The 144,179-nt window shown below is 40.4% G+C and overlaps 2 protein-coding genes across 6 annotated transcripts in view; one reads left to right on the forward strand and one right to left on the reverse strand.

Annotated features, from left to right (window-relative positions):
• Positions 1-7,793: 7,793 nt before the first annotated feature.
• NCOA3 (nuclear receptor coactivator 3) lies at positions 7,794-117,378 on the forward strand. 3 transcript variants are annotated; one of them, XM_081948361.1, is made up of 23 exons: positions 7,794-7,911; positions 46,041-46,084; positions 84,524-84,625; positions 85,953-86,125; positions 87,246-87,346; positions 91,440-91,614; positions 93,305-93,493; positions 94,014-94,115; positions 95,321-95,458; positions 96,358-96,505; positions 98,851-99,236; positions 99,521-100,371; positions 101,000-101,138; positions 101,497-101,691; positions 102,731-102,967; positions 103,353-103,479; positions 105,499-105,670; positions 108,541-108,840; positions 109,457-109,561; positions 110,800-111,025; positions 111,870-112,044; positions 112,915-113,056; positions 113,707-117,378. In XM_081948361.1, exons 3-23 carry the CDS (start codon positions 84,534-84,536, stop codon positions 113,716-113,718), a joined length of 4,185 nt encoding a protein of 1,394 aa, XP_081804487.1. In that variant the 5' UTR covers positions 7,794-7,911; positions 46,041-46,084; positions 84,524-84,533; the 3' UTR covers positions 113,719-117,378. The 3 variants fall into 3 exon arrangements, with proteins under 3 accessions (XP_081804487.1, XP_081804489.1, XP_081804488.1); XM_081948363.1 differs by lacking the exon at positions 101,497-101,691; XM_081948362.1 differs by lacking the exon at positions 46,041-46,084 and having other exon boundaries at positions 7,818-7,911.
• A 3,055-nt stretch (positions 117,379-120,433) lies between these two features.
• Positions 120,434-144,179, reverse strand: part of SULF2 (sulfatase 2) — a 182,351-nt gene continuing 158,605 nt past the window's right edge. For all 3 annotated transcript variants that reach the window (XM_081947016.1, XM_081947014.1, XM_081947015.1), the window contains exons 12-21: positions 134,277-134,529; positions 132,183-132,279; positions 130,048-130,142; positions 127,207-127,266; positions 125,688-125,857; positions 125,456-125,598; positions 123,952-124,075; positions 123,251-123,281; positions 122,907-122,963; positions 120,434-121,443 (exon numbers count right to left, since the gene is read on the reverse strand). In XM_081947016.1, coding sequence (XP_081803142.1) covers positions 121,413-121,443; positions 122,907-122,963; positions 123,251-123,281; positions 123,952-124,075; positions 125,456-125,598; positions 125,688-125,857; positions 127,207-127,266; positions 130,048-130,142; positions 132,183-132,279; positions 134,277-134,529 — 1,061 coding nt within the window. In that variant the 3' untranslated portion in view covers positions 120,434-121,412. The remainder of the gene's footprint in view (positions 121,444-122,906; positions 122,964-123,250; positions 123,282-123,951; positions 124,076-125,455; positions 125,599-125,687; positions 125,858-127,206; positions 127,267-130,047; positions 130,143-132,182; positions 132,280-134,276; positions 134,530-144,179) is intronic.

A 144,179-nucleotide genomic window follows, 5' to 3' on the forward strand; every position in this document is an offset into this window, starting at 1 on the left:
TAATGTTCAGGATGGGGGGAAAAAGAACAGTGAAGATCTTCAGAAGGATATCTCCAGTGGACCTTAATAGATGGAGTAGAAAATCCTTGCCTCGTGTTTATGATCAAGGAGAAGAGCTTTTTCTGCTATGGCCCCCACCTTCTGGAACATCTTGCCATCAGACATGAGACTTTCCTCCACTCTTCTGGTCTTCTGGAAGGGCCTTAAAATCTGGCTCTGCCAGTTGACTCAGGGTTCTGATGGAGAGACACTACCCTGGAAGTGGTTGATGGAGTGAGAGACCAAAGCCCACCCCTGAACCACCCCTGATGGTTTTTTTTTACTATTTATTTATAAAAAATTATTGGCCACCCATCTTACCTCAAGGTAACTCTGAGGTAAACTCTTTTTATCCTTTATTTAATTGTTGTAAATTTTAATGCTATAAATGATTTTAGGTTTAAGCTTCTATAGCAATGCAAGCCTGATCAGAATCACTCTGAATAGTAAGATGCGCAGCATAATTAATTAATTAAATGATAGAGCTATTCATCTCCTATTTTGGTTCAGTTTCCTCCAGCATAAAGCACTGTGATTCACCAGGAAACTATGAAGAGCAAGTGGAAAATGCAGGACTTAAGCTTGACAATGATAGCAGCAATGGATGCAGAATATCTTCGTTATGAATCAGTTTAAATCTCTTAAGTTCTAAGGTTTTAGCAAAGGAGCTTTCTAATGATCAAACTTTAGGCATTATTTTTTTAAAATCCTGGAGATCTGATTAAGTCTTACGTACATGGTTGAAGAAAGCAAATGTTATTTGTTCCTTCCAAAAGAGGAAGAAGGAATTGTCCACCTGACATTAGTATCTGGGAAGATTCTAGAGAAGGTCATACATAGATCAGTCTATAAGTATTTGAAAAAAATGTGAAATCAGCATGGGTTGGTCAAGAGCAAATCTTTTCAGATTAATATTATATTTTGCCTGGGTAGGTTTCTTAGCAGAATTGGGGGGATGCTATAATTGTAGTGTGTGTGTGTGTGTGTGTGTGTGTGTGTGTGTGTGTGTATAGATAGAGTTCAGTCACACAGCTGACACAGTACTCACTGATAGGCTCATTAGCAAGCTAGTTAAGAAATGGCTGCATAACATGGCAATTAGGTAGAAACATCACTAGTTCAAAATTTACACTAAGGGAATGCTCAATAATTTTTCCTCACCAAAGTGGAGAGAGAAGTAGTATCAAATAGCACATCAAATAATTATTTCTTGACCCTCTGCTCTTCAGTATTTTCATTCATTATTTGGATAAAGAGCTGGAGGAATTAGCTAATACTGTTGCAGTCAGAAATAAAGCTCAATAAAGGTGTTACAAATAGTGGAATTATATTTAGCAGTTTCAAGTGCAAAGTTATTAATTTAGGAAACAAAAATCAAATGCACAGATGTAAGTGCAGGGAAATAAACTGAAAACTACTGAATGATACAGTGATGTGATTGCAAAAAAGCCAAATGCAGTTTCAACCGAATCATAATTTCCAAATCACGAAAAGCAATCATTTCACTCTGTTATACTCTGGTGAAACATCACCTCAAGTATTGTGTATAGTTATTAGTTTCACATATTAAGCATTTAGATAAATTGGAACAAGTTCAGATGGCAACAAAAATAATCAGGGCATTGGAAACATCTCTATGAAGAAACTGAAGTATGCTTAGTCTTCATAAAAGACAACTGAGCTGGAGATGGTAGTTATTTTTTTAGTACCTAATTGGATGTTACACAGATGAAGGTCAGGAGATACTGTCTCTCATGCCACAATGTAGCACATGGAATAATGTACAATTGTCTCAGCCATTAATTTTCAGAGTTTTAATTCTAACAACTTCTGTGGACCTTACTCCATACTTAAGAGATCCATAAAAGGGCATTTATAAGTTAACTGGCATGTCTATCGTCCCTGTCACATTTTGATTTTCTTATTTTATTTGTTCAAATGTGTAATTTTTTTTGATAAATTGAAAAAAATGTAAATTACAGATAGGAAACTTCTGATTAGAAGTTAGGGTAACAAAAAGCAATGAAAGTGGAACTAATCACCCAGGGTGGTGGTGGACTCCCCTTTCCTGGAAGTGTTGAAGCAAAAAGTGTATAGTTATTAACGTGGAATATTTTTATTCAGTTTTCTGTATTGAACAGGGATTTGGACTCTGGACCCCCAGGGGGTCACTCCCACAACCTCCAATTCTATGATTCTGTGCCAAGGGCTTTAAATGTAATATATCATCTTCAGAACATGTATTGGGGACATTGATATGTACTACAAAATATTTCCTGATAAAGTTTTTCGTATCTCCAGGACCCCACCAGTGGATAATAGCTCCTTATCCTTTGCAGTACTCCAACATTTGCTAGAACAGTGGTTCTCAACCTTCCCAATGTCATGACCCTTTAATACAGTTCCTCATGTTGTGGTGACCCCCAACCATAAAATTGGTGTCTTGGTTCCTAAGACCATTGAAAATATGTGTTTTCCAATGGTCTTAGGCAACCCCTGTGAAAGGGTCGTTCGACCCCCAAAGGGGTCCCGACCCACAGGTTGGGAACCGCTGTGCTAGAAGGTAAACTGGAGGACTATATTAACAGAATAACAGAGTTGGAAGGAACCTTGGAGGTCTTTTAGTTCAACCCCCTGCTCAAGCAGGAGACTCTATACCAGTGGTTCTCAACCTTCCCAATGCCGCAACCCTTTAATGCAGTTCCTCATGTTGTGGTGACCCCCAACCATAAAATGATTTTCGTTCCTACTTCATAACTGTAATTATGCTACTGTTATGAATCGTAATGTAAATATCTGATATGCAGGATGTATTTTCATTATTACAAATTGAACACAATTAAAGCATGGTGATTAATTTGCCAATCTTGGTTTGGGAGAAGATCAGCCAGGCTGGGATTTTCCAGGATAAAACAACCTCCCTGCCTGCCTCCAGCAGCAGTTCGTGGTTTACATGAGTTTCACTTTCTTAAGTTTACTTTTTTTACATTCCGTTCTCCCTACCCACCCAGTCTTTCTTTCTTTCTTTCTTTCTTTCTTTCTTTCTTTCTTTCTTTCTTTCTTTCTTTCTTTCTTTCTTTCTTTCTTTCTTTCTTTCTTTCTCTTTCTTTCTCTCTCTCTCTCTCTCTCTCTCTCTCTCTCTCTCTCTCTCTCTTTCTTTCTTTTTCTTAACACAGATTAAGAAATTGCCCTTTAAATGGGATTTTAAACAGAGGCTTAAACTACATCAAACTGTGCTTCTGTCCCAAGTGGAATTCCTCGGGACGGAAGGAATGGGTGGGTGGGGACTGTCCTCCCCTCCAGCCTTGCCTGCCAGCCCTTCCTGGCGCCCCAAAAGCCTCTGAGCTCAGTTTAGCTCGCAGGACAGGACCAGCAGCGGGGGCAGCAAAGGCAGCGTCCAGGCCCAAGGCGGCTTTAATGTGCCTGCCTGGGCAAGAGCCCGTCCCTCCAGATGAAGCGGGTGGCCCGACTGCCCCGCCAGTCTCCTGCTCTCCGGGCGCTTTCGAGCCCCTGTGCAGGCAGCTGGGCTGAAGCGGCACCGCTGACCGCACTCGCTTCAGACGTCCATTGGAGCCAAGGCTGATCCGCCACCCAGAAGAACCCGTCTCTCTCCCCCTTCAGCGCCTCAGCCTTTCCCTGCCGTGGAGACCAGACAGGGTGGCGTCTAGGTTGTGCCCGGAGCTGGGAGCAGGCTGCTTCGCCACCCGGCGCTCTTCATGCACCTGCCGCTTCAGGACGCGCTTCTGAGCATGGGTGACACCAGTGGAGGTGGATGGTCTTAGGCAATCCCTGTGAAAGGGTCCTTTGACCTCCAAAGGGGTCGTGACCCACAGGTTGAGAATCACTGCTCTATACTATACCATTCCAGACAAATGGTTGTACAATCTCTTCTTAAAAACCTTCAGTGTTGGAGCACCACAACTTCTGAAGGCAACCCATTCCACTGATTAATTGTTCTAATTGTCAGGAAATGTGTCCTTAGTTCTAGATTGTTCTCTCCTTTATTACTTTCCATCCATTGCTTCATGTCTTGCCTTCAGGTGCTTTGGAGAACAGGTTGATCCCCTCTTCTTTGTGGAAGCCTCTCAAATATTGGAACACTGCTGCCATGTCACCCCTAGTCCTTCTTTTCATTAAACTAGACATACCCATTTCCTGTAACTATTCTTCTGCAGCCCCCAATCATCTTTGTTGCTCCTCTCTGCACTCTTTCTAGAGTCTCAACATCTTTTTTATATTGTGGCAATGCAAAACTAGAAGCGTCTTAGAGCTTTTTCCTTGATTGATATATTTATACAGAGCAGCTGTGATTGCGCAAACAGCATATCCTTTGGCGCTTGAGGCAGCAAAGCCATGTCTCCAATTCCTCCTGATTTATCTCTTGTACGTAGACTAGATTCATATGTGTTCTAAGGACAAAATTGGTTTTTCTAGTTTCAGCTTAATACGTTGTGAAAATCTTCCCAGTTGTGGTTTGTAAATGCATGAGGGCTTAACATGACTTATAAAACTCAGTAACTATTGTGGCTTTTCACTCTGCAACATTTTCTTCCTTGTTCCTTTTGTTAAGGCCAAACCAAAAGGTTTGATCCAAATGCAGGCATATCCTGGGTAAGCTGGTTGAAATCAAATGAGTCATGACTAATTAATTCCTCTTAGTTACAGTGTGTTTATTTTTAGCGTTGCCAAATCTGAATCTATATCTTTTTGGTTTTTAAAGAGCAGGAGATGCTTCCTGGACATCAGCCATTAAGTGGAGAGAAGTAACTGCCTCAGTCAATAAATACTGACAGCAAAAGCAGCCCCTGGAGAGATTTACCCTGAGACTGCTTTCCAGTCTGTGAAACATGCCACATGGTTGTCTTGCATCCCCTAAACCAGTGGTAGGCAACCCACGGCTCTGGAGCCGCATGTGGCTCTTTCATCCCTCTGCTGCGGCTCCCTGTCACCGATCGGCTCCACAATTGATAGGGCTTTCGGTTAGGACAGGTAGAGGAAAAAGGATGCCAGACTAGGAGGAGACTCTATGGTGAGGGAACCAGACTTCCGGTCGGCTCCAAAGCTGAACGGGGGGCTTCCGGTTAGCACCTTTGTGGCTCTTTGAGTGTTTAAGGTTGCCGACCCCTGCCCTAAACTAACCTGCTATTTTAGGTGCAGTCAAGACTACTGTCCTACCTTCAGCATTGGAAGTAAAAAAAATATGTTAGTCCATTTTGCTTATGTAAGTGGACCTGGATGGGTGCAATCTTACCTGTTATTTCAAGTTGTAATATCATATTTGATTAGAATGGAATTCTTCTCTCCATTTACATATATATATAAACTTTGGTCATGTTACCTTAAATTACCTTTTATTTTTTTGTTAACCAGCACTCTCTCCAGGATACTTTAGCTGACTTCTCCCTCCCCAATTGCTTTTTCTTGATACAGATAGTCCTTAACTTAACAACCGTTTGTTTAAGCAACCATTCAAAATTGCACCGCAATGAAAAAGGTTACTTACAACCAGTCCCTGCACTTATGACTATTACTGCCTCACCACAGTCATGTGATCAAAATTCAGGCAACCAATATATATATACAATAGCTGCAGCATCCCAGGGTTGTGTGAACACCATTTGTAACTTTCCCAACTGGTTTCTGACAAACAAAGGGGGGAAGCCAGATTGACTTAACAGTTGCAGTGATTTGCTTAACAGTGGTAAAAAGGTCATAAAATCGGGTGTGACTCACTTAACATTAACATGTGTATTAAGACAGTAACATTAAGGAACCTTAATTCATTGCACCCCAGGTAAAGTCCTTTTATTTTTTCAAAGTTAGTATGCTGAAATACAAATGGGGAATGGGTTTTAACATGCATTTGTTTCTTATCAATTCGTATTAATGTTCATTGCATGCAATTGGTTAGTAAGTATATTTAGGATGGTGAATATAGAATGTATTGATATAAGAATTAGAAGGATCTAATCAATCTCTTTAGAGGGAACGTGAAACAAAGGACCTGTCAATATTTTAGCAGAAAATAAACTTGCCTGTGAGGGGAAAAGTACAAGACATTGAGATCTGCATCATGATTCTCCCAAAGTTTTTGCCTATCCATAGTTCCTAGGCTGTGATGACTAGTAATTCTTATTTGAACTCCTGGATTTCAAGAGTAACAGTTCAGAAAGTTTCTAAAAATTGTAAAATCCATGGCCAATGATAAAAGCTGCTGATGTGCTTTCATACTTTTCCAACCTGATGCCTTCTGGCTGGGAATATTTGAAATTGTAATCTATGTACATGTGTAGTGATTACGGTTGGATATTACAGGAATCTATGACTTGCAGTCATGTTTTTAGAGTACATCAGTGCCATGAATTGAATAGTGCAGTGATGGCAAACCTATGGCGGGCATGTAAGCTGTCAGCCAGCTCAGCTCCACTGCACATGCAGACGCGCCTCCTGCCGGCCAAGGTCCCTGCCACACATGCGGGAGATGCACATGCATGTGGGGGGGGGGTCGTGCAGCATGCGCGGGGCAGGGATCGCAAAGAGGGCACCCCTCATGCTCTGTTTTTTTAATCCCAGGAGTCTCCATGCATCTTGTTTTAGATGCCACGTAAGTGCAGGGCCCGTGCGTGGGCTCTAGGAGGGCAAAAAACAGGCCTCCCAGAAGTCTGGAAACAGGCCCGTTTCCGGTCTCCGAAGCCCTTGGGAGGCTGTTTTTACCTTTCCAGAGGCTCAAGGAAAGCCTTTCGAGCCTGAGGAGGGCGAAAACACCCCCCACACACCGTGGTGCAGGAGACCGAGTAGACCAAGCCCACCATGGCCACCTCACCCAGCAACAGGGCAGAGAACCAGTTGCTAAAATTTTTGTGCTGGGTGGTGGTGGTGTCATGTGCGCATGCGCAGGGATGCTGACCGCAGTGCATTATAGGTGTGGGCAAGCTTACGTGCGCACGATTTCAGCACGTGAGGACAAAAAGGTTAGCCATCCCTGGTATAGTGCAACCTGAGATCTTGATGAGATTTGATCACATTCTAATTTTACTTAGACCAAGGTAAGAACTATTAGAATTCAATCCATGTGCCATAATCTGGGTACAAACTGAATTAATGGTAAAATTTAGAGAATATTTATTAGATTGATATTTCACCTTTCCTTCAAAAGGCCAAGGTGATGTATAAAGCATTTAATGCACATCTTTCCGTACCGAAAAGTGTGAACAGTCCTAAAGTAGGCTAATCCATCACCTTAACCACTAGACAGTGACTCAGAGATACCTATGTGAAAATAATGAAGATTCGTCAATCTTTATCTGATAATTTGAATTTGGAAATTTCTAGCTTTAAAGTTGTTAATATTTAGTTCTATTAAACTTTTGGGGGCAGGAATGTAAAGGTATTTTAATTATGCTCAATTTTTACACTTTCACACCAACACACATCTCTTTTAAAAGCCTCAGGCAGCTGACATTTTAAAAATGTAAAACCAACAAATTAGTTTTGGCGCATGTCCAGGAACGCAGAGGATTTGTTCGCACGCTTTTCCCAAAGCGTTCTTTACAAAGATTTGGAGAAGCCAGGACGAACATTATTGGTTAGCGACTACAAACCCCAAAGGGCATTGCGGCGTGAGAGAACTCAGGCGAGGCGAGGCCGGTCGCAGAGAGACTTTTCGCAGAGGTGTCCCTTTGGTGGGGAAACTGGTGAACTACAAGTCCCAGATGACTACGCGCTTGCCGGACTGGCTCCAGCTCTTTGAGGAGGCTGGTTCCTACTTTAAATCCAGACAGAGATCAAAATGGCGGCTGCGAGCTGAGTGTGAGGTGGGGAAAGGCAAGAGAGACGCGGAGCAGAAGGCGCGCTCGGCTTTTCCCGGGGGCGGTGAGTGCATTCCCACATGCAAGGGGCGGAGAGGAAGTAGCGGTCTCCAGCGAGGAATGCCTGCTTCTTTTCAGGAAAAGAGTTTGCAAGGGGCAGCCCTAGTTCCTTACGTGTCCCCTCTTCCACAGGGGGGCGTCCACGGGCTTGAGGGGGGGGATCGGGGTTTAAAGTGGGGCTTGGGGATGAGGAGAAAGTGTGTGTGTATGGTGGGTGGGTGGGGGAAGCTGCCTTGTCCCCGGGAGATTGTGCCGGCGAAGGGCTCTGCACCTTCCCGGACGGCTCCGCGGGGCGTGTAAGATGCCCGCAGAAGGGGCGAAGAAAGGAAGGGTTTCCTTGCAGCCAGAAATGGCTGGGGTAGAGAATTTGGCGCTCTCCCGTCGCGGATCCCAAGACTTCGGGGTGGGTGTTTCACCGACGTCGGGAGCGGTGGGAAAGGAACCCGCCAGCCCCTTTTTGGTTTCTGTTTCTGGAGAGACGGGGCGAACGCGGGAGCTGTAGGGCGGGGAGCGGGCTCCCTCACCACCGGGGAAGTTGCAGGGCGAGGGTGACTCCGAAGGAAACTCGAGAGTCGCTTTCCAGCCCGGCTGCCTCGTCGCCTTGTTGAGTTTGGAGCGTCTCCCAAGAAAGTCCCCCGAGGACTCCGGGCGTGAGGATGCCCGAGGTCTCGGTCGGCTGGCTTGTCTTTTCTCAGCCATGGCGAGCAAGCGAGCATGCAAACAAGCAAGCGCTGGGCTTGGAAGAGCGGGGTGGTTGGATCGGCGGCTTCCGCTTTCCTGCTTGTAAACGGGGGTAACAAACCACTGCGGAGCCAAAGGGGACGCGAGGACGGGGGTGGGGTGGGGAACAGCTTCGGGGTATGGGGAGCATTTTATACCCAGATGCATTTATTTCTAACTATTTCTGGTTACTTATTATTAAAACTTTGAAGTTTTCCCTTGATTCTGTGCAAGGTGCTGGTTGGCTGCCTTTCAAGTGTGTCTTAGCTTTGCCAAGTTTCTCAAGGGGAAAAAACACCATGTTTTCATTCTGGTTTGTAGTGTGGCTAGCCAGGTTTTTATTTTTATTTTATTAAAAGTGATTTTTTTTAAAAAAAAGATAGCCTATGGCTATAATATATGAAAATGAATGAAAAATGCATTTAAAATGTATACATGACATAGGTATATAGCAAACATTAATGTTATCTTACCTTGGCTGTTTAACAGTCTTAAACTGATATTGTCCACAACAATAACAATTGGGTATGTCTCGTCTTTGGTATATGAGATACTACCTCAGGTTCACTTTCTATGATACAGGCTTGGTTAGTGAAATGAAAAAGATGTTTGTAATGGATGTAGATATTGAAAAGCATATATTCCACAAATATTTGATAATAGGACACGAGGAGCAGAATACTTAAATCATTTGTCTGATCTGTCATCATAAGAACATTCTACATTGTAACATTTTATATAACCCCTAATTATATCATGTTACATTGACTGTAATATTTATACACAAATTTATTTTTATAATATATAATCTATTAGTAAGCCAACAAGAATGTTGAAACACCATGGTTTCTACAGAATCACTAGAAGAAAATTTCAACAGTCACTGGAAGAAGCTTTTCATATTTGCTATTTCTAGCCTGATACAATCTGCACAATATTTTATTTAAATATTGAAACATTGAGCATGGCTGTATTGTATGTTTCTAACTTGGAACTTATCATTGTGTATTAATTTGCTTATCAGTTATACACAAGATAGCTAAAGAAGAAAGCTCTGATCACAATAGAATCAAAAGGAGTACTACTCCTTTACTGTACAAAGCTTAACAATGTAGATTGTATATATTAAAATATTCAGCAAACAAAAGCCTGACTTCTTATATACTGTATATTGGAGAAATCATAAAAATACACTTGTTAAAACACTTGAGGAAAGCATATATTGTATGTAAGATGAACCCGGTTACTGTGTCTCAAATGATACTGGATACTAGTCTGACATTAGAGGTTGCTTCAGGTCTTGCATATAAATGAGCAATATGAGCAGTAATCGAAGATCTTATTTTTGCATTGTCTTACAGCGCTGCTTAAGTCATGCTGTTATTCTGAATGCAAGAAGAGAACACTACCTTTAGTATCTGAATTATTAGTGTGTGCAGCAGTTACAATTTGAAGGCAGAATATTGTAATGTTGTATTTTTTAGTATTTGCTTAAAATTGGCAATAAACTGAATATTTCAAGTTATGGTATTATGCTTAGAATAATTTTGGTAAAGGTAAAATGGGTTATGCATAGAGTATATTTTAAACGTGACGAACCAATGTGAAAACTGTTAATTTTAATCGGAATTACTAGCACTACCCTCCCCAAAATTATTGTAACATAGCTATTCCATTAATATGGCGTAAATAAAATTATTTAGAAAAACACATACAACATAATTAATACAAATTTGCAGATACGTCTACAAACTTAGAATATTTTTTTGGGGGAAAAATGGCTAATAGTTTTTACAGTGGCTCGTTTCTTAATTTTTCTTTTACATACAATCAAGATGACCTTCTTATGGATATTTGCATAAGAAACTACAGTTTTAAGTTATTGAAATAGCATGGTAGGAGCAAGCAGATTGGATAAGGACAGTTCTTGACCAGGAGCTGAGTAAAAACCTCTCATTCAAGAAACTTTATGTTGGCTAATAATGTCACCACCCCTTTTAAGTCAATGCTCAGCAGGGAAACCTGCTATGCTTCAAATCCATTTTAAAGGGAATTTTCCTCTTCACAAGAAATTCAAGATCCCTCAGTAAGCTGCCATAAATTTAACAAGCAATTGGTTTCCTTTTAGATGTAAAAAGTATTAATATAGTTGTTCTGAAAAATAAATTGAATGATTTATTGACCATAGCAACCATTGAATGCCTTGCAGAGGTTGATAATTCCGACTCCTGTTCTCATCAGTGGTGTAAGTTGGTCATTCATAGTTGTTAACTGTGTGTTCAATGCAATTCAAATGTGAGGTACAAATATTCTCTTCCATTGATATTTGTAGCTTTATTTAATCATACTGCCTTTGAAGACCATTCAGAAGTTTCAATAGTTTTAGCATATTAGTTTCACCAATATAGCACTACTGCTGTAGGAGTTACAGTGGCTTCCAGTCAGCTTCTGGATGCCAATCAAGGTAATGGTTATCACCTCTAAAACCCATAGAAAGAATGCCTTTTCTTTCTGCCTGAGGAGATCTTATTGAGGGAATTTGCTGAAGTCCCAGATATGAGGGAATGCCATCTACAGGAACTCCATGCTTAAGTGAATTATAGACCAGTGTCCAGTGAGTGATTGGGCTTCAGCTACCGAGTGCTTTGGATGAGATGGATTATCTGGGTCCTTTCCAGTTGAGTTTCAGGTCTGGGTACAGGATGAAGATCAGTTCTTTGTAAAAATTAAAGCTCTATTCAACCCTACTCCCACCAGTATTGGTAAAATATTTGGTTTCATGTAGACCAGTGGTGTCAAACTCGATTTTATGGAAGACCGGATGAGGGTTGTGTTTGACTTTGGGGGGCCGGGATGAACATAGCCAGGGTGGGTGTGGCCAGCTCGATGTCACTCATGTCAGGGGTGCGGTGGCCCGAGTTCTCTGCCAGTGAAAATGGGCTCCCAAGCTCCGTTTCGGCTGCAACAGACTCTTGCAACCCTCTGCCAGTGAAAATGGAGCTCAGGAGGGCTGCACGCAGGCCAGTCCTTCACTGTTTCCAGGGCAGCTCTGTGGTCCACATCTAAGCAACCCTGCGGCAGGATCTGGCCCCTGGGCCTTGAGTTTGACACCCCTGATGTAGACAATCACAGATTCATCTTAAAGTAGGAAAGCCATTGAATTTGAGGGTAAGGAATTCAGGACTCTGAATTAACAACTGGCAATCTTCCTCTGTGTAGGGGCTAGAGGCTATGCAGCCATCACCATTTTGTGCTTACTAGTTGTTCCTTACATGCCAAAGTGGCTGGTGAAGCCATTGACAAAATGGCCATGTGAAGAAGTGGCAAGCGATCTTACCTCTTGTGGGCCTGGATGAATATCGTTGTTTTGGGAAACATCGGCTGGATGATTTTGGGTGGACAGTCCATGGTTGTAGAGATGGCTGACTCCTGTTTGAAGAGATGATAGAAATGCTGATACATGTAAAGAGTTCCAATTCATTTATTAGATGTTCTTAGTTTTCATTCAGTCAAGTCTTAAACTGAGCTTTTTAGTTAAAAATAATGTTCATACTAGATAGTATACTTAGGCAGCATTTGTATTTTTTTTCTTATTAACTTTTCTTCATAATGCATTTATTTTTCATCACTTATAGGTATAGGTATGTGTGTGTGTGTGTGTGTGTATGTATGTATGTATGTATGTTTCTATCTGACATCTTATTTTAGTTCTCCCATGTTTTTGTGGATAGTGGAGAATATATACTGTATATGACCTTCAATCTATTTTTGCAGATGTCTCTGTTAATTAATGTAGTGACAATGTGAGACTTTGGTTCAAGGAGAAAAGCAACAAAATAGATGTTTTGAATCTTTTGGAAGCCTATTGAACCTACTTTGCTTACTGAATCTATCTTGCAATAGCACCAGCAACCACTACAAAATTTTCTGGAGGAATTTGTAGGATTAGCCAGGATTGGGTATTATGATGTCCAATTGGCCTCGAGACAGAGTTAAAACTGAAGCCACGCCTCTGTGCTCCTTGCTTCTGTTTCCAGTTTCAATTCTGTTTAGCCAAAGAAGGACGAGTTGCTTTTGATTCCAGTGATTCCCAAACACAATCCAGTGCCATCCTGCAAATTCCTTCTCCCTGCCTTCCCCCTTTTGCCTCCATCTGCTTCCTGGAAGCCTCCTCTTAGTGTGGCTTGCTTCCGGCCGCCGGTAAGGGTTTTACAAGTTGTTTGTTGGGGCTATTAGAGGCGGGATGCCATTCTGGTGGCCATTTTGGGCCTCGTGTTCCGGTGGGCCGCATGGGCTAAGTCAGAGGCTGCCACGAGTCTCAATCTCATCCCTGCCATCCTGGGGGCCATCCCTTCCACAGCTGCAGCAAGGCCCTGCGGGCCTGGAGTGAGGCCAGGAGGACTGGAGTGGCATGGGATGAGGATCGCGCGCTGCGTGGTGTTGCCGGCAGCCGCACAGCTTGAAAAGGGGCCGGAAACGTCTACCAGCAGCTGAAATCATTGTGCGGAGGCCGTGAGTGACTGGGGGAAGCTGTTTTTTGCTACTGGTCGTGTGGGCTGAGCCTGGAGGAGCACCGACCTGGTACCATGACGGATAGAGAGGAGAGGCCTGATTTCCCCCCCCCCATTGTCTCCTGGGGAGGGACCTTCCAGTGGGGCCAGAGAAAGGCCCACAGCCTCTGCAAGGCTGCGAAAGACCATGGCTGCTGGGAAGCCTTCCGAGGCCTTACAGAAGGATGAAGAAAGGAGGCACAGGGCCCTGGAAAAGCAGGGCTGAACAGAGAGCTAGGCCTAGTTCTCCCCTGAGGTCCAGATCACCTATCAGATCGAAGTCTAGGTCCCTTCCAGGGGGGATTCCCCATTATATGTCAGAGAATATGCAGGGGATATTTCTCCTCCCCCCATCTCTCCATGGTAGAACAGGGCCCCTATCTGAGGGATCCTTTTCAATGCAGGGGGGGCAGGGGGAATAGTCCCATTAGGCCATCCTTGGCTCCACAGCCTGATGATTGAACATGTTGGAGAGAAGGAGGATTCCTTCATTAGGGACATGAAACAGCTTCCTGCAAGTATTCAGAGGTTTATTTCCTCTGCAATCTCACATGGAATTGCTATTGGTTTAAAGAAGGGGACTGCAAGCCCTGCAACTGGGGCAAAGGTCACTGGGGGGGGGAGCACTGCTCAGGCCAGGCCTAGACCCTCCCCCGCAGATGTGCACCGGCCAATTTCACCTTCTCTGGCTAGCGAAGGTTCCATGGCTGGGGATCAGGTCCAGAGAGAAGTAGATATGTCTGATGAGGATCCCTCAAAGCCTGAAACTCCAGCTTTCTCAGGATTGTTTCCCCCAGATTTGTTCAAATCTCTGCTACGCAAGACGAGTGCCACAGCGCAACTGGGTGAGACGGAGAGCACCAATGAAGGTGCCAAGGAAGGTGGCCCGGAAAAGAAACCAGTGGGCCGGGTTTACTCAGAACCTCCTCCAGTGAAGGAGGAAATCCCTGCCTCTAAGCTATTCTTGGAAGTTGTTAAGAAACAGTGGGAAAAGCCAGGGACTTTTCCTAACCCTAGTAGCAGTGATAGGAGTAACATAGAGCCTAGTTTTTCAGAGGCTTTGCAGTTGCCCACAGTTGACCCTCCAGTGGTGGCCTTGACTTCTACATCTATGGTGGTGTCCGGTGATGTGGCTAATTACTTGAAAACCGATGATAAGAAGACGCATCTGACTCTTCACAAAACGTTCCAGTCTTCCGCGTGGGCAATGAAGGCAGCTGCCACAGCGTCGTTCTTCAGCTGCACGGCTATCCTTTGGCTCCAGCAGATGCAGGAACGGATTCCGCCGGAGGAGGTGTGCACTCATCAGGATCTCAACAAGCAGGTTGCAGTCACACAGTTCTCTGCTGATGCCACTCTGCATGCCATGAAGTATGCATCCCGGGCGTTGGCCTCTCAGTGACCTCCTGACGTCTCCTGTGGCTGCGGGGGTGACAAGCCGAGAACAAGGCGAAGTGGCATCTGGCCTCATCACCTTATGCTGGGGGCTCCCTTTTCGGTGCCCTGTTGGTCCCAATCCTCTTTGAGGACAAGAATAAGAAGAAGGTCATGCCCACGCCCACGAAGAAGTCGGAGCAGAAGTCTGCACCTTATTTTCAGAAGCAGTCCTATTGTCAGTCAGATCAGGAAGTTCAACAAAACAGGTATTTTTCAAGATCAGATAGGCAGTTGGATAGACACTACCCGAGGGATACGCCTAGGTTCCAACCCCAGGGGAAGAGGCCCTTTCGGGGGGGAGTTCCTCTCCATTCCCCCAAACCACTTTCGTATGTTTTCAGTCACCAAGAGTAGGGATAAACGCTCTCTCATGAGACAGGCGATCCAACACCTCTTAGATATTAGGATGGTGGAACTGGTTCCACCGGACCAAGTAGGGTCAGGATTCTATTCTAACCTCTTTGTCGTTCCGAAAAATTCAGGGGGATGGAAGGTGATACTAGATCTAAAACTTCTAAATTTTCACTTAGTCTATAGGAGATTCAAGATGGCATTCCTTAAATCCATCTTGGCGGGGATCAGACGTAATGACTTCATGGCCTCCATCAATCTGACGGAGGCTTATCTCCATATCCCCATCTTCCCTGGCCATCGTAAATACCCCAGGTTCTCCTATTTAGGTAGGCATTATCAGTATAGGTCCCTACCGTTTGGACTGGCGTCCGCACCTCAAAACTTCACTAAGGTCCTGGCTGTGGTGGCAGCTTCCCTCTGAGAGCGCTCCGTCAGGATCCAATGTTATCTCAAGGCGATCTTGGTCCAGGTGGTGTCATTTGAGCGTGAGAGGGAGGACATTTCGTTAGTAGTGTCTACGCTCCAAAAGTTAGGGTTTTCAGTGAACTTGGATAAGAGTTCCCTGGTCCCCAGCACCAGGATTCTTCACCTAGGGTGAATCATAGATTCCAGGTTGGGGAAGGTGTTCCTGTCCCATGACTGTAAAGTTAGTTTGTTAGCTTTAGTTAGACAAGTTAGATGTCAGCGTTTTGTTCCTGTAGTGGTGCTCTCCAACTTGCTGGGGAAATTCATTTCTTGCATAGATGTGGTGCCTTGGGCTCATCTGCATGTGAGGCCGCTTCAATGGTGTCTTCTGCCGCATCAGAGGTCCAATTCCAGCAATTCCGAGGCAAAGGTTTCAGTGACGCCACAGGTGCAGCTGTCGTTGAGGTGGTGGCTCTCCCTGGCGCTACACAAGGGCTGCAAGTTCAAGGAGCTGGAGCACCTCACCCTGACAACGGACGCCAGCTTGTACCGGTGGGGAGCTTTCTTGGAGTCCCAGATGGTGCAGGGCCATTGGACCTGATTGGACCTCCAACACAATATCAACTGGTTGGAGCTGCGAGCGATTCACTTGGCACTGCGGCACTTCAAGGACCATGTTCGACACCGGAATGTCTTGGTGCTAACTGACAACGTGGGCCCACATCAACCAGCAAGGCGGCGCACACTCCAGGGCTCTTTGAACTGAGGCGATGGCACTCGGCGCCTGGGCGGAGAGGCATCTTCGATCGCTCAGGGCGGAGCACATCACAGGAGTGAACAATCATCAAGCTGACTGGCTCAGTTGGGCCATGGTCAACCACGGAGAGTGGAGCCTTCTCCCGGAACTGTTCCAGACCATCTGCTCCAGGTTCGGCCGTCCAGAGGTGGACCTGTTTGCCACACCACAGAAAGCTCAGGTGGAACGGTTCTTCTCTTGGTTCCCGACTCGGGGGATGGAAGGGGTGGACACTCTTCGGACTCCATGGCCGGAGGGCCTGCTCTACGCTTTCCCTCCCCTTCCCCTTCTCCCTGGGGTAGTTTGGAAGGTGACCTCAGAGAGGGCGGAGCTCATCTTAGTGGTGCCTTACTGGCCGCGCCGGGTGTGGCCTCGTGCCTGTCGGTGTCACATCCGTGGAGGATCCCAGGGAGAGATGTAGACCTCAGGCAGGGGAACCTGCTGCATTCTGAGCCTCAGTGGCTGCAACTAGCCGCGTGGAGATTGAGTGGGAGCGCCTGAGGGACACCCAGCTTTCCCAGAGGGTAATCACCATTGAGGCCTCACACAGGGATTTCACCAGGATCTATGATTCCACCTGGTGGGTCTTTGCAGAGTGGTTCCGGGTCTTGCGAGCGGATCTCCGTGAGACTTCAGTACCGCACGTCTTGGAGTCCAAGGTGGGTTGGATAAGGGGCCCTCATGTGGCACCCTTAGGAGGCAGGTGGTGGCCCTATCCACGATCATTCGGGTAGAAGGGCTCAGCGGAAGCTTTCCCAGCTTGTTAATTAAGAGGTTCTTGAGGGGGGCGGGCAACCTCCACCCCCCGGTAGTCCACAGATTTCCAACATGGAGCTTTACTACGGTTCTCCAAGCCATGACAGGCGCACCGTTCAAACCTCTGAGGACAGATGACCCTAGGTTCGTGACCCTGTGACCCTTAACATAGTTTTCCCTGTGGCGGTCACCTCGGTCCATCGCATCTCCGAACTGGGGGCGTTGTCCTCCAGGTCGGATCTTTGCACATTCCACAATAAATCGGGTCGTCCTGTGACTGGATCCGACTTTTCTCCCCAAAGTAAACTCCTTTTTTCACAGATGGCAGGAGGTGGTCTTGCTGGATTTTTGCCCGGACCTGTCACATGATAGGGAACGTTTTTGGCACAGGCTGGATGTCAGGCGTGCCTTGTGTATTTACTTGAGATGACGGAGAACCTCAGGAAATCTGAGGCACTTTTCATTTCCTTTTATTCATCTTCCTTGGGGAAGAGGGTATCCTTCTCTGCTATAAGGAGGTGGATCAAATTGGCTATTGCACTGGCCTATGAGGTTCAGCACCTACCAGTTCCCCAGGGCATCACAGCACACTCCACTAGGAGCGTGGCTACCTCGGTGGCCTGGGCTACACGGCGCCTATTGCAGAGATTTGTAGGGCCACTACATGGGCGTCCACGACTCCCTTTATCAGGCTCCCTTTATCAAGTTAGACGCTTTTGCATCAGCTGATGCAGTGTTTGGTCATAGTGTGTTACAACAGGTGGTAGCGCATGGGGAACCCAGGACCAATAGTGCCCCCCCCCCAGGGATGTTAACTTGGGTATGTCGCAATCCTGCCTAATCCTGCAAATTCCTCTAGAAAATGACAGTTGGTATTTCCTGAATTGTTATTTTGGGAGGTTTGCAGGATTAGCCAGGTTCCCGCCCTAGCATTGGTCCATGAGATTTGGGAGTTCAGGGGGTAAGGTGTGTCCCCTTATGACTTGTTTTCAGGTGTTTTTCAGTGGATTTGACTCATTGAAACTGGGAACCAGAAGCAAGGAGCACAGAGGCGTGGCTTCGGTTTTAACTCTGTCTCGAGGCCAATTGGACATCATAATACCCAATCCTGGCTAATCCTGCAAACCTCTCAAAATAACAGTTCAGGTAAGACCAACTGTCATTTCAATATTCTTCCTCTAGTAACATTATTGTTATAATCTTCAGGAGGCAGAAATACATATTTTTTTAAAAAAAATGTATTGCTCTTGGCTGCAGAAACAGTGCCATCCTGTTTTGTTGATACTATTTTGAACCTACTTCATTCTTGTTGAAATACTCAAATGACATATTCCTAGTAACATTCATTTTGCTAGAAGAATAGGAGGAATAGGACCTTCAATCCTTTTTTTAAAAAGCTGAGAATACAATTTGAAGATGTATAGGTTCCATGAATCCTACATTATTTTACTCAGGTTGTTAGGTCTCTGGTAACTTCCTTATTACCCACACAAAATAAATATTACTTTGGAGAATGTTACTACTTCTGGAGAAAGGAGAAGTAACTTGATCACAGTAGATAATCCTGAATTTATGACTGCAAGTAGTCATTTAATGAAACACCACGTGACTGAACATGTCACTGCATCACTTGATGGCAATCCTGGCTCCTCTAGTTGCATTCACTAAACAATTGCATGGAGTATTAAGAGGAATGTGGGAATGGGTTGGGTTGGGGGAGACTTGGGGCTTATCAGCCAGTAGTGGGTTCCGGATCCCGTCGCAACTAGTACGCTGTGAGTGGGCTGAACGTCCTCAGGCATGCGCACTGTGCACACATGCACACGCCACTGCCCAGCGACACTCAGCTGTTCGGCAGAAGTCACGCAGGCGCCACACACTATGAATGTGTGCACAATTGGCCCGTTTGCCTCAAAAAGCAGTAAGGAACACGGGCAGGCGGGTGGGCCAAACGGCCCACCGTTCTGGTACATTGGCGGCTGCTCCCAGCTACCACCTGTACGCCCATACCGGGCCGTACTCCTCGGAACCCACCATTGTTACCAGCATGTGGAAACTTGCTATGGGCCAGAAAGCATTGACTGGCTCAAGGACTTACTGGCACAACTGAAGCTGCTGCAGGCCTGGAGGCCTTTGGCCTGTTTCCTAGCCAGCTGTCCAACAATGTGCAAGAACCTTTGAATGGTTCCAGGGGTTACTGACATATGTAAAAATGTCATGGCACTGACACCTTCTCATCACATAGCAACACACGGAAGTCTTCAACCAACTCCAGGGCCTATTGGCATGCAACTTATCTTTCCATTTTTCTGCATCTTCTGAGAGACATGCCCAGCTGATGCGAGGTGCAGCCTTGTTACAGAAGCTGCTTTGTGCCATTCTGCAAATGGACACTATTTTTACAATTCTTTAGAAGGCTTTTTAAAAAGGGGGCTTTAAGTATTGCGAGAATAGTGTCCACTTGCAAAATAGTATGAGAGGTCGTCTGTGGAAAGCATTGGCTGACATGTCTGCCAGAAGCTGCAGAAAAACAGAAAGGTAAGTTGCTTGATGGTAAGTCCTGAAGCTGACTGAGGACTCCCACGCATGGCTGAATAGCTAGGAGGGGAGTCCAGTCTGTTCCCTCTGCTTATAACCTTCCCTGCCATTTTTTCTCAGTGACTTTTTGAGGAAGCTGGCAGACAAGATTGCAAATGACAATTACGTGATCATGGGGCCTTGGCAACCTTGGTCAGTTGGCAAGGCAACAGTCATAAATATAATATAGAATTAAAGTCCCTGGGGAATATCAAGGATCTATTGTCGAGACCATAACCATGAGGTAGTGGTGGAGATGTGACATTTTATTATGGCAGAAGTGTTTCATGGGATGTAAAGCGCACTTTCTGAACCCAAACAGTGGTTAAATGACCAGTTGTATATTGAGTGTCATTAACAGTTTTGGTGCGAAGAAACACCTTACTCACATGGAGAACATTGCTTACAGACATCCCTACTGGCTCAGTTCCTTCACTGGTTGAGAATGGAGAGTTGGGTCTATTGTTAAGGCATTGGATTGGTGCAGACTGGCTCTGTTAGTAATTTTGGGTGGGAAAGTAATTTCATTGTTTACTTTTATTGGAAATGGGGTATAGAAACCATTTTGTCTTCATTAATTTATCAGAGATTTTGTAGGATCTTACATCATGTTCTCACTTTTTTATGTTCATTTTTGCTTGTTACCTGATTATTCAATTATCTCCCGTTATCCCAATTAGTTTTTTTGTTTTGTTTTAAATGGCTATAGTTAGGCTTTGGCACTGACAGTTACTCCTCCTTCCTCAAATAAATTAATATTTTGCTATGATGTTGCAGTTTGCTGATCAAAAGGATGTTTATAATAAGTATGTCTGATCTCCTTAGTCTAAATTTTCACTGGTAGCCCTTAAAACTTTGTTTAAAAGGAGTAACTGAGCTAAAGAGTGGTTTTTACTAACACACATATAGTACAGCTGGGATTTCCCTTGGCTGAAGATAATCTAAACTATTTTAATGTGTTGTTAATGCAGTATGAAAACTGCAGTGTTTTAAAATATGCTGGCTAGAATTTTAACTGGAAAACGGTTTTTTTGGAAATACATTTTGTTGATATTGGCAACTGGCTGAATGATTCCAACATATATGAAAGACACTAGTCTAGAAAAGTCTACTTTTGGACTTTTGAAGTTATAAACTAAGAATAATTAATAGCATGTGGCTTAAATGGCATCTACTGGCCTTTCTACTTGCAATGTGCCAATGCATCATGTTTCCATCAGTTTTTGAATATTGGTAACTGGGACCATGTTATTAAGCCTGCAAAAGATTAGGAAGTGACTTTATTATTAAAAGGAGAAATAAATAGAATAAACTGACCCTATCATACTTCCTAAATCCATAACACAGTGGGAATTTTTTTACAGCAAGCTATTAATTAATTATCATGTTCTTTTTTACCTCCATGGTCCCTAAATATATGTAAACAAGTACATATGGACAGTTCAAATTTTTGCAGTTGGGTAACTAGAAAACATGATACCTGTCAGCATGAATCAGAGGTTGACAATAGGTAGGTTGTTTGTCAACATGATACCTTTCAAGTATTTTAGAATACAATCTGTGGCTGTACTGATTAAAGATGATGGGAAATGAACACTACTTCCAGTCAGATTGGGAATGGATTGCCCTTCCCTGCAATATAAGATATTTGTATTGCACTTCATTCTAAAAAGAGTCATATAGTTCAAATCAGACCAAATATTTTTCTAGTCAGAATTCATTTATCCTGTCTATGTATACATAGACTGAGGAGCTTGAAGGGAAAATGGCATCAGATTAGCCATGGAACTATTTTGTTTTGTTTTGTTTTATTATTTTGTTTTGCTTTATTATTTGTGTCTTGAAAAGCAGAAATGGGTTTTAAGAAATAGCACTGGACTTTGCCAGAATACAATAATCTTCAAATAGATAATTTCTATGAACAGAGTTCTTGAGAGCATTATTGTTACATTTCTTACTAGGAGCAAAGACTGCTTTTAGGCAACAACTTCTGAGTCTGAGATGGGAAATGAATGAGAAGGGAACCACAATTTCTTGTTTGAGGTAGAATGAGCTTCAAGAGACTGAAATATTCACAACAGGGATATCAAACTTGATTTAATTGAGGGCCACATCAGGGTTGTGTCTGACCTTGGGGGTGGGGTTGGGGTGTGTGGCTGAGGTGGGCATGGCCAACTCAACGTCACTTGTGTCGGGGGCGCCCCTGATGGCCCAAGTGCTCTATCTGCGAAAACAGGCTCCTGAGCTCCGTTTTCAGCTGCAATGGCCTCTTGCAACCCTCTGCCAGTGAAAATGGAGCTCGGGAGGGCCTCCTGCCGCTCTCGCAAGCTACATTTTTGCTGGCAAAGGCACTGTGGGCCAGTCCTTCGCTTTTCAAGGGTGGCCCTGTGGCCAGATCTATTGTATCCTTTCCTCCCCGACCTACGACCGAGGAATTCCCCCTGTTGTCAGCCAGCAACAGCCATGCTGCGCCTTAGCCAATCAGGCGCGGCATGGCTGAGGCGGGCTGATCTGTTCTTCTGATTGGTTCCTCGGCCTGACAGCTTTCCCTTAAATAGCTGTCAGGCTACAGAACGCGCGCTTCTCTCTTGTATTACTTGGTTTTGCTGTTAGTGAATAAAATAGAGTTGGACGTTCTTTCCGTGTCAAGCCTCATCTTTCCCCACACCTTTTCACTGGCGACGAAGGTGGGATCCTGCTGAGGCGACGACCCTAACGGAATCCGACCTCTATTACACAGCCGCTTGAGTTTAGCTCTCCGAGCCGCACAACTCCAAGCCGCTATGTCTTCACTTCCCCCGTTCGCTCCCTTCGGCACCGACGGAGAAGGATGGACGGGGTTTTTGGAACGATTCGAATGCTTCCTACGAGCCAACGGGAAACGGGGTATCCCGATGGAGGAGAAGTGCAGCTTCTTCCTCAGTAGCTGCGGAACCCCGATGTTCAACGCCGCCCGGGCGTTGGCAGCCCCAGTGCCAGTACACGACCTCGACTGGGACACGCTGATGGCCAAGTTGAAGGGACATTACGCCCCGACCCCATCGAAGATCACCAGGCGATACGCTTTCCGTCAGTGCGTCCAGAAGCCGCACGAAGACGTCAGCCAGTTCCTCCAGTCCTTGCGGACCACAGCCATACCCTGCGAGTTCCCAGACTTGGAGGACAACCTGGTGGAACAATTCGTGAGCGGCATCAGGGACCGCCGGCTGAGGAGGCGTCTCCTGGCTCGGCCAGAAATCACCCTGTCAGAGGCGGTCGCTGAGGCACGGGCGGCGGAGTTGTCGGAGCAGTCTGTTGCTGAGATGGACCGCCACCCGTTTCAATCGTCCACAGCGCAGACCTGCCTCATAGATCAGCTGGTGCCCATTCCGAGCCCGGCTGAGGAAGAGGAGGAACTCGTGGCTCGCCTGGCAGAACTGCAAAGACGCCGCAATCCGCGACCTCCGCGCCAGACTGTGACAGCCTGCCTTGGCTGTGGTGGCAGCCACGACCGGTCAGCCTGCCCGTTCCGGGCATCCATCTGCCGCCGGTGTTCGAAAAAAGGGCACCTGGCCCAAGTTTGCCGTGCTGTGTTACCACCATCACCATCCCAGGGAGCCACAGGCCAGCAGATGACAGCCGGACCGCAGCAGCAGCCCCGCCGCCAGCCGCGCTCGAAAGCCAACTGTTACACAGTGGAGCCAGGCCCAGCAGCTGCCCCTGCTGAGGCGATCTACCAGGCCTCCGCAGGTGCGGACAGAATCAAGGCGTCAGTCCTCATTGAGGGCGCGCCTTGCGTGATGGAGGTGGACTCCGGCTCGTCCCGCTCCTTGATTGCCTGGGCAGACTTTCAAAAACTATGCCCCGGCGTCCTTAAACGCCAGCTGTCTGCTAGCCCCGTGGCCTTAAGGGACTATCAGGGGTCACTTATCCCAACCCTGGGCTGCCATACAGTCAGGGTGGAATACGGGGGGTTTTCGGGGTGCCTGTCAATCCTAGTGGTGGAAAAGCCCCTCCCCGCTCTATTGGGTCTAGATTGGTTCCCCGCCCTTGGTCTCTCCGTGCAGGGGGTGCACTCCATCTCAGACACGCCCCCTGACGTAGCGGCTGTCATCTCCGCCTACGCGGACGTCTTTGACGGCCAGCTGGGACTATACAAGGGCACCCCCATCTCTCTTAACTTAGATCCCCAGGTTGCTCCCATTAGGCTGAAGGCCCGCAGGGTGCCTTTTGCCTTAAGGGCCAAAGTTGATGAGGAGATTGACCGCTTGCTGGCGCAGGGCGTACTGGAGCCTGTAGACTACTCACGTTGGGAGACCCCTATAGTGGTCCCAGTGAAGGCCGACGGCTCAATACGCCTCTGCGCCGATTTTAAATCCACCATCAATTTGGCCCTTCAGGCAAACCCCTATCCAGTCCCTGTGGTACAGCACCTGCTCCACTCCCTGGGGCAGGGCTGTATTTTCGCGAAACTGGATATGGCGCAGGCCTACCAGCAGCTCCCGGTGGATGACGAAGCGGCGGCCGCGCAGACTATCGTCACCCACCGAGGGGCTTTCCGTTGCCGCCGCCTCCAATTCGGCGTCTCCGTGGCCCCGGGGATCTTCCAGAGCCTCATGGAGCGTTTGCTCCATGGGCTCCCTGGCGTTGTACCCTATTTCGACGACGTCCTGATCGCTGCATCCAGCCGCTCAGGACTCCTCGAAGTACTGGGGAAGGTCCTCGACCGTTTTAGGGGCGCGGGTCTCAAATTAAAGCGCAGCAAATGTTCATTTGCTGTGCCTAAAGTGGATTTCCTCGGCTTCTCCATAGATGCCCACGGAATCCACCCCACCCCTGCAAAAGTCGCAGCCATCAAGAACGCCCCCACCCCCGCCACTAAGGCGGAGCTGCAGTCGTTCTTGGGGCTTTTAAATTTCTACGCGCCATTTTTGCCACACAAGGCGTCACTAGCCGAGCCGCTGCATCGGTTGCTCGACCGATCGGCAGCCTGGCGCTGGGGCAGCCGCGAAGCGCATGCGTTCGCGGCTGTCAAAGACATGCTGACGTCAGAGGCAGTCCTAGTCCAATATAGTGACAGGATGCCCCTGACTCTAGCGTGTGACGCCTCCCCCGTGGGTTTGGGGGCTGTCCTGAGCCACGTCCTTCCCAACGGCTCAGAAGCCCCCATAGCTTTTTATTCCCGGACACTCTCTCCAGCGGAGAGGAACTACAGCCAGATCGACAAGGAGGCTCTGGCTGCCGTGTCCGGGGTTAAAAAGTTCCACGAATACCTCTACGGACGGCATTTCACGCTCTTCACTGACCACAAGCCGCTCCTTGGGCTTCTGGCCGGTGACCGTCCGACCCCTCCCATTCTGTCACCCCGGATGACACGTTGGGTGGAGTTCCTAGCGGCATACTCGTATGCCCTGGTCTACCGCCCTGGCAAGCAGCTAGGGCATGCTGATGCCCTCAGCCGCTGCCCCTTGCCCGTCTCCAACCCTCAGACAGTGCCTTGCATGTCTGTTTTGGCCATTGCAGACCTCGCCTTGCCGCTCTCTGCGGGCGATGTGGCAGCAGCGTCTCTGGCCGACCCCACCCTCTCCCAGGTGATGACCTGGGTTCTGCGGGGGTGGCCTGGGGGACCGGTGCCCGACGGCCACCGCCCCTACAAGGCCAGGCAATTAGAGCTGTCTCTTCACAGTGGGTGCCTCCTGTGGGGGGACAGGGTGATCATTCCACCCACTCTGCGTGACCAGGTGCTGTCTCGCCTCCATGAGGGCCACCCTGGCATAGCGCGCATGAAGGCATTGGCGCGCAGCTATGTCTGGTGGCCCCGCCTGGACGACGAGATAGCTACCTGGGTTGCCAGGTGCTCGACCTGCCAGGTCTCCCGTCCAGCGCCTCCGGCGGCCCCGCCGCGGGAGTGGGAGATTCCCCGCGGCCCATGGTCACGCCTCCACCTAGACTTCGCCGGGCCTTTCCGAGGTCAGGTTTTCCTGGTTGTGGTGGACGCTTACTCGCGCTGGGTGGAGCTCATCATCATGACCTCCACCACAGCCGAGGCCACTGTCCGAGCTCTGACGCGCCTGTTTGCCACCCACGGCTTGCCAGACGTCGTTGTGTCGGACAATGGTCCTCAGTTTGCGTCCACCGTGTTCCAGGGGTTCCTGGCCTCCCAAGGCATCAGGCATGCCCTCGTCGCTCCCTATCATCCGGCCAGCAATGGCCGGGCGGAACGCGCTGTCCGCTCGGCCAAAGACGCCCTTGGCCGAATGGACAAGGGCGACTGGCCCACGAGGGTGGCTGCTTACCTCCTGGTTCAGCATTCCACCCCGTGTCCCTTGTCCGGCAAAACCCCAGCTGAGCTGCTGATGGGCCGGCGCCTGCGGACCACCTTAGATAGGTTGCACCCAACCTATTCTGAGGCACAGCCGAGCAACCTGGGGCCCCCTCCCCGTTCCTTCCGTGAGGGCGACCCAGTATGGGCTAGGGCTTTCTCCGGGGATTTTAAGTGGGTGCCTGCCACCGTCACTTTTGTAACCGGCCCCTGCTCTTACAGGGTCCGGACCGCCGACGGTGCAGACTGGCGCCGCCACGTGGATCAATTAAGGCGCCGCGAACTTTTGGATCCACACGACAACCCCGCAGAGTCGGCCTCGCCAATTCCACCCGAGGCTCTGGGGTTGGCGCCGCACCCGTTTCCCCAGCCGTGGCAGTTGCCCAGGCCGCAAGAAGTTCCGCCAGAGACTGTTCCAGGCGCCTTCCGCCTTCCACAGCCCTCCATCGTTTCAGCCCCCGTTGGGCTACCAGCTCCGCCGTTGCAACCGACTTTGGCCTTCCCTCAATCAGGCCAGCCTGTCCCTCGCAACAATTCAAAGTTCCCTGACTCAAGCCCGTCAGCGGCCGCGCCACCCCGGCCCTGCCTACCTGTTCCAGAGTCTCCGCCTCCTCCTCCTCCGGCTGGGGTAGGCCTTCAAGATGGCGCCCGGAGCTCCACTCCCTTCCGGGAGGAGCTTCCACGGACACCACCTCCTTCTCCGACGGTCTGCCCAGTTCTGAGGCGTTCTGGGCGTGTCCGTCGCCGCCCAGCCTACCTTAGCGACTACGCATGCTCCACTGCTACGCATGCGTACTCGCTGGGGGGGAAGGAGTATTGTATCCTTTCCTCCCCGACCTACGACCGAGGAATTCCCCCTGTTGTCAGCCAGCAACAGCCATGCTGCGCCTTAGCCAATCAGGCGCGGCATGGCTGAGGCGGGCTGATCTGTTCTTCTGATTGGTTCCTCGGCCTGACAGCTTTCCCTTAAATAGCTGTCAGGCTACAGAACGCGCGCTTCTCTCTTGTATTACTTGGTTTTGCTGTTAGTGAATAAAATAGAGTTGGACGTTCTTTCCGTGTCAAGCCTCATCTTTCCCCACACCTTTTCAAGATCTAAGCATCCCGCAGGCTGGATCTGGACCCCAAGCCTTGAGTTTGACACCTTGGTTTACAGCAATGGTAAGATAGGAGACTTGAATTCCTATGGCGTAAACCTTTCTTCTAATCGTGACATCTTCAAAACTATTTGGGAAAATATCTTAAGTGGACAAAAAGATGGGGAATATGAAATTAAATTTGGGCAGGAAAGCCTGATTGGTAGCTGCAGCAAGATAGAAGATAACACATAAGAGGCTTCCCATCACATGTATTATTCCGAATAAAAATCAGAGTGTAATAAGAGAGTAGTAATTCATTCTTTATTCTGTATAGGTAGTCTTCGATTTACAGCAGTTCATTTAGTGAATGTTTGAAGTTACAATGGCACTGAAAAAAGTGGCATTTGAACATTTTTCACACTTACAACCACTGCAGCATCCCCATGGTCATATGAATAAAATTTAGATACTTGGCAACTGACTCATATTTATGACTGTTGAAATGTGCCCGGGTCATGTAATCCTTTTATGTGATCTTCTGAAAAGCAAAGTCAATGGGGAAGCCAGATTCACTTAACAACCATGTTACTGCAGTGATTCACTTAACAACTATGGCAAGAAAGATGGTAAAATGGGACAAAACTTAAGAACATAAATTTTGGGCTCAATTGTGGTTGTGAGTCGACTAACTGATTTGTACATCCTCCCATTTAAATATTAATTATTTTGGTTGCCAAATACAACATTGTAAATACCTTTGCCAAAATTTAGATTCCAAGAAGACTCTTATATATTTGTAATTATTTGGCCACATTAAAAATCTTTGCCACCAGAAGTTTTCAAGACGATTCCTCTTTTCTTTGTACAGTAGCTGGGTTAAGGAAGGTATTGCATATAGGGGGAATCCCCAAAATACCATTGAGAAGATAAAGTGTGGACCAACAGAGTAGTCCAGGCAAAGAGCCAAAAATAGTTATCTTGTGATAGGAAAACTAACTTAATAATTCACATAGCAGTTGGCTCATCATGGGGAAAGAGATGGGGAAAGAGACATTGCCGAAGTAACAATCAAATAAGAGAAGGCATAGCCTGAAATTGCCTAATGGACAAAAAAAGAGGCACAGAAGGGACCCCACCCCAAAGTTTGCAGGTTGTAAAGGAGATAGGGTGGGGTGGAGTGCTTGGTACTTTCATAATTGAAAGGTACTGTTAATGTAGCCTTACAATAAAACAGAATTAGCTAATCTAGTTGTGTTTCCTGTTGGGTCTACTTGGGAAGGCTGACAGAATTGCAACCACATGAGCTAATCCTATTTTATTGTAAGGATACATTAACAGAAATGGGGGGGGGTTCTTCTGGGCCTTTTGCCCTGCCAAACACTAAGCTGTGGGCCATTGTGATTTTTATCTGATTGATCCCTTAGCAGTCTCTCTTTATCCAGTCTCCCAAGGACTTTCCTATAAAGTATTACAATTTATGATTTGCATGATTGATCCCTGGCATAGGGACCATCAAATAGCAAACTTCTTTTTAGCATTTTGCATACTGACCAGGAACTGATGCCATCAAGCCCACTGAGGTGGTCTCAGCTGCTGTGGAAAATTCCTTAGATGAGGATCCAAGATGTGAACAGATATTAAATAATGTCTGTAATGTTAATACCTACAAGTGAAAAATGAAGTCTTTTATCTTCACCATCAATCATACTGTGTGTCCTAAATCAAGATCACGAAGTTTAAAATTGCCCCCAGCATAAGAATTGCTATAGAAAAGAGTTGCACATCTAGCAACTCCTGAACATAACCTATAAATCATTAGCTAAAGAACTACAGGAAGTCATCTATCAGAAAGTTTTAAGGCAATCTCCTTCCCTGTGTCATGAGCACTTACATTTGAATAATTTAATCCAGCAGGTAGCCAAAAGTGATTCCTGTTATATTATTTCAGAATCCATTTAAGACCTCTATTTGGAGCCTTCAAGAGAAGACAATCTTACAGTCTTGCATAGCACATCTAGGGTGTGTTTAATACTCTGTCGTCAGCAATCCTTGAGGGCAGCTCCAAGAATATTCCAGGGTCACTGAGATTAGGTCACATGGATCAGATATGGGTAGGCCTTGACTTACAGCCATTCATTTAGTGATTGTTCAAAGTTACAGTGGCACTGTAAAAAGTGATTTATAACTAATTTTCACACTTAGGACTGTTGCAGCATCCCCATGGCCATGTGATCAAAATTCAAATGCTTGGCAACTGGCTCATATTTTTGACGGTTGCAATGTACTGGGGCCATGTAATTACCTTTTGCAACCTTCTGACAAGCAGTCAGTGGATAGCCAGATTCACTTAACCGTGCTATTAATGGCTGCAGTGATTCACTTAACAACGGTGGCAAGAAAGGTCGAAAAATGGGGCAAAACTTGCTTAACTATTATTTTACTTAGCAATGAAAATTTTGGACACAATTATTGTCATAAGTCAAGGACTACCTGTAGTATTGACACTGGAATATTTTTAAGTTGTTGCCTTTTATTCTGATTGAAGATGACAGCTATTCCAGCCCTTTAAAATAATCTTAGTTGCACTGAACAATTTTTATATGGCAGACAGAAATAACAAAGTCACTTCTGTGGCAAAATTTTACTACTTAGAGTAAGAAAAACATTGTGGATGGCACACCATCACAGGAGGGAATGCTTACCTGAAAAGGTAACCACATAATGCAGGGGTGTCCAAACTTGGGAACTTTAAGACTTGTGGACTTCAACTCCCAGAATTCCCCAGCCAGCCATGCTGGCTGGGGAATTCTGGGAGTTGAAGTCCACAAGTCTTAAAGTTCCCAAGTTTGGACACCCCTGACATAATGTAATTGAAGATAGTCCAGTTTAGATCCCTGGGCTTAGATCAGAACAGTATTCCCTGATTTCTGGTTTACAGTGATACTTTGGTATTTGTTAATTGGTTCAGGAAGATGTGATGAGTGCTAAAACTGACAAGTGCCAAGCAAACCATGTGACTTACTACATGGTCCTTTATTTCAGTTGGGAGGGACTTCCCGTCTGCCCCTTTTTCTATGTCAAGTACCTTCCCAGCATGGTTGACTTACTGTTTGCCCTCTGAGGCGGTCCCCCTCTTCCTTTTGCAGAAGACTACCTGGCATGGCCAACTTCCTGTCTGTTCTCAGTGGCTTGAGTTTTGGACTTTAGTTCTAAAGTCTCTTGCCATTGGGAATGCAATCTGAAGATTAGTGAAGTGAAAGTAGCTTATCCTTGCCTCACAGTATTTGTTTTTAAGGACTTCTATCAAATTCCCCAAACCACTTGTTCCTCAATATCAAACTTTAAAGTCTTACTAATAGAGGAAACATATGTAGGTTAGGGTGGAATCCTTGGAATCCATAGTGGAATGCAAACTTGGAATCAGACTAATCAGTCATCAACAGGTATATAGAGATAAACTATATTTAAACACCGTTTAAAAGAGACAGATAAAAAGCTAAAAAGGAAACAAAGACCAGAATATCTCTTTGCTAACAATCACTACTCAGGTAAACTGGGATTAACACCAGACAAACAAGCAGTATACAATACCCTAATCAAGGACGGATGGACACACACACCATTCTGTGAGGAAGTTGGGTGGCTTATAAAAACATGATAAAAAAATAAAATAAAACTACCAACTAAGATTATCAAACAGCAAGCAATCAAGAAACTATCACACACATAACAACAACAACTCCTCTGATAGGGCAAGATTCTGTAGAGAAACTTAAAGCAAACCTCACAGTCTCTGAACATTGAAGATGTTACTTAGTTGGGTAATGAAATGTTAGCAAGAAAGCAATCAAGCTCGGAGTACCAAGGACATTAAAATCTGTGCTATACCACCAAATGCTTATTAGTTCTATTGTTGCATCTTGATGATAATGATAGTAAGAAAAAATAATGTGTACAAAAATGAAGAGAGAAAGGTGATTGTAGTCCTCGAAAGAAGGAAAGAGTAAAAATGAAGGTTATGAACAAAGCCTGGTTCATGAATCGTGAATTATCAGAAAGTATAATACTGTATGCTTAATGCATTTTGTGATCTTCTCTTTAAGGGCATGGATTTTTTGTTCTAGCTGTTGTAGGGACTGATTGAATTCACATTGTGATTTGCATCACTCTTTCAGTGTTTATAATTGCACTCTAATAGCATGTAGGATCATGTCAGTAATTTTAAAAATGCTTTCCTTTATTAGAATAAAGGAAGAATAATTTATTAGAATAAGGAAGGAAAGCATTAACAAAAATAAAAGTGTATTTTTGTCAATGATATGCTAGAGATTTCTACAAAATGTGGATATAGAAGGGCTTCTGTACTGCACCTTTGTAAAAATAGTAGCTTATTTTTCAGTGCAGATCTATGTGTTATTACTATATGCTGTGTATCTATTGTGTTACACTGATGCCTGCAGGAAGAAAAGTATCAATTACTACACTTTCTTTGTTGGTTGCTTGGAAGAAATTTTCATATATTACAAATGAACAGGTACTAGCTAATTACAGCCTTGCTAAAAATGAAATGATTGCAGTTCTGATGAAGGATTACATACTTCTCTGACATTATTCAGTATAGATATAATCTGGGTATTATCCTCTATATTTAATAGTGTAGGTTTAATTGATCCATTGAAAGCACTTCAACAACTCATCAGATATAAACAATAATCTTGTTACAACAAGACTATTGTTTATATTTGTGGCATTGTTGAAGTGCTTATAGTGGATAATTTATGTCTGTTGAATGCACATAAGCTTTTGTGTATTGCAATCCACTTTATCACTATAGTGCTTAGAAAGTAGCATTGTATATATTTTGCCCCAAAGTTATTGAATTAGCCTCAGTTACTGAGTGGAGACTGTAACTTGTAGCAAGAATATAGTTTTTCAATTGACTTTAAAAGCTATAAAATCTTTCAAAATTTCCGAAGCATATTTGAGATAAAAACTTAATGGTGCATTGTAGAATAAAATATCAGAATGAGCTACACAGTTTTAGGATGTTACCTAGTGAATTTTCCAACCTTTCCCATTACACTAGAAATACTTACATCATGTTTACATTGCTGATAGTCTGGTCAGCAGTTTTCACTCTGAATGGAATGTTAAGCTATTCAATCTGTCATATGCAGGCAAGTAGCAGAATTTTAGTACTGAAAACAAACTTCAGCAAAGGAATTTAATATTTCTACATTTTTATTATTTAATGTAAAATGTTTATTAGTCATTGTTCAGATTGACTGACGTAAGCTTCAGAATACTATATTGTAAATATGAAACAAATTCATACTGATCCATTATTAAGCATTTAACAAACACACTTGAAGGGCTGTCACATGGAAGACGGTCTAGATTTACTCTATAGCAGGGGTGTCCAAACTTGGGAACTTTAAGACTTGTGGACTTCAACTCCCAGAATTCCCTAGCCAGCCATGCTGGCTGGGGAATTCTGGGAGTTGAAGTCCACAAGTCTTAAAGTTCCCAAGTTTGGACACCCCTGCTCTATAGCATCTGAGGGCAAGAGAAGAACAGTGGGTGGAAGTTTGTCAGAGGGAGATTCAATCTTGAAATAAGGAGGAATTTCCTGACAGTGAGAATGGTTAATCAATAGAACAGCTTGCCTCCTGGTGGATGCTCCATCACTGGAGGTTTTCAAGAAAGGATTGGACCACCATTTTGTGGTATAAGGACTCCTACCTTGTGGAAGAGATTAGATTTAGAATACCTCCAAGGTACTGTCCATATGATTCTATGTTCAAAGGCACTCTGGATTTTTAAATATAACCAAATTTCTTTGTTAAATTCCACTTTAACTACCGATATATTTTTTATTAAAATTAGGAATTTGGGACACAATAATATTTTAGTTTTACATAGAGAATGGGAAAAAAGAAATATTGAACATTAGATTTTGCTTAAAAAATTCCTCATTTGCAATAGAAACAATTATTTTTGTTTCTCAACCACTTTTTTAAATGGTTCCTATATTCAGGCTTTAGTAATCTGTTAGGTTTTTCTTACATTTAATTATTTGATCGCTTTACCAAACCTGGTGATTTATAACCTGTCTGTACTGTTGACATCAATAAAAGAATACAGAGATTAGTCATTTAAATATATTTCCTACTGGTATAATTGCATTTTTATAAGGCTGCATATCCTTCTAACACTGTCTTGTAATTACAAAAACTATGATTTGATTTAAAAAAATAGTTATCTTTTAACATGTTAAAGGCTTAATGGTTTCAATTCTTTAACATGATCATAGCTTAAAGAATATCACTCTTACAAAGAATAATTCTCCATCAAGTTGAAGTTGTATTTGTAATATAAAACGTTTTTTAGTTCAAACAAAATTACCAAATATAAATGGTGATCAAATCAAGAAGTAAAAAGAGGTTGGGGAAAATCCAAAACCTCTTAAAGGTTTGTTTATAAATATGAAATCATGCTTTGCTATATCTGATTATGATATTTGTTGTACACTTTACAACAAATACAAAGCTAATACAATTGTATATTCTCTATATAGAATTTACAGTCATTTAAGACTGCTTCTTGTAATTTGAATTCTGATTTATATCATAATTTGTTTTATTATAAAATTCATATAAATTGAAAAATTCAACTATTCATATTATGGTGTAAAGTCAGTTATATTGTGTTAATACTCATGCTAAACCATTGTCTTCATTTGTAGCATTCGTCATGATTTGCAAAAATTAAAATACTAGAGTCACCACTGTTTATTATGGAAAGCTCTAGCTGCCTTTTCATAAACTATATAGAACAAGCAGATAAAAAATTAAGCAGTTGTAGTTTATATGTTAAAAATTATATAGAGAGAAACAAATTATTTTCCAGTAGAATTGCAGGAGGGGCTACTTGTGGGATTCTCAAAGCCTGAAAATACCCACCATTCCCTGTTGGCGCCCAGTTTCCTCTCAGTCTTTGGTCCAATTACTGCTTTGGCTCCTTGCAGGAAACAGTTGGATTAGAGTTATTTCTCTTTAATTTGGCAAATTGGTCTTCTACTCAAAATTACAAATTTATTTCTGCTGATCTCAGAAACTGGGCAATCCATCTCGCAGAGAGGTAGGAGCATTTTCCCTCCTACCTTCAGGCCCTGGAGCTCTGTCCGGTCCCTGGGTGAGCGGGGATGACCGGCTCCATTCAGACAGCTTCTCAGGAGTGGTGGCAAAGCCGAAGGAGTGAGAGGCAGCAAGGTCATCGGCGTGTCTCCTTTGCAGCTTGTGAAGTGAGCCATGGCTTTAAAATGTTGGTGGCGCAGCTTGTGAAGCTTCCAGCAGCCACCCAACATCACGGTGGCCATCTTGAAGGCTCCAGATGGTGGTGGCCATTTTGCAAGGCCGATCAGTGCTTCAGCCTGTTTTACGGCCACAAATCGAGGCCGACAGGCCTCCCAGGCAGCAGCAGTTGGAGCTCCCAAGGGCCGCAACATTGTCAGGCATACTGGGGGCCCGATTCCGTCTCAACGCTATGGGCCTGCATTGCGGCCATTAATCGAGGCCAGCAGGCCCTCAGGAAGCAGCCACTGGTGCTCCAGAGAGCCTCAACTCTGGTGGGCATTTTCCTGTGGCCTTCTTTACCTTTCGTCAACATGTGAGTCGTCCATGGCCGCAGCCAAGACGAACGCACCGCAGGCCTTCCCATAGGCACAGGGAGGACCCCCTGGCAGGCTCCTCCCATTTCCTACCATCCACTAACCTTGCTCCCCAAGGGCCGTCCTTGATAGGGCCATCAGAAGAGAAGCTTGATGACCTGGATCGCCTCCCTGAAAGTATTAGGAGGCTCATTTCTTCCGCCATTACAAAGGGCATCGCAACGGGCCTATCCCATACATAGATAAATAGTGCTACAATGGTAAATTAGTATATTGTATGAATCCCCCCTACTGAAATCCAAGCATTACTTTCAGCCCCTGAGTAAAGAGACCCATACATGCTGCGTGTGCTGGACTTCCAGGTGCCACCTGAGGCACCCATGCTCCTTACCAAACACTACCTCTCCATTTTGCTTGTATTTTAGCTCCCAGTCGTCTCTGGGGAATGGCTGAAAGAACTGCCTCTTGAAGGATTCATCTCCTCTCTTTGCACAGAAAGGAACTCCTTCAGCAGGGTACAAGGATAAAGCTGAAATTTTCAGAATTTTAGCTCCATTCCTGCACCTCACTTAAGCATTTAGCTGCCCTCTGTGTATAGAAGGGAACTCCTTTGGCAGAAACAGACTCGCCAAAGAGTTCAGCTCCTTTCATAACTTTCTGAAGAAGCCAGCAGAAAAGATTCCGAATAACAATCACATGATCGTGGGGCACTCGGCAACTATTTGTAAGTGCACCCAAATTGCTAAGTACCCAGATCTCAATCATGTGATCATAGAGATGGTAGAGCAACGTTTTGTTTTGCAGATTGTAAGAGACCCTTTCTGAAGCATTATAATTCTGGATCACCATTAAACAAATGTTCATAAATTGAAGACTATCTGTAATGTAGCTGAAAATCTGCAAGTTGCTGTTGCATTTATGCAACACAAACTTGTGCTCTGAAATGGGTTTTGAGCTACTAAAAGTAGTTCTACCTTCAAGTTTGATACTACAAAAAAGAATGTGTATAATTTGAGAAAAAGTTTTTGATGTATAGTATTTCGCTAGATGTGCTTGCACTTTTAAATTTTTATGAAAGTTTGGGACCATAGCTTCAGTGAGATTGCCACAAAACAAGAATTTTAAAGTAGGCAATTTTTTAATGATAGTTTTGAAAATGTGGTTATTGCAGAGTAATTAGATTAGCAGTAAGATCTTATTGAAAAAGTGAGCTTTTCAGATAACTTTCTTTATCAAAATTAAACAATGTATTAATAAGCTGTAGCAGAGATGTCAAACTCAATTTTATTGAGGGCCTCATCAGGGTTGTGTTTGACCTCGGGGGATGGAATGGGTATGGCCAAGGTGGGCATGCCCAGCTCGACATCACTCATGTCGGCGTCTGTGGTTGCCCGAGAACTCTGTCAGCGAAAATGGGCTTCCAATCTCCGTTTTCAGCCGTAACAGCCTCCTGCAGCCTTTGCCAACGAAAACTGAGCTCCCTTTTCTGTGGCAGAGGCATTGCAAGTCGATCCTTTGCTGTTTCTAGGGCAGCCCTGCATGCCAGATCTAAGTACCCCCGGGGCTGAATCCAGCCCCCCAGCCCTTGAGTTTGATACCCCTAATCTATAGTAAGAAAATTATTTTGTTTGATAGTTGATCTCTTTCTACGGTCAAGTGTTAAATGTTTCTTTTCCATGGGCTTTGTTTTACAGTTATTGATTAATATGAACAATGTTAGTGATAAGACATCATTGCATATTAGGGCTCTAAAGCACTTCAGATTCCATACTCAAAAATTGGTGTGTACAATGGTACCTGTGTATAACTTTTTAAAGCTCTCAGTTCTTTTGCCCCTAGCATCTGTTTCACAATCTCAGGACTTGGGTGCTTTAGGAAGATAGATACTATATTTATGCACTTGTGTGATGTGAAGCATTTTTGGAATTAATCTGAGACATTAAAAAGCTACTTTCTAAGATGAAGTGTTTTCTAACATTGAACTAGAAGTCAGGTACTTTTACAAACGAAGAGATTATGGTAACTAATACCCAGGGTAATTAAAATTTATCTGATCACTTAAAACTTGATTTCTAACTCCTAACAATAAAGCTACATCAGTTATATTGTTCCCAAAGGGAAATTTAGTAATAGATACAGAGCAGCAAAATATTTTTCAACAGGCATATTTGAACACAACATTTAACCTTGGGAATCTGAAATTCTTCCTTAGAATTTTAGAAATTTTATCTTCTTGACACTGATTTATTATTATATACAATATTTTTCTCTGCATGTTTTATTTTTTAAAAAATTGCCCCTTTTTCTAGTAAACTGATGTAATCACCTTTCAGATTTAATTGTGTGACAGCATGAGAAACAAAAATATGCTTTATGTTGCCCATCTTGCATCTTATTTCCTTACAGTCTTTTCTTTTAGCTAATATACAGCTTTTTCTCCTACCCCTTTTTTTCTTTTCTTCTATGGTAATTGTTCAATAATCTCAATTCCCACATATGGGGCAATTATTAAATGACAAGTTAAGCATTGCTTATTTTATTGTTCAGTTCTGAATGAAATAAATACTTGTTGGGTCTGAGTATCCCAGAGAGAATTCAGTGAATATTATTATTGTTGCAATTAATAAATATGAAAAATATTTAATTACAATATTAATATTTTAAATCTGATCCTTCTTAGTTAAAGCAGTTGACATGATTTTGAATGAAATGTTTGTTTATATACTACACCCATTAGATTTCAGGAAAAAAAAACCCAAACAATAAAAATGTAACACTGCTGTGCAACAGTCAAAAATTAAAATGAAAACAAATGTTCATGAAAGAAAAAAAAACACAGAGAATATTAATATGGAGGTTTCATATAATTAAAATTGCTTTTATGTATATATTGTTATTTATAGCATAAGGCCATATTTTGTTTCTCAAATTTATATCTTGTTTTATTACCTGAATCAAACAACTGTGATATATTTCTGATAAGAGATCCTAATTTGAAACCGTGTTATCAAACCAACTTGAATTAATACCTTTTTTATAAATACAATTTAGTGAACCTAGAAAACTGGCTTTTTCTTGGTTTTATTACGCGTTTCCTCCCACCTCATCAAATCTGAAAGATCCAAAATAAGAGAATCTAGAAATATATTCATAATTCCAAAAGAGGAATTCCTTGTGCTGTTTGACAGAAAACGCCCTAATTTAGTAATGATATCTGTCCCCTATTCTCACATAACACAGTAAGAAAATGACCATTGGCTTACCTGAAGGGTCCTTTTCTGTACACCGCGGGAGAGTCCAAGCAATGGGTTAATTCAGTCTGCTTGCCCTTAGGACTGAGGAACTATTTTTCCTTAAGCCACACCTCCTCCTGGTGTGCTCAATCCCCCAGAATTCTTTGAAGGAGTCAGTTCGTGCGGACGGAGCGAAGCGTCCAAGATGATGTACTGTTGACACGAGGAACCCGAATCCCGGCCTTGAGAGCCAGGGTGGGTTGGACTCTCCCGCGGTGTACAGAAAAGGACCCTTCAGGTAAGCCAATGGTCATTTTCCTGTACACCGCTTGGAGAGTCCAAGCAATGGGACATACCAAAGTTATTGTCCATCTGGGTGGGCAGAAGAAGGCTCCCGGGATTCGGTCTCTGACACAACCGCCTGGAGCACACGCCTGCCGAAAGACGCCTCAGCCGAGGCGAAAATGTCCAGTTTATAGTGTCGCACAAATGGAGAAGGAGAGGACCACGTAGCGGCCCTGCAGATGTCCAGGATCGAGGCCTGGGTGGCCCAGGCCGCTGAGGTAGCAGCACTTCGTGTGGAGTGTGCAGTGATGCCGCGCGGAACGGCCTTGGATTGACTTTCATAGGCAGTCGCAATGCAAGCGCGAAGCCACCTGCCAATTGTGGAGGAAGTGACCTTCTTCCCTAGGGAACCGGGCTGGAAGGAGAGAAAAAGAGCCTCTGACTTCCTGAATTCCGCAGTACGAGCGATGTAGACCTTCAGGGCCCTCCTGACATCAAGATTGTGCCAGGATCGCTCTCTGGGATGCGACGGATGAGGACAAAAATTTGGCAACACAATGTCTTGCGCTCTATGGAACCATGAGTTTACTTTGGGGGTAAAGGTCGGGTCCAGCCTCAAAATGACCCTGTCAGGGTGGATGACGCACAGATCCTGGCGAACAGAGAGAGCCGCCAGCTCCGAAATCCGGCGAGCTGACGTGATGGCAATCAAGAAGGCCGTCTTCAGCGTCAGGAATCGAAGAGAAGTAGTGCGTAAAGGCTCGAATGGGGGGCCAGAGAGGGCCCGCAGGACCACGGACAGCTGCCAAGTAGGGTAGCGATGAACGGTGGGAGGGCGAAGGTTAGAAGCGCCCTTGAGGAAAAGACGCACCTTCGGGATTTTGCTGAGAGGCAAAAGGTGGTCGCCCGACCAGACAGTAGACAAAGCCGCCACTTGACGTCGAAGGGTGTTCGGGGCCAGGCCCCTGTTGAGTCCCGCTTGAAGGAAGTCAAGCACTCTGGGAACAGGCGCGGTCGTCGGCTCGATGAGCAGCTCCTCACACCACTTGGCGAAGGCGGCCCAGGACGCATCATAAATCCTAGTGGTTGAAGGGCGTCTAGCCGCCTGAATGGTGTTCACTACCTCCTCCGACAGGCCTTGGCCTTTCAGTTGGTCCCCCTCAAGTGCCAGACGGCCAACTGGAGCCACTGGGGCTCTGGGTGAATCACGGCCCCCTGGCTGAGGGAGATCTGGTCCGGAGGAATGCGCCACGGAGGAGACACCGACAGGTGGACAAGGTCGGCAAACCACGACCTGCGGGGCCAATGCGGGGCCACGAGAAGGACCTCTGCTCCCTCTGCGATGACTTTGGAGATGAATTGAGGAAGGAGAGGCAGGGGAGGGAAGGCATACAGTAGCTCGCGGGACCACTTGCAACGCAGTGCGTCTGTCCCCTCCGCCCCCGGGGTGAAGAACCGGGAGTAGAAGCGGGCGAGCTGCTTGTTGTCCCTTGACGCAAACAGGTCTACGGCCGGAGTCCCGAATCTGTCGGACATCTGGTGGAACAGGCGAGGGTCCAGTTTCCACTCCGCAGGATCTATGGTCGTCCTGCTCAGCCAGTCGGCCTGTGTGTTGTCCACTCCGGAGATATGGTCGGAGCGAAGGGATTCCAGATGGCGCTCCGCCCAGCGTCCCAGGGACTCCGCCTCTCTCATCAGTGCTCTGGATCTGGTGCCGCCCTGGCGGTTGATGTGGGCCTTGGTGGCCACATTGTCCGTCATCAGAAGCACATGTTGGCGATGGATGGGCCGGCTGAAATGGCGCAGGGCCAGGCGAGCAGCTCTCAGTTCCAGCAGGTTGATGCTGTATCTGGATTCCACTTGGGACCACTTGCCCTGAACAACCAGGGACCCCATGTGGGCTCCCCAGCCGGAGAGGCTGGCGTCTGTGGTGATGATCAACCTCTCGGGTTCCTTGAATAGGTGGCCCTTGAGGATGGCCGGAGACACCCACCAGCGGAGAGACCTCTTCACGTCCGGGGGAACTCGAATCGGCCTGGTAGAGTTGCTCCTGGATGCCCTCTGGTGCGGCAGCAGCAGCCACTGGAGAGACCTGGAATGCAGGCGGGCCCACGGCACGATGGAAATGCAGGAGATCATTTTTCCCAGCAGCTGCGACAGAAGGACCACTGGAGCCTGCCTCAAGCTCAACACCTTGTGGGTCATGGACCTTAGACCGGTCAACCTGTCTCGGGAAAGGAAAACCCTGCACAAGTTGGTATCTATCACCGCCCCCAGGTGTACAAGTCTGTTGGTTGGGGTGAGATGGCTCTTCTCTATATTTAGAGAGAAGCCGTAGTTTCTGAGGGATCTCATAGTGGTTTGGAGATCCCGAAGGGCCTGCTGCCTGGACGACGACTGGATCAGGATGTCGTCCAGGTAGCACTGGAGCCTTATGGGCCTGCGTCTTAGCTGAGCCGCCACTACCGCCAGCACTTTGGTAAACGTCCGAGGAGCGGACGAGAGGCCGAATGGAAGAGCTTTGTACTGGAAGTGGCGACCCGCATAATAGAAGCGCAGGAACTTCCTGTGCTGAGGACGGATGGGGATGTGGAGGTATGCCTCTTTGAGATCTATAGATGTGAGAAGATCTCCCTGTCGAATCCCCGCCAGAATGGACTGCAGAGACTGCATCTTGAACCTCCGGTAGGCGATATGCCTGTTGAGGTTCTTGAGGTCCAAGATGGCTCTCCACCCCCCCGAGTTCTTTGGTACCAGGAAGAGGATGGAGTAAAACCCCTTCCCCTCTTCGCCTTGGGGAACTGGTTCCACGGCCCTGATGTCCAGGAGATGACGGACTTCCTGGTCCATACGCTGCCTCTTTTGGGGGCAGGACGGGACAGGGCACCGGATGAAGGTCCGGGGGGGAAGGGACAGGAATTCTAGGGAGAGGCCTTCCCTGACTGTCTGCAGAACCCAAGCATCCTCGGTGTTCTGGGCCCAATGAGAGGCGAACAGCTGGAGGCGACCCCCGATGGGCGCCAGGCCCTGGCAGTCACTTTGACTTACGGAACGGCCTGTTGGAGGCCCCACCGCGGTTATACTTGCGGAAGCCGAACTGCTGCCTGCCTCTGTCCCGAAAAGGCGCTCTGTCTTGGGACCTGTCGCCCTGCTGGCCGAAGGACCTATTAGAGGGAGAGAAGGAAGAGGCAGAGGTGGAAGGCTCGGAGGCACGAAAGGACTGCCTCCTAGAGTAGGGAGCGGCCTTACGTTCCTGCTTTTTATTTAAAGAAGGTAGGATCTTCCTCTTGTCCTTGGACTCAATGAGGAGAGGATCCAGGGACTCGCCAAACAATTTGGACCCCTGAAAGGGGGCGGAAGCCAGTTTCCATTTGTTTTTCTGGTCCGCTTGCCAATGTCGGAGCCAGATCAGTCGACGGGAAGTTATGTTAGAACCGAGGGCCCTGGAGGCAAATTTGGTGGCATTGAGGGACGCGTCAGCGGCATACTGGGAGGCCGCGATTATTTTTGACACGTCCTGGTGGAGACGGATGTCTCCCGCCGGGAGCTTGTTTAGGAGCTCGCGCAGCCAGATCACAGAGGCCCTATTAAAAAAGGAAGCGGAAGAAGAGGCCCTGATGGCCCAGGCAGCCGCCAGATGGGTCTTGTGACACGCCTTTTCCGCCTTCTTGTCCTCCGCCTTAAGGCCTTCCAGGAGGTCGGCCGGTAGCGAGGAGTTGGAAGTGAGCGCAGCGATGGGCGGGTCGACAGTGGGAAGGGCCAGAAGGTCCTCCAACACTGGCTCCATAGTATAAAGCTTCCTATCTACCCCACTGGGAGAGGATTGCGTGGCTGGCTGAGCCCACTGGCGCTGGATTAAGTCGAGGAACAGCCCCGGGACCGGAACCAGCTCTTGCTGGGGCGCTGGCACATCAAACATGACCGCATTGGGATTAGCCGGAGGGGCATCATCCGCCGGCGCGGTCGGCTTGGGCTTGATCCCCACCCTGGTGGCAGCCTTGACCTTGTGAAGGACCGATTTAAAAAGGCTGGGCTTAAAGAGACCCGCAAAGGCGGGCGTTTCGGGGGGAAGGTCCTCGTCGTCCGAGAGGCCTAGCACCTCCGGGTCAGGGTCCTCAATGGCAGAGGCCTCGCTGACCACCGAGGATTCCAGGGAAGGATGGCGAGCACGCTTGCTTGGGGGCGGAGCTGCCTGATCGGGTTTGGGACCCCTAGGGGCCGCTGCGGTAGGACTCTTAAATTTCATGGCCTCCGTGATGCCCTTGGCAATGGCACGGGCCATTAGCTCCTGCATGCGGGGCGATAACTCCTCAGAGTCAGAATCGGGATCCAAGCCCTCTACTAGGGGGGGTGAAGCCTCACCCTGCATATCGTCTATGCTAGCATCCCCAGGGGGAGGAACCTGTTCACAGGCCCAGGAAGGGACCGGGGAAGCCGGCTCTGCAAATGACCTATTAGGGGATAGGTCCTGGGATTCCACCTCCTCGGCGAGGACCGACTGGAGATCTTCCCGGGAGGGAGGGGCTCCTGAAAGGGACTGCACCCTGTCTGCCTGGCGTCTGGCCTTCTCGAATTGCTTGTCAAGGGCCCGCTGGCGCCTTTCAGCATCCTTGGCCTCAGCTACCGAAGGGGTTCTGGAACGCTGTTTCCCAGAGCTACCCCCACCACTCTTGCCCGCACCCCCACTCCCCGAAGAGGAGGAACCCTTGCTAGGGGCCTGCGAGAGGCTCGGCCTAGCGTCTTGGGAATCGGGAGGACTGGGCAGGTCCATAGTCAATGACCACACAAGATGGAGCAAGGCTATGATAAGGCAGAAGGATAGATATAGACTGGGTGCTGTAATGGGAAACAAAACGAAATGATCGTTAAAATTGCCATATATACAATTAATCGAATCAATACTATGAAATCATCCCATGTTTCACACCAGTCGGAGGCCCAGGGGTAGGATTGGGGCCTGCACCGGGGTGCAAGGCTCCGCAGGAGAAGCAGGGAGGAGAATGACTATAGAAAAATTCTTTAGGCCTGCTCTTACTTAAGGCCTCCTCCCTGAGCCGGTATGATGACCGTTGGAATGGCACAGGAACCAGCGCCGCTCGCAAAAATAGACAAAAGGCGAAGGTGGCGATCCTAGCCCGAGAAACCCTTGCTAGGCCCTGCCACCTCCAGCGGCCTCCTGAACAACGAGGCTGATGCAAAATGGCGGCCATGGCTGGGCGCGCTATTTTCGCGCCTAAAAATGGCCGCCGCAACAGCGTGGGGCTAAGGGAGAGCGAGGGGCGAACGCGCCTCGCAATGGCGACGATCGCCCACTCCTCCCTGCGGCAGAGGTCCTCTAGCAGGCCGGGGAGCGAAAAAACTTCGACGAAAATAACAAACGAGGGGCCTGGGGAGTTAGGAACCTCGCCGCTGCAGCCGCGCCGTTTTAAACGACAAGCGGCAGGCCTCCGAAGCCGTCCCAAGAGGATCGGCTGAGGGGCACCCCCCACCACCTTCCAGCTTACCTCCTGGCCTTCAAGTGCAGATTGTACTGAAGAAAGTCGCAGAATTTAAGAGAGAAACGTCTCACGATGTTGGAGGAATAGTAGAGAAAAACTTTAAACGTAATTTGAGAGTCCAAGCCAAAAAAAGGATCAATTTAGCTCAGAGCTCTAACTAAATACGTCCAAACGGGCTGACTGAGGAAGAATTCTGGGGGATTGAGCACACCAGGAGGAGGTGTGGCTTAAGGAAAAATAGTTCCTCAGTCCTAAGGGCAAGCAGACTGAATTAACCCATTGCTTGGACTCTCCAAGCGGTGTACAGGAAAACTTCCAAAACAAGAGAGTTTTTTTCTTATTGTGCATAGGATAATTGAAATGTAGCCCATATTTAATCATAAATATGGGCTACATTATTCAAATAATGTTGTGCAATGTACTTTTGGAAGTTGGGAGTGTTAATTACATTTTGTAGAAAGAAGAAAATACAGGGACACAAAGTAATCTCTGCTCCTTCTATTTGCAATGCACATTACTGTTTCAGCAATACTACAGAATAAGTTATATTATATCTAGCAACATATGATGCGCCAGGTTGGTATATGTTGCAAAGGATGAGCCACTTTTGTGATAATGTTGCTATGGCAACTACCTTCTGAGAGCTGCCTCAAGGTCACTCATAGCCCAGTGTGCTTGGATTTTAAGCAAAATACAAATGCATAATATGTAAGGATGTTTGCATTTTATTCCTTTTCATGTTAAATAATGTATTGTGAGGTATGTGAATAAATGCACAATTATTTGCATTAGTAAGATTTAATAACATTTTAAATATTATGTATCATAGACGCAGTAGATGGGGAAAGTAATAATTCCACAACTACCAGTATTTTCTGAATATTACTTATATTACAAAAGAACAAAAAAGGAGTTCAAATATGTGTTATCTCTGAACAGTTTATTTGTTTTTATTTATTCATCAAATTTATATGCCATCCATATCACCAAAAGTAACACTGGGATATATAGTTTTATGTTTTATATTTTTTTAAAAAAACAAGGACTGTTACAATGGGTTCTGTTGTAATATTACTTAAAACATAGGCAGCTATATATCAAAATTAAGTTTGTAATACATTGTTTTCATTGTAATCAAATATAAAAAATAGCAATTAAAATATTTCAACCATTGCCGTTTATTGTCAGCCTGACTAGGTAGACTAATCCAGGAAATTCCTCAGGAAACTAGCAATAGCAATAGCACTTAAATTTATATAGTCCTTTACAGTCCTTTACAGTCCTCTCTGAGAGATTTACACTGTCAGCATATTGTCCCCAACAATCTGGGTCCCCATTTTACAGACCTTGAAAGGATAGAAAGTTGAATCAACCTTGAGCCGGTCAGAATCGAACTTCTGGCAGTGAGCAGTGAGTTAGACTGCAATAGTGTATTCTAACCACCGTGCCACTAGAAGTATTGAAATTGGCTATAATAAAAGAATTTTGCAAATCTAGTTATGCTGAATACCCTTTCCCCTCAAATTCCAATTAATTATTGAGACAACCGACTAAGTCTCTTCTGAATAATATCTTATTTCCCAAGACTAAGAACGTTTCAGTCTTCTTTGTCTTGGTAACAACAGTTCTTGCATATTTCCATCAATGTCATCTTCTTTAATCTACACAAGGGAGTAAACTGGTACAGATGATTTGATGAAGCTCCTTGCTCATAATTGCAGCTTTCCTTGGATCTCATGAAATGTGAAACATCTGTAATTACTCAAATGTGTAGCAACTTCAAGGTCCTCCCATGGCCTTCTGAACAAAGCACCTGTGGAGTTTCTGATAGTCTAGCTCATTCTTAGAACTGCTATTTGTTGCATAATTATATGTCTTGGAGCCTCCATTGATACAGAAGCTGATATAAATGAATGGCAATGATGTTGACAGGATTTGTTTTAGAAGTCAAGGCAAACAATTCAGTATTGCAGCCATGGTTTAGAAGGCTGAGAAACTAAATCTTACAAAGCTTAGAAAAAAAATCAGTTTCTGAGAAATCAAGCCACATGTTGACGAAACATGCTGGTTCAGAAGTTGTTTGGCTTGTGTCTGTTTTCAGACAAAAGCTGTTATTATAGAAGATCTTTGCCTCTACCAGCATGCCTCCTGTGCTGACTGGAAATGATTGCAAAAACTGTGCTAATTAGGAATAATACTCTGTTTCTGAGCAGATAATTACTCTTTAGTAGACCAATATGCTGAAGGCATTTTTCTGAGTATTTTATTTATTTATTTAGATATAAATGGCATCCACTTATTTAGAAATTTCTATAGCTGCCCATCTCAAATGTGGCTCTGGATGGTGAATAATCAACAATTAAAAATATAGTTACAAAACAATAAAAAGAATTAAATACATCTGGGCAGATAATAGTTTGATAACTATTTTAGTTTAAATAGCTAACTAGTGTTTTGTAATTTTCTTCTCTAGGTAAAGATGGTGTGTGAATGTTACTGACAAGAATACATTTCCAAGTAAGTGTTCAGTATAATAAAGTTGGAACATATTTGATTATGGACAGAGCATTCTATACAATAATACAACAGCAGAGTTGGAAGGGACCTTGGAGGTCTTCTAGTCCAACCCCCTGCCTAGGCTATCCAACATCTTCTTAAAGACATCCAGTGTTGGGGCATTCACAACTTCTGGAGGCAAACTGTTCCACTGATTAATTGTTCTAACTGTCAGGAAGTCTCTCCTCAGTTCCAAGTTGCTTCTCTCCTTGATTAGTTTCCACCCATTGCTTCTTGTTCTACCCTCAGGTGCCTTGGAGAATAGTTTGACTCCCTCTTCTTTGTGGCAACCCCTGAGATATTGGAACAATGCTATCATGTCTCCCCTAGTCCTTCTTTCTCTTAAGCTAAACATACCCAGTTCCTGCAACCGTTCTTCATATGTTTTAGTCTCCAGTCCCCTAATCATCTTTGTTGCTCTTCTCTGCACTCTTTCTAGAGTCTACACATCTTTTTTTACATCATGGCGACTAAAACTGGATGCAGTATTCCAAGTGTGGCCTTACCAAGGCATTATAAAATGGTATTAACACTTTGCGTGATCTTGATTCTATTCCTCTGTTGATGCAGCCTAGAATTGTGTTAGCTTTTTTGGTAGCTGCTGCACAGTGATGGCTCATATTCTTTCAGAGTTGCCTGAACCATACTCAGAGTCAGGTAAATTACGAGATGGGTGGCAAATAAATTTGATAAATAAATCAATCCCAGTTAGTGTTGTAGAAACTAAGTGTACGTTGTCCAGTATTTCATGGTCCTATCAGCTAATTCCAGCCAGGAAAGTCAAGCCATTACTATTCTATTCTATTCCACCAGAAAGGTAGCATTAACAGAAGAGAAAACACTTATATTAGGTAAGGAGTCTAGAAACAAAGGGCTCTAAAATGTTCTCTGACTCAAACTTCCCTTGAATCACTTTATTTTAGGACCCACTGCCTCAGAAAACATCACCAATAGATCTGTCTATGGAAACATTTGTATGTGTGCTGGAAGTATTATGTTTGTTTCTACTCTTTTTCAGTCACTGGACCTGAGATTGGGAGACTATAGTAAATAATAAATGAAAGTATAGGAAATAGTCACTTTTGCACAAAAATTAAAAGTTCTGTTTATGTTTCCTTTTTTTCCTTACTTCACATGTTTAATCTTTTTATAGTAAGAGAAGTCTTGGTTTCCTGTTACAGTTCCATGGAACTTAAGTTTAATGTTGTATTTTTGTTTCAAGCACTACTTAAAATTTGTGACTTGTCAACAGTGCATGGGAGTTACAAGTCATCCCGCCATCTTCTATGCTCTTAAATTTCTGAAGTGTACATCTTGCAACGTTAGAATAATTTCCTTGATTTATACCCCAAGTTGGCAAGGGTGCCAAAATGGGCTTGCTGTGATCTTAAAAGAAACCCTTTAATATTGTTTCTAGGATCCATAACAATACTTTTAATATAGAAATAAGCCAATTGGTTTCTAGAAAACGCCTTTGAAATATGCACGAAGCTTTTTACTATACTATTTCTTTTTATGTTGAATTTAAAGGAAATTCAGACTAGTAATTTTATAGGCTTATAATATAATCCCATGCATACATGCTCAGTGTAAATGTAATAAGAAATAGCAGTGGTTAAAATTCAGCGGAATATTTTCCTGGCCACTGGGAATATGATTACAACCTTAGACTCTGTCTTAAAAATTTCATTGTCATTGCTAGTATTTCTCTGATCTGGAGAAAGAACAACCTCCCTCAACAAACGAACAACACAACCCTCCCCAACAACTGTGCTGGTGTATACATTCAGAAACATACTGAATATTTTATTCCTTCCATTATCCTTGCTATCAGAAAGTGTTATATTTAATGTTGCTGAATAGGTGTTAAGAACTGCCATCATGCACACCCATCCCCCCAGTCTTAAAGTACTATACAGAGAAGCCTGGCTTGTTTGCAGCCACAATGCTGCATATCTTTCAGGAAGTGACCTTGACTTGTATTAATCAAATTCAGAACACACAGAAAAGCTGTTTGGTAACATGCCAATTTGATATAAAACAACATTATGTTTTCATTCAAAATGGGGTACCAAGGAGGAAAAAAACTTGAAGTACTTTTAAAAGAGCTACAAGGATCTTAAACAAGAACCATGATAAGGGTTAAATTTAAAATTAACTTATTTCTTAAAATATAAATAACAAAGAAACATGAAACATTTATTTGATTGTAAATTCAGCATAGCATTTATCTAATTAGCTGATTTGTATGTTATGTACAAGGAACTCACGCCATTAAACGATCAGCCACCTAGAAGCTTCCTGGATTGTTTATTCTAAGTGAGAATTCTGAATGCATATCAGTGGCTTTAATAGATCTGACAAGAATCTTTATATCATGTTGACAAATTCCCCTAATCTGGACTCTGCAGTAAATCACAAATCTCCTGACATTTCATGGCTTGCACAACTTTTCTGCTGGACTTGATGGAAGAGTCATAACTATAACTTAGTTAGGTCAGGATCTTTATTGTAGACAATAATGAAGACTGCAAGAATGAATAATACAACAACCCATTGCTCATTGTTATCAGAAGATCATAGTCTTGGGATTTAAACTTGTGGCTTCTTCTTTCCAACTTTAAAGAATAATGGATATTTGATGGCCTTGAAACTCACTTGGTGGCCTTGAAACTGAGCTGGTGTTGTATGTTTGCATAACAACTTTCTTTGGGTGGGGAATTGGTGGTTCCCATCTCAATACTCCAATATGTGCTCATAAATTATTTTGCTTTTGTTGCTTTTTCATTGTTACGAGTATGAAGTGAGATAGCATAATTGTGAAGATGATGTAATTTTCTGATAATGTATTTATTTTTAATACTAATGCTAAAATGATATGTGATGACACTTGTTATATTGTTGTGCTATTTTGCTTGTCTATGTAAAAGTCTGTTGCTTTACAAAATGTTAGAATTAACCCTTCCAAAAATAATATTGAATAATGCCTTCAAACTATTGTAGTTGTCAGTCATTTTAAATACCTACATTTTGTAAAACACTGCATCAGCATAGATTTTTAAGTAAATACAAGTCTGGGATATTCTGGTGATAAGATATAGTTATAGCTGCCCAGAGTCACTGTGAGTGAGTTAGATGGCCATGTAAATTTTCTTAATAAATAATTAAATAATTTGACTTTTATTGCAATTTTAAGCATGTTTAATTGGAATTAATTTGCATGATACAATGAAATTTACAATTCAAAAAAAAAACAAGTGGAAGGAACTGTGTACCCATAGTTTAGCTACCTTATTTTCTGAATGTGGTGATGACTTTTTTTCAATCAAACCAAAAAGAGAATTCTTGCTTTATTATCAAATACTTTCTGGATAATTTCAGAATTCCTAACCCCTTGTTTGGATCACATTGCAACCTAAGAAATAATAAAAGAAAGGAATTTTGAAGCAATATCTCCAGTAGGCTAGAGCCCCCTTCAATGTGCTGGCAGCAAAACAATTTTTGTTTATGAACATATTGTTCAAATATGTTTAAAATAAGCCTTAATAGGCAGAGAATGTATTCAAAGTTTGCAGACTTGTCTCTCTTCTTTCTTCTGTTCAGTCATATTTGATTCTTGGCTACTATCTGAACAAGTCACTGCAGTTTCCATCTGAAACTAAAGATTCAGATTTGATTTGCATTTACCTGCCTCCTAGGGCTGAGAGAAAGCGATGGCCAAAGGTCACTCAGATAGCTAGCATTGTGTCTAGGACAGGACTAGAACTCATGGCTTTCCTGTTTCTTTCCTGATGCCTTGACCACTACAGCAAACTGGCTCTCGGATCTCTTTTTAGAACTACTTAAATTAAAGCATCTTAATTTTAAGTTTTAGGAACTGTTTAAAGATAAAAGAGTGTTTGCTTTTGTCTGCTTTCTTTAACATTTCTGCAAATTTTACTTATGAAAAATTTGCTCAAACAATAAATATTGTTATTTCAGACAAGTGACTTTTGTCACATTGTTTATCACATGTCTTTTCCTATTCTTACCTTTGCCACATTAATATTTAGGTTTTTTATTTTTATTTGCTACTCCAAAGATCCACAGCAAATTGTTGACTCATGGAATATATTACCATATACTTCAATATATTTCTAGATGTTTTTTTCCATCAACCTTCATTTGTTTGTTGAATTTGCTTATTCTTCATTGGTTTGTTTTGGAATCACTTTAGATTTTTCTCTATATTTTTGTTTTGTAAAAATAAGTAGTATATTGATACTTTTGAATATGATGACATTTTTTTCTATATAAGGACTGGATGAAGAAAACTTGAGATAACTATTTGAATATATAATTTAGTTGTTTCCAAGTCTGGCAAAAATGTTTTTTCCATTCATCATTGTAAATATTGCCAAGATCCCCTTTTAATAGCTTGTTAAATCTTTTTTTTACTACTTTTGCAGGGTATCATGAAATCCTATTAATTTTTCTTAGTGTTCTGCTATACTGTTGTTTTTATAGCAAATGACTGAAAAACCTCTCTTGGATATTTTTAAACTTTGGCTATGTATAATAAAATTTTATCCAGTGAAGAACATTTTATTGTTTGAATGTTGAAACTTTACAAGGCATTGGCATAGAAAATCTATTCTTGCAAATTCCTAAGTGAAAATATATTACTATGGATGCACTTTTCTTTTTCTGGAATTTTTAGAGTTGATAATTTATTTAATCCTTCAACTTTAAAAAGCAAGGTTTTAAAATGTCAAGTGCCAAAGCGAGTTTCTTAGACATAGACTGTTCTAGTATGCAAAGTGGATTGTGGTTACTAGTGGTTCTTGGCCTATTTCAACAGACTTTTCAAATAGTCTGTTAAAATGCTTGATGTGACCCATCATAGTCGAGCTATTTGTTCCTTCATATCTGAGCTTATTTTTTAAAAAAATATAAATGAATAGAGACGGGAGTGCTGCAAAACACTAATCTGTAGTATTTCTATTTGCAATAATGCAGTTGAATTTCACATAAGCATTAGTCATTCTTAGAAAATAAAAGTGATCATGTCTATAGTCCAGTGCTTTATTTGGAAGTACTGCCCTAGATAATAACAGTAATAAAAAAAATCACAATATCCTTGGTGGCTAGAGTGGGTGTTAGGAAATGAACTCAACAGTTTGATTATTGTCACACTTCTGACAAACATGTGAATATAAAAGTTCCTGCCACACACATGGGACATGCTGTTAGGATTCAAAATTATGGCCAACTAAATTTGCTGAGTTGGATAATGTGTGTATTTGGAGGCTAAAACTGCTTTAACTAAATCTTGTTGCCATATTCTATAAATTAGTAAACAATGTTTCAGCCACAGAATAAAACATATTTTATAATGTATCTTTTCATTCCTGCTCTTCATTCTAAATTATATGCATTTTAAAATGTTATATGTTTTTCCAGATTTCATTTTATCCCAAAGCTTTCTTTATTAAAGATTGGGTTCATGATATTTTAGGAAGAATGGTTTTTATTTTGGGGAGGGATATTATGGATCATTCTGGAGGGCATTTATGAGTAGCAATTAAACTGTATAGTTATTTGCTGTGTCTGAGTTTCTATCAAATTAGGTCATATCGAACAATTTTATCAAATAATAATTGACAAAGTATTGAGCACTAGTATCATGTATAAAGGAAATGTTGTATCCAACATTTGGATAGCAGATTTATTGTTTGTAGTATACCTTCTCAAATGGGCCTATAGTGGTAGGCAGTACTTAACTGACAATGACTGATTTCAAAATGCTAAATAGATACAGACTGGGTTAATATTTGGATGAGGGACCACCAGGAAGTCCCAGTATTGTAGATAAGACAGAAGGGTAAAACAATATCCATAATAGATTACTTTCATAATGTTGCCTGAGAAATTATATGGGCATGTTCATAAAGTCACCTGGAATCGAGCTTTGACATAAGGAGAGATTAAGATTTTATAAAAATATATTTATAATTTATATATTTGGAATGCATATCCAATGATCTCTCTGGATAATCTTTCCCCATGTTGATATTACTCTAATGCTACTGCCTTCTTGCAGGCAGTTCCATGTTTAGTGTGAGATTTTGCATGAGGAAAAGCCATTACATATATGCAGAAGCTTTCCTACTGCAGACATGCATTGGATTTATGAACATCTGCAGATGCTATTTTTATTAGAGCAATATTGGAGACACAAGGATAGGAGTATCTGGAATATTCACATAATGAATGCTTTGAATTGGGACTAAAGCAAGGGTTGCAAGGGGGAGGGAGGAACACTTTGAGAAGGGCTCAAGTATTCAATTCAGAGCTGTATATATGATGTGATGGAAAGAGGTTTCTAAAGGTGCTGGAAAATTTAAGAGAAATTGTCTAAAATGCTTTCAAGCTAAAATAAAGAATGCATCTATAGTATTTGAAAATGAAAGCAGCTGGGGATGCAAATTTTTGATGGCATAGGTCTTGTTAAGATTTCACTATTTTGTAAGGTACCATATTTTTCGGAGTATAAGATGCACCGGAGTATAAGACACACCAAGATTTTGAAGAGGCAAATTAAAAAAAAGAGTTTTTGCACTCTGCAGACCTCCCAAAAACGGCCCATTTTTTGCGAAAACGGGCCTGTTTTTTGTCAAATAAAAGGGCATGCATAGCCTTTGGGAGGCTTGTAGAGTGCTTCTGGGGGCTGGGGAGGCAAAAATGAGCAAAAAACAGCCCATTTTTCGCTCATTTTTGCCCTCCCCAGCCCCTAGGAGCACTCTGGAAGCCTCCTAAAGGCTATGCACGGCCATTTTTGCAAAAGGGCGGGGTTTCAGGAGGCCAAAAATGTTGTATTCAGCATATAAGCCGCACCCAGATTTTCACCCTCTTTTTTTGAGGGAAAAAGGTGCGTCTTATACTCCGAAAAATACAGTATGAGAAAGAAACCTTTTTGACGGAGAAGGAGAAGAAAAATAAAAGGGGTCATTTAATTTTTGCAAAGGAATTCAATTCTTCCATTGATATAAGATTAATCTGAAGGGGAAATGCAGAGGAATTTTTGGGTTGATAAGAATGCATTGATAAATAATTGCATTCAGTTTTTTTCAAACTTGACAATTTTAAGGTATGTACAGGGGATTGTGTGCTGACAGCATGCTGGTTGTGGAATTTGGAAAGTTTAAGTCCACACATCTTAAAGTTCCCAAGTTTGAAAAATTCTGAGCTAACAGAATGACAAGATAGGGGGTTTTACCTTTTTAATTTTCTGGAAGAAAGATAAAATGGATTGCGGTGGGAAGAGTGAGGGAAAAACCACACTGTCCTCTTTCATCAGTAGCCTATTACTCTGTAGACACTTTCAGGGAAAAAGCTTTTTCTTTTAAGCAAAAGTTTACTAAACTTATTGTTGCAGTTTGGAAAAAGGAAACAACATTTGTAATTGATAGGATTTTTTTTTTTTAAAAAAAGGAATTTCACTTCAACAAGTCAGGTACTCAGTGAGTTAATTTTTTCTTTGTGGCCAGAGGATCTATCTGCAGTTGTTGTTTTCTCATTGGTTGCTAAAAGGTGAAATGGAAACCACTGTGAACTTTTGAACCCCCTAGCAATGCTTATGGAAGGCCTTCCCTGCCTAGAGAAAGAGTGGCTTTTTGCTCCTCTTCCTGTATTATTCTGTTTGATGATGCAGCACTGTGTGCAAGCTTTTGGAATGGGGCGAGGAAGGAGAAACACAAGCAAGTCGCTTGCATATTCCAGTAACAGCAAAGTTGGCATTTCCTCTCTGCTTAGCAAAACCAGCAGTTTAAAAATGAATGTCAGCCCAAGAATGAAATTGTTAAACAAATGGGCAGCCAGCTTATAAGGATGACTCTCCCATTCTTTGGTGACTTAAATCTGTGTGCAGAAATTATAAATGGATGGCGATCGTGGTGGTTAGAAATCCGATAATTTATAGATTTATGGGTGGGCACTTTCATCCTGCATGTTAGTAATGCTAATCTTTTTAGAGATTTTAAGGGCTTTGAAAGTCTGATTTAAAAGTCAGATTGATATGTAGCTAATAAAGAAATTTTTTTTGGTATATTTTCTTCTATGGAAGAATTAGTCTCGAGATAACTTGTCAAAATTATTTTCTTGGTTACCGTATTTTTCGGAGTATAAGACACACCTTTTTTCCTCTAAAAAGAGGCTGAAAACCTGGGTGCGTCTTATACACCGAATACAGCATTTTATGTCTCCTGAAGCCCTGCCCCCTTCACCAAAATGGCCGTGAATAGCTTTCAGACAACTCCTTGGGGCTGGGGGGGGCAGCAATGAGCAAATATTGGCCCATTGTGTCCCCCAGCCCCCAGCAGCACTCTATAAGCCTCTATAAGGCTATACATGCATTTTTTTTGACACAAAAACATTTTGTGCTCTTTCCCCCCCCCCCCCCCAGGAGCACTCTGCAATCCTCCCCAAGGCTATTGACTTTTTTGGGGGAAAAAACGGGCTTGTTTTCGTGAAAAACGGGCCGTTTGGGGGAGGTTTGCAGAGTGCAAAACTTTTTTCTCCCTTTCGGAAAGCTGTTTAGTTAGGTGCTACAGGTTGTCAGCGATTTCCTTCTCCAGCACATGGATAAATACACCTGGAAAATCTACCTACCTACCTACCTACCTACCTACCTACCTACCTACCTACCTACCTACCTACCTACCTACCTACCTACTCTCTCTCTCTATACCTACCTACCTACTGTATTTATCTCTCTTTCTATATTTCTCTCTATCCCTTTACCTACCTACCTACCTACCTACCTACCTACCTACCTAATTACTCTCTCTCTCCCTACCTACTCTCTCTCTCTCCCCTCCCTCCTTCTATCTACTTATATACCTACCTACCTACCTACTCTCTCTCTCCCCTACCTATCTACTGTATTTTTCTCTCTATTTCTCTCTCTCTACCCCTCTACCTACCAACCTACCTACACACTTTCTCTCTCCCCCTCCCTTTCTCTATCTACTTATATACCTACCTTCCTACTCTCTTTCTCCCCCCTACCTATCTACTGTATTTCTCTCTCTCTATCCCTCTACCTACCTACCTACCTACCTACCTACCTACCTATCTACACACTCTCTCTCCCTACCTACCTACTGTATTCCTCTCTCCCTCCCTCCCTCCCTATTGTATTTCTCTCTCTTTCTCTCCCTCTCTATCCCTCTATCTACCTACCTACTATTTTTTTAAAAAAGCCTCTTCAAAACCTGGGTGCATCTTATACTCTGAAAAATACGATAGTTTAAATTATAATTTTGGCTGCTGTGGATTATCTAAACTCACTAGATTATATTTCCTATGCCATGGACTATGAACATAATATTTCAATATAGAGGGACAGATCAACTTCAAGAATATCCATGAGGTTCGCTGTCAATAATTTATTTCCTAACAGAGCTACCTTTGATATTGTCTGGAGATCTTCAAGGTTTACTCATATTTAACTTCCAAGCCAAGGCTGAGTTTTAAGATTGTTTTGCAGAATTGATGAAGTATTTTTGCAGATGAAATCTGGTATCCATAGATTTCAGTATATACATATAGTCACTTCCGGTTTGGTCGGAGGGTGGTTTTAAGCGCTCCGAAGGCTTCAGGGACGGTCCCTGAAGCCTCCGGGGGGTTGGGGGAGGCTCTTTTCGCCCTCCCCAGGCTCCTATAAAGCCCCTGGAGCCTGAGGAGGGCGAAAAAAGCATGTAAAAATGGAGGGTGTCGCGCGTTGTGCGCGCATGCGCACTGGGGGGGTGTCGCATGTTGCATTATGGGTGCGGCACGCCCGCACTCAACCCCCCTGCGCTCCCCCCACTTGTGGCACGCGAGCCAAAAAAGGTTCGCCATCACTGATCTATAGGATTATTTTACCCTTAATATTGAGAATACTGTACATAACATCACTTGATATTCTCCTGCATCGATTAACAATTCCCCTAACCATGAATGAAGATCTTTAGCTTAGTATTCTCACCATGTCTTTGGTATGCCAAAAATTTCAGTTAAATTTAAACTTTGTCATCCAGTTTCTTATCTTGGCCTTAATGCAAAGAAAATATAAGGTAGAAATGTAAAAGCCAAATGTGTTAATTCTAAAATTTAGACAGAGCTTGTATAAAATATAGTTGAATACTGAATAACTTTGCAATAATTAAATAATTCTAAAAACATAATATTTTGCAATAGCTGTTATATATATTTAAAAACCGTAAAATGATAAGGGTTGTAAGCACAAACTATTAGTGCAATGTTTATCTAAAATTTGATTGGATAGTTGAAGAGGTAGATTTCCCCTTAGAACCTACCAAGCACTATTGAAAGAACAATGAAGTTAATGCGACTAATAACAAATGTCCGTCTTTCTCTGTTTCTGCAATTTCCCTTGAGGCAATAAAAGCAAAATGGATTCAAATGATACTTGGTAGCCTCCTGTTTGTTCAAATCAGCTATTATGATTTTATTATTTTCCCTTATTTTTCCTCTGATTGTTTTACAATAGGCACATTGTCTTTTTTTCTTTCTCATGCAAGATATCTTTGGATTTATTCTGTATTTATTTTAGTACAACATATCAGATTTTAAACTGATTTACCGTGCCAAAGATTAAATTAGAAATAAGAAGTAACTGTCAAGTGAATATGTGATATGATAAACATTGTAGTGCAATATTTTTGTTTTTTGAAATCCAGATTAAATTGGTTTCTGGCAAGAGTGGTACGCAATAGTTTTAATAAATATTAAGATGATTTAAGAATTGCAGCTCAAAAAAACACTCCTAAATATGGCTCCATTTGCTTGTGCTTGTGCTCAGACACGTTCTCTTCCTTCAGAGAGTAGAACCACAAAGCCACAGTTTTGAGTTTAGCGCAAAGGAGCTAAAATATACAGAAATATATTTTAGATAAATATTCTCACAACAGACTCTGCCAACTTTGATTAATGTTTGCTATATTCCTGAAATGAAAAACTTCATATATGAAATTATTTCTCATCCTCCTCCAATCAAAATAGCAATTTAATATTAAGTATGGAATTTTAGGATTCCTAGTTTTTTGATATCCAAAGACATCATCTCATTTACAATTTTTGAAATTTACTTTTTCATTGCTGAAAAATTGAGACCTGCCTCTTTCTAGATTTCAGTTCTGCAACAGGAATTCTATATGGTTTTGTGTTAATCCTGCCAAAAGAATTTAATAAATAGAAAACATGTTCCTCTTTATCTGGGACTGCAATTTATTTTTAATGCAAAATCTGCTATGTCTTCCTGTTATTTCTAATCTTTACACTCAGATTTTTGTGCTATGAACAGTTGTTCAGTTGGAGCCTCTTTCTCCCATTTTATTTATTTATTTATTTATTTACTGAGCGCTTATAGACCGCCCCCTCTCCCGAAAGGGACTCGGGGCGGTGTACAGTCCATATCAGAAATACATCATATAAATAACTATAAAATTAAACAATTAAATTATTAAATAGATAAATAGATACGAAGGAGGATAAAAAAGGTTTAAAGAACTGTACAGCTGAGTAAATAGTTTAAAACCCCAACAAATATCCCATAAAATGAAAGTTAAAAAACAATTCCCCTAAAATAACCAGTAAAGAAATATGTTTGCCAGGAGGTAGCAGTTATGATTATGCCAGGCCAGCCAATCGGAACAGGTGTGTCTTCAATTTTTGTCGGAAGGAGCGGAAGTCTGTGGTGGTTCTAATGTCGGGGGGGAGGTCATTCCAGAGGGTTGGGCCCATCACAGAGAAGGCCCTACTCCTTGGCGCCGCCCGTTGGCATTGCCTAGTGGACGGCACTAGGAGAAGTCCCTCCCTGTGAGAGCGAATTGGCCGCAGGGATGTGTGTGGAGAGATGCGATCCCGCAGGTATCTTTTATTCCAGGATAAAACCGATAGCTGATAGGATAAAACCGATAGCTGATAGTTCCACAGAAACATTTTAGGGTTTATGAACAAAAAAAAAAACATTTTATTTAAAAAAAATGGATAAAAACACAAGGATTGTTAACAAACAAAACTACATGAAACATTATGATATCAACAAATAGAATAATAAATGTAAATAAATAATAAGTACATTGTAACAAAAGATGAGCTGCAAAAAGTATGCATTGATGTATATTGTTATCTTTAGATACAGTTTGATATAGATTTATTCCTTTTTAAAGGAATCATAATGCTTATAGGAGAAGTATAATTAGTATTTGTATAGGGACCAGCCAGATCTGGATTCAGACTTTGCTCCCAGTTTTTCAACTCAAAATCTGTCTTTATTTTGTCTTCCTGTCATATCTGTCTTTCTCTTAAAATTCTTTTACTGCACTCAAAATGATTAATTGCGTGAATAAAGTTGAGTTCAAATCTATCAGAAATAAAATATTGTTTTAAGAGCTACTATGATCTCATTTTACCTACTCCTTGAAAATTCCTCTATTTGAAAAAAAATCCTTTTGGTACAGGCATTAAAATGAAGGCCTTCTTCAGGCTTTATTTGGTATTAATTATTTCAGATTGGACCAGTGCTTCTAAGCACTGTTATTTGTTGTTTCAAAGCAACTGTTGTTAATCTGTAAGAAGATTTACTACTGCTGATACATTTTCTTGCTTCACAGACAGTCCCAGTATTTGGATGAGATAATTGTGCCAACCATCAAAATGGCTCCTCTCAGGGGCAGAGAAATTAGATCCTTCCTTGAGAATAAGAATTTCAAGACACTGATTAACCTTTGAGTCACATGTTTAACTCCTTAGGCCCTATTTTCAATATCACGGAAACACATAGATTATATTATTGTACTAAAATCCAGAGGGATTGTAATGGGAAAACAAGCACAGAGATATCTAGTCATTATTATGGTTGAATCCTGGCATCAGTGATACTGACATGATACTCACGTCAGTGATACTCCAAATTTTTGAGGCTGCTGTATATGTACCAACCTGACATATATAGTTAGAAACATCGTCTTCAGGCATTCTTCTGTAACTATTTGTTGCCCTGCAGCCACACTTGGAAAAATGCTGGCTTAAGACAACATTTTTGTGTAAAGGTCCCCTTTGAAAATATTTGGTTTGTTGTATGCCACTGTGATTGGCCCTCTATCATAAGGCATAGTATGGATGATCTTAATCAAAAAATCCTTTAGAGCAACTATTTGGCATCACATTTTAATGTGCTGTTGCTGACAGATAACAGTCCCATGCTAATACATTAAAATAGGACATTACTTTGGTCAACTTATTTCAAGTCAGTGTGTTCTACATACTAAAGCTTGGCTTACCATATAACTGCAAACAGCTACCAGTAGTCCAAAAACAAAACAATAAAAATAGAGAAACTGTTCAGCTGCAACACAGTTAAATAATATAATAATGTTCATAATCATGAACCGAGTTCTGTAATTTAATTTTGTTCTGTGGGTTTAAGTGAGTAAACTGGTTTCCCCTCCATACTTAGTATCTAAGCTTCTTACTTTTGCTTCTTTTTTTCCTTTCGAAATTGCCGTATTTTTCAGAGTATAAGACGCACCAAGATTTTGAAGAGGCAAATTTTTAAAAAAGTTTTTGCACTCTCCCAAAAGGTTTTTGCAGACCTCCCCAAAATGGCCGTTTTTCACAAAAATTGGCCCGTTTTTTCAAAAGAAGGACACAAATAGCCTTTAGGAGGCTTGTAGACTGCTCCTGGGGGAGGGAGGTAAGCAAAAAAAGGCCCATTTTTCGCTCATTTCTACCCTCCCCAGCCACCAGGAGCACTGGGGCCTAAAGCCGCCTAAAGGCTATGCACGACCATTTTGGTGAAAGAGGCGGGGTTTCAGAGGGCAAAAAATGCTGTATTCAGTGTATAAGACGCACCCAGAATTTCAGCCTCTTTTTTGAGAGAAAAATGTGCATCTTATACTCCAAAAAATACAGTACTAAGGAGATCTCTTTGAAAGTTTTCAATACGGATACTTTTAAACAATCCTTTCTCAGTGCCATATAGATATTTAAAAGCTTTTAATCTTTCACATTCTTCAAAGGATACTTAATTTTATGTGGTTTATTACATAAGAATAATGTTATGCACAAGTTTGATATATTGAGGATCATTAAATTTTTATACTTTGGTCTCTTGTATTAAAAAGACTTGTGCACTTCAAAGCTTGGACACAGAGCACACATGTTCAACACATGTGGTAGATATCCTAAGTTTTCAAAATTTTCTTTAAAATGTGAAAATTATAAGTCCAGCCACTCTTGATAAATATCAGCTGTCACTCCCTATTGCTTTTCATATACCAGAAACATAGAAAAGGTGATTTGGACTTCAGCAGCTGTATGCAATGCATTATACATGGCAATATCAACCTTCAGTTAAGAGTTTAGAGGTTTTATTTCAGTGTGGCAAAAGCTACTTTTCTAAGAATAAGCCGTTACTATCTCTTCAGTAGTAAAGTGATTTCATTGAGTACAAACTATTGAGGCAATCTACTAGACTTGACCTTATTTTACTACCATGCCCCAAAAGTTGTGCTACCCTGTAAAAGGACACACTGTTCTTTAGTGTGGATTAAACAAATAAATAGTGGCTCAGAGGCCAAGTTTATTTTCATCATAATCATAACTCATTTTTAAAAATAAAAGAAAGCTATTTGCATTGGCCTATACAAAGTAAATCTTACAAACAGGAGCCACATGTTGTTTGCCAGTGTTTTTTTAATGGATCCCAGCATTTTGATTTTTTTTATGTATAATTTTTTTTCGAATGAAATAAAAGTTAGCCTACATACCACAACATACCATTGGCAATTTTATCAGGAAAAAGTATTAAGCTACTGCTACATGGAAATATAATGTTTGTGATATCTTAACTCTGCAGCAAGACTATGTTCCATGTATTCCAAAGCAAGCTTGCTTAAAAGATCAAATCCCATAAAGAGTGGTCAAAGATTCAGGCTTTAAAAATGTGTTGGCATTTACTTCAGCTGACTTGTTAGCTTCAGTTTATTATTCTGGATGTTGAAAGAATGATGGTGATGGAAAGTAATAAATATTTGTTGACTTTGAGTAAAAATGCAGTTTGTTGAGGTTTTTTGTCTTCACAAAGTAGAATAGAAAATATATATTATTTAATGCTTATTATAGAATATGAATGAAGGAAACCTAAGTTTAATTTGTATACTTTTATGGAAAGTTGCTATTAGAACTCCTGGTCCTGATAATGATATAATGGCTGACCCACAGAACAGTCTGCCATTTGCTAAGTGGAAAGGGAATAAAGGAAGTTGCGGATTGCAAGGAAAATTGTGTTCTCTTCTTCCCATCCTGGTATGACCCCGAAGCTCCCGCTCTGACAACCTGCCAACTGCTGGCACCCCCCAGCCAACCCTGCCTTACCAGCAGGCATCTGAGCTATTTTCACATCTGTTCACTGTCCACTGCTATTGAGACATTTAAGATTTGAGACTCTGCTCCAAAATAACCAATCAATGCTTGCCCATCAAGTCTTGCTACAAGCCAATTTGGCACAGCAGTGGTACCAAGAGCAACTTCTGACTGTCTCCTGACTTCTCCATTAACTTTGTTTTTGAGAAGATTGCAGGGAGTGTCAGAAATCAATCCTTCTCCTTAGTTGATCTGCTGAACCACCGACCATTTTCTGGGGAGAGGGAGGACAAAGAGAGCTGTAGACCGCAGGGAAAACTGCACTCCCACTTCCCATCCCAGCATGTCTCCAAGAGTCCCCTTCCTCCAGGTAGAGAGGAAACATATTCATTGATTCCTGGCACACATACACACCCAGCCAGCTCTACCTCACCAGCACCACTGTTAGGAGATTTCACACTTTAGCCTTGATTCCAAAGCAGCCAATTGGCATTAACCTGTTGGGGCAAATTGGGTGCAGGGGGCAGAGGGAGGCAGGAAAGTGGGTGGGGATTCAGCTGTCAAGTGCATGAAAATCAGAAGTCCAGGCAGTTCAAATGAATATAGGTTTATTATATGCTACTCCTCTCTACAAGAATCTGAACTACTAACCGCCAAAGCAAATTTGTTGTAGATAAGAATCAATGGATTCAAGATGGGCTGGACTTTTCAGTCACTTTTCAGCACTGTTGTAACTGAATAGACAGACTATAAATTGATATTAACAGTGGCAAACAGTGGCAAAAAATCAGAAGGAATCTCTTAGCACTTTTTCCAACTGGCAAATAGTGTTGAAAATCCTTGAAAATATTAGACTGAATATGAAAAGGTTACAGGCAATTTTGGAATTGTTAATTGGTAAGCTCGGTCTCAAACATAATCTATGTCTGCATTTCCAAACTCTCTTTTCTCTTCTTCCTCACCGCAACCCAATTAAAATCCTAATCCAGCTATTCTATGCATCCGAGGAAAAGAGTTGCAGCTCATGAAAACGTGGGGTTTTTAATAAATTTATTATATCCTGTTTTTCCTGAAAATAAGACCTTCCTGCATAATAAGCCCAATCGGGCTTTTGAGTGCATGCACTAAAATAAACCCTCCCCCGAAAATAAGCCCCCTCCTAAAATGTTTAAATGCATGTTCAGCTGGTCCCCGCCATTTCCTGGGGGGAAAGGGGGAACTTGCCCTGCATGAGCCTGCCATGCATGTGGAATGGCCTCATGGAGGTTGCTTCCGCAAACTCTAGCTACCATGCCCCTTCTGTTAGTGGCGGCCTCAAAAAGAGCGGCAGGCCCAGCGATGCTAGGGCTGGATCACGGATCAGCTGATGCAGAGAGGGCCAAACATTATATCTCTGTTTCTGAAACACTCTTGCCAGCCCTAGCGTCACTGGGTCTGCCGTTTGCGGAAGCAGCATCCATGAGGCCATTCCGCGTGCATGGCAGGCTCATGCAGGGCACATGGGGCATGTTCCCCCTTTCCCCCCAGGAAATGGCGGGGACCAGCTAAACATGCATTTAAACATTTTAGGAGGGGGCTTATTTTCAGCCAAGTTTAGGGGGCCTCCTGCACCTCAAAAATAATGACTTCCCCAGAAAATAAGGCCAAGCGCTTATTTCGGGGGATCAAAAGAAAATAAGACACTGTCTTATTTTCAAGGAAACACGATATGTAAAAGAAACTTCCAGACACCTTCTGGTTTTATGTTTACCATTTGAACCCTGCAGTATTCTTTCTCTTCTCCAATCCTCAGCTTCTCTCTTTTTTTTTCCTAAGAAGCTTACCAGAGCTTAAACAAAGCAATGTGTTGCTTTTTAAAAATATTATTGAATGAATGTTAGTAAAGGAGATCATAATGACTCTAACCCCTAAGAAGAAAGTTTATTTGTTTTTTTGGGAAAAAGCTTCATAAAGTTCATTCTGCAATTATTTTTTAAAGGAAAAAGTAACAAAGTTCCAGAAAATAAAACTGATGTTTGTATTCATGTTCAAGTCACAGGTCATTAAAAAAGAGAGAATAATAATTGTCAACTGCTTTGAGGTTCCTGATGCTGTGTTTAGATATATTTGAATTTCCCAGATCCTTGATCTCTTCACTACTTTGAGATCATGGAAGAAACTGATCACACACACACCTTATTTGGATGTAAGATTACATACTTCTTGACATGTATTCTTGCTCCTAGTAATGCATATGTTCCCTGTCATATGTGTTTCTATGTTGATACTTAACCTCTGAACAAACAACAGAATATGAAAACTTTATAGATTGTTTCCTTTTACTGATACATTTTTACTGAAGGTATTTTAGCTAAAATGTTGGATAGACACAGTAGTTACTCAGCGAATAAAACAGTTTCAGATGTAAAACGTTAAAGAAGTGGATAAAAAGCCCTTTCGGTGGAGGAACTTGAACACATTTGATTCTTCAAGTGTTTGTTAACCCTCTGACTATATAGCATAATCTTAACTACTAGGCATACATTGATGATCATGTTATTTGCCTTTAATTGAGAAACATTTGAATTGCAAGATTTATTTCAAGAGTGTCTGAATGAGGAAGTCTGGTATTTATTTTCAGTATGCTGTGTCTTGAAACGAGGCTAAGTTGGAATATTTTCCAAAGCTGCTTGGAGGCTTTAGTTATTTGTTTATAACTCTTAAGTTCTTATTTAATTAAAATGGTCTGTCATTGGGAAGTGGGTCTGTTATCTTTGCCTTTTGTTTATTATATTTCTGTAACTGATATACCTGCTGCTCTTTCTTTGATCAGTGCAAATCGCTCGCATCACAATTCAGTGTAATTTATCAGATCTTTTAAATCCCTTAACATAAGGGATAAATAAATCATTTAAATATTTTTCTAGAGATTTGTCACATTATTGAGAAATCAAGGCAATCAGCTTCACAATTCCTGGTGGCATGAGTTGTACTATAGTAGAACAAATTAATGCAGATATTATGCAAGCTTTTAAAGCAAAGTCTAGATGCCATCCATTCAAGATGCAGAAGTACAGGCAGTCCTTGCTTAATGTCCAGTCACTTAAGGGAAGTTTGAAATTAAGAGGGAACACACACCCCCCTCAAGCCTTTTATGGCCCAGTATGGAGTTGCAACTGCTGCATAGCCCCTGTGGTCACGTGACCACATTTCGGTTGCTTGGCAACTGGCTCACCTTTACCTCTGGAATTAGTGGATTTATTTAATGACCATGATTCTTGCTTAATGACCATTGTGTTTGCTTAATGACTAAGGTGTTTACTTAAAAACCACTTGCAACATAAGTCATAAAATTGAGTCAGATTACTTAGATGCAATCACTTACAATGATTGGCAGTTCCAGGCTTCATTATAGTCACAGTTCTTCCCAGCTCCCCAAATGTCATTACTTGGCTGGGATACTGAAAAGTGGTTTTTTTTTGGGGGGGGGTTTTTTTAATATTTTTCACCTAAATGGTATTACCTTATCAGGGTAAGATGTAAGAGCTGACCATCTGCTATGATGATGTAATACTGGGAATGAGTCAACAAGGTTTTTGATATCACTTTAAGAGCCTGTTATAAGAAGAGACCCTGTTGGGGCATATCTCTTTCTTTGTGTGTGCTTCTGTCCTGTAATTGCTGATTGCTGTTTGTTTGAGGTTTGACTAAAGTACATGTGTGTATATATTCTTTATAGATAAAACCACTATTTAAACCTCTGTTTACTGTACTTGCTCCTATGTTGTCCCATATAGCCACACTGTGTGCATGTTCCTAAATAGATATTAAGTCTTTATTTTGTATTTAGTGCTCTTTTTCATGTCCTCAAGATTATTTCCCCTTCCTTTGACAGCATCGGTGCCTCCTCTGAAAGGTCAAAAGAGATCCATGGCTGGTTCTTGAAATGTTGCCCTCCCAATCATTGCTGTAATCTATTTTCTGGTTTCTTAGGCAGGAGTTCTCCTGGCTTGGTTGCAAGGATGGAACATGGGTATCAAAAAGCTTTAATGTGACTAATTAAAAATGGGAACAAATACTTTTGATTTCTTTACAGCTGTGCTATAGACTGGTCTATAATTCTGAAATGTGACAGCTTAAGAAATCAGAGTTATATAATTGAAGCTAGGCATAGGAGGAGGAAATGATGAACAAATAGATTAATGACTCATTCTTTGATTCATTCTTGGACTGAAAGCATGCTATTTTGGGTTATGTTTGAACTTGGCATAAATATCGCAATAGCATCGGAGTGGATTTTGTAGAATTTGAGGATGTCAAAATAGTATAAAATTCAGTATCATAGTTCAGTTATAGTTTCAAACCATCTGCTGTGTTTCACCTCAGTTTTATTCTTTGTGCTCTCTAATTATATTTAATCTCACTTTAGATCTTATACTTCAGCTTATATATATGATTGTTTCAGTCTGAGAAGGAGCCATTTTTTTGTTTGCTCTTCCACTTGCATACATATTTTCAGTATATCTGTTCTGACTTGTTAAACTCTAGTCTCCGGTGTTATCTAAACTATTTGGTTAATTGTTGCTTATAAGCAAGGATTATTAAATCAAAATGTGATGAAACTGCCTTGCTCTCCAATTAGTTTTGACTTGCTAACAAAATTATGAATTGACCTTGTTGCTTGGATGTGTAGATCAGGCATAGCCAGAAAGTAGTGTCATGCTTTAATCATATACGATGAATCCTTTCTTTAGGTGTTTGAAAGTGGAAATTGTTACAAGGAAAAAATATAAACTGGTGTGAAAAGGAATGGTGGCAGAAGCAGAGAGTTTAATGTGTAATAACACATATAAAGTAGAGGATACTATTTTACTATCTGAAGTGGGCTGTAATTTATTGTCTTATATAGGTATCATATTTGTATATACAAAAGGATCCCTCCATTAAACAAATGAGACAACTGACAACATGATCAGAATACTTGTGTATTCTGTATACTTGTATGAGTGCATATACATTTCTAGATAAAATGTATACCAATTAATAGTAGCAGATAGTCAAATATCTGTTTACTTGTGCTAGATAGGATTCCCCCCCCCCCCCCGCTTCTTGTATTTAATCAACTGGAGAGCCAGTTTGGTATAGCGATGCAGGCTCTGTTCTACAAACCAGGAGACTGGTTTCTAGAATAGTTAGACACAAAAACTGGTTGGATGACTTTGACACCCCCGCCTCCCTCAGCTCACCCCACCCCAAAGGGTTGTTATTGTGGAGAAAAGAGGAAACATGAGTATTAGACGTGTTACCTCCTTGAGTTTTATATATAGAAAAGATGAGATGAAAATACAACAACAACAATAACAAAGCAGATGATTCAGTTTCAGTAGTGGTTTCCTACATAACATAAAAATTGCTGCTCTAAAGCACACTTTCTATTATTTTGAGCATGCCCAGAAATCAATTATGGTTCTTTGTACAATATGATACAAAACAATACAAATACTATACAGAAATTAGGGATAGAAGATTAAGGAATTTTCTAATTTATTCAAATACTGATTCTTGTAGAATTTTGCAGTGGTTTCCAGCTGCTAATTGTATGATTAATGAAACATGTCTTGATAGGATCTGCTCTTTCATCAGTTTGCATACCTGTATTTCTTAATCAAAATAGAAAATAACACAATTTTTGACTGGTGTGTATATACATACATACATACATACATACATACATACATACATACATACATACATACATATATCCATAGGCTCACCTCTACAGAATCTTGCCAAATTCCTCGCCAAGCAACTCCAACCCTACACAGAAACCATCACCTCAAACGTACAAAACTCACTCCACTTCATAGAAACAATAAAGAAACAAAACATACAACCCAGCGACCTACTTGTGAGTTTCGATGTCATATCCCTCTTCACCCAAGTGCCTATAAAAGAAGCCTTGACAGCCATCCAGAAAAAACACAACCCCCCCAAACACATCCTGGACCTGACCAACCACTGCTTAACCAACACATACTTCATCCATAATGGACAAAGATACAAACAGATAGAAGGAGCACCCATGGGATCACCCCTCTCACCTGTCATTGCAAACTTATACATGGAACATTTTGAAACCAACGCCTTAGACAAATCTGAACACAAACCCAAACTCTGGCTTAGATATGTTGATGACACTTTCGTGATTTGGCCACATGGAAAAGAAAAACTGGACAACTTCCTCACACACCTCAACAGCCTACACCCCAAAATACAATTCACCATGGAAATAGAAGCAAACAACCAACTTCCCTTTCTGGATGTCCTAATCTACAAAAAACCAAATGGCTCCCTAGGACACACCATCTACCAGAAAAAAACACACACCAACCGCTACTTAAATGCACAATCCCATCACCACCCTGCACAGATCAACTCTGTAGCCAAGACCCTCATCTCCAGAACCAAATGCCTAGCCGACAAAGACCACCTGAAAACTGAATTACACAAACTCACAAATGTATTAATCTCCAATGGATTCCAAAGAAAAACAATCACCAACCTAATCCAAAAGGAGACTCCCCCAAAAAACCAAGACACAGAACAGGACAATGGCATCGCCCTCCTCCCTTATATCAAAGGCACCACAGATAAAATCAGCAAAATTCTCCACAAGCACAATATCAGGACAGCCTTCACCACTGACCAAAAAATAGCCAACATCTTAAGAAACCCCAAAGACAAAATCCAGTTAGAAAACCAAGGAGTCTACAAAATACCATGCAAAATCTGCCCAGCAATATACATAGGACAAACAAACAGAAGAATAAATGCACGCATCACAGAACACAAGAACGCAGTAAGAAAAAAAGAAAAAACTTCCTCCCTTTTCCAGCACCTTAAAGCTACAGGACATGAAATCAACTTTGAAGGAGCCAGGTTAATCTCCAAAACAGAACACCTCCACAAGAGAATAATCATAGAAGCCATCGAAATAGAGAAACACCCCCACAGCATGAACAAACGTGATGATACCTCCCGCCTACCAAACATCTGGAAACCAGCCCTATCCAATAAACGAACACCGCTCACCACCCAAGCCGTTAAAATACAAAACAACAATGCACACGCAGCCTGCACCAATCAGCACCAATCTACCAATCATGATACAACCACACAACCAATCATTCCACTTACTGAAACAAAGCCAGCACCCCATCCCCTCCCACCAAGACTTACAGAAAGACGGCAGCTCCGATCACATTTTAAGCCCACAGCTTGAAGATGGCAGGTGAGATCCTGCCGAAACGTTGCAAAGACAATCTCAAACTTACACGGGAAAAGACCCGAATACAACAAAACCAGCATATATATATATATATATGAAAGAACTATAGTTACAAAATATTAACTTCATTATTGAAGGATACTATATATTAAGATGTAATTTTTTTTGGTAAAGCCATTAACATAAGCTATGGCTCAAATTACCTGTTTCACTATTATTAAATGGAACTTTTTTCTGTTGATATTTATGTATTTCTAAGGCTGTTTAGTTGATTTCAAAAGATGATATGTTGATTACTTTTGAAGAACATAAGAGCAAATAGTAGTATGTTCAACAAGAAGGTCACATTTTGGCTGCTGTAAAGCCTGCAGTAGTTTGTGCTTTTGAAATTAAATCAATCGCTGAGTGTTAAAAATGTACAAAACACAATAGGCTACTTTTCATGAGCATTCTTGGACAGCTTCATTCATTGCCTGTTTTGGCTAACCGCCTCTTATTTAGAATGTACAAATGTTGGGGTATTGTACTCTTGAGCCTATATAATTCAGATTAAATCAGTTATTTCCTGCTGGATTATGAAACAGGAATGTATATGGTTGTGAAAAAGAAACTTCAAAAAAAAATGAGCTGCCCTCATCAAAGAAATCAGCCGTGACAATTGGGCTAACTGATTTCCCTATTTATTTGTACCAATCTTGATTATAACTTCAATGCTATTAATTGCTTTATTGTCTTCATTTTGAAAACTTAATCATGGTTTGCTTTTTAAAATTATGTGCATAATTTTCACCTGGGAGGAATTATAACCACCTGTTCCTGTTTCCTTAAAGCAAGGAGATCTTGGAAGAGTTTGAGCCTCTTGAACCTGAGGAAGTTATGTCTCAACTGCTAACTCAACCACTTGTGTATTAAATCTGTGTCCCTCCTGACTAATTAATGCTTCATAGGAGGATATGTGTGAGTGGATCTGGGTAATAGTTAACAACTCCTTGAGAGAGGAAGTGCTCCTGTCAGCTCTTGCCCCTCTCAGTAGAGATTCAGACCAGAAATTGGGACTGAGATGACATTGATCATGCTCATAGATGACCTCTGGCAGGAGTGGGATGGAGGTAGTGCATCTGTCCTGGCTCTTCTTGACCTTTCAATGGCATCTGATACCAAAAATCATGGTATCTTTCTCGGCTGACTCTGGGAACTGGGGATGTGCGTCATTGAATTATCCTGGTGGTCCTCCTTCCTCTGGGACTGGTTCCAGTCAGTGTTGATAGAGCGCGAGAGAGTTAGCCTGTAGCCCCTACTTTGTGGTGTCTCTTGAGAGCTCCGTTCTCTCTCCCCTTTTATTATTTATATGAGGCTGCTGGTTGAGGTGATCTGAGGTGAGATTCATTAGTATGCAGATGACACCCTGCTTTATATCTGTACCCCAGGCTTCTTGAGTGATACCATGAACATCCTGTCTCAGTGCCTGAAGGCTGTTGGAGACTGGATGAGACAAAATGGCCTCTGACTCAACCCTAGCAAGACAAAGTGGCTGTGGGTAAATGGACTCCCCACAAACAAGGTTCTTCCATGTTTAGTTCTGATGGTGTTGCACTGCCCCAAACAGGCCCAGTGTGCAATCTGGGAGTCCTCCTGGGCTTGTGATTCCTGCTTGAAGAACAGGTGACAGCTGTGGCTAGGAGAGCTTTTGCACACCTTTGGGTGATGTGCCAACTGCACCCATACCTGGACCAGGAGGCCCTGTCACAGTAACTCTTGTAACCTCCAGGTTAGACTACTGTAACATACTCTACATGGAACTGCCCTTAAAGACCATTCAGGAACTCTAACTTGTACAGATTGCGGCTGTATGTGGTGCCTGATAAATGACATACCTAACACCACTCCTGTATAAGCTGCCCGTGGTTACCGGTATGTTTCTGGATGCAATTCGAGATGCTGGTGATTATATATGAAGCCCTACATGGCTCGAGATTTGCCTTTTTTCAAGAGTAGCTACCAATTCAACTAGGTCAAGCAAATTCAAATTACTTTATTGCAAGTCATTAACCAGCAGAAACAAAAAGGAAGACAGTTTCAATTATACTTAACACCCGAAAACAAATAAGAAGGAATGATACATAGAAAAATTTGCTAAAAAGGTTGAATCTTATTATTTAAAACTAACCTAAAATCTAGAATTATAAAGCCCCTGACAAATCAGAGAAACTATGTTCAACAGACATTTTAATGTTTTACTGTTTTTATTGTTTTTAAATGTTCTTTTTATTTTTCATTGCAATGTATTTTCTGAATTGTAAGCCACCCAGTTATTCAATAAGATGGGCAGCCGTAAAAATTGATTAAATGAATGAATGAAATATGTATGGCTACTGTGTGATCCAGTGGTGGGACACGACCGGTATGCCCTGATACGGGCGAACTGGTGCCTGCTGGGAGCACCAGGTACTGTTTCAGTACGGTGCTCCGGAGGGCTCTCCTGCCCATCTGTCCTCCTTACCGGTATTTGAGCCGATTGGGGCTTCCGCGCGCACACATGGAGTGTACAGTGCCTGCGCCGAGCAGCTGGAGCATCGCGGAGTGTCACGGGCAGTAAATACGCATACGCGCGCTGTGTGTGTGCTGCGCACGTGCATGTGGTGGATGCCTAGCCCCGTTGTACCATACCGGTTGCAACGGGATTCGGAACCCACCACTGGTGTGATCCCAAGAAAAGTTGCAGCTTTGATTTTTTTCAGTGAAGCATTTGACAAAGTATTCAATGGCATGCTGATCAGCAAGCTAATTAAAAGTGGGCTAGATAGCATGACGATCAATAGATGTTTAGTTCCCGTAGTGTACTTAAAAATATTTAGGAGAGAGGAGCTGCCTGATGTTAAGCTAGGTGCTAATCTTAGTATATGATTCCTATGCAGTGAAATGGGGCGACATTTTTAAGTCCCCAATTTATATGTTTTATAGTAGTATGAACAACAATAAAGGATTTATTTTGAATACAGGACCAAGAAATGTTAGTGTGGTGAAGTTATAGCTATGTAACTAATATAGGTGATTAATTTGATTGATTAATCATAAAATTTAAAAAGCACATGTTGAGGATAAGCAAAGGAAAGCAGAAGAGATGAAAGAGATGATTTAAAATCTGATATGCATTGTTTTTATTGTATGGTTCGGTCAATGATAAATGAGGGGCAGCATAAGTTTACCTTGTCTAACATGACAAAATACTTTGAACTAGCAGGGTGCACCCACAACAGAATGCTGGATTAAATGCCATGCCTTATCTTGATCCAGAAATACAATACTGAAAGTGCTTACAAATAAATGCAGTTGTATCATTTAAACCTCCAAAACCTTCCATAAACCCTCTTGCATCCAAAGCTCCTCAGAAATTCTGTAGTAATGTTTATTTTTTTATTACAAGCTATAAGTAAATGAATTATTTCTTATTCTCTGTAAATGTTTGTAAATAAGCAGCACACAGAGAATTCCTAGATTCAGAGTATGGAGATTGTTTAATTGACTGTAGGTCCTGTTCAGTATGATTGTAACCTCTTGGTCATTCAATTTGAGGTCCTGAAATTTCCTGAACATGAAAAACTTTTAAAATAAATCTTCAGCCAAATTGTAATATCAGGTTAGAATCAAGACCTGTCTTAATGTTTAGAGAGTAAGGAGTCAGAAAGCACTCTTAAAATCAGTCTCACTTATGAAAACTGTAAAATGACAAAGGAGATCATGAAAATAGTGCTTTAATAATGCTAGATATATCATCCACAAAAAATTTACTAAGATATATTTTTATACAACAGAGATAGTAGAAATGCAGAACAAAACCACATATTCTGACAAGATAAGAGCCTGGCTTTGTTTTATGACCCAGATTGTGTATGCTTAGTTGATTATACGTCCTATTTTGAACAGGAACACAATTGCTCTTAGTTACTGAAAGTGTCAGAATGATGTGTCCTATCTTCAACATTAAAGGGATAGTTACTGCAGCAAACACTGGCAAACTGCTCTGAATATAAGAGTTCTGTACTTTGGTAACATTACCTCATTTCTTTTAACGAAAATTATTTTCTTAACTGGTAGACTAAAAGGTGAATGTTCTAATATTCACTTCATGTAATATATGAAAATATGTTGTAAGCATTAGTAACTTCTAACGTTGCCATGACTGTTATAATAAAAATGTGAAAAAGAAAAAAGAATACCTGTCTTTGTTGCCGATCCTGATATAGTTTTACCATTTCTTTTTTGTTGACCTATTAAACAGAGTTCATTTTTATACCATGGAGCATGGATGTCAAACTCGCTGCGTCACATTGCCATCACGTGTTGTTTCACGACGTTTTTCCTATTCACGGAGCTGGGGTGGGTGTGGTCTGCACATGACACGGGCCACCAGTTTGACACCCCTGTCATAGAGCAAAGGGGAATCTCGCTCCATAAACAAGGCTGAAAGGGGATTTGACATTGCTTTCGGTTGGAGGAAATACCTTTTTCAAATTAGGATCTGTCTTACTTGAGAGAGCAACCATGCTTATGTGATCTATGCAGATCTTCACCTCATCCATCTATTTCCAAACACTGTTTTCGAGAGTAACAGTATAAAAAATGCCATTGGTGTTAACAGAATAATTTAAACTTGGACACAGTTTTTCACTGGGCTATTGATAATTTACCTTTAAGTTGCCTAGAAAGAAACATCAGTTTTGAAAACCTGAATTTTGAATAAAACAAGTGTTCCCTTTTATGTATTTGCATATTTCCAAAAAGTTATGTATTAATTTTTTTAGAACAGTCTGTTTTATGCAGTGCTTCTAGTCTAGTAGTTCTCAACCTTCCCAATGCCGCGACCCTTTAATACAGTTCTTCATGTTGTGGTGACCCCCAACCATAAAATTGGTGTCTCGGTTCCTAAGATCATCGAAAATATGTGTTTTCCAATGGTCTTAGGTGACCCTTATGAAAGGATCATTCGACCCCCAAAGGGGTCCCTACCCACAGGTTGAGAACTGCTGTTCTAGTGGCTGACCTACAGTAAATCCGAAGTAGGGCTACCAAGATGGTAAAATGACTGATGACTAAATCCTATGAGGAATGGCTAAAAGACCTAGTTATGTTATATTGCAAGAAGCTGCAAGGGGATATGATCAAGCTCTTACATTCTAGATCTAGAAGGTTCAGACTTATTCTCACTTGCTCCAGAGCTAATGGGATTAAACTTCAAGGATGTAGATATAGAATAAACATTAGGAAGATCTTGACTAGGAGTTATGAGTCAGGGGAAACCATATGGAGTGGTTCTTCCCCTTTACTGGATGTTTTCAAAAGAGGTTGGACTTGATAACCTCTTAGGTAATTTCAGACTCTATGTTTCTGTGATTCAGTGGTTCAGAATAAATAAGATATTATTAAAAACTGTAACTTTCTGTAACATATTAATAGTCCATCTTAACTATAGGATTTAATAATGTACCCTGTACAAGTTGTGTCGTAAAACAAATTAAACATGCATGTGAAACTTTATAGTATAGGTCCATGATAGCGAACCTATGGCACGTGTGCCACAGGTGGCATGTGGAGCCATTTGTCAGGGCACGCAAGGCCTTCTTTTGAGGCCGTTTTTCACTCTCTGGAGACTTCCCTGAAGCCTCCAAAGCGCAAAAAACCAGCCCTACACGCAAACCAGAAGTTCGGGAACAGACTTCCATTTTTTTGCCCTCTGGAGCCTTCAGGGAAGCCTCCCGAAGGCTCCGGAGGTCAAAAATCGGCCCTAGGGGGAACCCAAAAGTCACTTCTGGTTTGCTTGTACGGCCGGTTTTTGTCCTCCGGAGCCTTCAGGGAAGCCCTTGAAATATCCCACTAAGAGTTTCATTAATTCCATTAATAAAGTCCAAATTTATGTTAAAAATAATCTTTTAAGATGGATTTTTTAAAAAGCCAAGCAAGATCTAATGGGATCATCTTGAACATATGAAAATCTATGCTGTTCCTCCCGTAGGTATTTCTTATTTTACTTCCTGCCTCAGTTGGTCTCCTATTGGCAATCTACAAGCTTGGAATGTTTCACCCTGTATCGTGAGGCATATTAATGAAAATTTGGAGGATTTTGATGGGAAGCTTCAGGATAGGATATGATGTATGTGCTTAACACCAATGGCTATTGCATATCGGCCCAGTTTTCTTGTATATGTGCTATTTATTTTTTTAACAATATCTTTTTCATATGTTTTGACAACAATTATAATATGTAAAAAATATATATAGCTGCCTTGTACTGATCAGGCCACTCTTTATTTACCTCAATATTTTCTATGCTAAAATGGGAGCACCCACTAGAGCAGTGTTTCTCAAACTTGGCGACTTTAAGTCCTGTGGACTTCAACTCCCAGAATCCCCCAGCCAGCATAGCTGGCTGGGGAATTCTGGGAGTTGAAGTCCACAGGACTTAAAGTCGCCAAGTTTGAGAAACACTGCACTAGAGTTTCATTGGGCAGTCAGAAAAGAACAGAATAACAGAATTGGAAGAGACCTTGAAAGTCACCTAGTCCAACCCATTGTTCAAGCAAGTCTTTCCTATTTTTTCTGGAAAGTTAGGATTCAAACCTGAAAAAGTCTACATACAAAGCAGAGGCTCTGTTTCTAAGCTGTTCCTTTCATACAGATACTTTCATGTATATGTAGGGCAATAATTAATAGGTCCAGTAGGAGGTTGACTGGAATCCCCTCCCCAGTGTTGGGTTTCAATTTTTTTTAGAACCTCTTCTGTAGGTGTGGCCTGCTTTGTGGGAGTGGCTTGTTGGCCATGTGACTGGGTGGGAGTGGCTTGCCGGCCATGTAACCGAGTGGGAGTGGCTTGGCTGTCATGTGACTGGGTGGGCTTGGCCAATTTTTAAAATGTGGTGAAACTCACTTAACAACGCTCTTGCTTAGCAACCAAAATGTTGACTCAGAAACTCTGGCATTTGAAGCATGCAAGTCTTAAAGCTGTCAAGTTACAAGACCTTTGCACCCTAACCCTTTAGAAAAAAACCCCAGGGGTGTTCAAACTTGACAGCTTTAAGACTTGTGGACTTCAACTCCCAGAATTCCTCCTCCACTCATGTTGGCTCAGGAACTCTGGCATTTGAAGCACGCAAGTCTTAAAGCTGCCAAGTTACAAGACCATTGAACCCCTAACCCTTTAGAAAAAAACCCCAGGGGTGTTCAAACTTGACAGCTTTAAGACTTGTGGACTTCAACTCCCAGAATTCCTCCTCTCGCTCTTCAACTGGTTCTAAATGCCACTGTAGATTTGTGGAACCTCTTCTATAGAAGAGGTTAGAACTGGCAGGAACCCACCCCTGCCCCTCCCCCACGTCCATGACTGAGCTGATCACTGCTTCAGACTTTCAGCTTTAAGCCTCAATCTTATGTCTGCCTTATAATGGTTTGGAATGCAATTTTGGGAGAGAAGCTTGATATAAGTTGAATAAATATTTTCTCTTCCCTTCTTCAATTAAGAAATGCTACTGGATCAAATTTGCATTCCGGTCCTCACCCCAAGTGATGCTCTTTAGTAACTTCTTGAGCAGCTATATATCAAATCACCTTAACATGAAGAAGACCAACACATAACAGGAGGTAAGAGAAAAGAAAACAGCCTTATATTCACCAGAAGCAGCTCTAGTCCTTTGTAAATTTTATTTGTAGTATAATTTTGGACTGCATCTTGAATCTCCTATTTCAGTCTAGCATATCAAGAGGCTGAGTAACAAACACACCCATACCACAAATAGGCACAATAATAACATTTACCTTGTATGGCTGTCCTCTAACTACCACTATCATGTTTCAGACACTGGCCTGCTTTTTAGTGTTTAGAAACTGACAAAACTCAGAGGAAAAATATTTTAATTATTTCTAAAATAGCTACATTAGAAATACTATGAATTTCTGCTTTTGTTCCTATTGCCCAAACTCAGCAATATAAATAATATGATATTGAGGAAAGCAGTAACTACAGTACGTCTCAGTTGAGAGGATACAGTACACATGTCATTCTTTACAGTTCATTCGTTGGCTAAGAATGCCAATGAAAAAGCAGCACTTTTAAGAGTCACTATATCATTTATTTCCTCAATCAATCTTGCCATTATTATTTTATATTTTATAAATAATTCAAGAGGATGAACATATCTTATACGCCTTTCCTCCTCCTATTTTCCCCACAAGAACAACTCTGTGAGGTGGGTTGGGTCAAGAGAAAGTGAATGGCCCAATAGCCACCAGCCAGTTATATGATTGACATTAGATTTTAAAGCCACAGTGGCGTAGTGGTTAGAATGCAGTACTGCAGGCTACTTCTGCTGATCACCGGCTGCCCGGAGTTTGGCATTTTTGGTCTCATTCGCTCAAGGTTGACTCAGCCTTCCATCCTTCCGAGGTTGGTAAAATGAGGAGCCAGATTGTTGGGGGCAATATGCTGACTGTGTAAACTATTTAGAGAGAAAGCATTGTGAAGCAGTATATAAGTCTAAGTGCTATTGCTATTAAAAGGAAAGCCACAAATGTGCAAATTATAGCTCATTACAGGAGAAACAGAGTCCAATCTGTTTTATCACAAACTCTGATGGAGATCCTACAAGTCTGGATACTGCTGGTAGCAACTGTAAATGATAGCAACTGCAAATGATCAAGTATCAAGAGTATAATTTGAGTAAGACTCTAACCAATATTAATTTATAGTAAGACAAATCAATGAATATTTTAAAGCATAATACCAACCTCTGTATACTGGTCTGGTTTTCTAATGTTCTTATTTTGTAATGTAATATTCACTTTTTGAGTATTCAGAATTTTTCATATTACTCCTGGATTCCATGTGTTCATTTAGCTGCTGTGATCTGCTAAAATAATTTGGGTGATACTTCTCCTAGGAATAAAATTTACCAAGATATTAGATGACTATTGGAAATGATAAGCTGGCACAGCCCTAGTAAATTTAAAATGAAGCCTCCAACAAAAGGAGAGTCAATGGGGAACACCCAGCACACATATCCTGTGCAATTTCTTCTTCCGTTTCTTGTCTACCTAAGTTTGTTAAAATCAGCTGATGTTTACATCATGGATGTAAAAATGGGAGCAGTGCCAAAGCATGTGCGGGCCAGCTGGTATGGACAAAAAAGTTACAGTGGCAAAAGTTGTAGAATGTTTTCCTCTGAGCCATATTAGAAAATATGGAAATTTAATAAGGGAATACCAGTAAAATATTATGGCAATGATAATACAGTGGTGATGGATAAAAAACAAAGTTTAGATTAATCTCTTAAAAGTCATAAATATTCTTCGTGTATGCTAGGGAAGAAAGCTCCATTATGTCCCCTATGACCCTATTCATATTATCCCTATTAATGTCTTAATAGGATGTGGGGGAGTATCTATTCTCTATTTTTAACCTGTTCTTAAGACTTCGGTGTTTTGTTTTGTCATCATCATCATTATCATCTCTTGGTATAGAATAGAATAACAGAGTTGGAAGGGACCTTGGAGGTCTTCTAGTCCAACCTCCTGCTTAGGCAGGAAACACTACACCAATTCAGACAAATGGTTATCCAACATCTTCTTAAAAACTTCCAGTATTGGAGCATTCACAACTTCTGGAGGCAAGCTGTTCCACTGATTAATTGTTCTGTCAGGAAATTTCTCCTCAGTTCTAAGTTGCTTCTCTCCTTGATTAGTTTCCACCCATTGCTTCTTGTTCTACCCTCAGGTGCCTTGGAGAATAGTTTGACTCCCTCTTCTTTGTGACAACCCCTGAGATATTGGAACACTGCTATCATGTCTCCCCTAGTCCTTCTTTTCATTAAACTAGACATACCCAGTTCCTGCAACCGTTCTTCATGTTTTAGTCTCCAGTCCCCTAATCATCTTTGTTGCTCTTCTCTGTACTCTTTCTAGAGTCGCCACATCTTTTTTACATCATGGCAACCAAAACTGAATGCCAAGCGTGGCTTTACCAAGGCATTATAAAGTGGCATTAACACTGAACACATATGTGTTGCTGTGAGTGGCAAAGAAATTACTGTAACAAAATAAAACCCGGGAAGTTAAGTCCTAATGCCTCTTTGTGTAGAAATATTTCCTTGCTCTGTTCAAGCAGCACAGTTGCTATGTGGATGGTTACAGTCTCATTTTTGGATCAATATGGGCTCCGCCTCCCTCCCAGCCTTTCTAGGCAAACTGGCTTGGTCTGTTTTTAGCCCAGCTCGTCTGAGGAGGAAGGAGTGTGCTACTGGAAGTCACTGAGTATAATCTTTATGGGTTGAAGTATTTTGAATCCCAATTCCAGCAGGGTACAGTTTAGTAACCCTTCAATATTAGAATTAGTTCTCGATTTCAATATTATTTCCGGATTTTGATATAGACTTGTACCTGGAAGGCAGTGAATGGTGTTAAGACAATTTGGAAAGTTCATAGTTGAACTGAAATTTGAATTCGGATTTTTTCTTCTTCAAAGGGACAGCCTTTCTGGGTTTCCTGTTTGTAAAATAATGCATTGCACACCTGCTGTGGTGATAGATTTCCTATAGTTCCATTCCATTGAGTTTTATTTTTATTTTTTTGTACTAGAAGCACATGTTTTCTGATTATTTCATTAGCCTAATACAGGGGTGGGGAACTGTGGCTCTTTTGCGACTTGTGGACTTCAACTCCCAGAATTCCTGAGGCAGCTATGTTGGTTCTGGAATTCTGGGAGTTGAAGTCCACAAGTCGCAAAAGAGCCACAGTTCCCCACCCCTGGCCTAATACATCTAATGAAGCACATTAAAAAAAGACACTAAAAATAAACTAGTCCATATTTGAAATGCCACAGGACGGTTATTATTATATTTTGAAGTGTTGAGCTTTCCATTTAGGAGAAAGTTTGTCAGTTGTTAAACGTTACCTTTGAGAATTAAGGAACTTTCTTTTATAGCAAGGTCAACTCAATCATTTTTAGGTTTTTCCATCTAGCAAAATTTGATCTCAGTACTGTCTGAAAATTTCATGTTATTCCAAATGCATCACCTTTAAATAATCATAGAAATTAAGAACGACCTTTTTGCCCTGGCTTCTTTTTATTCTGCATTTTAGTGTATTTTATTCAATGCTGCATTTGATTGGGGATTAAATATTAAGATTATATGAAAATACTGAAGCAGTATCTTCAGCACTACTCTAAAGATTATTTTAAAGATTAAATTGAGAACTAGACATTTGTCAACGGTGCAGTCACTGTGTACCATTTGAGTAAGACAGTGATATACTACAAATAAGTTCATAGTATCACAAGGAGCAAGAAGAACTAGAAATATTGCCCCAGTCTTGTGCCTCTTCTGGAAGTCATTCCAGAAACAAGAGCTAAGTGTCAGCCCTTAAATCATAAGGACTGACACCAAGCTGATTTGTGTTTGGAATATCCCCAGTGAAGACTGCTGCTAGAAAAATGCATTTTTCAAAGTACCTTTTATTGAAAGATGTCATCCACATCAGTTAATAAATAATAATAATAAATTGGATTTTCTCATACAGGTAGTCCTCAATTTACAACAGTTTGATTAGTGACTTTTCAAAGATACAATGGCGCTGAAAAAAGTGACTTATGATCATCTTTCACACTTAGGATCATTGCAGCGTCTGTTGCAGGTAGTTGAGGACTTCCTGTATTAAGTATTCAATGCATATCATGTATGTATTAAAAGTACTTTCTTATTCTATTACAAACTCTAAAGAATGCTTAATCAAACTTATTGTACTCCTAGCAGAGTTTGATACATATATGTAGTTCTTGGCTTAATACCACAACTGAGGCCAAAATTTCTGTTACTAAATGAGACAGTTAAGTGAATTTTGCCCGTTTTAGTGCTTTCTTGGCATAGTTGTTGAGTGAATCACTCAACAATAGTAATATGGTTGTTAAGTGAATTTGGATTAATTCTTTGCTTCTCTGTTTAGGTAAAAAAATTAAGAATAACCCAACAAAGTGCAGGTTACCCAAATATTTAAACAAAAAGTTTGCACAATTCATTTTAATGTTTCATGGAAATGTGAAAGCAAAAAACCTTTCCCATTTCTTGTGGAAAGTTGGCAGGGAGCAGCAGAAATCTTACCTTCCCTTCCTTCAGATAAATGGCTTCTATTGGGGGACAGGAAGGGAATTAAGGATTGCAAGACTGGCTGGGAAACTGTCATGGAATGTTGAAAATGAAGATCAGTCCCACAACAGCCAGTTGCACTAAAGCAGTGAAAACCTATCCAAATTTCATTCCCTTGGGAATGTTCTGTGTGTTAGCCAATTTGAGATACTTGCATTAAAAAAATGCTTGTCATATGATGCACTTTTTTGCCCAGTTAAAGGTCATGACAGTGAGAGTTTTAGTTAATATACCCTGCATCCCTTAAGATAAGACCTATCCTGAAAACAACCCCCAGCATGTTTTTATATGTGTGCCTAATATAAGCCCTACCCCAAAAATAAGATCCACTTAAGAGCCTGTGTTGCTTCCCATCCACCCATTTCGTCTGCTTACTTGCAGTGCTGCAGCCACAAGGCAAGGCAGGGTGATGGTGGAGGTGCCCCATGTGCCTTGCACTGGCTTACCTCAGGGCTCCGGCAGCCAGGCCATCCATGCCCTGGAACCTTCCTTGCGGTGATAGCCATGTGCAACAGGAGCCCAACCACTGGCTCACTTCTGCTTGCTCACAGCTGCAATGGAGCAGGAGGCCGAGCGGTGTGTTGGTGCCATGACTGCAAGGCGAGGCAGGTCTCGGGGCATGGGTGGTCTTAACTGCAGAGTCCCTGACGTAATCAGGGCACGTGGGGCAGCTCTGCCTCATGGTGGCGGCACTGGGGTGCCGCACCTGGTTTCCTGCTCCTCCATGAACAAACAGAAGAAGTGGGCATGGGAAAAAAATAACTCCCCTGAAAATAATCCCTAGTGCTTATTTTGGCAATAAGACTCAGACTTATTTTTGGGGAAACATGGGTAGACAATTCCAAACATATGCTGAAAAAAAAAATGAAGGAACCACATCCTTATTTCTGTGAGCCAACGTCATTATTGTATTTTTTTCATGAATGCTTTTTTGCATTAATAACGCTTTGGTTAATTGGCATTGTAGTGACTGTCTTGTAGCACAAAAAGTTAATGTCATTCAATATTTTCAGCATAGGGTCTTCCCAGGCAAATTGATGGCATAATGACATTGCAAAACAAAAAATAATAACGGGAAATGATGTAAGATGGGACAGCACTGTTGTTAGGGTAAGACTGTCAGGTTTTTTAAATTTTATTTTAAAGTATCTCTTCTCTATTACATAGTGATCTATCTAGTTTCTTGTCAGTTGTTTTTTATTTCAGCCTGTAACAATTACTATGATTAACAGGTAGAATTAGAGTTACTAACCTTTAAATGTTCTCATCCTTGAACTATAATTGAAAGAAAGAGAAAGGAGCATAGTATAATACAGAGGAGACGGACTAATTTTCTGTTATTAACAATTGAACCATGTAATTTTCAAAGGCAATATTCATTGTACATTTTTCTTCTGAGAAAGCTATTCTTGTCCAAGCTGGAATACAGTAGCTTTTTTATTTAGGAGCTTAATATACTGCTAATATTGTTTATGTTTATGCTATACAAATGCTATACAAAATTAGACCTTTTAAAAAAGACATTGGGGCAGTTTATTCAGCAAATTAAAATGCTTGTGGGTTTTTGATATATTTCTTTGTCCTCATATTTCCTGAGTTTTTCTCATTCCCTTTATCTTGGGGTTGTTGGTTTTTTGGTGTACTTCCTGTCTCTCCCTGGCAGTTTGTAGTGCTATAAAAATATGTGCCTCTTTAGAAATGGAGTTGTGTGAGAAACAAATACTGCCATCTGAACTTCTGCTTCAAGATTTGAGTTTTGTTATAAAAAGTCATGCATATGAGACATTACATGCCACATAAAAAGCATAAGCTGATGCTCTAATGCGGTTGACGTGTTTTTTTTTTTGCATGACCAAGATACTTAATTTTGCTTGTTCTATTGAAAAGTCTGCCCTTTAGTGATTTTCTGTCCTTTTAAATGGCAGTTGTCTAGTTCTTTAATGTTGATCTGCCATCTAGTGGCACACATGGAACTCACATTTTGTTTTTCTTAAAAAAAAAGTATTGATGGTTGTGTGCATTAATTATTTTTAATTTAATTTTATTAGAACAACTTTATATAACATTGCAAAGACAAATATCAACAAGAAATGCCACCAACAATTATCCACAATTAATCTGTGGGGATTAACTGGAGGTTTTTAAGAAGAGATTGGACAACATTTGTCTGAAATGGTATTGGTCCATGATGGTGAATGTATGGCACGCGTACCACAGGTGACACACAGAGTCATTTGTGAGAGCACGCGAGGCATTGCCTGTCAGCTCCAAGCTGATTTTGGGCCTTGATTTTTGGCTGTTTTTCGCCCTCCGGAGGCTTCAAGGAAGCCGCCTGAAGCCTCCAAAGGGCGAAAAACGGCCCAACGCGCAAACCAGAAGTTCGGGAACAGACTTCCAGTTTGCGCTTTGTGCTGTTTTTTGCCCTCCAGAGGCTTTAGGGAAACCTCCTGAAGCCTCCGGAGGGCGTAAAATGGCCCAACGGGCAACCTACTTTATCCACTTAAGTGTAGATTATGTAGCAGTTGAACCTACGTGAAGCTTTGGTAACATTTACTGGCAAAAATGGAAAGGGGAACAATTGGAGGGGTATCTGGATAATCAGGATCTTATTCTGGTAACTCATGCCTTCATCACTTTGCAAGTGCATCCCTTAAAGGCTGCAGTACATACAAAATGCTCAATTACTGGGGGCCTATCTGTGTGTGTGTGTGTGTGTGTGTGTGTGTGTGTGTGGCTGCCCAAACAGAGGTGGGTTGCTCCCGGTTTGGCCTGGTTCAGCCGAACCGGCAATGGTATTTTGGCCTGGGTCACTGAACCGGCAGCTACCCAGGCTGGCCACACCCCCAAACTAGTTCCGTGATCGCTGCTGCCGTTGCCGGCATGTTGTTTAGTGCACACGCTCACTGTAAATTATTCTGTGCATATGAAGCGCGTGTGAAATGAACCAGTAGTAAAACTGGGAGCAACCCACAGCTGTGCCCAAAGTACATTGCACCCGTATTTTGAATCTGTAGCAGAGTGTGGTGCCCTTATTGAGACAGAGAGCATGTCTGTTAGGTAACAGAGGAGATTGTTATCTTGAATTTCTGGTATATGAGGAGGAGGAGCAGAAGCAGGAAGAGGAAGCAGCTGCTACGTTTTCTCCAGCTGTGTTTTTAAAATATTTTTGGCATGGATAGTTTACATGTTTGATACATTGTGGATGCTTTATTATTGATTTTCATTATAAACCACCATGGGTCTATATCCTTTGATGTCTGTGGTGAATTTCTTTATATTTTTTACAGTCTTCCGGAAGTCCCTAGACTTGGGAGCATCAAGTAACATAATTATTCAGGAAAACAGAAAGTTGAACATAGGAAAAAGGATTGAAAGTTGAGTTTTAAAATAGCAGTGGATGAATAAACTGAAAGCCATTAAAGTACATGATCATCAGTCCTTCACAATCCTGTCATTCTGGAATGTTTTTCCGAATGTTTACCTTTTTTTCTTAGGCAAAATTTTAAACTCAATTGCTGTATTTCTTGATGGTTTCAGCTGCTGATGCATGATCAGAATGAGTGGATTAGGAGAGAACATCTTGGACAGTATGAACAGTGACTCAAGAAAACGAAAACCATGTGATATTGCCGGACCAGGGTAAAGTATTTCCAAGTTTTTAAAATAATGTTACTATAGAACATTTACAAATAATGTATGCTAATTTCAGAATTTAAAATTGAGTTAATATTTAGATTAGAGTTCAGTTGATAGCATATCTAAAATGTTGAAATGAAGTAAAGCCATATTATTACAAGAAGAAAAAATTTAGGGGGAGGGGGAGATTATTAAGTATATACTGTGTTTTCCCCAAAATAAGACCTGGTGTTATTTGTGCCCCCCCCAAATAAGGACTAGGGCTTATTTTGGGGGAAATAGGGTGATTAGCCGTGGGCTCCCCATCCCCAGCGCATGAGGACTGACTGTATCCGATAACAGCTGCAGCTTGTCAGTCCTTTGGACGGCGCACTCTGGGGCTACGCAGAGTAGAAGGCAGAGAACGGAAGGCAGGTGATCCCAATGCATGGAGTGGAAGGCAGGCAATCCTAATGTGCTGCGCAGGCTGCAGGCAAGCCAAGAGACATGAAGATAAGCCTCCCGTGGCCAACCGACACCCTGGCCCACTGACGGTCAGCTATCCCACAGCCTGTCCAGCATGTCCAGATCGCCTGCCTCCCCCCCCCCCCCCGGGTGTCTGCCTCCGCCTGCTGCTTACACAGGTACTCAACTCACCGGTGCTACATGGGCTGTGGCTGCTGCCAGATACTGTCGGCCCATGCACGCTCACCACCTCCTATGCTGGCCGTGCCCCCTTCACTAGGGCTTATATTTGGGGTAGGGCTTATATTAGGCCCACACACAAAAACAGGGCGGGGCTAGTTTTCAGGGTAGGTTGTATTTTTGGGGAAACATGGTAAATCAGGTACATGTTTAATTCAATAGAGTAGGACCAGGCAGTCATTTTTGACTTGATTCTTCAAGGATAATCTGTTGGGATTATATATTAGAGAGTTGAAGCAAACTGAGAGTTAAGAAAAGCCAGTAGTAGACCTCAACTCTCCCTCTCTCCTTTCATTTGCATTCTTGTATTGATTTTTTTATTCAACCTTGAAAAACATTGTGATAAATTCCTACTCTGAAATCAGTACTCCTCAAAAACAGTGTAACATTTAGCCTCTTGACACCCAGTTGGGAAATATCAGTGTGGCCATGGGGGCGGGGTGTGTGTGTCATTTCCAAAGGGTTAGATGTGACTTGCTAAATTGAAGTTATTTAATATATTTATTTATTATAAATATTTATATTTATATTTATAATAAATCAAAACCACTTTTAATGTAGCAGTTTGATTAATATATTTTATAAAGGGAAATCATATGATCAGAAGCCTTAACCCATAAAACCTCTATCTTTCTCTCTCTTTAAGTCTTGTATGCAGTGGAGAGAAACGGCGACGGGAGCAGGAAAGTAAATATATTGAAGAACTGGCTGAACTGATATCTGCTAATTTGAGTGACATTGATCATTTCAATGTTAAACCAGATAAATGTGCAATTTTAAAGGAAACAGTTCGACAGATACGCCAGATAAAGGAACAAGGCAAGACTGATTCTTAATTTATATAAAATATCCCTTTTATCTAAAAATCATGTAGACACGAGTCTGATTTTAGCTTTAAAATATGAGATACATTTTATTTTCTGCTAAATATTTTTGCCGCTTAAGCTAACATTAACAACATGGATATCACAAATAAAATAACTGAAAGGTTGACTAATGTTTTACTAAAAGATTCATACATTTACATTTATTACACTCTATTAGAGTCAGTAAAATAACGTATTGTTTGGATCCAAGTCATTTTATTTATTTATTTAGCATATGGCATATCATACATGGACTAGCATGTATAATAGAAGAGCCAATTCATACTGTCATGGAATCAAGAGCTGGAAGGAACCATTTAAATCATTTCCACAATCATTTTATTGTTTTGAAGGGAGAAAAGAAAGAACATAAAAGAGGTCATAGAAGAAAAAGTTAGACTTATGGCTCTCTCCTTAAGCTATCATAACACAATTCTGGATAGTTTCTTCTCATTTGAATACTTACCCAGTCTTCATTTTCAAGGGCGGTACGGTGGCTCAGCAGTTAGGATGCTGGGCTTGTTGGCTGGAAAGCCGGCAACCCAGGTTCAAGACCCGAGCACCACAGTATGGAGTGAGTTACCGTCCTTGCCCCACTCTTGCCAACCTAGGAGTTTGAAAGCATGCAAATGCGAGTAGATAAATAGGTACCACTTCGGTGGGAAGGTAACAGTGCTCTGTGACATCATACTGGCCACATGACTGCGGAAATGTCTTCGGACAGCGCTGGCTCAATGGCTTTAAAATGGAGATGAGCACTGTTTGTTATAGTTGACAACGACTAGCAGAATAAAATCCACAAGGTCTCCTTTATCTTTTACTTCATTATCAAACAATGTCATGGTTAAGCTGAATTTATATTTTCTATGTCACCAAGGAAGCTTTCATCCTTTAGTATGGAATAAAGATTAATATTGTGTATGGTTCAGTACTGTTTTTTTCAGCTGTTTAAATTCTCATTAAATAATTTTAAGCATTTTAATAATAAATAGTAACAGTTAAATCTGTATATATCCCATGGCATGCTTACATATATAGTATTATCTTTTTCAAGACTTGCTTTTCAATTTCAGGAAAAACAGCATCTACTGATGATGATGTTCAGAAGGCAGATGTATCTTCAACTGGACAGGGTGTTATTGATAAAGATTCACTGGGACCACTCCTCTTACAGGCAAGTAGAAAAATGTGGGTTAGACAGGATCACCACCAGATGGATTTTTAATAGGCTGACCAACCGCACTCAACGTGTAGTCCTCAATGGAACTGCATCTATATGGAGGGAAGTATGCAGTGGAGTATCCCAAGGCTTTGTTTTAGGCCCAGTACTCTTCAACATCTTCATCAATGATTTGGGTGAGGGGATAAATGGGGAACTCATCAAATTTGCAGATGACACCAAGCTGGCATAGCCAATACTCCAGAAGATAGGCTTAAGATACAGAAGGATCTTGACAAACGTGAACACTGGGAATTATCTAACAAAATGAAATTCAACGGTGAAAAAAGTAAGGTTCTACATTTAGGCAAGAAAAAGAAAATGCACAGGTACAGTATAGGTGGTACCTTGCTCAATAGTAGCAACTGTGAGAGGGATCTTGGAATCCTAGTAGACAACCATTTAAACATGAGCCAGCAGCGTGCAGCAGCTGCCAAAAAAGCCAACACAGTTCTAGGCTGCATCAACAGAGGGATAGAATGAAGATCACATGAAGTATTAATACCACTTTATAATGTCTTGGTAAGGCCACACTTGGAATACGGCATTCAGTTTTGGTCACCACGATGTAGAAAAGATGTGGAGACTCTAGAAAGAGTGCAGAGAAGAGCAACAAAGATGATTAGGGGACTGGAGACTAAAACATATGAAAAACAGTTGCAGGAACTGGGTATGTCTAGTTTAATGAAAAGAAGGACTAGGGGAGACATGATAGCAGTGTTCCAATATCTCAGAGGTTGCCACAAAGAAGAGGGAGTCAAACTATTCTCCAAGGCACCTGAGGGTAGAGCAAGAAACAATGGGTGGAAACTAATCAAGGAGAGAAGCAACTTAAAAGGGAGGAGAAATTTCCTGCAGTTAGAACAATCAATCAGTGGAACAGCTTGCTTCCAGAAGTTGTGAATGGCCCAACACTGGAAGTCTTTAAGAAGATGTTAGATGGCCATTTGTCTGAGACGGTATAAGGTTTCCTGCCTACGCAGGGGGTTGGACTAGAAGACCTCCAAGGTCCCTTCCAACTCTGCTATTGTATTGTAAGTATATAGTGTTAATAGATAGTGTTGGGATATGTCTATGAAGAATCTTCTGAACATAGCTATTTGACAACTACAAATACGTATAATAACAAATATAGAGCTTTCTGCTGTGCTAATGATTCCACAGAATTGAGCAATACTAAAAGTATGTCCCAAAGGTGCTTTTTCAAGAGGCAACTGGACTTTCTGGTTTTTCTTTGAAGACGCTTCGCTTCTCGTCCAAGAAGTTTCTAACACAATCAGTACATCATGATCATGACTGGATGGTGGGGTTTTCTCTTGAAAAAGCAACTTTGGGACAACCTTGACCTGGATGATTGAGAATCTATCAGCTCTCAATATTTTTACAGTTCCAAAACTGTAAAAATTGAGATTTCTTCTCCATTCCTAGAAAATGAGTAATGTACCCTTTTCCTAGTGAGATGATATGTTGGAGTGTAATACATATCCATTCTGAATTAGCATGACTTTTGGTCCACCTTTTTGGAATGTATTGTAGATCATCAGGTTTGGAAATGAGTAATTGAGTTGGGCATTGCTTTTATTAATAATTTTTAAAGAACAAAATCAATACTATTCTGTTCCCACTTAGATTGTAATTCTTAGTACTCTTTTAGGGAAGCAATTCCATTGATTTTAGTGGCGTCCTTCTGAATAAGTAAGTATAGGATTATTTACAAGTATTTATGCATACATACCCACCATGTTATTCCTGTTCAGAATGAGCATTGTTACAAAGACCCCAGAAAAAGGATAGGAAACAACAATGACAATGAACAAGGACATATGTTCAAATTCCCAGCTACTAAGATTGTTGGCTGAGCAGATTAAAAATAGCCAGGGAAATAGCCAGGGATTGAAGCCTGGGAAATGGACCCCTTGTCAGTCAACATGAGTATTGATTTACCACCAGCTTATCAGGTACTTGGGGGTTGAGGACTTGGCACCACAAGGAAACAACCAGCCAGTGACTTACTAGCTGACCCTCAACACCCCAATCAAGAACTAAAAAGCCACACACAACCAGGCACAAATAAATATAGCCCAAAGCACATATTCTGATGGAAGAGAAGTTCCTGAGGATGGGCTTCAGAATGAACCTGAAAGCTCAGAATACTAAAACCTCTGGCCCCGGTGACTGACCCAGATTGGATGCTGCAAGTCATATTAAGCCAAAGAAATATTTGTTTATTTCTTTTTTGCATTTTGAGCCACTCACCTCCCTTTATTTCATTTAAATGAAAAGTACAGAAAGAAATAGCTAAAACTAATTTATCACAAAACAATTTATTATATAGATCAGGGGTGTCAAACTGGTGGCCCGTGGGCCAGATGCGTCACATGCAGGCCACGTCCATCCCAGCTCCGGGAAGGGAAAAAGCATATGTCACATGACAGCTTGACATGGCGAGTTTAACACCTGTGATATTCAGATGGTTCTGAATTTAACAACTGGTTGCTTAGTAACTGTTTAAATTACAAGAGACATCCCCAAGGCTACTTATGATCTGGATTCAAAATTCTGACAGTCCCTGTGGTTTCACATGACCAAGATTTACAACTTTTTCTTTTTGCTGAAAACCGGTGTTCCAGTTTCTGGCAAACGCCCCCCCCCCTCCCCAGCTGCCCATAGCAGACAGTGGATTTGCTTAATGACCAACACATTCACTTAACTGCAGTGATTCACTGTGGAAAAAAGGTCGTAAAATCAGGTAACAACCGGCATGACTTAGGACCACAGTTCTGGCCTCAATTACATTCGTAAGTCGCGGACTACCTGTACGTCTTCATTCCTTTTTTGTTTTTATAGACATTGTTCCTTTCATTGCATCCACATACTGCTTTATATATTGCCCTTTGTTCTTTAAATTTTTCACCTTCCTCTTTATGAAGACCTCATCAACCTCATCCATCCATGACTTTCTACATCATCCGATACCTCTCAAAGCACTTGCTGTTCCTTTATGTATGTTTTACAATTTGTTCCTTATTCATTCTCTCTGTATGACCCAATCTCCTATATCACATTCATTCAAAATGCTACACAATTTTTCCTCCTATCTCATCTTCAGTTATCCATTGTCACCATTCACTGGAGTGTAACATTCGATCTTTATCATCTATGGATTCTGGCTTACGTATGCACCCATGATAACTTATTGATACTTCCTGGCATATCTTTTCATTCTTTTATTCATAATTAAATCTACACATTCACTTCCCTACAGATATTCTCACACAAGATGAGACCATTCAACTCAGTTACACTCTTTCCTCTTTTTCTTAGTTTCAAAGATATAAAACATATCTTTTTTTTTCTTTAATGCATTAACTCTCTGCCCTTTTAGGTTATTTTTTTCACATTGCATAATACAGCCTTCTATATGGCATGGATGCCACCAGATTGGCCCAGAGATACTTTGCTGTCCATTATCCCTCTGATTAATCAAGACTTTCATGTAATGTTTTCAAATAAGAGAAAGAAGATATCGACCAGGTTTTCAGATGTAATCATTTTCATGCCAGACTTCAGAGTTCCTGATAAAAACAAGGACAATACTGGCCTATTTTGGCACATTTTGGCCAGCATCGTGCAAGGATAATGGAAGTTCAGTTTTACTTTACAGATGCTCCTGCTAATCTATCCAAGCTAGAATCAAAATACTATGTTGTAAGCCAATATAATTTTGCCCACATCCTATCAACTAGGAGGCATATGCTGTGTATACACACAGTGCAAGTCTAGGATTATAAGTGAATGCAATAGATATTGTGTTGTTAAGTGTAGGATTATAAAATACTGATAGCAGAGAATATTTTTAGCTCTTGGTTGAACTGTGGGGTTTTTTGTGCTTGGTTGTTTTCAGCTTGGTTGTTTACTTGTCAATGTTTCATCACCAAACTAGGTAATATCATCAGCAACACTGATATTTATTTCAGTGCATAATAACTGTTAATATATCTCTGTGTTTAAATGCCTCAATACTAGCTTTCCATAACTTTATTTCTAGGCATTAGATGGCTTCTTATTTGTAGTAAATAGGGACGGAAACATTGTATTTGTATCTGAAAACGTCACTCAGTATTTGCAATATAAACAAGAGGACCTGGTTAATACAAGTGTTTACAGTATCTTACACGAGGAAGATCGGAAAGATTTTCTTAAAAATTTACCCAAATCTGCAGGTAAGAAAGCTTTTCATAATCACTTGGTATGTGAAATGTGCAAAATTGACCTTTTCTTTAAAAAAATATGTTTAATTTAAACTACAGTATTAACTTTAAAGTACTTTTTTAAATTTTAATTCACATTGTACCTTAATATTAAGAGTTTTCAGCAAAATTAGGTATTTAAACAAATTATACTTGGATCTTTGTAACTTCTTGAAAAATATGGTTTATGTAATTTAAATTGTTATCACACAAACACGCACACACACTTTCTGTGGTGGGTTGCCAATTTTTTAAACTTCTGGTTCAGGCGTGTGCATGCAATACTTCTGCGCATGCGCAGGCAGGTGGGTGGAGTCTCCTGCCGCCGCTACTACCGGTTCGTCCGATCTGGGCCGAACGGGGAGCAACCCACCTCTGATTTTCTCAGTCGACCTCAGAGGATTGTTGTGAGATTAGGGGATTCCTTCATGTAAAATGCCTTGAGCGTTTATGGAAAAACAAAGAATATATTTAGTAAGTAAACACATGCTATTTTCTGTTAATGCAGATTGAAATATTGATGTTCAGTTTATTTAAAATATACCATTATATGGAGTCTGTTAAAATGCCGACTTTCATTTTTACCAAACTTTGCTGAACATAATATCAATCAAAATTTATTTTTTGTAATAGAAGTCTATTACCCCATCTTAATGTTTTAAGTAAATATGGTTAAATCTTGATGTTAATCATAATAAAACATTAAGTGGGAAAAGATGCAAATTCAGTTGTGGCCAATATTATTAGTTCTATTAGAGTTAGGTTTTCATACAGTATATCGCTCTAATTCCCAGAAATGATTCACTTGATGGCAAAGACACCTGGACTTAAATCTCTACCATAATGATTCCAGCAAAATCGTGGAGTGTATCTCTTAATATGCTTGCAAATTAGCATTGTTGTGTATGATTGACAGTACTGATAACATTTAGGGAACACAGAATAGAAATGGGAATAGTTGGAGTGAGACTACTGCTTGATTGTCTTTCCAGCTTTCATTGTTCAAGTGCAAGAAAATTAGTTTGGTCTAGTGCAGGGGTGTCAAACTCGCGTTGTCGTGTTGTCATCATATGACGTATCACGACTTTCCCACTTTCTGTAAAATGGGGCTGGGCATAGCAAGTGCATGACGCATCCAGCCTGCAGGCCGTGAGTTTGACACTCTTGGTCTAGTGGTTAAGGCACCAGGCTAGAAGGAAGGAGACTGTGAGTTCTAGTCCCACCTTAGCCATGAAAGCCAGCAGGGTGACCTTAGGCCAGTCATTTTATGTCAACCCAGCTCACCACACAGGATATGTTCACAGCCTTGAGTTGTAAAAATAATAAAGATGGGATATAAATAAATAAATAAATAAGTTCATGTTGCAAACACCAATGGTTGATATTAGAAGAATCCTCTACCTTCTTCCACCTTTAATATATTTATAGCAGATTTTGGTTTTTGCTTCCCTGATACACGATATCCCATGCATTAAATTGGTTTTTCTTTTTCTGTTGTGGATAATTTTTTGCAGTCCATAAATGTTACATACAATAGCATGCCCTAACCCCAACCCTCTTCGGTTCTAACTAGCCAGTGTAGCTGGATAAATGCAGAATTAAAGTCATCATTCTTTTTCCAACAACTTAATAAGAAAGTCTTATTACTTTTTTTTTTTTTTAGTGAATGGAGTTTCTTGGACCAATGAAGCACCGAGACAGAAAAGTCACACATTTAATTGTCGTATGATGGTGAAACCATTAAATGAACTTCTAGAAGATATGGGAAGTAGTCAGGAATTGCATCAAAGATTTGAAACCATGCAGTGTTTTGCTTTATCACAACCAAGAGCCATGCTAGAAGAAGGGGAAGGTAATGGCAAATCATCCATTTATTTAAATGTATTCCATTCATTTATACTGCTGTATATGTCACATATCTCTATATACATATATCTCATAGGGACGTGGTGGCTCGGTGGCTAAGACACTGAGCTTGTGGATCAGAAAGGTTGGCGGTTTGAATCCCTAGCACCGTGTAATGGAGTGAACTCCCATTACTTGTCCCAGTTTTGCCAACCTAGCAGTTCAAAAGCATGTAAAAATGCAAGTAGAAAAATAGGGACCACCTTTGGTGGAAAGGTAACAGCGTTCCAGGCGCCATTGGCGTTTAGTCATGCCGGCCACATGACCACTGTCTTTGGACAATGCTGGCTCTTCGGCTTTGAAACGGAGATGAGTACCCTCTCTAGAGTCGGGAATGACCAGCATATATGTGCGAGGGGAACCTTTACATTTACCTTTTGTAAGTTGACCAGGAAATGGAAGCTCTTTGATAGTGTGCTGAAAGTAGTCAGACTTTTAAATATGTCATAAAATATTTTGTATTTCAGATTTGCAGTCCTGTATGATATGTGTCGCACGCCGTATCTCGACAGTAGAGAGGGTATTTTCCCCAAACACAGAGAGCTTTGTTACTAGACATGATCTGTCAGGTGAGAATTCTACTTGAAAAACCCATCAAATACATTGTTTAATGCAAACTATAGGAATAAACATGGTTTGTGTTACTAATTGTCCTCAAGCATATTATTTATTTATGAATTCATTCAATTTATATGGCTGCCCATCTGACGTGCATGAGTTTGGGTGGCACACAACTTTAAATAAAAAGTGCAATTGCTAAAATAAGAAAAAATAAAAATGAAACGAGAGCTACTTTGGTGTAATGGTTGGGCCATCAGTTAGAAAACAGGAGAAGGTGCATTTTAGTCCTATCTTAGGCACAAAGCTAGTTGGGTGGTGTTGGGCCAGTCACTCTCCTTTAAGCCTAGGAAAGAGGCAATGGTAAACCACTTCTGAAATCTTACCAAAAACATAAAACAGCAATGAGGGTGGGGGCCAGCCTAATCTTGCAAAAGATGATGTTCCAGAGGGCAGATGCTATGGCAAAAAAGGCACTTTTTCAAGGCCCTGCTAAGCATGCACCTTTTGGCCAACCGTACTGAGAATGTGCGTCCTGCTGGATTAGATTGAAACCACCGTGGTGAGATGGTCATATAAGTAACCTCACCCAAGTCATATAAGGCTTTAAAGGTAACTACCAGCATCTTGAATTGAACCCAGAAACAAACTGGTAACCAATGCACATCGCAGAGCAATGATGTCATATGTGCCAACTAACTGGCACCATTAACTGCTTTCACTGCTGTGTTCCGCCTAAGGATGGAATCTACAAGGACATTATGATTTCAGAATTTTTTTCTTGTAGTGCTTCCAGTTTGCAGTATTTGCCTATTATTTTCTGGCTGAACTAAAATTGTTTCAAACCTTAAACGTTTAGGACTCATTGAAGGAACTGTCTGTCTGATTATATGAACTAGTTCACCTAAGGCTCATTGGGAGATTTGTCCTATATTGCTCCTAAATTATGGAATTTATTTTTTCCAAAATTGCAACTGGCGTCCATTCTTTTAGATTAATTAAATGTATGAATAAGTTTTATTTGGTTGATATTTTCTTATTTAATATTCTTTATTTGCTTATTTCCAGTATTTTATTCAATTAAGGTTCTATGCTTTTATTTTTTAATAACATTGCAATGCATATTTTTTTTATAAATTCTAGTAACACAGCATTCATTTAATTAAGTATAACTATATCAAGGATATTCCCAATAGTTTCTTTTTCTATTCGGCAGGTAAACTTGTTAACATAGATACAAATTCTTTAAGGTCTATGAGACCGGGATTTGAAGATACAATCCGCCGTTGCATTCAGAGATTTTTATGCCAAAATGAAGGTCAGCCCTGGTCAAACAAGCGGCACTATCAAGAAGGTAAAATCTGGAACTTGAAAGCTGTTGAGGGGTTAATTTTAAAAATAAAGGAGGGTTATTTATTTTTAGGACCAATTTGAAACAAATACAGTGAATCGTTGTCTTGGAAGTTTTAATTGGAGCATGCATTTTCATATAAAAATAACATATCAAATGATGTCCAATTATATAAAGTATGGCAGAGAAATTAGTCTTTCTTTTACTCTTAATAGCAATATCAGTTAGACTTATATACCGCTTCACAGTGCTTTACAGCCGTCTCTAAGCGGTTTACAGAGTCAGACCCCAAACAATCTGGCTCCTCCTTTTACCAACTTCGGAAGGATGGAAGGCTGAGTCAACCTTGAGTCTGATGAGATTGCAGGCAGTCGGCAGGCAGCAGAAATAACTGCAGTACTGCACTCTAACCACTGCGCCACCTTGGCTCTTAAGAGGATGACAAGTTTAAGACTCCCTTTTAGATTTTGCTTGCTATTTTTTGCTGCCACTGAATTTCCTCACTGCTGTGAGGTGATACTTTGTTTTCATAAAATGGTTGCTGGGAGGTGGCGTATCAAAATAGTTCCTGCTTGCTTTAATAAAATCCTGACCCCTCCAATTCGGCGTCTCTGTTTCTGCAGGTAATGATTATTACAATGAAACCTAGGCAAAATAGGATTAGCTCTGTTGCCTTTTGACATACATTGCCATTTCCCCCACAATGTACAAATTCACACACACAAGCTATGTAGATTTGTTGCTGTTGTTGTCTTTCACGTGTATGCATTTTAGGCAAAAGTTAGTAGACACCAAACTTGATCTTTTAAAATGTCTGTCTTACTTTGCAAGCCACCATTTGTGTAACATGAAATATGAACAGGAAGGTGCTCTTCTAATAAAAATCTGTTTTTCCTAAACAGCTTACATGCAAGGCATTGCTGAAACTCCACTCTACCGGTTCTCTTTAGCTGATGGGACAATAGTGACAGCACAAACGAAAAGTAAATTATTCCGAAATCCAGTTACCAATGACCGTCATGGATTTATCTCTACCCACTTTCTTCAAAGGTAAAATTACAATCACATTTTAGGATTTCCAAAGCGTAAGCCTTTATTAAATGCTTATTTGAGTAAAATTTGAGATATTAACATTGGTATGTGACATGTTTGTTTAGTCTGGTAACTAGTTCAGATTCACATAATGGTCTTCATGGAATAAGACCGGTTTTCCGTTTTGTAAGCCAGAATAGGAGAACAAGATGACCAGATAAATCGTGCTAGAGAATTCACCGTTTCTTTTTAACATATTTCCTGAATAGCAAAAAATGACATAGTTATCTTATTTCGGAATACAGCTCATGATTACTCTCATGCAGGTGGTTTTTATTGAAAATTTCTACCTATTCATATTGCTGAACTAGCTACTAGGTTACAGCCAAAGGTATATGTCAATATACCTTTGGCTGTAACCTAGAAGCTAGTTCAGCAATATGAATAGGTAACCAACTGAGTTTGTTCATATCTTGTGATTTTAAAAAGTAGCAGCTGAATTTATGGGAAATAGTTTCACTCCATGGCAAAATAAATACAGTTACTTATTATCTTCCCAAGAATTATTTTTTTATTATGGTTTTGGCTTAAAGATAAAAAAATGGTAGTCCTATGTGTTATTTAAGTGAGCATAAATGTTGGGGCTTCTGCAGTATCTTAAGGTCAGTTGAGCTAATCTCAAGAGGAAAGGAATGAAGAAGAAAAGGTGTTTACTTTTCTTCCTTAACCATTTTTTGGAAACAGAACTCCCTGAAATTACTGGCTTGGATAATATGTCTTTTGGCTTGGATAATATGTCTTTTGTGGCATAGAATATAATCAGGGTTTGGTTTTAGTGGAACTAATTAAAGTGACACAGCGTAGTTTAGGGGGAAAAGGGGTGACAAAGACTCTTCCATAATAGTTCCCAAAGTATATGTTTTATGGTGCAAGAGATTGCTATAGTTTGGCAATATTTTTTCTCTATAGGTGAAGAAAGAAACTGCTTAGAAAACTGCCTAATCATTTCTTTCTTAGTTTTTGGAGCCTGACAGATACCACCAATGCATTTAAATAGGTTACAGGTAGTTCTTGAATAACAAGGGCAATTGGGATTGGAATTTCCACCACTAAGTGATGCAGTCATACAGTATTAGATCATATGTCTGCATTGCTTAGTGAGGGCAATCCTGGCCCACCCAGCTGTTGTTGTAATCTGAGGACTACATGGCTCATTAGGTGAATCCTCATACGACTGACCGGGCAAGAGGTGGAAACCCAGGCAAGCCGATTGGCAAGTAAGACTAACAGGAGGGCACAGGCAGTGAAAGCCAATGAGGCAGGCAGAGAATGGGCATTAGATCTTTCTCCATTAAAAACAATTAATCACATTAATGATTTATTAGTTGCAATTAGTTTTTTTTACTGAATTAATACCAGTGTGTTTTTCCTTTTCTGTTATACTTGCTTAATAATTGTTTTAATTAAACAGATTAAACAATAAATAATGCTGAAAAACAATCCATTATCTTTTGCACCAAGTAGTAACTATTAATTTTAATTTAATTTAATTTAATTTAATGCTTCTAGACCGCCCCCTCTCCCGAAAGGGACTCGGGGCGGTGTACAGTTCATACAAAATATATCAGATACAATAAAATTAAGTATGTACAGTTGACAGTTGACATGGAGGAGGTAAGAATGACATTAAAAGAACTGTACAAAGCAGATTAAAATAAGTTCAAACCCCTAAAAACAAATACAGTGAATTAAAAAACCCCTAAAATAACCAGATATAGTGCGTTTGCCAGGAGGGACAGTTGAATTATGCCAGGCCTGCTAATCGGAACAGGTGGGTCTTCAGTTTTTGCCGGAAGGAGCGGAGGTCAGAAGTGGTTCTAATGTCGGGGGGGAGGTCATTCCAGAGGGTTGGGCCCATCACAGAGAAGGCCCTACTCCTCGGTGTCGCCCGCCGGCATTGTCCAGTGGATGGCACCAGGAGAAGTCCCTCCCTGTGTGAGCGTATTGGCCGCAGGGATGTATGTGGGAGGATGCGATCCCGCAACAACCTTAACCACAACAACCTTTCCCCTGCCGGCAGGGTCATTCTAATCACACCAGAACCCCCCCCCCCCCCAAAAAAAAAACATTGCAAGAATTATCATCATTTAATCAATTTTCATTTTCAAAAAGGACAGGAAAGGAGCTGGTCAATTTTGGGGAGTTGCGCCATGATTTTTCAAACCTTTTTTTTCTTTTATTAATCTTGAGATATTGTATTATATTGTTTGTAGGTGTATTTTTCTTCTGTGGGTTTAATGTAACACGATTAAAAAGTGGATTTGGGGCCTGATTTTATTGTATTCCTTTGTTCAACTTTTCAGAGAACAAAATGGATATCGACCAAACCCCAATACAATGGGACAGAACATAAGAGCTTCTACAACTATGAACACTAATTCATGTAGTGGTGTTATGAATATGATGCCTGGGCAAAATGTACCTCTTCAAAACAGGAACTATGCCATGGGAGATCCTAACATCATGGGGCAGATGAGTGGTGCTAGGTATGGAGGTCCAGGAAATATGGGATCAATGAACTCTGGGCAAGGAATGCAGCCTTTTCCTTACCAAAATAATTATGGATTAAATATCAGTAGCCCACCACACGGCAGCCCAAGCTTGAATGCCAGTCAGCCGAATATAATGATATCGCCTAGGAATCGTGGGAGTCCAAAAGTGAATTCACACCAGTTTTCTCCCGTACCAGGTAAAGGTGGCTTTCTAAGTAATATTTCATTTTAATATAAAACATCCATTTATTTACTGAAGATTACTTTTTTATTTTGACTTATAACCTAGTCTTTAAAGATATTCCCTGAAATGTATTGAAACATGAACCTTGAGTCGATTTAGTCAAATTAATTACATCCTTATTCTGTTGTGAGAAACATCGCATGGAAAATAGTTCCGCTTTGCTTTCCTTTTTTCCTGAGACATTTTCAATATTTATGAATTATTCTTTTTTATTAAAACTATGAACTATTTTTATAGGGGTACACTCTCCAATGGGACCGGTCAGCAATTCAAGCAGCAACAACTTTTCAAGCAGCTCACTTAGCGCTCTTCAAGCCATTAGTGAGGGAGTTGGAACAACCCTGCTATCCACACTTTCTTCACCGGGGCCTAAACTGGACAGTTCTCCAAATATGAATGCTCCTCCACAAAGCAAAATGGGGAGCCAGGATTCCAAAAGCCCCCCCGGCATGTTTTGTGAACAGAATCAAGTGGAGAGCTCTATGTGCCAGTCAAACAGCAGGGACTCAAATAAAGATAGCAAAGAGGAGAGCCTTGAAGGTGTTGATCAGAGGGGACCAGCTGAAAGCAAAGGACATAAGAAGCTTCTTCAATTGCTAACTTGTTCCTCGGAGGAGAGAGGACACCCAACACTTTCAAATTCACCGTTGGACTCCAGCTGCAAAGAATCTTCTAACAATGCTACAAGTCCTTCGTCTGGTGTTTCATCTTCTACATCGGGAGGAGTTTCTTCATCAAACATGCAAGAGAAGCATAAGATTTTACATAAGTTGCTCCGAAATGGTAATTCTCCAGCAGAAGTAGCAAAAATCACAGCTGAAGCTACTGGTAAAGATCCATTTCATGATACTAACACAGTTTCCTGTGGAGAAGTAGTGAAACAGGAACAAATGAGTCCTAAAAAGAAAGAGAATCATGCCCTGCTTAGATACTTGCTTGATAAGGATGATGGAAAGGAACCACTTTTAAAAGACATTAAACCTAAAATTGAGACTCTGGATACCAAGATGGGACCGTGTTGTAGTTCGGCCATACCTACATCAAGTAATGAAAAGGAGATGAAAATAAAGACAGAACCCACAGAAGAGGTAGTGTATAAGTATTCAATGTTAAGCAGAATGTCCATTAAAAGAATATTTACTCTTAGTTTCATTCCACAAACTTATTTGACAAGCAGATTAAAAATTCCAACAGTCCATAAACAAATAAAACTCCAGAAGGAGTTGTCTTACATTGTTCTTAACTTAGTTATATAATAGCAATTGCCTTTAAAAAAAAAAAAGATTTTTACATGACTAGTTCCAGGTGAGACCAATTCTGAACAGCCATTCCTTTCTATAGGAGAAAAGATGGAATACCTCTTTTAAGTAGATTCCACCTATGATTTAAAGACCTTAGAAATAGTTAATATTTTAAAAGATTGAATATTTTAATACATATTTTAAAATTATTCCATTAGGTTAAATAAATGAAAGGTTGAACTACTAAGCAATCACTTTCTTTTTTTCTAAGTTATCCTTTAAATGGGTTATGTGTATGGGCTTACTGAATAGTTTTTTTTAATTCTTCCTAGACAAAAATGTACTCTGTTGCCCATTTGTTTTTGTTGATTTAAATGCTAAGTCTCAGAGGCATATGTTTTGAGTCCATATTAAGCTTATAAAACCCGTTCTAGAAATTTCAAAAACTAAATTCACTATTTGAAATGTTTTGCAGATAAGTGGCAATTTGGTGGATAATTTAGATGCCATTTTGGGTGATCTAAATAGTTCAGATTTTTGCCATAATCCTATACCTACAAATGGAGTTAGTATGGGAAATAAGCTACCTCTATGCCAAGGAAATACACCAATGGGTAAGGAATTATTTGTGCTTTGATTTTATTTCACAAAACAGTTTATGTTTATAAATCAATAAAATCGATACAGTAGTTCATTTTTATTGTTATCTTTTTACCTTGTTTTTAGGTATATTAGATTGTATTTTCTGGACCTTTATAGAATTGAACATGTGGCTGAAGAAGATATAGTTAATACAAAGTGTACAGATAAAAATAAATATTATATTAATTTAATTTCACATTAGAATATAATATTTTTCTGGAGCATATCACTATATTTCTTTACTAATTTCTTTAATAATAATAATTGAATACACATACAGATAATATTTTTACAGATGATGCGCTTACAATTTATTTTAATTTCTAATAGGTGTCAGAAGTCCCCAGTCTAGGCAGATTGCCCGCCCTCCTTTCAACAGAGCCATATCTTTAGATAGTCCTATATCGGTGGATTCTGTCTCATCAGTGAGAAATGCTAGTTCATATTCATTGTTGCAGAAGCAAACCATGATGGCTGAGAGACCAAGAATGATTGAAAATCAAGAAAATTTTGGAGCCAATATGGGTTTGTTTGTAATTCCCTTTTTTCCTTTAATTAGGACCCCAAAATGTTAATAAATCGTAACTGTATGATCAAAAGATAATTTGCAATCCTCCAACAAACAAGTATTGTAAACAGTAGGTTGGTCTGGTTTGCAAATTTGAAGTTTGAAATCACAAGCGATTGACATGACTGGTCTATACTTTAGTGCCTAGAACAGTGATGATTAACCTTTTTGGCACAGGGTGCCGAAACTGGAGTGCGAGTGCGCCAGAACCCGGAAGAGAAGCTGGCCGGTGTGCATGTGCACGATAGCCAGCTGCTCTTCCGGGTTTCATGTGCGCTGGCCAGCTGCTTTCTTCCAAGTTCTTTCTTCCGATGCTTCAGAACACACGCTCCAGTTTCAGCACTTGATGCTGAAGACCAGCTGGCCGGCGCACATGCACGTGCCAGAACCCGGAAGAGCAGCTGGCAACGGCATGCCCGCCCACAGAGAGGGCTCTGCGTGCCACCTCTGGCACGCATGCCATAGGTTCACCATCATGGGCCTAGAACATTTGATGCATAGATGCAGAGCGGATAAAACAGTAAAATAGAAAATCAGTTCTGAAAGATGGATTCCATAAGTTTGAAGCTCTCATATTGCATTTTAAAGAATTACAACTATGAATCACAGTTTAGGATATTTGAAATGCCATCCCCACTTTAAAAAGTTTGGCTTTTCTGGAGGAAATCTCTGCATATCTCACAAAATGTTTCTACACAAGATTTTCCTGACTTTAATATGTTGTTACCGGTAGTACAGTTGGAATCCAGAGGCAGAAAAGCCATTGTTTAGTTGTTCTCAATTCAGTCAATTGTAGTTCCAGCATATACCAGGTTGGGTGGGTGGGAGGGAGGGAAGGAGGGAAATACCTTAATATGTGCAATACTTTCAGTTTTGACCTAGAATTATAATCCGAATGTGAGGAACAGCAGAAATGCCTGCTATAATTAAGTGAAATGTATTCCATATTTTTTCAGTAACAAAAGGAAAACGCTTTAAATATGTTCATTCTTCCAGGGATATGTAACAGAAATGTTTCAGTGAATCAGCATTCGGCTAGTGATTGGAGTCTACAAAATTCAAAACTGAACAGGATGGAGCCTACAGCTTCTGGGTCAATGGCAAGGGCTGGGTCAGACTGCAGCTCTTCTCTTGCCCGGTCTTCCATGGGAGGATCTATGCCTGGGTTGCCCATGAGGTCAAATAGTATTCCCGGCACCAGATCAATGCTCCAACAGGAAATGATCCATATGAGTGAGTGATTACAGTTGTTATTTACTGAAACGGTAGTATTTCAGATCTTGGGCACAGCCTTAAGCCCCTTCTTTTTCTTTCCCTTTCATATTTTTCCCAGCTATTAATTGGCACGTACATAGTTTTATACTTTACTATGGACTTTATTACTCATTTCTGTTTGGATAAGACTCTGAGACTTGTTATGATTTAGACCTAAATCAATTTGTGCATGAAACATGCTGCCATAACAATCAATCTTGTACTGTTCCATGTTCAAAGGAATATCGCTTCAATTATTTATTAATCAGTGTAGCCCTATTTTTAACGCTGAAAAATTGCTGTTCAATGTTTGTTGCTTCTGCAAATGAAAAAAAAATGTGTATTTTGTTTCCTTTTTTAATAGGGTCAAATGAGATTAATGTAGGAATGGGAGGAAATCCTTATGCACATCCAGGACCATCGAATCAGCCAAACGTATGGCCTGACAGCATAGTCTCCATGGAACAAGCAGCTCAAGGTTTGCAAGACAGGTAATAATTACTAGTTAGCTGATTATTTTATTGTTTGGTCACAGTCAAATAAGAAAAATATTTTGGTCAAACCAAAAAAACATAAACTATTGCTTGTATGTTCCATTAATTTCAGATTGACTCTGACTATAACCACCTCTTCTGCCTCATTGGAGTTTTAACCATCCTATGAAAGGCTGTCTGTGAAGTCTAATTAATATTATTTGCTCATTGGCTGGATTGTATTCTCTTTACTATATCTTTACTGAGTATGAAAGTAGTACCATTCTTTCATTGTATTTTTGGTTCTAGGTAGAAAACAGTATGATTTTCTGATGGAAAATATCCCGTTCCAGTTCATTTCAATTTGCCAATACCTAAGATGCCAGTGTTTAATTGACTGATGCCTAATTGAGTAGTTAATTTCATCCTTCACCTGGCTGAGTTTTCCCCTATTCATTCATTTTTAACCTTTCATGTTCCATATGCAATTCTGTCTTTGCCACTTTGGATTTTCTTTCCTGTATGTTTAATACCAGCAACTAGATATCTAGAAAGCTTTTATTTAGTCTCAACATACACACGTTTAGTACTCTAAAAGATTCTCAGCTTTTCCTCTATAGTACCATCTCAGCTGAGGGATCCATTATCTGGCCCTATGTGGTCAATTGTTTTATCTTATACATCCATCTAGTTTTCTTGGTAAAATGGGTTGGGGCCAGGTTATTTGAAGGACTGTGTCTCCCCAGTTACATCTACCTTGCCCACTGAAGCCAGAAGGCCAGGTATGTTATGTGTCCTGTCAAGGTAGTAGATCTAGTAGGAACCAGAAGAAGGGCCTTCTCTGCGACGGCTCCCTCTTTCTAAAATATCATTCTCTCCAAGATAAATTAACCCCTCCCCCCCCCGTTTTCCAAAAAGCTTTGTAGACATGGTTCTTTCAGTGGACCTGAGGTCCCCAGATTGCCACGGAGCTGATCAAGTGGCTGGTATAATTGTGCTTGTTGTCACTTCAGGGGTGGGTTAGAAGAGAGGCTTAGAAGATAGAATAGAATAGAATTTATTGGCCAAGTGTGATTGGACACACAAGGAATTTGTCTTTGGTGCATATGCTCTCAGTGTACATAAAAAGACAAGATACAAAGATATATAAAAAGGAAAGATATAAAATATTTTTATATTGCAGAATTTTAATGATGTAAGCCTCCCATATATGAGACAGGAAACCAAATAAATGTTTTTAATAAATAAATAAAATACAGAAATGGTTTATCCTTGTTTTTCCCCGCTTTCCTCTCCCATACCTTCCAGAGCCCCCCCCCCCCCCCCACCTCTCATGAAACAGCATAGCAGAACTTAGGGCAACTGGCTAGCTAACAAGAATTAAAAGGATCAGATAGGAAGGAAAATGTTTGAAAGTATAGGGCAGAGAAGAATATATTATTTTCTTTTGAAGTATAACACTCACGATAAAATTGAATGGAACGAGCAAGGCTACATTATGGTTCTATAAAGTCCAGCTTCTTCAAGTTCATTTGTTATCCTGAGAAACACAGAAGGGCGTTATTAGTTTTTTTAAGGGAATATGTTCAGTATGGTTGGCCTCAGGAAAGTTAACCTTAAATCATAAGCATGAAAAAGAATCTGAAAGTGATTCAGTGGGACAACTGGATATGCCACTTTTGCATCCATACTTATATGCTTATACTTATGCTTTAATCCATGAGTTGGTTTAGAGCAGGGGTGTCCAAACTTGGGAACTTTAAGACTTGTGGACTTCAACTCCCAGAATTCCCCAGCCAGCATGGCTGGCTGGGGAATTCTGGGAGTTGAAGTCCACAAGTCTTAAAGTTCCCAAGTTTGGACACCCCTGGTTTAGAGAGACCTTTTTTTCAGATTCAGGATAACAAATTCTTGTATGCGTCTTTACTCTCTTCATCTTAGATTTTTCCCAAGGACTCTTCAGAATTAATCTTAGCAGAGAAGTCTTTGCTTTCAACATATAAGATCCTGCTCATTTTCAACATTTGTCTTTCCTAGGCAGTTAGTTAGAAATTCCTTGGATGAACTGTTATATAATACTCCAAATATAGATGGGCAAAGTGATGAAAGAGCTCTACTAGATCAGCTGCATGCATTATTGAGCAATACTGATGTTACCAGCCTTGAAGAAATTGATAGAGCCTTAGGAATTCCTGATCTTGTAAACCAAGTAAGTAAATGTCCTTTTAAACGCTTCATTTTTCCGCTAGCTGAATATATTGTAAACTATACGGATACTACTGAATTAGTTCTTGTACAGTTTTTTGCTGCACTATTATAGATACTTACAGATCAGAGGTGGGTTTCTACCGGTTCGCATCAGTTCGGGTGAACCGGTAGTGGAATGTTGGCCTGGGCTGCAGAACCGGCAGCGACCCAGGCTGGCCACGCCTCCGGACCGGTTCCCAGGTTGCCGTTGCCGGCATGTTTTTTTGTCCTTTCTTAATTTTCTGTGCATGCACAGAGCTATTTACAGGCAACTTTGCATGCGCACAGTAAAGCACGCACAAAGTGAACCAGGAGTAATGCCAGCAGCAACCCAACCCTATTACAGATTCTTCTCTGAGAATTGATTTTAGATTTTATACACCTGTTACACCTCATCTCCTCCTCAAACTGAGGAGCTAAAGTTCCGTTTATTGTTACTCAGTGGCAATTTTTTTCCAAAGTATACATTAAAAGGAGAAGCTTAATTAAGCTATTGATAACAAATGATACAAAATACTGCATAAGATACTGTAGTGTCCCAATTAAAACCTGGAGGAATCATAGTGAGAAAAACGCTCCATTTAATAATTTTAAGACTAATTCTTTCATCTAAAATTATTTTGTTCCTAGTACTTGCTCCAATGCTCCATTATTTATTGTACATAATTGTAATTAGGTGTGCCCATACTTTTTCTATATTAGCAAATGTGATGCTATACCATTTTACTAATTAGTGATCTAAAATGAATGATGCCGGATTGCTAGGTGGATGACAGCTACTGTTAATATAATTTTGAATGGAAAGGAGTTAGTGGAGCTAAGGAACGAGATTTCTAGATTATGTTAGAAATGCCAGAAGAGATGGCAAGTTATGCCATTCCTCCAATAGCCGTCATCTCCAGATATATTCTCTCTCTCTCTCCCTCTCTCCCAAACGCACAGAATAAAATTATTCACGATGTGTCTATTGCGTGGACGACTGCGACCCACCACATGTTTATTGGACCCGTGTCCCTCCTGGCTTGTACTGGCATCCTGGGAGGTTACACGAGACTGGCTCCTGGGCCTAGTGAATGCTTCGCTGGGCAAGGGGTCTCTCCCGGCCGCCTTGAAAGAGGCGGTGGTGAGACCCTTGCTCAAGAAGCCTTCCCTGGACCCTTTGGAGCTGGCCAATTATCGTCCTGTCTCCAACCTTCCCTTTCTGGCGAAGGTTGTAGAGAGTGTGGTGGCCTACCAGTTTCCACGACATCTGGAGGAAAATGATTATCTAGACCCGCGCCAGTCCGGCTTCTGCCCTGGTCACAGCACGGAGACGGCCTTGGTCGCGATGGTGGATGATCTCTGGAGGGCCAGAGATAGAGGTTGTTCCTCTATCCTGGTCCTATTAGACCTCTCGGCGGCTTTTGATACCATCGACCATGGTATCCTGCTGCGCCGGCTGGAGGGGTTGGGGGTCCGGGGCACCGTTTTGCGGTGGTTCGGCTCCTACCTTTCTGACCGGATGCAGCATGTGTTGACAGGAGAAGAGAGGTCGACCCTACGCCCCCTTACTTGTGGGGTGCCACAGGGGTCGGTCCTCTCGCCACTCCTGTTCAACACATATATGAAGCCGCTGGGTGAGATCATCCGTGGTTTCGGGGTGGGATACCATCTGTACGCTGATGATACTCAGCTGTACTTTTCCACCCCGAACCACCCCAACGAGGCCATCGAAGTGATGTCCTGGTGTGTGGAAGCCGTACGGATCTGGATGGATGACAACCGACTCAAGCTCAACCCCTCCAAGACGGAGTGGCTGTGGGTACCAGCTCCCCGGTTCAGCCAATTAATTCCATCATTGGCCATTGGGGGCATTCATCTTGCCCCCGTGGAGCGGGCGCGCAATTTGGGCGTCCTCCTGGATGCCCGGCTGTCCATGGATGACCATGTGACAGCCGTGGCAAGGGGGGCGTTCCACCAGGTTCGCCTGGTGCGCCAATTGCGCCCCCTACTGGACCGGGACGCCTTACGCACAGTCACTCATGCGCTGGTGACGTCTCGCTTGGACTACTGTAACGCTCTCTACATGGGGCTTCCCTTGAAATGCACCCGGAGGCTACAGTTGGTCCAGAACGCAGCCGCGCGGGTAATTATGGGGAGTACTAGGTACTCCCATGTGACACCGTTCCTGCGCGAGCTGCACTGGCTTCCTGTGGTCTATTGGGTGCGTTTCAAGGTTTTGATAACTATCTTTAAAGCGCTCCATGGCTTAGGACCTAGTTACTTGCGGGATCGTATTCTGCCCCATACATCCCTGCGACCAATTCGCTCGCACAGAGAGGGCCTCCTCCAGGTGCCGTCCACTAGACAGTGTCGTGGGGCGGCGCCTAGGAGTAGAGCCTTCTCTGTGGCGGGCCCAGCCCTGTGGAATGACCTCCCTCCGGATATTAGGAATACCTCTGACCTCCGCTCCTTTCGTATTAAGCTTAAGACCCACCTATTCCAAGCAGCTGGCCTGGCTCAACTTTGATCTAACCATATCGCTCCTGACGGGTTTTTAACTGGGTATTTTAATTATATTTAATTTCTAGGGGTTTTTAAATACTGTATTTTAATTGTTTTTATTTATCAGCCGACCTCCTCCTTGTGTGTGTCCCAGTATATGTCTCTGTTATATGTTTGTTTTGTCCACATATTTATTTCATATGTTTCATTGTACGCCGCCCCGAGTCCTTCGAGAGAGGGTGCGGCTAAGAAATAAATATATTATTATTATTATTAGTATTAGTATTAGTATTAGTATTAGTAATATATTATTGCAGAGAGTGAACTAAGTTTCCTATTCTTTTGAAGGGACAAGCTTTGGAATCCAAACATGAAGCATTTCATGGCCAAGATTCTGCAGTCATGATTGACCAGAAGCCTCCAATATATGGACAACCCTACCATGGTCCAGGAGCAGGAATGCCCGGTGGTTTTAGTGGCAGCATTCAGGGCCAACAGGCAGCCTTTAACTCGATGATGAATCAGATAAACCAGCAGAACAATTTTCCAATGCAAGCCATGCATCCAAGAGCAAATGTTATGAGGCCGCGAACCAATGCACCAAAGCAGCTGCGTATGCAACTCCAGCAGAGGCTTCAAGGACAGCAGGTAATATGTTCTGAAAAAGCAGGATTGTGCCAAAATATAACATTTGTGGGTTTTTTTCTCTCCTATTGGAATGTTTAATACCCGTAGTAATGATTCAATCTTCATTGCTGTACTAATCTGCTTCATCGTTTATCTGGTGTATTCCTTGCGTATCTGGCTGCTGGAGAGGATGTTGATTGCTGGAAAGGATTGTCAAAATCAACAATAAAAAAGCTAAGAAAGAAACAAAAAGGCCTCCTAGCAGCCAACTCCCAGATAAGCAGGAATTAACACTAGACAAACAATCTAGCAGTAAGCAATACCCTAATCAAAGAACTACTAAGGAGAAAACTACACCCTCACCAAATACTGGCAGGGCAAGCTACTCTATATAAGCAGAGAGCAAACCCCCATTCTCTAGCAGAGGGTTTGGCAACTGGTCGTAAGTGCAAATGAGGTTGCCAAGAGGCAAGATTAGTCCATGGAGGCACTGCAATGGCAATTTTGAGCACCGGTGATAAGTTGTTTCATTCAGCACCAACATAATTTTGGTTGCTGAACAAAATAGTTTGAGGTCTACACGTGTGATACATTTTTATACAGTTCTTTTACAATATATTGCTTCCTTTTTCTTAAGTTTTTGAATCAGACTCGTCAAACGCTTGATATAAAAATGGAAAATACCAATCCTGGTGGTGCATCGATGATGAGACCTGTTCTACCTCCCCAGATGGGATCACAAGTGAGTCATTAAGACCATTATCTTGGTCAACATGTGTTAGAAATAAAACTGTACAAGGGGCTCCCAATCCTGCTTTACTTACATTTTTGTTCCTCTCCATGTAATCACATTCTCATAATATGTATTTGGACAGTGGTACCTTTACTCTATCAGCTATTGGCGCTTTAAATAAAAAGTTAAATGTTCTTTAGGTTGACCCTGAATCCTAGTGGTTACATGGGCATGTTTAGTTTTTAGTTTTTTGTTTATAACAGGGGTGTCAAGTTCAAGGCCCGGGGGCTGGATCTGACTCCTGGGGTGGATCTGATCCCCGGGGTGCTTAGATCTGGCCTGCGGGGCCACCCTAGAAACAGTGAAGGACCAGCCCGCAGTGCCTCTGCCAGTGAAAATGGAGCTCAGAACAGCTGTGTGCCTGAGCTCTGTTTTACTGGCAGAAGGTTGCAGATGGCTGTCACAGGTGAAAACAGGAGCCTGTTTTCACTGGCAGAGTGCTCGGGCCACTACAGGAACCACCACCACCCCGGTCAAACACAACCTTGATGCAGCTCTCAATGAAATCGAGTTTGACACCCCTGGTTTCCCATGGAAGTGGGACACTACTCCAAGATGGTTGGACTTGTTAGTCAAGGCTTCAGCCCTGGATTTTCCAGACGATCATCTGTTATTTCAGATTATTATCTCCAGAGTTTGGGCTAGCCTAATACTGCTCTCTTCTGCATGGATTGTGTTATTTTGGCTGCATAAATAGAGCAGAGAGACAATGAGTTGGAAATATTGTATACTAGATCATGATATCTGTTTTCACTGTAGAATTGATATACATCAGAAGTATCAAACTGAAGGCCCCGGGGCTGGATCTGCCTCGATGGGCGCTTAGATCTGGCCTGCAGAGCCGCCCTGGAAACACTGCGCCTCTGCCAGTGAAAACGGAGCTTGGGAGGTCATTTTTTCTGGCAAAGGGTTTCAGGAGACCGTCGCAGCTGAAAACAGAACTTGGGAGCCTGTTTTCGCTGGCAGAGCACTCTGGCCACAGGCACCCCTGACACGAGTGATGTTGAGCTGGCCATGCCCACTCCAGGCCCCCGAGGTCAAACAACCCTGATGTGCCCCTCAACGAAATTGAGTTTGACACCATTGATGTACATCTTCCATCAGAGTTTTAAGTTATTAAATATTATGACAACACATTTCAGTATTTTTATGGCTTATTCCCTGTCTTCTTGTTTTGCTCTTAACAGCAAGGCTTCCTTAATGCTCAGATGGTGGCACAACGCAACAGGGAGTTAATAAGTCATCATCTCAGACAGCAAAGAATGGCCATGATGATGCAGCAGCAACAGCAACAATCTCCAGCCTTCAGTCCTCCCCCAAATGTGACAGCCTCAGGAAACATCGATGGTGCTGTTACAGGCTCTCTGATGGCTCCTGTCCCACCCCAACAATTTCCGTACCCTTCAAATTATGGTACTCATTTCACTGATTCAGCTTTCTTCCTCTTTCTTCTGGACATAAATTGTTGGCATAAATAAAGGACCTGTGATCTTAAGGATGAAAGCTTAATATAAATAAATATAAGCAGGAAGGTGATTGGTAATTTTCAAATGATCTAAAATAGAATTGTCAGAGAGAGGCTTAAGATTAGACGGCATTTATCGTTGTATTTAATTCACTGTGCAATTATGTTGATTGCAGGGCTCTGATTTCAGTTACTGCTCATTTATTTTTTAATTGCTCAAAATGTTTCTCTTCTGGTTCAAGAGCATACACGTATCTTAAATGTGTTGCTTTGGTTTCCAGCAGTTTTATTTTTTCAGAATGAGTTCCAATTAGTCAGACTGTTCGCATTGATTGATTGATTAATTATGTACCATCAAGTCATTTTTGACTTCTAGCAATCAGATGAAGAGAAATTTTGAAAACCATTTTCTGTAAGTTCTGATAGAAGTAAAGGGCAAAACGTTCATGTTGTTGCAAATCTTTTACTTACTAAAGGAATAATACATTATGGATTCAATACAGCCCTGACTTAGCAATAGCACAATGAGCAAATATACATACATACCAGTAGGAGAACAATGTCTGCAGTTCAGTAGCTAATTTTATATGGTAAAAGATTTGTTAAAAATGAGTGAAACTCAAGACAAATATAGGAAATCCTTTCTAGGGGCCATCTTGTGAACTATATGCTGAACTAATTACTACCAGAGATCAATGTTAATAAAGACATCATAAAGCATTCCTTTCTTAAACAAATGTTTATTGAATTAGGAAAAAAATGATCAAACTGTTACTTTATGTCATTTTCAAGGAATGAGCCAGCAACCTGATCCTGCCTTTAGTAGGGTATCAAGTCCTCCTAATGCCATGATGGCTCAAAGAGTTGGACCCTCGCAAACTTCAATATTGCCACATCCCCAGGCTTCACCAATGTACCCAACGCCAGAGATGAAGGGATGGCCTTCAGGAAACATTGCCAGGAGCAGGTGAGAGAAAAATCATGGCATTTTCAGAATGACAATGACCGCACCAATGCAGGGTTTCGATAACAGGGAAAATAATAGGATGAAGACTTTCGCTTGCCTCTTTTTCTACTTTTGCTTCAGATTTTAGCTTAACTGCATGCAGCTTGATGTATCAACTGCCAGCAGATCCTTAAAACTGCAAATAGTTTTAAAAAATTGGGAACTTTCTGAAAAACGTGATCCATTCATTTCCTTGGATATACTGCTCTCTGCATGGTAGAGAAGCTATATAGACCATGTGGTCTATTTAATGTAACAGGCGCTATGGCAAAGGAGAGAATTGCTTGTGTGAGAGAAGTTCAGATTACAGGTCAAATTAAGAACTTCTGTGACCTTTGCTCTTCAAATAATCAATTTGTTTCATTGTACTGATTCCACCAGTGATTAATTACTGTACAAACTGTTTGCAGAAGGCAGTTGGGTTTGATACTTTTTTATTTTTGATATTTTTAATGCCAATGTATGACCAATTTTAAAAAAAAATCTAGGTCTTAACCTGAACATGTTACTGTGTTAGATATAAATGAGGTTATTCCCATTTATATTTAATAGGTAAAGTGTTGTGTTCAGATAAAGTTAAGAGTATTTGATTTTAAAGATGTAGAACTTTAATACTGCAGACCTTAGCTATCTTAAGAAGTATGAGAAAAATAGAAACTAAAATTAATCAGAGACTATTGCTATGCATCATGTTATACTTGTTCACCTTGAATGACGTCTACCGTTTGGAAAGCCACTTCAATACTGAATCTCCTATTATGTCTTGAGAAATTGCAATTACTGTATATTCAATAATTTTTCTTTTTCTTTTTTAATTCTTTTGTTCCATAGTTCTTTTCCACAGCAGCAGTTCAGCCACCCAGGGAATCCTGCAAATTACAATATGATGCATATGAACAGTAGTGGAAGCCACATGGCCCAAATGAATATCAATACTATGCCCATGTCAGGAATGGCCATGGGTCCTGATCAGGTAAGTGGCATTCAATTTCTACAGATCACCAATCACGATCAGCTCCTTTAACTACTTTAAGGTAGAAACCTGTGGAGATTCTCATGGTTATCCAAAGGTGCTTTTTGAAAAAGGCAACTGGACTTACATTGGTTTTTCCTCCTTTTGAAAACATTTTGCTTCTCATCTAAGAAGCTTCTTTAGTTCAGAACTGAAGAGCTTCTTGGATAAGAAGCAAAACATTTTCAAAAGAAAAAAGCCAAGAAAGTCCCATTGCCTCTTGGAAAAAGTACCTTTGGGACTACTTTTAAAGTAGATATTCTCAATATTTTCAGGTCCGATTCATAAATTAAGATATACTTGATGTGCTTGGTCTTTTTCTTGTATATTTCCTTTTTTTCTCACATTAGTTTTCTGCAAGATGAAGAATTTGTAATGGGAAAATAACTATCCATCACCATTCCAGGGTCATAACTCTGGGATTCTGTTCTTAGGGATGTAAGAGTTCAAATGTAATTGACATCTTTCTACCAAAATTCATTCTGTAGTGTTCAAAGCACTAATTGCCAGTTAATTTAAGTTTATATACTTAATCTCTAGAATTTCAGTATTACCTTCACTATATTCTATTATTTATTTCTCTTATATTTTTCTATTGTCCTTTTCTGCAGAAATACTGCTGACATATCCTGCCAGGATCCCCTAAGAGGCTGATGCCATAGATGTTGGTGAACTGTATTACAGAAAAGTGCACGAGTGTCATGTTAAACACGTAGCCTTATGGGGGAAAAAACCCACTCCCTTTCCATGAAGATCTCCTAAGTGACTTTATAAGTTATGAAGTTTGGATGTGATCGATAGATTCAAAAAGTCACGGTATAATGTTATAAAAGGGTCAAATATTACTTTGGCATTCTACAATTCGAACATGGCAACATTTGAATAGGTGTAATGGGCAATAGTTTGTAGACAAATTCTGTTTATGGTAGCTATTCAAAGCCCATAACTACAGGCAGACCAAAGTGCCTGGAGAAATCTTAGTAATAATCTTGAATTACACAGCAAGAGCCTCTGACAGAATGTAGTTTTTGGCCTTGATGTAATCATGAAACAAAGCACTCAACCGTCATGCTGCTGTTAAGGTTGCTTCCATATGTTGGAATTTGGATGTGCATATTTCAGCTCATACCCATGATAGAATCCAAATCATGCTTTTGATGCCAAAAGGTTTCATGGAGATATGTATAATTATGACAGAGATCTCCACCCTGATGTGCAGGTGTATGCACTTTATAAAATGGTATATGAAAATGCAATATGGTTAAGAATGATTGGATGGACTTCTCCCCTTGTTAAGATCATTCTAAATTGCTGTTACATACTGTGTTTCTAATCATGGTAATAAGAAGCAATAATCACAGTTCCTGAACTTCACACAAAACTCAAAAAAGACATTGGAGTTGGAAACAAAACTGTTTGTGAATATGTTTTGTAAATATCTGAAGATGTTGTACGATAAATATATGACTTTTGTAGGTCACTAACTCATTTTTGCAGAGTTTGTGAAGCTATTTAACAAAAGATAATTTCTGTAAACTCAATTTAGTTAGAGTCGTCCAAATAGGATTTTTTTAATTATTATTATTTAAATGGTTTTGGAGCTGGGTAATTGTAGCCCTTGTTGTCTCTTGGTTTGTGACAATTTATTTAGAAAATTATGTACTGGCTTTTTAAGATATTTTGGGCATATTTTAGTGGTCTTAAATTCTTCTCTATACCTTAAGTGTGCACTTTGTTACTTTTTTTTAATAGAGAGCAATTTGATGACAAAAAGGCTCATTTTAGCTGTTAACACTTTGTTGAATTTTTAATATAATCTGCTTTTTCAACAAAAGAGCCTCTGCTCCAGGCTACTTGGCTAACTTTTAAAGAAATTCAGTGTTACTCAGAACATGTTTTTGTGTGTGTTAAATGTCTTCTGTCATCTGGAGGCCAAATCTCTTGTGTAACTTACCCAGAATCTTTTATGAATGGCAATTAATTATATTACACCTTATTGCAATATGGGCAACAAATAAATTTATTTTTATGCATTACCCTTCATATCATTATCTACAATTTAAGGCTAGAAATGCCATTGTTTTTCTTTCCATTTATGGCAAATAAATGAAAGTCTGTGTATTGCCTTTTTTCCAGGAAAATAAATGTAGTGATTCAGAATGAACTATTTCAAAAGGTAGATTAAAATGTCTAAAGCAGTGTAGTGTGTAGTTTCATTATTCCTATTACATTTTCAAATTAATTTTTCCTGAATACGTAAACTGATGATTTTCATTACCGTATTTGATTTGTATTGGAAATTTATTTTAATTTTTGCAGAAGCTTTGCAATTTTATTCTGAGAGATACAATTACTTTGCTTCCTCTACTTAAAGGCTGCTGTTATTTTGAGCACACACTGAACTTAGTGCCTTTTTTATATAATTCACCCAGTGATTGTATTTCATTTTCTTAAAGTTGTCTTTTAAATATTTGAGTTTTGATCCAGAGTTCTGTGTGTTCTGATGCACATATTTTCCCTGAAAATGACCAGAAGCTTCCTGATCCCTTTACTTTTTTTTGAAGTATCAGTTAACCTGTAAATTAATGAATTATATTTAATGTTTAAATTGTAACAGCTTTGAGTAATTATTTAAAGCGTAATTTAGATGAAATTCCGTATCTCATCACATATTAAAACCTTAATAGTCAATAATTGAGGAAATATAGTGCACACATTTATATCAGAACTTCTGGGCATTCAAGGTGCCTTTTGAGGATTGTGATGTTGTGGATCTTATTACAGTTTAAAAAAAGCTCTTTAGAAGCCATTTTAAGTGCAAAATGCAACTTCAAGGTAAAAAGCTAAAAAGCAGATGTATGCAGTTTCAGGTTTGAAAGGGAGTGGTTTGATATCATGGGAAGTATTCTGAATAATATGACAACTCTTCCTATGAAGTTGGAACAATTGGTAAAATTTCAACTTTTATAAGGCTTGAGGATTTTGGTAACAGCTATGAGTTTAGTTGCTTTGTAAAGTTTGATCTCTCATCTGACAAAGTTTCTGTTTCCTCCTATTTCAATTCTGGATTCATTATTACTATATTTTCAAATTAGTTCTTCCTGAATATGAATATTCCTGAGTATTTCTAAAATCTGGTAGTATTTGTTGTTCACTGATTCTTTCCCCTGTTGCTACTTCTTTGATTCCAGCAATTTCAAATCTAATTTTATTAAGTAGAAAAACAGTCATACATTTCAAAAATGTCATTTTGAATCGCTACTGTGAACAGCAGTCTTAAGTACTGTTCATTCAAAGTATCAACTTTCAGCCGCAATTGGGGCTGTGATTTTGGTCACAAGTCATGATGGTCACAAGACACCCCCAAGTTGATTGGACCTGATTTTATAACAATAGTTAAGCAAATCACAGTTATCAATCTGAATTGTGCGGTTGCAAAGTGAATCACACAATCATCAGAACAGGTCAGAAACCAGCAGATTGCTGGAAACTGGCAAAAAAGTTGCATACTGTGGTCACATGAACACGGGCTATTGCAGTCAGTCATAAATGTGAGCTGGTTGCTAAGCATCTGAAATGTAGACATCACTAGCACTGATGTTACTAGGTAGGGTAATGAAACGTCTGCAAGAAAACAACCAAGCCCAGAGAGCACCAAGGATTCCTCATTTCAACTGTGAGCTACAAATATTCCTTTAAAAAAGCATCCTGCGGCAATCTACTTAGTAGCCGTAGTGCTCATTGTACAGCATTTGGATGATTTATTATCGCAAAAAGATTAGTAGGTACTGATGTCTTTTAAAATTGTCTTTGTAATAAGCCCGTTTTCATTCCATCCAATTTGTTTGCCAGGGTGCATCCATATTTTTTTTTCTCCTGTTCATTCTTTGTTTGGTTAACCAATTTAGCTACTTTCTGCCTCAACTTTTTTCGTTATGCTTTTACTTTAGTAAAGCCTTTTTCAGATGAAACCATTTGAATGTTGCACAAACTAACAGGCAATTTAGTAGCAGACTGCCATGTGGCAGCAATGTTGAAACCCTTCAAATGAGAGCAATATTTGTTACCTCAGGAGAAAGGCATACAGTATTTAAAATTAATTATGGAATTAGTTTACACTTAATATGACTCGTACAGTTGATCTTTACATCACACAAAGCCTGTGGGCACTGGCATTTTAAACAAAGGGTTTAATTTGGGATGAGGTCTTGTTTATATTGTTTTAATTTGATTTGTTTGAATGTGGATAATAATGCAAATAAAGGTTTCTATTTGAAACTGAACTTTGGTGGCATGATTAAATCTCAAATTGTAAAAACTATATACTTTCACTTACATTTTTACTCCTGAATTAGATTCTGTCCTGGCAAACTGACTAAGGTAAGTTAAACTTCGAAAATCAGGTGACATACAGAGATGGGTATAATGCATAAAGGAAACATTTTTCATTCATAAAAAGCCTGAATATAATTAGTTGATACTATTTGGTGGCATAACTGCCTGTTACACATTTGATACTATGTGAAAGTTTCAACATGATGCTTCCATAGAATACTTTCATACATACACCACACTTATAATTATTCCATAATGTGATCTGTAAAAATAAAACAGCCAGCACAGATCAAATTCTGTGGTTGCCACTTAAAGCTAACGTTGGCTATATGTAGCCTTTACTCATCTTCAAACTGAGTCAAAATGATTTAAACTTAGATTGTGGGCCACGTGACAAACTTCAGTGTAAATTGTGATATTTTCGATATCTCTCCCATATTTCTATGTAAATAATGGATGTAAATTGAACAAATACATTCCTACACAGGTTTTATCTAGCATAAGGTGGGAAGTAGAGTAAATTTTGTACTGAAGCTTTCAGCTTACCATATTTTTCAGAATATAAGATGCACCAGAATGTAAGACGTTCCAAGATGTTGAAGAAGCAAATTCAAAAAAAAGTTCTTGCACTCTGCACACCTCCCCAAAACGGCCCATTTTTCGTGAAAACTGGCCTGTTTTTTTAAAAAAGGGCATGCATAGCCTTTAGGAGGCTTATAGAGTGCTCCTGGGGGGGTGGGGGTGGGGGGCAAAACTGAGCAAAAAATAGCCCATTTTTTGCTCAGCCTCCTAAAGGCTATACATGGAGATTTTGGTGAAGGGGGCAGGGTTTCGGGAGGCAAAAAATGCTGTATTCAGTGTATAAAATGCACCCAGATTTTTTGAGGGAAAAAGGTGTCTTATACTCCAAAAAGTACAGTAGTAAGTGTTGCTATGTCACCTGTCTTGAAATAGGTGGTGTGTGCTCGCTTTATGAAGCCATCACTTGATCTAACAATCACAGATTTCTGTTCCTAAGCAGGACTATACGCCTACCACCAAAGTCTCTTTTTTAAGAAAGCAAGTAAAGAAAGTGGTAGGATTTCAGCTAAAAGGGTTTCTGGGTAACAAATATCTGGATCCCTTCTATTCTGGGTTCAGATTTGAGAATGAGATGGAAGCTGTATTTTTGAGATTTGGAGGGTATGGCATCCCACTTTTTCTTACTGGATCACCTAGCAGTCTGCTCTTAAATTATGATGTCCATTTGAGCTGCTTACAAGGGTTCGGGATTGGGGACAATGTGTTAGAGAGATTTTGCTCCTTAAATGGATAGTTCTAGTTGCTGGTGGGAGAGAAAAGTTCAAGCCCTTCACTATTTCTATTTTGGGGTTTTAAAAGTTTGGCACATTGAGTTTTCTCAATGTGCCATGAGTGAAAGGTATGATATTACAAATTAGTATCCCTGGGAAAGATAATCTGTCAGGTTTGAGTTGAGGCTCAACTCTATATCTCCACTCATGGCTTTACAGGTGTTGTAAAAATTTTGACTTTTGAGAAACTGACCAGCCCAGAAGAGGCTGAGGAGCCTGCTAAGAGGAATTCTTGCTAAGAGGAGTTCTTGTTTCTGCAAAGGCCTTCGGGTACCAGGACAATTCCATGCTTAGCTATGCACAGAGTAGCTCTTCCCTAAAGGAGGGCATGTACCATTTGAGGGGTCCTCCTGGAACAACAGGTACCAGTTGAGGCAGAAGAGCCTTCTTTGTCTTCCATTAATTTGCCAGTTGTACTGGATCAGGATGTGCTAACTATAATTGCTTGTGCCCTTGATATCTCCCAGTTGCATTGTTACAATTCACAACATGAATTTACTCTGCAAGACAACTTGGGAGCTGGAGCAGAATGCCATCCCTTGCTTTGCTCACTGGTAAAGAAGAATTACATAACTATTACCAGTGCTGGCTGACTTCTAGGTCTTATTTACTAGTTACCTATAAAGCTCTTTATTGATGAGAGCCATGCCAACTTCATGATTCCAGATGTCTATGCCATTATGTTCAGCCTGAGAAAGCATGCTAAGAGTTTTTCTTCTTACTAGGAAATCAGGGCTAGTAGAGCGATTTTTCTCTGGAGCAGCTGGCTACTGAATGGCACCTCATGAAGAAGTGCTTCCCAGAAGCCCTGGAGAAAACAAGGGTTAGGGTTGCTTCAATACTCTTTATTACTTTATTATGTATTTTTTCATAGTTGTAAACCATCTCAAATTGTGTTGAGGGGTGTGTGTGAGTGTGTGTGTGTGTGTGTTACAAAAACATCCTTGCTTAATTTCTCTAAGTGGAGCTAGGAACTTTGCTAAGCAAAATGGTTGTTAAGTGGGAATTCATATGATGCATAGCATATCCGAGACTCCTAGTCCGGATCTCCCTACATGATTGTAATGCTTTCGATGTGCAGCTCTCTTACAATCCCTTTCTTGCCAGTCAATCTCTCTGAAATGGGGGGTGCAGGGGGGGGAGACCGACCGCTCACAGGTCAGCCACAAAATAATATATACTGACTGTAATGGTGACCATGTGATTGAAGGACGTTGCCTCAGGAGGTTGTACTGGTCATAAATAGGCCGCAAGTTTTTCCAATACCACTATAACTTCAATGAATAGTTGGTAGGCAAACACTATGATTATATAAATAAAATACAAAACAATTTCTCAATGGTGGAAGGCGAAAAGTATAGTGGAAAAACAATGAAGGAAATTGAAGTTCTGCTTTTGATGTGTTCAAGTAATGGAATAAGAGAAATTTCTTTGAGACTGAATTTGTAAACAGTTCAATTTTTTAGAAGTCAGGCCTTACTGGGAAAAGTTCTTTCCCATTCTCTCCCACCCAACAAGTTGTGTTTGTAAATTTTCAGAAATGTATTTTTTCTAATATACAGGCTATATAAATACATATTTTGGCAACAAACTAGAATTAGATTGCTTATATAGTGATCACAGAATTATCTTTTTAAAAAAGCTCCAAGTATAAAAGTAAACAAGTGCTTTTTTATAGTAATAATTTTGGTTTTTTTTAACATACAATATAACCACAAAGACTTAATACAAATCCAACTTTGTTAAAATTCAAGACATACATCAACTGCTTTTCATTTTGCAGTGGTTTCTTTTTTTAAAAAAATGATCAATTCTAAAGTTTAATTATGCAGTGAAGTGACATTTTCAGAAATGATATTGGGGCATGCCAATATTTCAGTAACAAAAATCTTCTGGATTGGATTTCTTTTGAAATGGAACACTTGTGTTATTTACAATACAATGCTGGAAAGGTGGTTTTCTCCAAGTGAGGGTTTATTTTCTGTTTCTTCTCTCAACCTCAAGGAAATGTGAAAACTGTGAACTAAATTGCATTTTGTAGTACACAAACAAGTGACAATATTACAGTGCTGAATTGGTGCTGCTTTTCAGTAATATCCTTCGCAGATTCTACAATCCCTTAACAGATTTTTTTAAAATCAGTGCTTTAAAGTTTAATTTGTCCAAGCCAGAATGGAAAAAAAAGTGTTATTATCTTCATTTGTCTTTCCAATGCTTTAATTTAAAGAAAATATAAAATTGTCTTCTGTTGAAATCTGATCTTCTGTGCTTTTGCCTTTCTGGATTCTAAGGGTTGCGATATTTCTCTGCTGTCCTCTTTTGGACTAGTATCTCAGATGATTGACTGAAATAAAATAGCTTGTGAAGCAAGTGAGGTATAATCCAAAGCAAATGCGAGTTAAACTAGTAGGATACAGGTTCTTGACAACAGTAGTCTCCAGAAGATAACTGCATCATTTTGGATTGCATAAAAATGCAAATATCCTATTTACCTTAGCATTAAAGTTCATCCAGTCTTCCAGGCTAAGATTATGATTCAGTCTGAAATCATACATACTTTATTAAGTCTGTACAAGAATTCAAGTTCCGGCCAGTTTATGTCCTCACTGAGGTCTAGCAGTTGTAGGAAATTACCCCTCCCAGCCTTCCCAAAGATGCCCTCTGTGAAATAGAAATAAAAGACATATCATTAGTTCATTGTCATTGTAACTGATGGGACTATGAAACACAAGTTTAATTTTGTCAAGGTCACACGAGGAAAAGAATGTGGACCACAGAGGGGCTACATGTGGAACCTTCTGCAAAAATAAAGATCATCATCTCCCTTGGCAACTGAATTTTTAGAAGGAATTTGACATCTATATTAAGAGCTGTGGTGGCTCAGTGGTTAAAATTAGGTATTGTAGGCTAACTGCCCACAACAAGGAGTTCGATCCTGAGCGGTTCAAGGTTTATTCAAGCTTTTCATCCTTCAGAGGTTGGTAAAATGAGGACCTAGATTGTTGGGGGCAATGTGCTGACTTATATATTGTATGTATATCATAGAGCAATAATTTTTGAGGGAGGTAGGAAAAGGAAGGAAGGAAGGAAAGGAAAGGAAAGGAAAGGAAAGAAAAGAAGATCACAGTTGCATGAGGTTCTCATTTAATGATCTGGAATGATTTACTTAACTACAATAACCAGGGTCTGCTAGAATTGCTGTTGCTAAAATGTGTGCTCAATAATATTCTGCTTTACAATTGCATAGTAAGGTAATGGAAATTCCAATGCCAATTACCTTGATTAACTAGGGACTACCTGTAGCTGTAATCTGATATTTAAGATTGGACTCAAGTTTGAGCTCCAGCTTTTGCTTTAGATTAGCACAGCCAGAAGGCAACTGATACATTTGCCTAATGTGCTCTACACAGGTAAGTTCTTGACTTATGACCATGAGTCCCAAATTTCTGTTCCTAAGCAAGGAAGCTCTTAAGTGAGTTTTGCCCAATTTTATGACCTAAAATTAGCCATAACTGTTAAGCGAATCACTATGGTTAAATGACTCATGTGATCATTGAGCAAATCTATCTTCCCCCGTGGACTTTGCTTTTTGGAAGTCGGCTGGGAATGTTACAAATGGTGATCATATGATCCTGGGACATGCAACTATCAAATACATGCCATTTGCTAAGCATCTAAATTTTGATCTAGAGAGTGTGGGATTGCTGCAAAAAAAATTAGTTATAAGTAATTTTTTTCTGTGCCACTATAACTTTGAAAGTCACGAAATGAATGATTATAAGTCAGAACTACTACTATATAGGCAGCCTAAGGCAACATTCCACTCTGATTAACAGGCAGAGAATTCAGGAAAAAAAGATCCTCTTCTAAATATTGGACCTCCATGACACAGTAATTCAGCTTCGAAGGTTCCATCATATTAGTATTGAACCCTAATCTCTAGTCTTTTGCTAGAGACTCCAAATAGTAGATGAGGTCCATCATTCTGTCAACCTTCCATCTGTGAAGATGGACTAAAAATAGGATATATGAAGTTGTAAATATGTACTATGTGCAAGAAAGAAATAAAAATAAAAGAACAAGACACAAAAACTAATGATTTACAAGAATAAACTCCAACTTACAGGGACTTGGAAGATGAAGATTTTTTCATTTCTGGCCATTTTCGACGTTGAAACTGCCTAATTTTTGAGACACAATAGAACAGAAAAATTAGTCACACACCTTATCAAAGAAAAGAAAGAAAGAAAAAAGAAAAGAAAGAAAAAAGAAAAAGAAAAAAGAAAAATAAATTTAAAAAATCATTTTTGGTAGGCAATAAAATATTGAATATTTCTAACATTAAAGCACCAAAAGAAATCCAATATTTTGCTCTCTTACCAAAAGCTAATTCTAACTGTCTATGAATTATTTCAGTATTTAGTGTAGATTTACTTCTGCAGGTGGGGAAACTTATTATTTGTAGTACCTGTATTGTTCATAGCTTCCATCTTTAAGACCTAAATGAAGAAAATAATACTAATTAACAAGAGGTTATGGAAGCACAGACAAAAAAAGCATATTGTAAAAGTAAAATAGGCTATCAAAAGTTTGTTTTCAAGACAGTGGCACTTTCCAAAGTTTGAGAAAACAAAACCACACCAGCTGCATATAGAATGAGGCAGCTCAATGCCGAATTTAAGAATATACACATTCAATTTACATTCCCATAATAACTTCAAAGCTGGTTCACATTTATTATGCCCCTACTGCAGTTTGATACAGAGGCAATGTGATGGAATACTGAATTTAAATAAAGTCATTGAGTTAAGCTATTCTCTTCACTTTTTGTACTGCTATCCACAAAGCTACATATAGTTAATAACTAATATTTTATCACTTGAAACAAAGTTCTCAATGTCTGCATTCTTATTTATCTTACCAGTGTAAGACCTATGATAGATTCTAGAATTTATTTATAGATTCATATCACACCTTTCTTAATTAGAATTAACAAAGACACTTCCCGTAACATTTATATGAAGTTTAAGTATGTGATTAAAACCTATCCCTGATTTAGATTTCCTGTTTAAACTACTTAAAGGTATATTACAAGTGACTTAAAATAGTTATCATTCAAATTGTTTAAGCATACTCCTCTTACCAAAGTGAAATAAAAACTGAACTTACCAAGTTCCATGTTTCGGGTCCTTGGGTTGCATTGTTTATGGCCTTTGCAACTTCTCAGTTCCATGAGTTGCACATGCAGTTGGTTGAGAACATCTCTATGCAGTGTGTTTACTGCATTAATTAGCTGCACATAGACACAATTTTTAAATTATAGCAGGTTTTAATGAGCAGAAAAGAGATTACATTGCTTTTTTTTCAGTGTAGTTTAATTTTTTAAAAAAATGAGTTGCAGGAATAATAAAGGGGAAGACTCTAGCATTCAGCTCTGGAAAACATGCCACCGTTTTGTGCACAGGAAAAAAAAAAAGACAAATGAATCGATGCGAAAGGTTTACAGGGAATCTCCCTATCTAGCCAATCAATGTGCTTTTTTCATAAAAGAGACCCAGTGGATGTTTAAATAAATGCAGTTCAGACCAGTCTGTTACAGAGCATATGAGTTGTAACATTCAACCACCCACCCCCAACTTCCACCTCTGATAGAAGTCTGATAGAAAACGATTAGAAGAAGTCTGCATGACAGAATGAAACAGTTCCCTATGAATGATATGGAACATCTGGTGAGGTTGCCCTGTGTTCTAAAAACACCCTAGAGAAATCATGTCCACTTCTGCTTTTTTCTGGATAGAAGAGGTGGTGGGAGAGGGAAAGGTGGGCCCCGGTCAATATGCTGGGAAGTGGGGGTGGGGTGATCACTTCCTCCCTGAAACTGGATACAGGCACTTGCATTCGTAATGCTCAGATGTAGATTCCAATATTAGGCTTCTACTGTCCTTTTCTTTTTCTGCAGAGATGAGGTTTTGGTGGAGAAAAAGGAAGTAGTGATGAAGGCAACTGTAGAACTGAACTTCATCCTCACCTCATGCTAATATTATAAGCTTTAATTTATAACATTGTCACAGGCCCTTTTGACATGTACCCAAGTTAGTGGCTCCAAAACAAGAAAGCCAAATCTGGTCCCTAGTCATTTGACTAGGGACCTGGTCACATACTAGGGACCAGTGTGCGCTCAAAGGCTAATACTGCCTTCTACTCCATTCTTTCTTACTTCCTACTGCTCCTCCAACTATTACCCTTGTGAATCCTATTGCTGGAGAACCTCTCCACTCAGCTTTTTTTAGCCAACCGTTGCTGGGCTGGCTAGGAAGAGGCCTCAAAGGGATGGCAAAAGTAGGTGTTGGCCATTTTATAGGCAGTCTATCATCTCACAAACATCAATGCAAACTAACTACAAGTTCAGCATGGAGAATAAATTGTGGGACCTACAATCTGAAGACATCAAGAAAGCATGAGATACAGAAAGGTTGATATATATGAAAAGGCTTCCTGCAGCCAACACTGGTGGATTATATCTGATCCACTGCAAAATGTAGTGTGCCAATTGATATTATTGTAATGAAAACTGATAAATCCAGGGCAGACTCAGGTTTTTTTTTGTTTTTGTATGGGTCATATAAAGTTGATCATATGCAAACGTTGAACCTTTGGGATTTTTTTTAATTACCTGGTAAGGGTCGGTGTTCAGGTCAAAGTACTCAAGGAAACCAGTAGCAAATTCACAGAACAGAAAGTTGTGTGTCTCATTGATTGTCCTCATACACCAGTATGTGTTGTTGTTTGCACTGGTACAGGCACAGAAAGGACCCACTACAAATAAAATGTTAACATTTGACAACAGTTGTAAAGTACTTCCTAAATAATTTTAAATGCTTTGCATGCATGGAGATATATCTTACATGTCCACAAGGGGGCAGTCTGCCAGTGCTGGTTGTCATGTGTGAAGCATGTCAGGCCTGGCATGCTACATGTGTCATTATTCTTGATTCTTTTGAGCAGCTTCCTGAGTTTCTTCTTTCGCCTCTGTTCTCGGAGGAGCCATAGCTTATCCTTCTCCTGAAAGGTTTTCCTGAACACAAAGATCAAGAATTCATAATAACTCACAAATTGCCTCATAGATAAAACCAGCTGCTTTATAGACCCAGAAGTCTGGCAGTCGAAATAGGCTATCAAGGACAATCTGAGAAGGGATTCATCTCCCATCTCATTCAGTTTTTAAATAACAGCAAAGTTAATTTTGGAACGCTAACTTCGCCGTCTTATTTTTTTGGTATCGAGTGAGTTTTGAATTCTAGTAAGTGCCTGGACTATTCCTTGTAGTTTTCTTGGCAGGGTATTTTTTGGAAGTGATTTGCCACTGCCTGATTCTTAGGGCTGAGAGACAGAGACTGGCCCAAGGCCACCTGCTGGCTTTGTGCTTAAGGTGGGACTAGAACTCACAATCTTCTGGTTTCTAGTCAGATGCCTTAATTGTATACCAAATTGGGCTCTTTACTTTATTTACTCCTCTTTGTTTGTTTGTCCTGTTGGTCATCTGGCCATTATTATGCTTATATGTGTGTAAAATAGCCTCCCAGTCAATAATCCAAAATCCTTGAGGTAAAACTCTACTGAACTAATAAATGTATCGCCATGAAGAGAACTTTTCAAACAAACACCATGCATAAACAACACTCATCCCCAATCTGATAGATTATGCATTGCTACATTAGTCTGGCTATATTTCCTTAAAAAATACTTCTCAAATCCTTTTTTTTAAAAGTCTGTGTGTAATAGAGTTATAGAGTCATATAAAGTCCAAGTCCCTGCAGAACTCTCCATGAAAACATACATGACAAGTGGCTGTTTATTCCCTGCTTGTCTTGAAGATGTCCTATATGAGGAATCCACCACTTTTGTTTGATACATTAAGTATTTAAAAGTCAGAACTGAAGAAGATTCCTGGATGAGAAGCGAAACATCTTCAAGAAAAAACAAAGTTCAGTTGCCTTGTGAACAACTGTGTCTTGAATGGCTGAGAATCTCCATAAACATTATTAAAGCTTAGCCTCCATGTTCCTCTCTATGCTATGCTCGGTAACACAATCATACAGTTTCTTTTTATTTCTGCATTGCAGAACGATATAAAGATAAGGCACTTTTTCTGAATGCTTAAGTGGTTCAGTTCAAAATTATATTACCTCATTCAGCACAATACTGTCTTCTTAAAATCTGATTTTGTAGATGAAAGAAGTGAGCTAGTTAGTCTGAAAGTCTCAGTATGTGCATGGCCAAAGGAGCACAGTTCTCTATAAGGATCCCAAGTAACCTTAGCAGATTGCATTCATAATTTTCTCAGACGTCTTGATTAGCAAGACAGAAATACTAAACTGGAACTACTTCACAACTGTTGTCCGTTTAAGGTGACTCTGCACTTACTTGAAAGGATGGAGATCGGATCCTTTGTGCCTCAGTTTGCCTTTGTGTTTTGATTGGAAGCTGAAAAACAAATTTCCCAGTTCTACAATTATCTAAAATACCATTCTTTATTTTATTTTCTTCTATATTTTTATATTTGTGCTCCTCCACTCTGAAGTTAGGAGCAGTTTATAAAATGGAGAAAATGAGGATAATAATATAAAACACAGACCTATAATTGGAGACATGATCGGTACCTTTAACCTTTGTTTTATTTTGCTAGAAGTTACTTGGCTTTGTTTCCATGCAATAAAGGGAAAATACACAACAAACTCTAAAACAAAGAGAATCTCTATATTGCAGTTTAAGAGTTTCTTGTAACTGATGGAAAGATTAGGAGGTTGAAAGATGGTATCACTATGTACGCTTAATAATATCATTGGCATTAAAATGGAACATTGAAATATTGAATAACCAAAACAAATATGTATATCAATACTAGGATTATTTAAGTTTGATTAATGTAACATTTTATTATTATTATTATTAGTGTTGTTTGTATCATAATGAATTATACCCAGAAGCCACACTGTTAATATATTGATATTGATGTATATATATATTTTAAAAGAGTTCCTTGTAGTAACTGTGTCATTGAAAGAGGAGGAGGAGGTAGGCAAGCAAGCTAACTAGATTCTACTTTTCTACTTTGAAGGACCACTTTTTATGTAGGGATTTATTGGTTTTAAAGTAAAGAAATATGACATGGACATTGACATGAAAGAGAAGCTGGATAATATGTTGCTTTCATGCTCTGGCTGGCAGGCTGAATCTCAACATGGTCAAATGGAAGGGCTTCACTGTCCAGATCAGAGGTGGGTTTGGCCCGGTTCAGCCGAGTAGGTAGTAACTCGGCCACCCATGCACCCGAACTGGTTCTATTGTCAGCGGTGCCATTTTGATTTTTGATTCTGTACATGTGCAGAAATGTATTTTTTTCCCTTTTGTAATCTTCTGCGCATGCACAGAACTTTTTGCTGTAAATGCACATGCCTGCGGAGCAAATTTTTTTTGCACTGAATCGGCAATAATGCCAGTAGCAACCCACCCCTGGTCCAGATCATGCTGTATTTTCTACTATGACCTTTATTAGAGGTAGAGACTGTTACAAATATCAGGGTCTCACTAAAACTTACAAGCACTGAAATGCAATATGTGGAGTTGGAAAGAAGGCAGATACAAAGTCTGAGTGTGAGGATACAACGGTTGAAACAATTGGACCAAACATTTATTGAAAACCAGGAGGTGGGTTTGATGCCATGCTTGATAGATGACTTTGGATAAATAGTAGCACTAATTGGGCCTAAAACATAGATTGATATTCTTTCTTTTCTCACTGGCAGGAGCAGCTCCTACCATGAATTGAAAGAGCAGCCCAGGATGCTAAGTGTGGTGAAAGAGGGAACATAATAATTCCAGAAGTCACTAAGGAAACATCCCTGATAAGAGAAATACTCTGAGAGCAGAAGCAACGCCTCATGCTTTCCGCTTGAAAACTTATCACTATAATTTATTTTTCCAGAGTATCTGGCAGTGGAAGGACAAATATCACATATTTTATGCTTCTTTTGTCCAGGCTTTTTCCATGCATGGAACAGGAAGCTTTGGAGGGATGTGCAAATAGTCAGCTCTGAGCTTGGAAATTATTTTCAGATTTGGTGTGAACCTATTCACTCTTTAAAAATCTGCAACATTTCCTGCTTATTTAGTAGTTTCACAGTGGCAGAAAAAAACCAAATCTGAGTATAGAAGGTTTTCAGCAGGAGAAGGCAACAAGTCCCACAAGCTTCTTCAAGGGACCACTGAGCAATACATCCCAGCACCCAACTGAGATTTGAAGTGACTTCCCCACTTCAGAGGTGAATACTGTAGTTCCTGAGTTTAGACAATGACTGGAAAGCCCTGGCCACAAGAGCATGTTGATTGAAGGGGATTTTGGCCAACTCTGTGCTAAACATTTGCTCTCTACTTACCCTAATTAGAAACAGACAAGGGCTGCAAAATGCCAGTTTGAATTCAGCTTGACAGCAGGGAATTGGCTTTTAAAATTTCTTTCAAAGGAGTGGAGAATTTGGAATAAATTCTCATGGGTGGTGTTCTTGTATTTATTTACGTAAGTGTTTGCATATCATGTTTTTCCTAGTACTATAGTCTCTACAGCAGGCAACCAGTTAGTTCCCTGGTTTTACATCACTGAGTTACCAAAGGATGTGATCATAAGAATCCCCATTCAGAGGTTTTTTTCCCCAGTGGAAAATCTAAGTAACCAGGGAGGCTTCAAAGTCACTGAAAGATGTAATACATATCAGTAGTCGGTATTTCCAGCTCTTCCCATATTGAATTTCGGTTTCAAGATAATTTAAAAAGCACTAGGTATAAATTCCAGGGGCCTGTGTATTCCAAAGAGGTTGAAGATCTTTAATTTCTACTTTCCAAGGTTAGAAAATTTCAAACTTGGAAAGAACTCCCAAAAGAGAGTTGGCTGTTAGCCGTGTCAAGGTAAGAGGAACTGGCCTGAAATGTTATTTTTGTTTTTCATAATAGTATAACCTTTGTTGTCATTGTACAAAATAAATACAATGAAATTGATTTTTAGAAGAAGGGTGTGATGAGGCGCAAATGTTTCTTGGTTTTCTTTTCTGCCCTGCAGGAGTGGACACTGGGATTATCAAGGTATTGGAATATCTGACTTTAATAAGAGGATGGCTGTGTTTGCTAAATGGTCTTGTGCCTTACATACCTCTGCCTAAATTCATAGCCACTTCCTGCTTATTGCAGTTTCTGACGCCAAAGAGAAAGTACCTTATCTTGTTACAATCACATTCGTCCGGTCGCTTCTTCTTTAGATGACCTCTGACCTCTCGAAGGTTTTTAATTTTGTTTTGTAGAGTTTCAATCTAGTAATAAAAAATGAGAACAAAGGGATGGATGCAAAATTGATTTTATTTGGTTTCTATCATTCAACTTGTCTAGATACTAGGCGTTAAATTCCTTTCTTCAAAACCTCTCTGTATCCCAATTATTCTATTTTAACATGGGGTTTTTTTTTTGAAAAGCGGGTTTATGCTAAAAAATTTAGCCAGAAATACAGATCATTACTACAATTATCATGTGTCGCGTTAGCCACACAGTTCACTGGTAGAAATTTGGAATAAGCAGCAAGGACATTTTCTAGCAAGGAACATAACATTTGACATTTGGGGGAAGAATAACTAACTGCTGTAATCATAGCAGAGGTGAAAGAAAAAAAAATATCCACCACTTTTCTTTATTTACAAGAAAACCTTGGCAGGCAATGAGATGGAGCCAAGGCAGGGCAATTTATACTAGCACATACAAGTAAACTGATTTTTTTGTGTGGAATGAATCTGGTTTTTTCCAGACTATAAGATGACTCATTTTTTGATTTATTATTTTTTTAAAGTTAGGAGTTATGTTAATTGATCAACAAGTAATTGAAATGTATCATGTATCAGGAGAATTCAATGATCTATGGCAGGGGTGTCCAAACTTGGGAACTTTAAGACTTGTGGACTTCAACTCTCAGAATTCTAGGAGTTAAAGTCCAGAAGTCTTAAAGTTCCCAAGTTTGGACACCCCAGATCTATGGGAAAATTAATTAAAAAATATCTGGTGTGCATTTCTGTCAATCTCTTAATTGTCAAAGACAAAGACCTCTTGTAGGTACTGTATGTTTACATGTGCACTTTGAGGGCAAGAGGGAAATAGGAAAAACAGGCCAGTTATCAGTCTTTAACATACTGTTAATGCATAATTTTATGCCCACTTATTCTGAAACTTCTTATTCACATGCTTTCTGTGTTGCCCTTTTAGTGCATTATGTAATTAAGAATATTAAATTAGCTTCAACAATGCCCTTTTATTTTCAGAAGGATTTGGGACTGAGCAGAGGCCTCCACAAACAGAAATACTTTTCATGTCCTCTGGCTTCCTCTACCCCTAAAATCATATCCAGAGGATTTAGACTCTTTAGGGCAGGGGTGTCCAAACTTGGCAACTTTAAGACTTGTGGACTTCAACTCCCAGAATTCTGGGAGTTGAAGTCCACAAGTCTTAAAGTTGCCAAGTTTGGACACCTCTGCTTTAGGGCAATGCAGAATGTGGCAAAAGGAAGAACTGATGATTATGGCTTCATTAAGGAAAACTGTGTTAAGAAGATGTTGACTTTTGTTTGAAGTTCTTCCAGGAATAAAAGGGAACCATTATATGCAGCCTGGTTTGGTCAGCGTAAATTGCCTGAATCACAGGCTGCTAAATCGATCATCAAAAAGCAGCTCTATTCTAAGACGTTCTCATTTCAAAGAGGATCCAGACATCAGCCAAAGCTGGTAACAGACTATTTAACGTTCGGCCTTGCTTTTATTAAATACATTGTCAGGCCTGGAAGCCATCTTTTGAATTGGGCCTTCTGGCCTGCACACATTCAATGCTGTGGGAAAATGGGAGAGGGGATTATACAGAGTATGGGAGATATACAGTCAAAATAACATTTCTTTCTCAGAGAGTCAAGGACATCTTGCCTGTACCTTGAGTGGTGTGACTGGGAGGCATCTCCAGTTGGGATGGTGCTTGATTGGGCCATATGACAGACATGGGCAGGGGCTTGGACTTTCATTGGGTGGGGAAAACCTGGAAACTTTCAGATTCGGGTTTTCCCAGATGTGCCAATATGACATCTCTAATAAAACGGAACTTTAGAGGAACTTCAAGGCTTGGAATCCTCTTTCATTGGGGGTGTTACTTGGAATCCTGACACAGGGATTTTTTTGGGTGTGTGTGTGTGTGTGTGTGTGTGTGTGTGACAACACTGAGATCATGCCTGCTGAGAGTAAAGCCTGACAAAAAAGTCCACTCAAGGTTCTTTAGAATTTGGAAATGTGATTCAAATGGTGATTCACATGGGCATAAACACTAACCTCGTGGTCTATATGAAGCTTATGGTCCTTCCAGGCTTGCAATGATTTATATAAGTCTGTGTCGCATTGAACAGTGTCATTCTCTAATATGTAGCATCTGTTCAAAAAAAAAAAAAAGAGAGAAAGGTCATCATACTGGAGGCAATGACTAGCTGTTGGAAACAGACAGCATTACATTCATGAAGATCAAGTTTTTTTGAGCTAGATCAGCTAATGTGACTCCTGGAAAGAAACAGGGGCAACTCCCCTACTGCAACCAAGAGTAAACAATCTGTGCAATGCAAACTGAAGTTTATTGTGAGGCTGAAATGTCAGTAGTGAAAAACCAAGGGTGCTGTCTTGAATTACTTGGAGGAAAAAATTACTATAAACATTTTTTGAAAAGAAAAGTAAAAAGTAAAAGCTTACTAATGGTTGAGAAGCCTGAGTATAAACACAAACACTGGCACATGTGTGATCTTGAGCATGGATTGGCTGCTATGATCGGTCAGATTCCCAGAACAAACATTTAACAAAATATATTAGGCAACCTTGTTCTTAGGTGTAGCCATCCTACAGGTGGTCCTCTACTTATGCCCATTCGTTTAGTAACAGTTTGAAGGTATGATGCATTGGAAAAAAGTGCCTCTCACAACCTCTCACTTACAATAGTCGCAGCATGCCTGCAGTCACTGCCAACAACCAGTCTGCATTTACAGCAGTGGCATCATCATAGCATCAGGTAAATGCCATGTGAGTTTCCCAGCCAGCTTCCAATAAGCAAAGTCAATGGGGGAAGCCAAATTTGCTTAATGAATGAAAAAGGTTGTAAAGTTGGTTGCCTGATGACACACTGCATTACTTAGCAACAGAAGTTCCCGTCACAACTGTATGGAAAACTCTAAAGCTTATATAGTTTAGTATGTTTAATTCTTAAGCGGACACAAACAGGACCTTATTTGTTGGATATTGAAGCCCTCTTAACTATGGGGATTACACAATGCAGTTAAGGAAATATACACTAGCTCATTGGGTTAAGCCTAATGTTTTGCTTGTATCATCATCATTATCATCTTAGCCATTGTCTATCCACTGCAGATGAAGGGTTCTTTCACATTGGGAGACCCTTCTGGACATATACGTACATGTTCGACATAACCTACAATTTCATTTACCCACATATGCCTCTTTGCCTAATCAAGGCCTCGATCATTGAAGGAGATTTTGCTTGTTTATTCCCATATATTAAGGCAGAAAAGAAGCACGGACTCTTCCTCTCCAGGGCTCTTGGTGTTCTTCAACCATGTTTTTTTTCCCATTATCAGACTAGGTAATATGCATCGAAGAATAGAATATCCTGGTTGTTTATATGTAGCCTTGATTGAGGTATGGTTTCTTCCTTGATTAGGATATCTTTCTTACTTAACAGATTAATAGAGTTGGAAGGGACCTTTTCTTCTAGTCTTCTAGTCCAACCCCTCCTCCCAAGCAGGCAATCCTAAACCATTTCTGACAAATGGCAGTCCAGTCTCTTCTTGAAAGCTTCCACTGATGAAGTTCCCACAATTTCTGAAGGCAAGCTGTTCCACCGGTTGATTGTTCTCACTGTCAGAAAAGTTCTCCTTATTTTTAGGTTGAATCTCTCCTTGATCAGCTTCCATCCAGTATCCCTTGTCCCTTGTTGTATTTGTATGTTGTATTTGTGCTGATAAATAAATAAAGGGAGACTAGTATAGATCTATTTCAAGCTATTTAGCTCTCATCAGCTAGCCATACCCTTACTGGGATTCGAACCTGGGTAAGGGTATGGCTAGCTGATGAGAGCTAAATAGCTTGAAATAGATCTATACTAGTCTCCCTTTATTTATTTATCAGCACAAATACAACACAAATATAAAAAGGCAACATTAAAAATATGGTCTCCTGTAGTGAGCCGATAGACAGAAAGGGGGAGTAGTGAGTTCCCTCCCATATTTGGGCATACCAGGGGTTTAACACACACACACACACACACACACACACACACACACACATCATATATATATATGTGTGTATGTATATACACACACACACACACACACCACAACCTACTAATTAATCTCTTCAAAGACTTACCGATGTGTCACTTTTATTAAGCTTGGTGCTGTGTTCTCTAAAATACTGCCAGTGCCACTGTATTCCTCCATATCCTTAGCATCATCAACCTCTCCTCCTCCTTCTGATTCTTGACTATTCTTGAGCTTTTTTGTGACATTCCAAGGTAAAACAGGTTGATAGCCATCCTCCAAATCCAAACTATACACCTTCCCATCAAGCTCCACAGGCACTGAGCGAATCGAACGACTTCGAATGTAGCTTGCTTTGTATTCTACATGAGAAATGAACAACACAATTTATGTGTATTTAGCAGGTCAGATATGGATTGACAGAAAATTTATTGCTGAAAAAATTGGTTAGGCCAGAAATGGAAGAATTCTTTATTTTAAAAAATAATTCTTTTTTTCAGACAGTGATCTAATAATATGAAAAATAATCAATTCCTACATACATAAACCAACTTTTATTACCCATGTAATACTATTCCCATTCCTTATGGGAAACATACTTTTTATTATAACAGGGCCACATCATTTGCTTAGTTATGTTTTTATATTTTTCATATGTTATGATTTAAATTTTTGACTATATACTTTTGAATATACTGTTGACATGTTATTGAAAATTTATGGGAAAAATTTATTGTAGCTTACTAAGAATGACCAACCACAACCAGCTAAAACTGAATGCATGGTTGGATGAATAAATATAAAAGCCAAACTAAATGAAACTGCAAAAATGTATCTTGTTTTATATGACAGCTGAGAATAATTTTATTTTATTATGCTTGGTAGGTTTTAGAAAAACTAAATTAACTTTGAACTAGCTGGCGTAAATTACCTTCCAGCTAACTATGAGATTGTAGAGTTACAGAGCTGATACGCGCCTGCTGCAATATTTATTGCTGTAGGATTATGAGTTGGACTACAGAAGATCTTGAATGAAGATTTTATATGGCCTAAATTTAAGGAAGTAATCAAGCAGCTTTTAGTGTATGTTCTTATAGAACTTCTTTTTACTGAAATGGCTTATTTCTACATTCTTGCCATGTGATGGCAGCAAAAGTTCAGAAAGCTAGAAAAGAAGTGAAAATAAATGATGCTCAACATGAATGTTTCATGCACTCTAAAGAGCCACAGAAGAACTTTTATTAATGTTTTATGGTGGCTTTTGCTTTTGATTTCCTTTGAAACTGCTTTCCCATCTAGAGAATTCTGAAACTCAGCAATTGAAGACTATTACTCCATATTTTTCATCTCTAGTTGTTCTCTATTTCAACTTTCTTTTTTCCTATTAAGCCAGCAAAATCCCTGCTCTTTAAACCGCAGTTTCAAGCTTTGTTGCATTCTATTTCTCTTGCTTTCCCTTTCACAATTTTCCCATTTGAGTGAAACTCTAGATGGCCATTCCTCTTCCCTCTGGTCATGAAACCCCAGGAACTTCTCCAATTCGAAATTCTCCCCTTTCAATTCACAGAAATTGCCAGCAGTTTTAAGGTCAATAAAAGATGGCTTATTGGAAACCTCACTGGAGGGTTTCTCAGACTCGGCAGCATTGGGTAGGATAAGAGTATTGATTCATATAGAAATATATATGTCCCCTATTTCTTGTTTGAGGCCCATTTCTACTAATTCATAAGAAGGAGTCACAATTTGCACTGTTTGCTCAGCATTTAGGAGTGATGGGCCTGTTGCGTATTCATAGAGTACAACAGAATTATTCACTAACCTGGGCTTCTAAATCTCCACCTGAGGCTTAGCCACGTGAATCATAGCTTTAGGGGAAAAGAAGGTTCTAATTTATGGAACATTTGATTAAAATGAGGAAACTCCCTTCCCTTTTAATACTAAGAGGAAATTCTAAGAAGTTACACCCAAAAAGAAGAAACTAAAAAGAGACTTTCTCAGCAAAAATCGGTTTCCTTTGTTATGAGGCGTATGTTTCCATTTGCTGGTATCAAAAAGCACACCCCATTGTAAAACCTGAAAAGAATTTTAACATTTTTAAATGCTAAACCATGTTCAAAGACAACCAGCCAATTATCAAAAATGAATTGGTTGTACTGCTTGCTTTTCAAATAAGAGATTTTAATACAAACAACACATGAAGTGGTGTTTTTCAATGAAATTCAAAGACTGAAATTGTGCGTGCTCAAAGGTTTGTGAAGCCTTCTGAATTTTCAATGTTACTTTATAATGATGACCTAAAATATACAAATACAATAGCAGAGTTGGAAGGGACCTTGGAGGTCTTCTAGTCCAACCCCCTTCCTAGGCAGGAAACCCTACACCACTTCAGACAAATGGTTATCCAGTATCTTCTTAAAAACTTCCAGTGTTGGAGCATTCACAACTTCTGGAGGCAAGTTGTTCCACTGATTAATTGTTCTAACTGTCAGAAAATTTCTTCGCAGTTCTAAGTTGCTTCTCTCCTTGATTAGTTTCCAACCATTGCTTCTTGTTCAGGTACTTTGGAGAATAGTTTGACTGCCGCTTCTTTGTAGCAACCCCTGAGATATTGGAACTCTACTATCATGTCACCCCAGTCCTTCTTTTCATTAGACATACCCAGTTCCTGCAACCGTTCTTCATATGTTTTAGCCTCCAGTCCCCTAATCATCTTTGTTGCTCTTCTCTGCACTCTTTCTAGAGTTTCCACATCCATTTTGCATCGTGGCGACCAAAACTGGAGGCAGTTTTCCAAGTGTGGCCTTACCAAGGCATTATAAAGTGGTATTAACACTTCATGCGATCTTGATTCTATCCCTCTGTCTATGCAGCCTAGAACTCTGTTGGTTTTTTTGACAGCTGCTGCACACTGCTGGCTCATATTTAAATAGTTGTCCACTAGGACTCCAAGATCCCTCTCACAGTTACTACTATATGATCTGTTCATCACACAATTCCTAAAACTAGATAAAGAGAACCAATTAAGCACATAGATCAAAACAGCTTAGCTATGGTAGTTGATCAGAGATAGAGACCTAAATAAAGATAAATGAAAAATAAATCACCTTTGGGAATTTTCCATGACTTTTTAGACCCTAAATTGATAGGTGTAGGTTTTCTATAAACCAAAAAAAGGTTCATTAACTCTCTCACAAATCAGTTGTTTGGCAGCAGAATAGGGAAAAGATAGGATGATTCTCTATTGTGTTATAATATTGCACTGCAGCACCTGGGATAACTGCAGGAATTGCAGAGAAATGAAGTAATGTTTTCTTAGAAAACCATTAACTTTTACTTACATAAGTGCGCTAGCAATCAACTTGTTATTATCTGTTTTTAAAGTCTCACCATTCACAACTGAATGCTAGTTTCTACCTGCTCAATTAGTGATTATATCTGAGTTCACTGACAAATTATATTTTTCTCATGAAATATAATTCATGAACAATGGAAAGTGAAAGCCATGCAGAGATATATTTTATCCCAGGTTGGCACCAGAACCTTTTCTCCTTGTGTAAAACAGAAGACAAATGGGTTGCCTCCAATGAACAAAAGGTGGAGATGGTATTTTTTGACTAGTTCTCATCAAGAAGTGAAAGCTAAGTTCTCAACATACAGACATAATATCAGTTATGGTTAATCTTTTCCGGACCGAATGCCCAATGTGTGTGCATGTACGTGTGACTGCGTGCGTGCCCCGAACCCCAATAATGCAATTAGTGCATGCCCCCCACATGCGCCCTGCCATCCACGCATGTGTGTGCCCCTGGACGCCCCCCCCATGTGGCAGACCCGAAGATTAGCTGGCCGACGGTTGGTGCACATTCATGCTCTGCGGAGCTGAACTGGGGCGATGGCTTGCATGCCCAGAGAGGGTGCTGTGTGCCACCTGTGGCATGCCATCATGATCCTAGAATATGAAAAAGTCTCACTGCATGATGGGCAAACCAGCTTTGCGGGATGGAGGCTATTCTTATTCATTCTTCTCCTATCCTCTCCACTGAGAGCGGATGTATCATAGAAGTGTATGGAGATTCTCAGATCACGGATGTCACAAAGTTGCTTTTTCAAAAGGCAATTAGACTTCCTTTTCCTCAAAAACATTTCGCTTCTCATTCAAGGAGCTTCTTCAGTTCCAAAGTGAGTCCACTTGCAAGAAAGCACCTTCTGAAAAAGCACCGTTTGGACAGGTGTATTGTAATGTTAGCGTTTTCCCTAAGGGTAAAATAGGAAATCAGAAGGCAACCATAACTGCAAATGGCATTTTAAATCCCAATCAGAGAATTACCGATACTAGCAGACCAATTCAGTCTCCTACTTCAGGGCGGGAGGGAAACAAATATCTCAAGGATTTCTGAAATAGTATTTAACTTTTGTAGGGTATTTTATTAGGAACTTGAAAACTCATCCAATTTCCTCTCTGACTCGCCTCGTACTAAACAAAAATGAAGTCTGGGTTATTCTGAGTTTTTTCTCAAACTACCTTCAATCTCTGGACTGTGTAATCTCTTCTCCATGCCCTCTATTAATGGCTTGCTCCTTCTTTCCTTCTTTAACCTCTCTCTCTCTCTCTCTCTCTCTCCCTCCCTCCCTCTCTCCAAAGTCAGCTCTAAATTCTTTTATACCTAAGCAATTTCCTGTGGATGGCCCATATTGCCATTCTTCTTTTAGCTATCGGGATCTAAATATACCTGCTCCTCTCTTTTTGTACTTTGCTACTTATATAATAGATTTTCAGGGAATAGAGCTGGCATTTTAATGAAGACTGCACAGCAATATGTGGAGAACCTATCTTTCAAGAATGTTTGTTAAAGCACAAGGTTCAAATGAGGAGTGCCCCAGCTGCAATAAGGAGAACAGAGCTATTTCTTTCTTAACAATTTTTTAAAAGGTTTTAGGTACCTAGAGGGCACAATTGCTGTGAGCTTAGGAGTCCTGTACATTTCAAACAGAGGGAGGAGACTCTATGGTATCTTAAAATAAATTTAAAATTGATTTATTTTGCCATCTATTTTTATTTTATACAAGTAAAATAAATGTAAAAATAGTAAACATTGCTTAAATATTATGTGGGATATAGAGCAGTAAAGTCCCTCAACTTTTGTCTAAAAGTAGATGAAGTCTCTGAAAAAAAAGCTGTAAGGTAAAGACATTATCTAGAAATCTACAATTCCTGGGCTGCGTATTTTAGTGAAATATTATCTAATGTCTTTAGATAAATTTGAAAAGTGATGATGCTATTAATGCAGCCATTTTTAAAGGCCACACACAAATCTGGATCATTCTTATATATATTCCAATATTCTGTTCAGCTACATGATTGGGGTAAGTCTGAGTTTCCAGACCTGTTATTAAACCATGCTAAGACATTCTTGGAAGGATATTTGCATGATGGGTAAAATGTGATTGTGGTTGATAAAATGTGCTGAATTTTATTTGATTCTCCTTCCATGATATACTGAGATTATTTTCTTTTATTATTTGCATGCATTATTACTCAAAATAGCTGAAATTCATACATGCATTTTGTACTTTCCTTTATAAAATAACTTCAATATATAGTGCATAATGTATTTTAATGTACAGCTTAAAAGGATATACATCCTCAATGTTTCTGTTATGGCCAATTTTATGTCTGGATCCCATCCTTGTTCCCCTTTCCTTACAATATATAATATACAATAGCAGAGCTGGAAGGGTCCTTGGAGGTCTTCTAGTCCAATCCCCTGCGTAGGCAGGAAGCTTTATACCGTCTCAGACAAATGGTTATCTAACATCTCCTTAAAGACTTCCAGTGTCGGGGCATTCCCAACTTCTGGAGGCAAGCTGTTCCACTGATTAATTGTTCTGTCAGGAAGTTTCTCCTCAGTTCTAAGTTGCTTCTCTCCTTGATTAGTTTCCTCCCATTGCTTCTTGTTCTACACTCAGATGCCTTGGAGAATAGTTTGACTCCCTCTTCTTTGTGAGATATTGGAACACTGCTATCATGTCTCCTCTAGTCCTTATTTCTATTAAACTAGACATACCCAATTACTGCAACCGTTCTTCATATGTGGTAGTCTCCAGTCCCCTAATCATCTTTGTTGCTCTTCTCTGCACTCTTTCTAGAGTCTCTACATCTTTTCTACATCGTGGCGACCAAAACTGAATGCAGTATTCCAAGTGTGGCCTTACCAAGGTATTATAAATTGGTATTAACACTTTGTGTGATCTTGATTCTATCCCTCTGTTTATGTAGCCTAGAACGGTGTTGGCTTTTTTGGCAGCTGCTGCACACTGCTGGCTCATATTTAAATGGTTGTCCACTAGGATTCCAAGATCCCTCTCACAGTTACTACTATTGAGCAAGGTACCACCTATACTGTACCTGTGCATTTCGTTTTTCTTGCCTAAATGTAGAACCTAAAACTCCTTCTGGGATTTTTTTAAAGAAAAATGATGAAAAGGGCATACATAGAAATAAATATAATCTGTAGTCAGTGTAAATTCATTGTAAAGTCAATGTAACTTCATTTGTAGTTATTTTACCATTAAAGTCTAAATTATTGAGCATCAGATGACATACATATTTAAGCTGCCACTCCACACAGGATGGAACAATAAAAAGGTGCAATTAACATCACAGATTGACCACAAGGATTTGTTTGTTTGTTTTTGCAATATACAGAGGAAACACTTGCATATCCATGTACAATTTGTAATTTTGTCTCTTTTCCAAAGAGCTTATGGGACCTTACATTGAAATGAAACTCCAAAAATGCAATAACAAAATAAATATACATGAATATCAGCAATATATTTGATATTTCCACATAATTAGATTTTGTGGCCCTGGGAAATCTTAGTGCTTTTAGGCTTAATTATATCCAAATTCTGTGAGTATAAAATATAGTTTGCATTACAAACAGATTTATAGTATGTAGACTAGAAGATAAGAGGAGAGAAAATAATAGCAGATTTAATATTATCTGTTGCATTTTAGGTCATCTTCAGAAAATGAGGAATTTCTACCTTCAGAACAGGAAATCTAAGGTGTGAAAATTTGATGTTTTCTTAGGAACAGTGGAAGAGGAAGATCATTAAGGGCAAAACAAAGTCTTTGTGCTCAGAAGATCCCAAATTCAGTCCTAGATACACTATAGTACCAAAAGTATTCACCAATCCACATAATCAGACTAAGTTGTGAGCGAATATTTTTGGCAATATAGTATATAATCTAGATAGAATGAGAATACTGCCTAACTCAAACATCTATATTTTCTACTGATGACTCATGAGTATAAACAGCTTCCTATGCTCCAAGGACATTTATTCCACTTTTGTCATCCTCAAAATTCTGAATGTTTAACCTCATCTCAGTGCCTATACAATACAGAATAGTTTGTAATCCTATGGCTGACTGGTCTGGAGTTCCACTAACCATTTCTGGTGAGCCAAGCCGCTTACTGAAGTGCATAAAGCAGCTTGTTGCGACTAAAGTCAGAGATACAGTTTGGTCTCAAACCATGACATATTCTCCGAGAATCTCTCCAGTTTCCGCATGCAGAGGAGAGTGGATAATATCCACTCTTCCTCCTCTTAGTTTTATTTGCTTGTGAGAGAAGTAACACAGGGAGAAAATCTCTCCTTCAGCACCAAAACATGACATTTATGTATTGGAAAATGTTCTGTCCTAGACAAAACATTAACTACTTTGAAGAAAAACATCTGGATCATGTACAGCAAATGAACTAACCACTGCGCATTTATTAGGTGAACAGAAAACTACCTGGAAAGGCCCTCAGGTTTCTGATACTAAGAGACATAATTAGCCAGGCTAATTGGGATGCCACAGGGATTTGAAAAGTTGCTAATAAAAATTTTGTGGAATTCTTTATCTGGTTTAAATTTCATAAGTGGAGTTCAGGTCTCTCCAGCATAATGCAGTAATTTAATTGTTTCTGCATCATGTTATGCTAAAATTCTGAAATGAGTTATATTTGGGGTTATAATTTGTAAACAATTTAACTGAACCACAAGCTTAAGCATTATTTAAAGATTATCTGTTTTGCCATGCATTCTCCGTAGTTACAGTAACTGGCGATTTTACCTGAGAACCAGTAATTTTATTCACCAAAAATTAGCTTAGTAGTTACTAATCAGCTTGCAAGGCAAATATAAAGGAAGAAAATCGATTTAAACTCCCTGTTTGAAGCTTGTGCCAGGTCATTACTGAGAAAGTCTAATCTGCTAAATAATTAAAGCTCTGCACTTGTGAAGCGAGACGAAAGCAACTTTACAGACGAATAATAATTCTGAGCTGCTGTTGGGCTCTTTTAATCTATAATTAAACTATGCACACTTCAAATGCATGTCTGTGCGTTTGTGTGTGGATTTTCAGCTGACTCAAGTTAAAGAGGGGCCTGTAGAATAGGTTATGCCACAAAGTGCTTGAGCCTTGCCAAAGAAAATCAGCAGTTTTGGGAGCCAGCTCCACTTCAATGTGAAAAGAAAACGTTATATGGGAACAGCATCTACCTGTGCTCTTGTTAGGAATAAATAATGCTCCAATGCCCTGAGAACTAGTCAAGTGCAGAACTCAGGGCTATTGTAGTTTCTATAAAGGAATAATGGATATTGCCACTGACTACTTTTGAGATGTACAGGTACTCACTCTATCTATCATCTACCTATCATCTATCTATCTATCATCTATCTATCTATCTATCTATCTATCTATCTATCTATCTATCTATCTATCTATCTATCATCATCTATCTATCTATCTATCTATCTATCTATCTATCTATCTATCTATCTATCTATCTATCTATCTATCTATCATCTATCTATCTATCTATCTATCATCTATCTATCTATCTATCATCTATCTATCTATCTATCTATCTATCTATCTATCTATCTATCATCTATCTATTATCTATCTATCTATCTATCTATCTATCTATCTATCTATCTATCTATCTATCTATCTATCATCTATCTATCTATCTCTCTATCATCTATCTATCTATCATCTACCTACCTACCTACCTACCTACCTACCTACCTACCTACCTACCTACATCTATCTATCTATCTATCTATCTATCTATCTATCTATCTATCTATCTATCATCTATCTATCATCATCTATCTATCTATCATCTATCTATCTATCGATAGTGTGTCAAACACATACAAGTGAAACTCGAAAAATTAGAATATCGTGCAAAAGTTCATTTATTTCAGTAATGCAACTTAAAAGGTGAAACTAATCTTGTTTGTTGTTTTGTTTCTTGTTTTATTGGATTTATATGCCAAAGGACACAGGGCGGCATACAGCATTAAAAAACACATATTACAAAAGTTAAAAGGAAATTAGAAACAATCCAAAAAACAAACCCAATTAATATAACACTAACATTAAAAAAATTAGATAAAATTAACAGGCAAGGCCGGCTTGCTGGAAAAGCCAATTTTTTAGGGCGTGTCGGAAGGAACGGAGGTTGGGGATTAGGTGAAGCTCCAGGGGCAGCTCATTCCAGAGGGAAGGCGCTCCCACAGAGAAGGCTCTCCCCCTGGGGGTCGCTAGCCGACACTGTTTGGCCGACGGCACCCTGAGGAGGCCAACTCTGTGGGATCGCACTGGACGGTGGGAGGCTACTGGTGGCAGTAGGTGGTCTCGCAGGTAACCTGGGCCTAAGCCATGGAACGCTTTAAAGGTCATAATTAGTACCTTGAATCGCAACCAGAAAACAACCGGCAACCAGTGCAGGCTGCCTAAAAGGGGTGTAACATGGGAGCACCTAGGTACCCCTATGATAACCCATTCTGGACTAGCTGAAGCCTCCGGGTGCTCTTCAAGGGCAGCCCCATGTAGAGAGCGTTGCAGTAGTCCAGGCAAGAAAGGACGAGGGCATGAGTGACTGTGCATAGAGCATCCCGATCCAGGAAGAGGTGCAACTGACGTACCAGGCAAACCTGGTAAAAG

The sequence above is a fragment of the Natrix helvetica genome, assembly GCF_964273705.1.
Source record: "Natrix helvetica genome assembly, chromosome: 3".
Taxonomy (NCBI): domain Eukaryota; kingdom Metazoa; phylum Chordata; class Lepidosauria; order Squamata; family Natricidae; genus Natrix; species Natrix helvetica.

Excerpts from the sequence above, each read along its gene's own strand:
- NCOA3 (XM_081948361.1), top strand. The coding sequence starts at position 84,534 with ATGATCAGAATGAGTGGATTAGGAGAGAACATCTTGGACAGTATGAAC. Across the intron at positions 86,126-87,245 it reads ACGCCAGATAAAGGAACAAG|GAAAAACAGCATCTACTGAT; the intron begins GCAAGACTGATT and ends TTTCAATTTCAG. Across the intron at positions 94,116-95,320 it reads TACTAGACATGATCTGTCAG|GTAAACTTGTTAACATAGAT; the intron begins GTGAGAATTCTA and ends TCTATTCGGCAG.